The sequence below is a fragment of the Lygodium microphyllum genome, chromosome 7 (genome assembly GCF_053477565.2).
Source record: "Lygodium microphyllum isolate KBCC chromosome 7, Lygodium_microphyllum_v1.1.10, whole genome shotgun sequence".
NCBI lineage: Eukaryota > Viridiplantae > Streptophyta > Polypodiopsida > Schizaeales > Lygodiaceae > Lygodium > Lygodium microphyllum.
Genome location: NC_141141.1, coordinates 144460034 through 144604212, shown reverse-complemented (window position 1 = coordinate 144604212; position 144179 = coordinate 144460034).

The window sequence follows — 144179 nt, the reverse complement described above, 5'->3', positions numbered from 1 at the left end:
AATCCATACTGCCTCTGCAAGAGCTGTATCCCACTTGGTGATCTAATCACCTCAATGCCCAAGAAATAGCGCAGCTCTCCCAAATCCTTCATCTCAAACTTCTGCTTCAATAGCATTTTCACATGAAGGATATCTTCATCACTGTCTCCTGTCATAATCAAATCATCAACATAAATGACAAGTAGCATAATACCTTTCTCTGTTTTTCTCACATAAAGTGAGAAATCTGCCTTGGAAATCTGAAAGCCAATAGTGACAAGATACTGTCCTATCTTGTCAGACCATGCTCTAGGTGCTTGCTTCAAGCCATACAAGGCTTTCTTCAACCTGCAAACAAACCCAGGATGAACAGCATGCACATAACCTGGTGGCTGCTCCATATAGACCTCTTCTTGCAAATCACCATGCAAGAAGGCATTCTTTACATCCATCTGATGTAAAGACCATCCCTTTGATGCAGCCATAGCAATGACTGCTCTTACGGTTGCCATCCTTGCAACCGGACTGAATGTTTCTTCATAGCCAATGCCATATGTTTGTGCATACCCCTTGACTACTAATCTTGCCTTGTATCTATTCACAGAACCATCTGCATTGTGCTTCACCTTATAAACCCACTTACAGCCAATTGCATTTTTACCTTTAGGCAAAGGTACCAATTCCCATGTAGCATTTGCTTCCAAGGAATCCATTTCTTCATCCATGGCTTTCTCCCATTTTTCTTTTCCCATGGCTTCCTCAAAAGAAGTGGGTTCTGGTTCATGTATCACTTTAACCATATATGCATAGTGAATGGCTGTAAATCCATCATATTTCAGCCTATCCACAGGATACCTAGCTCTCGTAGACCTGCGCAAAGTAGGTTCACTCCCAGGTGCTCTCAAAACATCCCTGGTCTTCCTTACTCCAGGTGTAACAATAGAAGGAATACCCAACTCATCATCAATGCTCTGTTCTGAGCCACTGGATTCACCATCCACATAAGAGTGACCTGCATTCACATCAAACATGGGCTGATCAACCTTCTCTTTTCCTTTTCGTGATACCTGCACACCACTATCTGCATTACTTTGAGAAGATTCTCCTGATCTCAATCTGCCTGTCCATGGCGAAGAATGTGAACCACTACTAGAGGACGCTCCAGGTCCACTAATATTTTGTGACTGCTGCTGTGAATTTTGTGCAGCATTACCATTTTGTGCATCTACATCATCAATCACATTTACTGGTTTATACCAGCTACTCATCTCATCAAAAACAACATCTCTGCTCACTGTAAACTTACGAGTAGAAGGGTTATAGCATCTATACCCTTTTTGCTGCAGAGAATAACCAATAAAGATGCACTTCTCAGCTTTTGGATCTAACTTGGATCTCAACTCATCTGGCACATATACATAGGCAATGCAACCAAAAATTTTCAAATGAGAAATATCTAGTTTCCTACCAGTATACCTCTCCTCTGGATTCATTCCATGTATTGCTGCAGTGGGAGTCCTGTTCATTATGTAGACTGCTGTAGCAACTGCTTCAGCCCAATAAAAATCTGGCAAGTCTTTTTCATTGAGCATGGCACGAGATACCTCTCCAATATGCCTGTTTTTTCTTTCTGCAATTCCATTTTGTTGTGGGGTATGACTGCATGAATATTGCTGCTTTATGCCATGCTCCTGCAGGAACCTTGCAAACTCATTTGAGAGGTACTCTCCCCCTCCATCTGACCTTAGGCATTTTATCTGCAGGCCTGTTTCTTTTTCAACCATCGCTTTAAGAGTTTTGAAATGCCCAAAAACTTCACTTTTCTTTTTCATAAAATACACCCAAACTTTTCTGCTATAGTCATCAATAAAACTGACAAAATAATGACAACCTCCAAGAGATGCAGCTTTAGTTGTCCACACATCAGAGTGGATTAATTCCAATGGCTTCTCACTCTCTTGAACATGTCTAGGAAATGGTTTCCTTGCCTGTTTTCCAAACTGACAGGCTTCACATACCTTATGCATTTCTGCAACCTTGAATTTCGGCAAACCTGCAACAATATTTTGGGCCTGCATTGATTTAAGTGGTTGTACATTAACATGACCAATGTGTTTATGCCAGATATCAATATCTGCAACTACACCGATCCCATGTGCAAACATTACTGCACTCAATTCAGACATGTCTGCATCCAATGTAAACATTCTTCCCTTCTTCTTTCCTTTTGCTATCACGCGACCTTTATTTTTCATATCCTCAACAAAGCATCCATGAGGATTAAATCTGACCTGCAAGCCCTGCTCAACCATTTGACCAACAGAAACCAGATTCTTGGTGATATTCGGGACATGAAATACATCAGGCAGGTATTTCTTTTTCCCATCCTGCATAGACAAAGGAATTTTTCCAATCTGCACAATAGGATGTGCAGTATCATCACCAGTCTCCACAAATCCTGGTTTTTCCATTTTCCTTGCATCCTCCATCCATTCTACATGACCTGTCATATGGTTTGATGCACCTGAGTCAACATACCATACATCGTTACTTTCTTCTGCACTTGTCACAGAATTATTCATGTGCTGCACCATAAACAGATGCTCATTTCTGTCATCACCCTGTCTACTAGAGGATGCATAATTTCCTTGTTGCAGTTTTCCATTCATGATGTCATTCTGCTTTTTATAGCAGTCTTTAGCCATATTACCCATTTTACCACAATAGTAGCATTCAACATTACTATTTGCATTTTGGCCTCTTTGCCATCCACCACGACCTCTTTGGCTCCCCCTGCCTCTAGAGTTACCACGTCCTCCTCCGTAGGACTGGTTTTCTTGAGTTTGCTGCATATTCTGATTTCTACCACGACCTCCATATCGGCCTCCTCTACCTCTGCCTCTACCTCTTCCACGATTTGAGTAGAAGACAGCTTCTTTTGAAGTTCCTCCTGAAGAAGATGCACCACCATTTCTTTGCTCCTCAGAAATTAGAAGAGCAATCAGCTCCTCAAAATCAGGAAATCTTTCACGAACAAAAATGGATGTCTGAAACTGTGCATAATCCTTTCCTAGACCATTCAAGGTCACAGAAACTAAATCATCATCTTCCACTGGTGACCCAATGGAAGCAAGTGCATCTGCAATCTTCTTCACCTTCATGTGGTAGTCGTTGATGCTCATATTTTCTCTTTGCACATTGTGCAACTCTTGCTTGAGCTGCATTTTCCTGGCTTGTGTATTTGTGCTATACATTTTTGACAAAGTATCCCATGCCTCCTTTGGCGTACTTGCATCCTGAATATGCACAATCATAGAGTCTGAAATGCTGATAGATAGCCAATACATAACTTTTCTGGCTCTCTCATGCCATGCTTTAAATGCCTGCATTTGCTGTTGATTGGGAACATCAGGAAGAACTGGTTCTTCTTCATTTCCTGCAACAAATTCCCAATATCCTTTTCCCATAAGGAAATTCGTCATTCTAAACTTCCATGCTTGGAAGTTGTTCTTGTCAAGCTTTTCAGTGACAATCTATGAAAGAGAATCAGATGCCATTACAGAAGACTGCAAAAAATTCTGTCACTGCAAAAACCATAGCTTCACCCTCACAAGGGAAAATCTGCAAAACTGGCGAAAGTCGTATTTGACCACACAGTCACTTCCTAGTGATGATTTTGCATCAACAGGCAACAGGGATGATTCTGTAACTCCCAATGTCTCTACGCACAAGCATACAATGCAATTTTTACAGTAACTATTCACCGACCTGTAGAACAGTGGCTGCACAGCATAAAACTGAGCCTTTTCGTGAGTGTGTGCAGAAAACTTCCGCCTCCAAAACAGGCCCCGAAATGGTCTCAAATCAAAAAAACAAGGTCGCTTAGGGCTAAAGCCCTATCCCGCAGCATATAGTGCCCTCTTGCTTCACCGCGAAGGGCGTCTCAACCTGAGACAATGCACTCCTGCACTTTTCGGCTGTGCTACCTGCAGAGATCTGCTCCCAAAACAGAAAATGAAAGCAACACTGCTCCTCTTACCAGAACACCGCGAGCTTGGCTTGCTTTCTTGAGCTCCTTACCATGAACAAGGCTCTGATACCATGTCAAGATTGTGGGAGAGAAGGAAGGAGTCTCACTTGAAGCTTTCTTACTTGCACAATGGGGGAATACACACAAGGGTGGAGGCTGAAAACAGTTTTCCTCTTCTTAGTTGTGTAAGCCAAAAGAACTCAAGTACAAAGAAATAGAAGAACCCTATATATGGGTCTCAAACCAAACTCAACTAACTAAGGTGGCATACTAACTGAGCCACGAACTAGAGTAGATAAGGATAGCTATCATGTAGCTATTATTCATGGGCGGTGTACCAATCGCGTCTGCAACTGACAAGTCGGTGACATAAATACACAACGGTCACCCTGGTGTATCACGAGTGGAGCTCGATATCTCAACACCTAGGTGCCTGTTTTAAGCCATAAAGACTTTTCTTCAATTTGCACACTAGGTACTCCTGGCCAGGTTTTGCAAAGCCCTTAGGCTGCTCCATATCAATCTCATTATGTAAGTCCCCATGTAAGAAAGCCGTCTTGACATCCATCTGGTATAAATCTAAGTCAAGCTGAGCAACCAAAGCCAAGACTAAGCGCAGGGTGGTCATCTTAACCACAGGAGAAAAGACATCATCAAAGTCCACACCATGCTCCTACTTAAAACCCTTTGCTACCAATCTAGCCTTGTATGCCGGCTTGGGGTGTCCAGGGGTACTTTTTAGCTTGTACACCCACTTGCATGGCAAAGCCTTCTTGCCCTTAGGCAAGGAAACCAAATCCCGAGTCTCTTTCTTATGCAAGGAGTCTATCTCAGACTGCATAGCCCTCTCCCAAGAGTGACTATCACCCCTACGCATAGCCTCATCATAAGTGAAAGGCTCTTCTGCATCTGTAACCAAGACATAATGCATCAAGGGCTGAAATCTATTGGGTGGACGTCTGTCTCTAGTAGACCGTCTCACAGCATGCTGTGCTGCTTGCCTAGCTGCCTATCCAACACCCTGACCATGAGCATTTGCTGCAGCTGTAGGATGCCTAGCTAGTTGTGAGGGAGCTCTCGGCTCCTCCTAAATTAGGACCTTGCAGATCTCAACAACTCTCTTAGGCTGCCTATGCATCTTGTCTTCATGGAAGACTACATCATGATTGCGGATGACTTTTCATGCTTGTCCCAGAGACAGTAACCCATCTCACCTGCATCCCCATAACCAAGGAAAATGCATTTGACACTCTTAGGATCCAGCTTACTTCTCTTGTCCCTGGGCACATGGAAAAATCCCTCACATCCAAAGACACGGAGATGCGCATAAGAGGGAGGTTTTCCAGTCCATACCTCCTAAACAACCTGGAAATCCAAACCACTAGAAGGTGATCTATTTATGATATGCACAGCTATACTAACTGCCTCGACAACCTGGAAATCCAAACCACTAGAAGGTAATCTATTTATGATATGCACAGCTATACTAACTCCCTCAGCCCAAAAGCTCGGTGGTAGGCCTACATGGCTAAGCATACTACGTACATACTCCTGGATAGTTCTATTCATCCGCTTAGCCAAACCATTCTTGGGGGGGATGTAGGGGGTGGTCAAATGATGCTTAATACCCCCCTCATCACATAACTGCTCAAAAGCACGTGAAATATACTCACCCCCATTATCTATCCTTAGGTATTTTAGCCTATACCTAGACTGGTTCTCAACCAATGCAAGCCATCTTTGAAACATAGCCAAGACATCGGATTTCAGCTTAATGGGATAAGCCCAAACTATCCATGAAAAATCATCTATGAAAGTAACAAAATACTTGGCACCACCCATAGACTAATAAGGCATGGGCCCATAGAAATACGAATGTACCAATGCCAAGGGCTCACTCATGCGTGGCCTACCAGACTTCTTATGCATAGACCTAGTTTGCCAGCCATAAAGACAATGCTCACATGAATGAAAACATGCATAATCAAGGGGCGGTAAGTACTGCAAACTAGAAATAATTTTCATTCCCTTCAAAGACATATGGCCCAAATGGGCATGCCAAAGAGATACATGTGGGATAGAACCCACAGACAAAATATGATCAAGGGAAGAAGCGGATACAATCAAGGGATAGAGGTTGCCAGCCTTGGCACCTCTCGCAATCACAAGTCTGCCATGAGTGATCTTCCATACAGAGTCTCCAAAAGTTACATGATAACCTATGTCATCAAGCTGTCCAACTGACATGAGACTACATGTCAAAGCAGGTACATGACGTACATCCTGCATAACAAAACTACTACCAGAAGGAAACTACAGCCTAACATCACCAATGCCCACAATATGAAGAGAGCTGTCATCACCCAAGCACACAGAACCCAAAACAGTACGGTATGAATGAAACCACTCTCGGCAAGGTGTCACATGAAAGGACGCACCTGATGTTGAACGATGTGGATCTAGGACATGACACAAGCTATGATGGATCAAAGATGTAAACCAAGATCATAATGACATGGACAAGTAGAGGCAAACTATTACACAAGTGAATTAGGTTTCAAGATAGATTATCTTGGACTCATAAACACAAACTTGTGTAGAATCGACAATGATAGACTCTTAACTAAAACTACAAAGCATCATGATATTGTATTCATTTCATAGTCAAGTACAATGCTTAATAGACTTTGAGTTGTTCCGCTCTCCTCACTATTCATATGGGATTCAGGACAGCTCCTCTTGGAGCATATATCATTTGTCTATTTCTCAACACCCCCCCTCAAATGATGAGTCCCTACACTTGCTGGCTTTTGCCCCCCCTACATGATAACATGGCCCGAAAGACTAGCTCATAGGTAGCCTAGTCAAGTTAAAGCTTTAGACTTTACATCTTGGCAAGGGTTTTACAAATCAAATCCACTAAGGGAAACATATTCTTTAAAACAGTTTGTCATAGTTGTTGATGGTAACAGAAGTATCTTTTTCTTTTTCTTCATTCATGAATTGATTTTGGTGATGGTTATTATGCATCTGATGTGCTCTTTTCTTGTGGAAGCATTCACTGGCAATATGGCCAGTTTTACCACACTAATGACATGTCATCCGATTCCTATTTTCGGTGTTGAATCCTCAACCTCTTCCTTTGGGTCCAATAGCTCCTCTAGTGTATAAGAGGTTTTCCCTTGGGCTAGTTTCTTTTACATCTTTGCTTTTAAACTTGCTTTCTTCATCAAATAGTGAGTGCTCAATATCTTTGAGTGAGAGACTCGGAACATTACTTAGAGTGGACACAAGGTTCTCATATGGATCCTTGTTTACACTTGCAAGCAGTACGGCTATTGCTTCATCTTCATCAATATTATTTTTAAGAGATGCAAGCTGAGTTTTTAAACTCTTAAACTTATTAATGTGTATGGTCATAGAAGCACTGTCTTTGATATCCAGTTTATAAAACTGCATGAGAAGTTTTACCTTTGAATTCTTTGCCTGAGTACCAAACATTCTATCAAGTTCCTCCCAGGCGGTTCTAGCATTTCTAATGCCAGATATATGATGTAACACATCATCACTTAATCCCCAGGCAATGATGCCTAGTGCCTTATTATTCATCTTCTTCCATTCTTTGGATTTGAACTAGTCTTCTTCAACAAACTTGTCTTCATCATCTTCCTTCTTATTGTCTACATCATCTTCAAACAGGTCCCATAAGTCTTTCTGCATTAGGTGATACATGGTCTTTTCCTTCCAGGCATGGAAGCCTCCATCTCAAGCTCCAAGTTTTGAAGAAGGTTTGAAAGGTCCCCAATACCTTCTACAGTCGAGGTGCACTAAACAGAGTGCTCTCTAGTGTGTTTATCAACTCATGTGCTCCTCCCATTATATACCCATGAACTCTTTTTACCAACTGCAATAGATGCATTACTTGGGATGGCCTTCTCCATTGAACTTTGCTATTTTCTCAAGCTCTGCCATGTTGAGCAGCTCCAATTTATTGAAAAAAGACCAGCAAGGGAGATTTGTGAAGTGTCACAAGTAGATCAGTGTCAACTGACACTAGTTAAGTATCAATAGATACTATTCTTGAGCTTACTATTGAATGTCAATGCTTGATCTTCTTCTTGCTTGTTGATCTGAAGTGTTAATCTTGTTGGAAACTGAGTTCAGACTCAGATAAGAGTGGCAGTGTGTCCCCTAGATTGAAGGGAATAAGAATTTGAAGAAAAAAGTGAGCTTGGACCTTGATGGCTATGGCTTCCTGGATTAGGGTTTCTGTAGCAGCCTGGTTTTTTGGTCTGTGTGGATTACACACTTGATCATTCTCAGAACTTTTTACATGGTCATGAAGCTTATCTCATGGACTACAAAAGCCCTATGGTGGCTGTGTCGATTGCGCTGCGTGTTGTGCATGCAGCTATACGAAACGTCACGCAGTTGCAGACTGCACCGTTTCTGCAGATTGCGCAATGCTGCCTACTATGGATGCTAATGTTGCCATCCGATGTGATAGGCTAAAGTTCCTGGAGCAAGGGAAGATAGTTCCAAAAGGATTCACTTGAAGATATGGCCAGTAGAGAGAGATCCAAGTGCTCCAAGGTGGGTAGGTGCAGTTTGGCTATGGTTGCCACAAGGTCCAACTGAGATTTGAAGTTGAAATTGGAGATATGAGCTAAATGTGAGCTGGTTAGAGATCACCAGAGGTGAAGAGAGACTAGAGATTCAAAGTATGAGCTATGCCATGCCCAACTGGGCTCTGATACCATGTTGAACTATGTGGATCTAGGACATGACACAAGCTATGGTGGATCAAAGATGTAAACCTAGTTCATAATGACATGGACAAGTAGAGACAAACTATTACACAAGTGAATTAGGTTCCAAGATAGATTAGCTTGGACTCATAAACACAATCTTGTGTAGAATTGACAATGACAGACACTTAACTGAAAGTACAAAGCATCATGATATTGTATTCATTTCATAGTCAAGTACAATGCTTTATAGACTTTGAGTTGTTCCACTCTCCTTACTGTGCATATGGGATTCAGGACAGCTCCTCTTGGAGCATACATCATTTGTCTATTTCTCAACACCTGAGTCCAAGAGCTAGCACTATGCATACATAGAGTGTATCTCTATCATCTGCGAAACACTAGAAAAAGCTGCAAGAACATCATATTCGGGAATATGGGAATTTCCCATAAGTTTGGGACACGTGGTCAAATATTTGGATTTGTCATAACTTGAACACTATAACTCCAAATCGAGCAGTCTATAGCTCAATAGATTCCATTTTTCAAGCGCTTTCCAATGATAGGTCACATCATATGGTTTTGAGAAACTTATGGGCATGTTATCCAGGTGCCACCTTTTAGTATTCAAAAAATGGGAATTGGGAGATTCCCAAACTCAATAATATTGTGTTCAAGGATATAATCATCATCAACATCCTCAGGCTGCATAACATTGATCTCTTCAATCTTAACACTGGACTTTGCAAGCATTATGCTGCGATCAGAAGACTTATCCTGCACTTTGTCTTTCCCCTTATCTTTGTGCCTTTCATTGTGCAGTTCATGGAATTGTGGCCTAATAGGACCCCTTTTCCCACAATGGTGACAAGTAGCCTCTGCATTCTTGCCACGGGATTTTCTACGTAACTTCCCATGAGACTTGGACCGAGATTTCTGAGAATCCCGTCCACAGCCATTGCCACTGCCATGCTTTCCATATCCGTCATCCGTGCCTCTAACTGTCATAGCATGCGACACACAAGAGGCATCCAATTTCTTATAGTTAACCTCTTCCCTGCAGAAGAGCACTCTCAACATCAAATAATTTCAAGGTAGCAGTAGAGGCACATAATGCAGTGTGGAATACATCCCATGACTCATTAAGAGTACCAAGCAAGAAAAGAGGAGTGACATCCTCTACAAAAGTGATGTCCCTGCGAAGTCAAGTTCTTGAGTATAGCATGGAACTGGCTCAAGTGAGCAGACATAGTCACATTCTCCTTCATGCGCAAATCCATAAGCTGCTTCAGCCAATACATCTGACTTGCTGGACTTTTCTTGTCATAGAGATTCTTGATTTTATCCCACAACTACCATGCACAATGTTCTTTCTCAAATACATTGTAATGAATATGTTCTGTGAGAGATAATACAATAGTGGACTTGCATAACTCATCAAGCTCAAGCCATTCCTCATCTGGCATAGTTGCACGCGGATGCCCGCTCAACCTCAATGGTTTGATCTGCGATTTTTGCACTAACACCTGCCAAATCTGGCTCTTCCAATAAGAGTAATTCTACCATCAAGCTTAGTGATGTTGAAAATAGCATGATCAGTGGACGAACTTGCCATAATGCAGGCTGGGAGACTGCACACAGTTCAAAACTGCTTGTTGTTTACTATAGAAAATGACCAAAAAATCACCAAAATCGAGAGAAAATGGCAAGAAAAGTGTAACCAAAGCTGCTGCCCACCAAGTACTAGTGAAAGTACATCATTTCATAATATTTCAGCATGAAAAATCCATGTCAATCTGAAGTTATATGCTTGCTATAATAAATGAGAGCAGGATACTGTGATAGTCAATTTCTAACCAAATCACTGCACCAATTCAATAACTGACAACCAAGACATGACCAACCATAAACGGGCATAAATCATCACCAAATAGTCATCAAGACCCTAATCAAACACCCAAACATGTCACCAAACAGTGAGTAGGTATACCCCTTGGACAGTAGGGCAAAGTATACATAACACTGGCAAGACCTAACACCAGTAGGTGTATGCCCACAAGAGTGCAAAGCCAAAGCTTAGGTCAAAAGCAACTCCAAGATATCAGTGCATGAACCATGCAACATTTAAGTGTAAGAGATCCCAAAGTCTCAAGTATCTACAAAATGCTCAAAATAGCATAAATCTCCTGCTCAATGTCAGTCAAGCATACAAGATGCTCCCACTGGCACAAAAGGTGGATAAACGAGCTCAATAGCTCAATCAAATCAAGTCAGAGTACTAAAGACATGTAACCAAGACAATGCCTCAATAGCATCCAAGGTCGTAATGGAAAAAGCCAAGTCGTAATGAAAAAATCCAAGTCAATGTCCAACTGCCTAAGGGAATACTCAAATGAATGTCAAGACGAGCTCAAACAACTACCATCCACCCACAACCAAAGTATAAAGCATTCACCAAGACATCATAACCTGTATTGGGTAGCCTATGCATAAACCATGTCATAGATGAAATGCCAGCTGCAAAGAAGTGACATTCAAACCCAAATTGAGCTCTAATCTCAGCTTAAAATCATTCTGGAGCATAAACAAGACATGTGGCATAGTCCAAATACATCATGACATCATACCGAGTAGTCAGGAGCACCCCGTGACCAATAGGCATAACCCAACTGTAGCATAAATAGCTTTAGCCCTGAAGTTTTCAGCAGCATATAACCTCTGTAAATTGAGCAAATTATGCTCAATCCAAGCTCAAATCCATAGGCAAACCATAGGCATACATTCCCGTATGTATAGGCACCACAACCGAGCATAATTGGGCATCAAATGCCAAGACCTATAAGCATAAAATTGAAGTAACACGTGGCTACCTTGTTTTGGACAGATCTAGGATTGTTCAAAATAGTCAATGGCTGAGCTAAATGAGCTCCAAATGAGTCTCACATAAGAGGCATAACATCCACAAGTGATCCGGTATCAATAGACATCAGTAGAAGCATCACATAAGACATAGGCATGCAAATACATGTTGTCTCAGACCTCAAATCTATTGCAAAATATTCTATCATTAGAATTTGGAAAATCTGACATCACCAACATGTTAAGAGTGTTCCAAAACCCCAACTTAGACTCTTACCTTGCCTGAATCGGGTTCCGAATGCCCGAGATATGACAAAAAGAGTGTTTTTTTGTCAGATTTTGAAACATGCGCAAAAAAACGTGAGGTGGCTAGGGGGGTCTGTTGTTCCACATGTCAACAATGGGGCCCAAAGGGGGCACAAATGGGGGCCAAAGAAGGCCTATACCAAGCCTTAGCAAGCCTTGATAGGCTGGAAGCAAGATCTAGGTAAAGGAAGCTCCAATATGTGTGAGCTATGGCTGCCACAACCTATGAAAACCCTATTTACCTAGACTTGTGGATTGAGAGTCTAATGAAGCAATACCTCAATGTCAATGACTTGATGGTGCCTCAATAGGCCGGGAAGAAGCTCGGGAAGTCGGGGAGTGACGGGAGCTCAAGAGAATGAGCTATGGCTATCGGTAAGGAGACCCAATGCGAGTGGGGAGTCGATGGGAAGCTGAGAATGCCATGAGCCAAGCTCAAGAGTCGGGAAGCCGTGCTCTGATACCAGTTGAAAGGAGAGAAGAATCGAAGCTTGCACTCGAGATCTATGGCGGGAGAGCAAGAGCAAGAAAGAGAGAGATAAGAAATGGGAACTCCAACAGTCCCAATGTGTGACCGGGCCTTCCTTTATTCAAACTGTCACTAAAAGAATAAAGAATAAAGTGACGGTGATGGTCACCCACCACCTACAAAGTGCAATGGCGGTGACTGTCAGTGTAGTAATACACGGGCGGCTAGGCAGAGGTGCCTTTACCCCCAATAGGTTGGTCAAACCGACCTAACCACCTTCATGGGCTATAAAATCTAAACCCCTTCATAGCCATCCATCAGCTACCTTTCACCTAGTTAGAGTTGTTCCAGCTAGCCTTAAGCTCTTCATCTATCTTCTATCTAGATCTCCATCTAAGCTTCATAGTGGAAGCACATGGGTGGATAGACCCATCTTTGTATTAGTTATTTGAAGATAAAGATTTTTTTTTGAATTCTCCTCTTATGTGTTGTGTACTCTCTATCTCTTTCTCACATTTTGTTCGTTGCACCGTGTAATTTTTATAAAACTGCTATGGGGAAAAATGAAGCAATTCCCTGTCATAGCAAGCCTCACTCCAAGAAAAGATGGAAAATGCCCTTGGGTGTGAAGCTGGCTATGGAAAAGGTTGTAACACCCCGCAGTTCAAGATAGTTGAATCAATAACAAACCTTTTTCAGAAGCAATTTAAAGCCACATTCCTTGGTGCGATGTCTCTGAAACTTCATTAGTCCGTCTTACCCCTCCAATAGATGACATCTTCTACAAACAATCAAAGTACTTGACTTGTTGGCTACCTCCCTCGGTATGACTCGTCTTCAACACCCTGATGTCAACAATAAATGAAGTGAGCTACATCGACGATCCTTGGAGTGATGTGAGCTTTCATCCTAATGGGATGGGTTTGTTAGTATAGGATGCCCTCTGTATCTATCAAATGAGAGTAAGAAAAAAGGTGGGATGAGTGACTAGTCCTTGCTCTTTATATCCAACAAAGAGATGCGACGTGTGAATGGAGCGTTGCATGCACAGGATGGGCCTCTCAATGTAAAAAGCACCTGTGTACGGCACTATAAGGCTCCCAAGCCTTCCTTTCTCACACGTTTGATGGCATAGGATGGGATGCACTATTGCACCTTCAATTGGGCACAATGCATACAACCTTTGCACAAGTGTCAATGAGGATTCAATCAATGGGATATGAGAAACTCGGTTTCCCTCATGTTATCATCAACAAAGCGTGAGACAAAGGGGGGGTTGAGCATGATTGATTTTCCTACATCAATTGAGAGGTGAGGATTGAGGGATGTTCTAACACGTGCAGATAGGTACGTTCTCATTTCCCTATGCATACATGAGACAGGCCTCCTCCGTCATCACTCTTTGGCGCACTGCATATAATAAGGCTCCATGGACTTCTTTCTTCCACCTATGCCAAATGGATTGGAACGCATTGATGCACCATCAACTATGCACATTGGTATACTCCCTCTGAATCATTCCCTTTATTGATTTTTGAACTAGATGTGAGCTATAGGTTTCAATCGTCTTTCTTTGAGTGATGTGAGCCATGGGGTGAGTGATTGATCTATCATTGTAACATGAGTGATTGTCAAGATTGAGTGTTGTATACCTCACCATCGACAACCTAACTAATGATTCAAAAACAAAGCTATCTCCCTGGGTGCTATTTCATGGTCCCTACCTTGTTAGACAAGTGCGACATGGCGATCTGTGGTATCTCCTACTACCATCAATCGCCACACTTCCTGAGTTGATGACCATTTCCCTGGATCATCTGTAAATTGGGCTAAGTTTTTCTAACCCTACCTCTTTTTATTGGTTTGAAGTGGTTTGAGAGTGTTTTGGATAGGGTGGAATGGTTCTGATAAGCTCATAATGTTTTTCAATAGAGATATGAAGTTCTATGATGTTCTATTAGGATTTTGTTGAGGTTCCATTTGGTTCTGATAGCTTTTGTTTTGTTCTGTTTTTCTTATGTATGGAAGCATGGAGTAATGATTGATGAAGTTTGAGGTTGTTTGAAAGCTCATTGAATGATTTTTTATGGTTTTGATTGGTTTTAGTTGTGAACTAGATCCCATCAGTTGACTAGATGCCATCAGTTTGAGGTTGTTTGAAAGCTCATTGAATGATTTTTTATGCTTTTGATTGGTTTTAGTTGTGAACTAGAAGCCATCAGTTGAATTTCTATGAAATCTTTTGTAATCTTATGTTGAGCTTTTGAAGATCCTTTGTTCCTATTCTATTTTACTCTATATGCCTCTATAAGTGTTCTATTGGATGAGGGTGTAGTATGGGAAAGTTTTCTAGCCTTGGAAAGAGGTGAATGCAAGTTAAAAAGAGCTCAAGAAAGTGAAATAAGTAGGTGTTGAAGACTCAAGATAAGACTAGAGTGAAGTGATAGTAGTGAGCTATGAAGAGTCATTGTAGTGGCTCTGGTGGCCTTTCATATCAGACACACCTCTTGGGAGGGGTATTCACAACCAAAGAAGGTTTATTATTATGAGTGATTATTGAGTATTTTGGTGAGAAGATGATGTACTATTGAGAGAGAGAGAGATAGTTATTGGTGATACAAGATAGATTTTATTGTAGTAAAAGCGTGAGGAGATCAAATATGAAAAAGCTGATACAAGTTAGATTTTATTGTTATAAAAACCTCGTCTTCTTGGTGTCTCTCTAGGGGCTCCAAGATATCATTATAAGGATGGAAGTCATACTTAGTCTAAAAATTGTGGAGAAGGCTCTTGGACAAGTGGAAAAGCCAGAGAAGAGACCAAAGAGGGATGTCTATGGGATGCTAGGGATGGACAAAACAAAGTCTACACAAATGATGGAATTAGCTTGGTTAACATTCCCGATCCCACCATTTGATTAAAAGAAAAAGTGGTCCAATGCTAGAGATATAATGCCCTCATGAATCGAATAGGATTTCCATTGAAAGAAAGCCTTACAGAAAATGAACCGGACGAGGTAAGTTGGAACGCATATATCCAAAAAATAATCCAGGCATCAGTAAAGCTACTAGCAATTGCACCAAGGGTAGTAGGGTGGAGACTCTGGCTACCACAAAAAAGTCCGAAAGGAAAAAAAGCTTCAAAGATATCAACCATATGGTTTTGAGAAGTACTAATGACCATGATCTAGGAAGCCCTAGGAGAGGTGAAAAGGAAAGAAGTAGTGGAGGAAACCTAAGAACCATCGCCAATCCTAGAGGAGCATCACTCCTTCACTCTAACAAGCCCACCTATTTCACTCTCAGTAGAAGAACCATTGCCAATCCTAGAGGAGCATCACTCTTTCACTCTAGTAAGCCCACCTATTTCACTCTCAATAGAAGAGCAGAGGTTGGAGGGCGCATTCAATGGGGATTACCAAGAAAAAATAGAATGAGCTACTTATGGGAAGGAGGTTGATCAACCCACTCAATATAACAAGGAACCTCAAGTGAAAGGATGGTCAATGAGCATCAAGGCTTAGAGTGATCAAGCCATGGTGGAAAAAGGAAGATCACACTTAAAATCCCCATAAGAAAAATGTAGTCCATTTCTAAAGAAAATAGACAATTGTAGAGGGTGAAAGAGGAATCAAAGAGGCTTGAAGAGGAGCACATGATGAGATAAAAAGAGAAGAAAGAGCAAGCGAGGTAGTACGAGGAGGAACAAATAACTCTAGCTATAAGGAGATTAGTGGAGCAACCCTCTCAAACTTAAGAATTAGCAATGATGAGTCCCACTCAAGAAGATGTGCCAAGCAAAAGTGCTGCAACAAAAGAGGTAGGGCAAAGAATAGTAGTGGTAAAAGGAAAGGAAAAGGCCCCTATACACACAATCCTATCTGTCATGGTCACACCAATGCAAGGAAGCACTGAAGGGGTAGTTAATCAAAGTAACATTATAGCTTTGGATGTAGTACTTAGTGAGCAAAGTGCAGGAAATTGTGCCTACCCCTAGCAAAAAACCCCCCCTTGCAAGAACAAAAAGGGCAGCAATTGGAGGGCCATATTTTGAGCATGACCAAGAGGAGGAAGAACAAGTGCATGAATTGAGTCTCCCCTCTCTGCAACCACAATGTTGAGAGTGGAAAAAGACAGATTTTTGTTGTTTTTGAGGCATGAATGGTTGACTTTTGATGGATTTTGAGTGAATTTTGGTTGTTTTGGAAGTGTTTGAGAGTGTTTTGGATCATATTGATCATGTTTTGGAAGCTCATGATGATTCTTAGTGGAAAATGAAGCTTTGTGATGTTTTGATAGGTTCGGTTGAGGTTCTGATTGGTTTTGATACCTTCTGTTTAGCTTTTGTTTTGTTCTGATTTTCCTCTGTATAAAGTATGGATTGATGATTGATGAATGTTGAAATATTTTGAAATCTTATTGAATAGTTTTTTATAGTGTGGAATGGTTTTAGTATGAGTTATGAGGTTTTGATGTTCTTTGTTGACCTTCTGTAACCCTCTGTAGACCTTTTGTAGAGTCTTTATTTCTGTTCTATTTTTGTTCTGTTCTGTTCTGTAGATCTTCTGTAAGTGATCTGTGGAATGAGGGTGTGACTTTGGGAAAGTTTTCTAACTTTTGGAAAGAATGAATCTAAGTTCAAAAGAGCTAATACAAATGGAAGAAGTAGATGCTGAAGACTGAAGACCAAACTACTGGAGTGAAGTGACATTGGTGAGTTATGAACAGACACTGTAGTGGCTCTGCTGCCCTTTCATACCTCCCATGCCTCTTGGTAGGTGCATCCATGACCTAAGAAGGATTATTATGAGTAATTATTGAGTATTGTAGTGAGGAGATGATATACTATTGATTGAGAGAGAAAGAGAGAGTCAGAGATAGCCAATTCTATCAAAACAATGTATCTATCTATGAGAGATTGAGAGAGAGAACTATGAAGACAATGAAGATGAATACTATGTGATTGTTTTCATTCAAAAATGGTGTATTCTTTTTTTTTCTTATTCCATTGATGGATTCTATGAAGATGTTGAAGATTATGATTGATTCTATTACATCCGTGGGAGATATCTACTATGATGCTGTGTGAAGATTTGTTATTTTCCTTGTTATGGTTCTCAAAAGAATGAAATAAAATATTGTTGATGTTAAAAGATAGATTTTCTTGCAGTAAAAACCCCTTTCCCTTGGTGTCTCTCTTGGGGATCCATGTTTTTGGTGCGCACCCAAGGAAACTTGCCATCAACAAGCATCAAAAGAGGCTGAAAATGAAAGAAATGGCATTACTAGGAAGAGGAAAATTCAATGGATGCTTGCAAAGTTCCTTATTCCACTTAAGAGTTGAAGATTCTTATTGCCAAAGCCACTTTCTACAAGAAGTTCATCCCACAATGGTGGAAACATATTACCATCATGATGCAAGCTCTGTGTGGTGGACTATTTCCTCTTCCTGTTGAAGCAACAGAGACGTGCATCTTGGTGGCTCTTGGTGGCAAATTGTTTGGGAACAAACTTAAGAGAAAAAACTGAGAGAATGACCATCCATGGAAGATTTGAAATTCATTGAGAAGTTTCCAGACATCATCAAGTGGGAGATTGTGAAGAAGCTTCAGGAGTCATGATCTATGGAGGTTCACAAAAACAAGAAAGAAAAGAGTTAGAATTTGTTCATGGATGCTCAACAGCAAGATATGTGGGATGCTTGGTGCACTGACAACCTCCTGTTTGCTCAATTAGCAACCCACTAGAAGTTGGTAGACATAGTGTTTTTCAGAATATACATTGTTGAAACCCTTAGAACCTCGCATTATTATAATGATGGCACAATAACGATCCTAAGAAGAATGAGTTTTGATACTTTCAAAACAAAATATCTCCCCCTCTGTAGTGGTTTGAAAGCTGAATTCAGAGATGTTGAAAAGAAGGAAGTTGAAGAGATATTGGCTAGAGAGTCCTTGAGAGACTGAAGCCCCCTCTAATTCTGTTCTGTTGAGTACATAACAACTGGTTGGAACCAACCCCCTAATGAATGATGCAATCAAGAGGCAAGCACTAGAATGAGTCCAGAGGTACGTGAGAAGAGAGAATGAAAAAATCAAGACTGAGAACGAGCTTGAAGCAGAAGCCTCCTTTGACACCTTAAAATCACTCTTTATAGAAGTCCCCATGGCAACTCAAGGTCCCCTTCCTAGTTAGATTCGTCTTGGAAATATTGATGATAGGCTAGCAAATGTAGTCCCATTGCCAATTTTTAAGGGAGAGTACAATGAAAACCCCGATCTTCATGTAGCAGAGTTTATGGTAGTATGTGTGGCTAACAATGCCAGAACCCTTGAGCATTGGTTAGCAATCTTCCTTGCCACTTTCAAGGGCTTGGCATTTTAATGGTATGAGAGACAAGCAGTATGAACTTTTGGCACATGGGACTGGCCTTCCTCACTAAATTTAGGTGTGAACATTTTGAAGAGCGGATGCTAGAGGAGTTCATGAACCTAAGTTAGTCCTCTGGAGAAAGAGTAGAAGCTTATGTCTCGCGAATAGAATACATCCAGAAGAGATAGACTAACCATCATTTGGATGAAGGCATCCAAAAAGAAGTGTTCCTCAAAGGCCTACAACTAGAAGTTCATAAGTTCATGGAATTGAGAAGACTAGTCAATCTACAAGCTGCAGTGGAAGGTGCAAGGCTACATGATGAAGTTGAAGCAAGGCTGTCAATGACTCCAGGAAGAGGAGTCTTACCTCCTCCCATGCCACGAATGGTATACCCACCAAATGCAATTCCAAGGATAGTTCCCTACCCTTACCCCCAGATGCAAATAGTACCGTTGTACAATGCACCTAATCCACAGTGGCCACGGACGAAAATGCCTCAAATGATGGTTCAACCACAACACCAATGGTCTCAAATAGTTCCTCCAATGGTGACTCAACAACAGTGGAATCCTACCCCTTGGAATCAACAACCCCAAGTATCAACATGAGCTCTGAATCAGAATCAGAACAAAGGACCTCTTGGATCAACCCAACTCGTGTATGCAGTAACTACAAAAGCTTCCCAAAACCCTACTACAAGTACTCTAGGAGGTGAAAATCTAAAGGACTACTTGTCCAACTCAATCGGAAGTATCAAGAAAGAGCTTATGGATGTGATTACAGAGCAGCTACAGACGTTGAAGGTGAATACCACCAATATATCCACTCCTGCAGGAGATGGGAGAGATGTGATGCGTTCTAATACACGGTGCGGAAAGTGCCATCAATCAAGACATTTAGCCACTGAATGTATGTTGAGATATCGAGCTCCACTCGTGATACGCCAGGGTGATCGTTGTGTATTTATGTCACCGACTTGTCAGTTGCAGATGCGGTTGGTACACCGCCCATGAATAATAGCTACATGATAGCTATCCTTATCTACTCTAGTTCGTGGCTCAGTTAGTATGCCACCTTAGTTAGTTGAGTTTGGTTTGAGACCCATATATAGGGTTCTTCTATTTCTTTGTACTAGAGTTCTTTTGGCTTACACAACTAAGAAGAGGAAAACTATTTTCAGCCTCCACCCTTGTGTGTCTTCCCCCATTGTGCAAGCAAGAAAGCTTCAAGCGAGTCTCCTTCCTTCTCTCCCACAATCTTGACATGGTATCAGATCCTTGTTCGTGGTAAGGAGCTCAAGAAAGCAAGCCAAGCTCGCGGTGTTCTGGTAAGAGGAGCAGTGTTTCTTTCATTTTCTGTTTTGGGAGCAGATCTCTGCAGGGAGCACAGCCGAAAATTGCAGGAGTGCATTGTCTCAGGTTGAGACGCCCTTCGCGGTGAAGCAAGAGGGCAGTATATGTTGCGGGATAGAGCTTTAGCTCTTGGCGACCCTGTTTTTTTTATTTGAGGCCATTTCGGGGCCTGTTTTGGAGGCAGACGTTTTCTGCACGCACTCAGGAAAAGGCTCAATTTTATGCTGTTTAGCCACTGTTCTACAGGTCGGTGAAAAGTTACTGTAGAAATTGCATCGTATGCTTGTGTGCAGAGACATTGGGAGTTTCAGAATCATCCTTGGTTCCTGTTTATGAAAAATCGTCACTAGGAAGTGACTGTGTGGTCAAATACCACTTTCGCCAGTTTTGCAGATTTGCCCTTGTGAGGGTGAAGCTGAGTTTTTGCAGTGACAGAATTTTTCGCAGTGTTCTGTAATGGCGTCTGATTCTCTTTCACAGATTGTAACTGAAAAGCTTGACAATAACAACTTCCAAGCATGGAAGTTTAGAATGACGAATTTCCTTATGGGAAAAGGATATTGGGAATTTGTTGCAGGAAATGAAGAAGAACCAGTTCTTCCTGATGTTCCCAATCAACAGCAAATGCAGGCATTCAAAGCATGGCATGAGAGAGCCAGGAAAGTTATGTACTGGCTGTCTATCAGTATTTCAAACTCTATGATTGTGCATATTCAGGATGCAAGTACGCCAAAGGAGGCATGGGATACTCTGTCAAAAATGTATAGCACAAATACGCAAGCCAGGAAAATGTAGCTCAAGCAAGAGTTGCATAACGTGCAAAGAGAAAGTATGAGCATCAATGACTACCACATGAAGGTGAAGAAGATTGCAGATGCACTTGCTTCCATTGGGTCGCCAGTGGAAGATGATGATTTAGTTTCTGTGACCTTGAATGGTCTAGGAAAGGATTATGCGCAGTTTCGGACATCCATTTCCGTCCGTGAAAGATTTCCTAATTTTGAAGAGTTGATTGCTCTTCTAATTTCTGAGGAGCAGAGAAATGGTGGTGCATCTTCTTCAGGAGGAACTTCAAAAGAAGCTGTCTTCTACTCAAATGCTGGAAGAGGTAGAGGCAGAGGTAGAGGAGGCCGATTTGGAGGCCGTGGTAGAAATCAGAATATGCAGCAAACTCAAGAAAACCAGTCCTATGGAGGAGGACGTGGTAACTCTAGAGGCAGGGGGAGCCAAAGAGGTCGTGGTGGATGGCAAAGAGGTCAAAATGCAAACAGTAATGTTGAATGCTACTACTGTGGTAAAATGGGTCATATGGCTAAAGACTGCTATAAAAAGCAGAATGACATCATGAATGGAAAACTGCAACAAGGGAATTATGCATCTTCTAGTAGACAGGGTGATGACAGAAATGAGCATTTGTTCATGGTGCAGCACATGAACAATTCTGTGACAAGTGCAGAAGAAAGCAACGGTGTATGGTATGTTGACTCAGGTGCATCAAACCACATGACATGTCATGCAGAATGGATGGAGAATGCAAGGAAAATGGAAAAACCAGGATTTGTGGAGACTGGTGATGATACTGCACATCCGATTGTGCAGATTGGAAAAATTCCTTTGTCTATGCAGGATGGGAAAAAGAAATACCTGTCCGATGTATTTCATGTCCCGAATATCACCAAGAATCTGGTTTCTGTTGGTCAAATGGTTGAACACGGCTTGCAGGTCAGATTTAATCCTCATGGATGCTTTGTTGAGGATATGAAAAATAAAGGTTGCTTGATAGCAAAAGGAAAGAAGAAGGGCAGAATGTTTACATTGGATGTAGACATGCCTGAATTGAGTGCAGCAATGTTTGCACATGGGACCGGTGTAGTTGCAGATATTGATATCTGGCATAAACGCATTGGTCATGTTAATGTACAGCGACTTAAATCAATGCAGGCCCAAAACATTGTTGCAGGATTGCCTAAATTCAAGGTTGCAGAAATGCATAAGGTATGTGAAGCCTGTCAGTTTGGAAAACAGGCAAGGAAACCATTTCCTAGACATGTTCAAGAGAGTAAGAAGCCATTGGAATTAATCCACTCTGATGTGTGGACTACTAAAGCTGCATCTCTTGGAGGCTGTCATTATTTTGTCAGTTTTATTGATGACTACAGCAGAAAAGTTTGGGTGTATTTTAGGAAAAAGAAAAGTGAAGTTTTTGGGCATTTCAAAACTCTTAAAGCTATGGTTGAAAAAGAAACAAGCCTGCAAGTAAAATGCCTAAGGTGAGATGGAGGGGGAGAGTACCTCTCAAATGAGTTTGCAAGGTTCCTGCAGGAGCATGGCATAAAGCAGCAATATTCATGCAGTCATACCCCACAGCAAAATGGAATTGCAGAAAGAAAAAACAGGCATATTGGAGAGGTATCTCGTGCCATGCTTAATGAAAAAGACGTGCCAGATTTTTATTGGGCTGAAGCAGTTGCTACAGCAGTCTACATAATGAACAGGACTCCCACTGCAGCAATACATGGAATGACTCTAGAGGAGAGGTATACTGGTAGGAAACCAAATATTTCTCATTTGAAAATTTTTGGTTGCATTGCCTATGTACATGTGCCAGATGAGTTGAGATCCAAGTTGGATCCAAAAGCTAAGAAGTGCATCTTTATTGGTTACTCTCTGCAGCAAAAAGGGTATAGATGCTATAACCCTTCTACTCGTAAGTTTACAGTGAGCAGAGATGTTGTTTTTGATGAGATGAGTAGCTGGTATAAACCAGTAAATGTGATTGATGATGTAGATGCACAAAATGGTAATGCTGCACAGAATTCACAGCAGCAGTCACAAAATATTAGTGGACCTGGAGTGTCCTCTAGCAGTGGTTCACATTCTTCGCCATGGACAGGCAGATTGAGATCAGGAGAATCTTCTGAAAGCAGCGCAAATAGTGGTATGCAGGTATCACGAAAAGGAAAAGAGAAGGTAGATCAGCCCATGTTTGATGTGAATGCAGGTTACTCTTATGTGGATGGTGAATCCAGTGGCTCAGAACAGAGCATTGATGATGAGTTGGGTATTCCTTCTATTGTTACACCTGGAGTAAGGAAGACCAGGGATGTTTTGAGAGCACCTGGGAGTGAACCCACTTTGCGCAGGTCTACCGGAGTTAGGTATCCTGTGGATAGGCTGAAATATGATGGATTTACAGCCATTCACTATGCATATATGGTCAAGGTGATACAAGAACCAGAACCCACTTCTTTTGAGCAAGCCATGGGAAAAGAAAAATGGGAGAAAGCCATGGATGAAGAAATGGATGCCTTGGAAGCAAATGCTACATGGGAATTGGTACCTTTGCCTAAAGATAAGAATGCAATTGGCTGTAAGTGGGTTTATAAGGTGAAGCACAATGCAGATGGTTCTGTGAACAGATACAAGGCAAGATTAGTGGTCAAGGGGTATGCACAAACATATGGCATTGACTATGAAGAAAGATTCAGTCCGGTTGCAAGGATGGCAACCGTAAGAGCAGTCATTGCTATGGCTGCATCAAAGGGATGGTCTTTACATCATATGGATGTAAAGAATGCCTTCTTGCATGGTGATTTGCAAGAAGAGGTATATATGGAGCAGCCACCAGGTTATGTGCATGCTGTTCATCCTGAGTTTGTTTGCAGGTTGAAGAAAGCTTTGTATGGCTTGAAGCAAGCACCTAGAGCATGGTCTGACAAGATAGGACAGTATCTTGTCACTATTGGCTTTCAGATTTCCAAGGCAGATTTCTCACTTTATGTAAGAAAAACAGAGAAAGGTATTATGCTACTTGTCATTTATGTTGATGATTTGATTATGACAGGTGACAGTGATGAAGATATCCTTCATGTGAAAATGCTATTGAAGCAGAAGTTTGAGATGAAGGATTTGGAAGAGCTGCGTTATTTCTTGGTCATTGAGGTGATTAGATCACCAAGTGGGATACAGCTCTTGCAGAGGCAGTATGGATTGGACATGCTGTCCAAATATGGGATGACAGGCTGTAAGCCTATTTCAGTTCCTTTGGAGCAGAATGTGAAGCTGAGCGCAGATGCAGGTGAGCTTCTGGAAGACCCTACTATGTACAGACGCATAGTAGGAAGCTTGATTTATATGACTATTACCAGGCCAGATTTGAGCTATGCTGTTGGATTGGTAAGTCAGTTTATGCAGGCTCCAAGGAAATCGCATTTGGATGCGGCTAGACACATACTCAGGTATGTGAAGTCCACATTGCAGTATGGACTATTTTATGAGACTGGGGTTCAGATACAGCTGCATGGATACACTGATGCTGATTGGGCTGGTAGTATTTCTAATAGACAATCTACCAGTGGATATGTGTTCTCTTTTGGGAGTGCTGCAGTCACTTGGAGCAGCAAGAAACAGCCTACAGTTGCCTTGTCGAGCACAGAGGCTGAGTACAGGGGTGCAGCAATGGCTGGATGTGAGGTAGCTTGGTTGCATAAGCTACTTTATGATATGCATCAGTTTAGAGATAGGCCAGTTGTCATTTATTGTGACAACATGAGTAGTATACACTTGGCAAATAACCCAGTCTATCATGCTAGAACAAAGCACATTGAGGTGCATTATCACTATGTGCGAGAGAGGGTTTTACTAGGTCTTATTGATCTAGTTTATGTCAGTATAGAGGATCACGTAGCTGACATATTTACAAAGGCATTGGGCGCAGAGAAGCTGCGCAAGTTCAGAGACCTGCTTGGTGTGCAGGAATTGGGATTGAGCTCGAGGGGGAGTGTTGAGATATCGAGCTCCACTCATGATACGCCAGGGTGACCGTTGTGTATTTATGTCACCGACTTGTCAGTTGCAGACGCGGTTGGTACACCTCCCATGAATAATAGCTACACGATAGCTATCCTTATCTACTCTAGTTCGTGGCTTAGTTAGTATGCCACCTTAGTTAGTTGAGTTTGGTTTGAGACCCATATATAGGGTTCTTCTATTTCTTTGTACTAGAGTTCTTTTGGCTTACACAACTAAGAAGAGGAAAACTGTTTTCAGCCTCCACCCTTGTGTGTCTTCCCCCATTGTGCAAGCAAGAAAGCTTCAAGCGAGTCTCCTTCCTTCTCTCCCACAATCTTAACAATGTACCCAAAAACCAATCATTCCTAGAGCCTTTTGTTCATACTGTTTGAGGAAGAACAATACAGAGGATATCTGCCTTCTCTGAAAGAGATGCACGAACGAAGACAAAAGATGAAAACGCAAGATTCAACTTGCTAGAATCCAAAATGACAATGTAGGACATTGGACCAAAGCCTAGGGAGTTTGGTCCTAATTTTGGTCTAATGAGGTTTCCCTCTCAAAGTTATAGAGGGCGACAGTCTGGCAGTGGTCACAGATCTGAGGTGTAATGTTACAGATGTGGAGAAAAGGGTGATATCTCACCGAATTGTCCAAACCCTAGAAGATGTGTGGATTACAAGCCCTTATGCATCCAATGCAAAGGAGAAGGCCATACTACAAAAGATTGTCCAAGTCCAGCCCTTGTCAAATCTACTTCTAAATACCCAAAAGAAGATCCAAGAACTTGCTTCCAATTTGATGCTATTGAAAGTGGCCACAATAGCGCGAGCAAAGAAAGGAGAGCCTGTAGTTCCAAAAGAGAACATTTCTTTTGCAAAGGCGGTGAAATTCAACCTCCCTCAGGAAAACAGAACAATGCAATCCAAAATAAGGAAGTATAGAGCACCACAGAGCCACAGAGAGCTACAGAGACAGTTGTAGAGGCAGGACCAAAGGTCTAGGAAATAGAGGATGTAGAAGTACCTCCTCATAAAGAAGAAGCACATATGCTTCCACTCCTAGAAGAACAAGGGAAGATAAAAGTGGGTGTGGCCCCATTTGTCAGTCGATTGGAAAAGCCTATGGATCCTATGAAAGAGTATGATTTGGTCAAAGACCTAGACACCTTTAAACCAAATCTAACATTCCGAAAGTTACTAATGTTGTTTCCCAGTTGTCAAAAGAGATTTAAAAGCATCTTGACAAGAAGACGTAGCCTAAGGATTGCTCTCCCAACAACAACAAAGTCCAACAAAGCCTCAGAACCTGTGAAGGAAGTAGATGTGGCTAACGCCTTCCTAGATCCTGGAATCCCAGAGATTAGTGTATGGATAGAAGGATGCTTTATTTCAGTTGCATTGATTGATGGAGGCTCATCAATAAACATAATGACAGATGTGACAATGAATGATCTAGGTTTGCAAGGAATTCAACCTACACAGTGGCTTATAAGATTGGCATACCAAAGCGGAATCAAACTGTTGGGCATCCTCCCATACGTAAAAACAACTCTTGCAAGAAGAGACTATTGGCTGTCATATTTGGTGGTCAAACCAAATTCTTATGGGACCTCATATCCTCTGCTCTTGGGAAGACCTTGGCTTTTTTAAGCAAGAGCCAGGGTGGACTGGCTCAAGGAAACCCTAACCCTAGGCAGAGGGCCCAACAAAGTGGTGTTGAAATTGTATGGATCTCAAAAAGGCAATGGATCCACATCCATTGAAGTCATAACAGACTCCTCCAATGAAGTAACAGATGGTACATTAGGAGACGAAGAGGCTGTTAAACAGATATTTTCCAAGAAAATAGAGGCACAGTCCCTAACAGTGGCACTATAAGCCCACTATCGAGAGAAGCAAAGTCTTTGTCTATGGGAGAATACCTCCTACCTCAACTCGAATTGACTTCGGAAATCACCTTTGACAACAAAATAGAAGCATGGATGTATTGTTATCCCTATTACATGGTAGTCACAGAGATAGAAGCAAGGTCAGAAGCAGAGACCGAAGCAAAGACATAGACAAAAGCAAAAGCAAACAGAGAGACAGATGACCTGTTCTTCTCCTACATAGCCTCTACAGAAGCAGAGACAGAGCCTTCAAAGGAAGAGGATGAAAATGATGAGGAAGAAAAAGAAGTATGTTATGAAAGTGCAGATGAAGAAGTCCCTCTGGTAGTGGATGATCTTGTTGATGTCCCTACAGAGACCTCAAAGGCCAAAGATCTTGGGGTGTTGGATGGAATGACCATGGTTTCATTTGGGTTGACCAATGGACAACAAAGTATGCAGAATCTGCATAAGCAATGGATTAAAGGTATAAAAATTTAGTTCACCAATGGCTCATGTCGCCCTAACCATTTATTCTAGAGAAAAGATGATGATGATGCCCCTTGTCAATAGAAGCCAGAGCCATCAGAGCCATGGCTTATAGAAGGCCCATGCTATGTGACATTCCTAGATGCATCTTCTGAAGATGAATCCCTAAGTCCAAAATAAATCACCACTCACACGGAAACAAATAAATCTCTAATACCCTTCCAGCAATCTCACCAAACAAATGAGTCAATTGTTCAGAAGGAGGACATAGGTTCTAGTGGAATGTCAAATGATGACACTACTCCCTTGAAGGAGTCAGACCTTTATCAAGAAGAAATCCATGGGACATTTATCCGCAAAGTGGAAGGTGAAAGGAAAGTGACGTTCGTGGATACTGAGAGTACTGAACGTCACCTGAAAGTGAGTCTCAATCTTTCAGAAGAAGAACTAGTGGTCCTGCAAGACCTACTAAAGGAGAACTTAGACGTGTTTGCTTGGTCATATAAAGATCTAAAGGGAATTGATCCCACAGTATGCCAACATCACATTGGCCTAGAGCCTAATGCCAAACCTATGAGGCAAAGACAGAGGCATATGAATCCCAATTATTCTAATTTAGTGAAGGCTGAATTATTGAAGCTTCTAGAAGCTGAGTTCATTTATCTTGTGGCTAACAGTGAATGGGTTTCGCCCATTGTGGTTGTACCCAAGAAGAACAAGAAACTTCAAATATGTGTGGAGTTTTGAAAGTTGAACTCCAAGATGAAGAATGATCATTTCCCTATCCCTTTCACAAACCAACTATTGGATACATTGGCTGGCCATGAGCTATATTCCCTCTTGGATGGATTCAGCAGATACAACCAAGTCCAAATCGCAGAAGAGGACTAATCCAAAACAACCTTCACCACAGAATGGGGGACCTATGCCTACAAGGTGATGCCATTTGGGCTCTGTAATGCTCTTGATACCTTCCAATGAGTAATGATGGCTACCTTCCAGAACCATCTACATGATTTCATTGAGGTGTATCTTGATGACTTCTATGTCTATAGCCTAATCCGTGAGCATTGGGGACACCTAGAGAAATGTTTTGATAGATGGCGAGAGTATGGGATCTCTCTCAACCCCAATAAATGTGTCTTTGGTGTCTCATCAGGAGTTCTTCTGGGCCATATTGTCTCTACATAAGGGATAGCCACAGACCTAGCCACAGACCCGACGAAGATTGAGAAGATTGCAGCCTTGACAGCACCAACAAACCTCAAGCAATTGAGAGGGTTTCTTGGCCATGTGGGCTTTACAGAAGATTTATCGCACATTTTGCAACCAAGGTAGCCCCTCTGCACAAGCTCCTAAAGGAAAGTTGCGGATTTCTTTGGACTGATGATTGTGAAGAATCCTTCAATACCCTAAAATAGTGCCTCATCAGAGCACCTATCCTACAACCTCCTGGCTGGACAAAGGAGTTCCATTTGCACACAGATGCATCAGTTGAAGGGCTAGGTGCTGTCCTATGCCAGAAGAGTTCTTCCAAGTTGGATCAACCAATATATTATGCAAGTTGAAAAGTAACCAATCGAGAGCAGAACTACACAGTGATAGAGCTTGAGTGTTTAGCAATGGTGTTTGCATTGGAGAAGTTTCGACACTATCTACTATTAATGCATTTCAAGTTCTACGTGGACCATGAGGCCCTATCCTTCTTAATGAACAAAGCATATGTGAAAGGAATAATGATGTTTGCATTGGAGAAGTTTCAACACTATCTACTGTCAATGGTGTTTGCATTGGAGAAGTTTTGACACTATCTACTGTCAATGCATTTCAAGTTCTACGTGGACCATGAGGCCCTATCCTTCTTAATGAACAAAGCATATGTGAAAGGAATAATGATGAGATGGCGCCTTCTATTCCAGGAGTTTGAGTTCGAGGTAGTCATCAAACCTAGTCACTCCCATGTTTTTGCTAATCATCTATCGCGTACCCCACAAAATGCAAAAGAGGAATAGGATGATCCATACCTTCATGATGCTTCCTTGTTTCTAGTCAACACAGTTACTCCATGGTATGCAGGCATAGCCAACCTCTTGGCAACGTAATAGTATCCTTCTGGCATTTTAAGCCATGAGAAGAAGAAGCTTCTATTGGAATCAGTCCCCTAAACCTTACTAGGCGGTGCACTGCACAAGAAAGGCAAAGATGAAGTGTTGTGAAGATGTGTTGTAGAAGAGGAGATCGGGATTATTCTTAAGACTTGTCATGATGAGCCATGTGGTGGACACTTCATAGGAGAAGCAATAGCTAGGAAGGCTCTGTTAGTGGGATACTAGTGGTTGATCCTCCACAAGGATGCATATGACTACTGCAAGAGATGCGATGCTTGTCAGCGAATGGGAAAACCCACAAAAAAAAGTACCATGCCACTGCAACCTATCCTTCCCCTAAAGCCATTCAAGAAGTGGGGATTGATTTCATGGGTCCCATTGATCCGCCCACCAGACAGAAGCAAAACAGTGGTATACACGGATTATGTCACAAAGTGGTGTGAAGCTAAAACTCTAAAGCGAGATGATGGTAACAACATGGCCTTGTTCGTGTATGAAAACATCATCACCCATTTTGGCAGTCCCCTAGAGCTTGTAAGTGACTGAGGTACTCATTTCCTTAACAAGATCATACAGAAGTTGACAGAACTGTATAAGATCCGCCATCACAAGTCCACCCCCTATTACCCTAGAGCCAACGGCCAAGTCGAAGTCACCAATCACATCCTCTACTCGATCCTAACAAGGATGATTGTTGCACATCGCCGTGATTGGGATGATCGACTTATAGAGGCCCTTTGGGCATACAAAACATCTTACAAGGCTACTATAGGACAAACTCCTTTCCAGTTGGTGTATGGCATAGAAGCCGTCTTCCTTGTTGAGCTGGAGTTTCCCTCTTTCTGAGTGGCAGTTAAAGAATTCCTCGGAGATGATGAGTCCCTCCAGTGCCGCCTGCTGCATTTGGGATGTTTGGATGGGATTCAATGGATGGCCCTGCAATGCATGGAAACCACTCAAGTGCGACGCAAGGCCTATCATGAGAGCTTCATCAAGCACAAGGAGTACAAAGAAGGTGATCTTGTCCTGGGTGGCCTATGATTCATGATTTGGGAAGTTTCTTGGAAAACTTCAACAATGTTGGATGGGTCCCTATAAGATACTTGCTGTCAATCCTAATGGCTGTGTCCAAGTGTGGGCCATTGATAAATTTGATGACCCCTTTCTGATCAATGACTATCGCCTGAAGAAGTACTTCCCTCCCTGGGGATCCTGACAATCACAATTGACGTACCCTTTCCCTTGTGGACATCGCACTGTCCTTCTCCTTGTGCTTCTGATAGCCCTTATGATCTTCCTCATGAGGCAATCTTGTTCTACTAGCCCCTCCCAGACAGCTCCCATCCTTACTATGTTCTCCTCTCATATGATCCAGCAGTGGTAATGTGGATGGTCCTGCCACATTGTATTTCTACCATACTCTTTATTAAAAGAAAAAATAAAATAAGAAAAAAATAAGGAAAAAATTTGTTATGGGAGAAAAGGAAGTGATTCCCTATCATAGCAGGCCTCATTCCAAGAAAAGGTGGCAAACACCCTCGGGCGAAAAGCTGGCTATGGAAAAGGTGGTAACACCCAACAATCCAAAAAGTTAATCCATCAGTTGACATCTCCAGGACCCAGTTCCGAAGCCACCTCCCTTGGTACGATGTGTCATGTGCCTCTTTGTAGAGCGTCTGATGGTCTTCTAGCAGATGACATGTTCTATATCTGATACACAATTCCGATCTGTTGGCTACCTCCCTGGATATGCCTCTTCATTAACAAATGAAGTGATCTTCATCGACAACCCCCTAAGTGATTTGAGTTTTCATCCTAACGGGATGGGGATGTGAGTATGGTCTGCCCTCTGTATCTTTCAACAGAGCGTGAGAGAGAGGGTGGGGTGAGTGACCAGTCCTTTCCCTTCAATTCAATTGAGAGGTGTGATGTGTGAATGGAGTGTTGCACAGATGGGTTGGGCCTCTCAATGCACAAAGCATGATCTATTCATGTGCACTACACTATAAGGCTCCCTAGCCTTCCTTCTCGCACCGTATGCCAGCATAGGGTGGGATGTACGATTACATCATCAAATGTGCACAAGGCATACAACCTTTGCACAAGTGAATGTGAGGATTACATCGATGGGTTTCAGGAATGGGCTGCCCTCTATATCTTTCAACAGAGTGTGAGACAAAGGGTGGGCTGAGTGTGAATGGTGTTTCTCCTCAATCAATTCCGAGAGGTGAGATTGAGGGACATTACCACAATTGGAGTCACATATGTTTTTGTTTCCCTCTACACAAACATGACGAGTCTCTGCACCATCACAAGCCATACCACCCTATTCTGTACACTGCATAAAAAGGCTCCCTAGCCTTCCTGCTTGCACCTATTCCAGATGGGTGGAACACACAAATGCACCATCAATTGTGCCCATTGACATACTCCCTCCCAATCACTTTCCCTTGGTTCAGTTGTACATTGGCCCTGAGTTATGGGATTTCATGCTTATTCATCGAGCGATGTGTGTCATGGGGTGAGTGACTGTTCTATCATCCTCCTGAGTGTCCATAAGCTGAGAGCTTTATTCTTTGTCATCGACACTTGAATCGACAGACTTTATCGACAAAGCTACCTTCCTAGGTGCTGTTGCATGATCCCTGCCATGCTGGATGTGTTCTCTGGCGCGCCCTAGTTCCTCTTGCCGCTCGACGACGGCTTTGATGTTTTTGCATCAACAACGACGGTTCTCTTCAATCATCTACGAAATGGGCCAAGTATTCCTAACCCTAGCTTTTTGTTTGCAAGTGCATGTTATGTCTTAAGTATGGGGATGCCAGTGTCCAGTCTGTTGACAAGTCCATGACCATGTTGATCAATCTACCCTAACTGGTCAGGTCTTAAGTGTGGGGACGCATCCCTACGTGTTTGATGTGCATACCCCTTGCATATGTCATTACCCAATCATATGTGTCTACCACATACTAGTTTTGCCCTAATGGGGTCCCTTCCTCACCCACCCACCCTCGTATCCCCTATTATCGAGGCCATTTCCCTTGTGGTTGCTTTTATTTGCGTAAATTTTTCCTTTTCTATGTGAATATACCCTACGTTCACCAAATTCTCGATCCAACCTTATAGCCCTATTTTCCCTTCAAATGACACACTTTTCCTTTTTACATCCCCTTGTTTTGGCTTACCATTTTTACTTTATTAATTTTTGAAGCTTCTCTCGCACAATTGGATGTATTTCCATGCGAACGTGCCCTTACTGCTTCAGAACAGTGATCTAACAAACCAGCCATGTCCTATGCTTTCTCTTGGATATTTTTTCTTTTAATCACTTGTCATTTTGACATACGGTTTGTCCGTAATTAATTTTTGAGTAGTTTCGTGTCTTTTTCGTGTGTATTTTTTATCTTTTTCCATGTGAACCTGCCCTATTCTCTTCAAAATTCAATTGTGACTGAATAGCCTTGTCCACCATCCTTCCTACACAATTCTCCTTTTCCCTCGCCTTGTTTTGCCCTATAGATTTTTTGTTATTAATTTTTAATGGTGTTTTCGAGCTCCATTTTCTTGTTTTTACTATGTGAACGCCTCCTAACCCCATCCGAACTAAGATTTGATGTGACAGCCCTATAGATTATATGCGTCCTGATATTTATCATTTTTACTGCCTTTCATTTTGATGCATAGATCATTCAATATTAATTTATGAATCCCGTTTTCGAATACAATTTTTGGGTTTTTTCCATGCCAACGGGGCTTTTCTTGCTCGGCATTGTGTTCTGATGTGATAGGATTGTTGAGCACAATTTTCTACACATTTTTCCTTCTTCCCTCATTTCATTTCAGCTAATGGAAAATTTTACATTAATTGTCGTATGCGTTTTCAGGTCTAATTTTTTCCTTTTTCCCATGTAAACGCCCTAACTTGTTCCCAGACACCCCAATGTACTTTTCCGCAGTCTCTTCCTCGCCTTCTAGCACAATTTTCATTTTTACTGCATTGCATTTTAGCTCACGGTTCGCATGTTATTACATTTTCTTTGTTTTGTCGTGTCCTCGCGCACCTCACCTCGCGTGTGAACACACATGTTTTTTCTTTTACGGGCCTCACGATGCCCCCGTGGCGTCTGTGCCTTTCCCGTCGACGTCTCCGCCTTGTTGAATCCTGCCACTGCAAATTTTTTTACCTCGCCTCGCGTATAAGTGCGGAACGAGGGGGGTTTTTCTTCATTTTTATATTTGTTTTTTTAAATTATGTTCTATTTATGATTTATTAAAATATTTTTCAAAATACCTCCCCCCACTGGACGGTTTCCCCCCTCCCTTTCTCCCCCCTCTCTCTCTCTATCCTTCTTTGTCTCTCTCCCTCTCTTTCTCTCTCCATGCTCTTCCTCTTCCTCCTCTTCCTCTTTTTCTTCTTCTTTCTCCTGTTTCTCCTCCTTCCTTCCTCTTCCTTCTTTCTCCCACCATCTCCTCCCTTCCCCCTTCCTTCCCTCCTTCTCCTTCCACCATTTCCTCCCCTTCCCCTCCTCTTCCTCCCCTCATCTCTGTTCCTCCCCCACTCTCCCCAATGCCTCCTTATTTCTCCCACCATCTTCCTCCATCCCCCCCCTCCTCCACCTCCTTTTCTTCCTCCTCATCTCTTCCTCTCCCACCCTCCTCCTCTCTCTTCTCCTCCCCTTCCCCTCCCGTCCTCTCTGGCCGCCTCCTCGCTTGCCTGCAACCTTCACCGCCCCCCGTCTGTGACCGTTGCTGCACCCCTGGCCGCCTCCTCACCCGCCTACAACCTCCTTCTCCTTCTCTCCCGCCTGTTGTCCCCCACCTCTTGCCTCCCACCACCCTTCTGCCCAACCCCCCCACCTTAACCCCACCCCCCAACTAACCCAACCCCCCTACCCTACCCTACCCTTTCCCTTAGCTCCCCTTCCCACCACCCCAATTCCCCCCTTCACACCCCTCCTAAGTCCCTATTCCCACCCCCTGCAGAAACCCCCTTTTTGGCCCCCGTCCCCCCTTCAACACTCACCGAACCACCCCTGCAGCAACTCGCTGTCACCCCCCGCCCTGACCATTCCTTCCCCTACCCTGCGTTCGAGTGTTTGTGAGGGTGTTTGCGCACGTCGCGGGTGCATTTGTATTGTGTTCGAGAGTGGTCTGTACGTGTTCATGCACGAGGACGTGCGTCTCGACTTGTTCATGCAATGGTGCGTGCCATCCGAGCACAAGCTGTTGTTCATACACAGCCTGGGTACTTTCTTTTATTTTTCAAAAACCCATTAATACTCGAAAAAAAAAACACCTAAAACCCTTAAAAACCATAAAAATTTCATAAAAATTCAATTAAAAATAGAAAGATAGTTGAAATATTCCTTACTAAATTAGGATTTGTTTTGGTTTATCTTGCTGCTTATAATGTAGAGAATTAATTGCAAAAAATTTAAATCCTTTAAAATTCATTGAAAATTAAGAAAAAATGATTAAAAATTAATAAAAATGAGAATTAAATTAAAAAAATCATAGAAAATTCCACCAATGCATTTGACTACTTTTAAATATTTTTATAAGCTGAAAAAGCCTTGACACATGATCATCCTATTATTTTAAGGTCAAAATATTAAATTTTTACCTAAATTCATATAAATTTTATTTTAAATTTTTAAAAATATGCTGAAAATCTATTGAAAAACACATATCCATTGTTAAAGCTTGATGGTTCAATTTTTGCTCAAGGTTGATTTTCAAAAGCTAGTTATTAAATTTGTGTTAAAAAAAGAAACCATAATAAATTAAGCATAAAAAATAAAATAAAAACAAAAACACAAAACACAAAAAATACATAAATAATAATAATAATGATAACAACACCCAAACACTAATCTAAATTAACTAAACTAAATATGATCCAACTAACCTCACCTTCATATTTCTTTTTTTAACGAACCAGGTGTCATTTTTTTCAGTAGTAGCTTAATTTTCTTTTTTGTTGGACTCATTGCATCTTGGGATCTATCTGTGCGCCCTCAGTCTCTTGTATACACACCCCTATCAGGTATTTATATTTCTTGCTTTATTTTTTTTTTTGGTCATCCCTTAAGTACGGTTAATGGTTAAAATGAACTTAAATCACCCATTTTTCCACGTGCACTCGCCCCAAACACATATTTTTCTAAATAATTAAAAATGAACCAACCATTCACCTAGCAGGTGCTTCGTGTGCTATAAACACATCTAAGTTTATTAAAAATGAACATGCCATCACAAGTGCATGCACTACACAAAAAGTGCTAAACACACTCTTAATTTTTAATCAATGAATATGCATTTAGAGACCTGAGTCTGGGACATGGAGTTCGGGATTCATTAGAAGCACCATTTTACCCTAATAATTTGTAATTAATATTTTAAGAAGGAACCACCGTTTTCTTATTAAGGTTTACAACCTAATAAACTTTCACCCATTTTTAAAAATTTATTAAAAAGAACCCTTCATTAAAATCATTCCCCTCAATGTCCCTTTTTTTTCCCTTTTCAATAAATGTGTTTCGTGGGATGGGTACGTGTAGTCTTTTGAGCTATCATTGCATACTGAAGTTTTGGTTATGTCCTGAGTGGGTTATTGATGTCTTGTGGTTTGATTGTATGATACGATTATAGGTGCGGTCTGTAGTTTTCTTTTCTGCCTGATACGGGGTCTTGGATGCATGTTTGTTGTATAGCATGAAGCTTTTGGTCACATATGTGTAGAGGTCATGCCAAATTTTTTCTAGGATATGGATTGTTTGGGGTGGTCAATTGGTTAGTCACGTTTGTGTGTGCTTATTCTAGTCCATTTCTTTTTTATGGATATACTATTGTTTTGTAGGCATTCCTTGTGATTTTTTGTGAGTGTGGTGTGTGTCTAATCTATCTGAATGGCATCTCAAGCTCCTCTCCCAATAGGTTCCATTGGTCTCTCACGATTATTCTTTATTGCTGGAGTTTGAACTTATTAGCAAAGCAGGCTTAACAAAGTTCATCGCACTCTCATTACCACTCATCCCAGAGGATACTGATACTTGTGATCAGTTTCTAGCCTCTTATAGTGAGAGGTTTGGTCTTGTCAAAGGAATCGTTGTCCAATTGATGCCTAAAAGTTTGGGCAAGGCTTTTTCTTTACCCTATCAGGGAAACTCTTTCCCTATTGCTAGACAACTGTTCTTGAATGAGGATATCCTTAAATTGTTGCAAAAGCACACATAGGATGTGTTGGATCCCAAGAAAGTTCTTACCACTTCTGGCATCAGTGTCTCCATGATCTCCAATCCTATGTGAAAGTAGCAAGGTTAGTTCCTTCAGGACAGGAAGTTCCTTCCTTGATAGTTGATCCACCAGATGCTCCTCCCCCTACTGAACACTCTGATGTCATCATTGAGGATCTTGATCCTATCCCTCCCATGGTAGTTCAAAGGAAACGCTTAAAATGAGTGGCTGAATCAGCCCTAGCTCCTCCTCCAGTCTCCGTTCCTGATCAATCTACCAGTCACCTCCCAGTTTTCCTCACAACATCGAATCTTTTTAGAGCACATCGTGAGGGTACTCTGGAGATTTCCATCCCTTCAGTGCAACGCTTGGTAACTGGAGATGCAATTCCCTTCCTATGTCAAGATGTTCAACCGTCTATTGAGCTCTCAGTGACTCCATGTATCTAGCAGCTCTACTCCTCTTGCTATGATGAAGTACAACAAACCAAAGAAGAGTTGACAAAGGCAAATGCCAAGCTAGCTTCTGCTCATGAACGCTTTTCTGATCTTTGTACCCAAATGGAGCAACAGACTAAGATCATTGCTGCTCAGAAAATGGAAATTTCAAGTTTGCACACTCAATTGGCTAACACTAACACTCAAGTGGTTAATGTAACTGAGGAATGAGATAGATTGTTGAAATAATCTCATGAGCTTCATGCTTTGTTAGCCACCCAGACAGAGGAGCTTAAAATAGCAAATACCACATTAGACTAGAGTCAAAACCAAATTCAACACCTTAATGAGCAATTGGTCCAGTCATGTTCTTCTTCACAAAACCCTATTGTGCAACTAGTTCATTCTTTGACCCCTGCGGACTTGGCAATACTCTAGAGACAAGCCACATTATATCTATTGTTTCAAGCTAAAGTGGAAAGATTACAGTCCGGGATGGATTTATTATGGTCTACATTTGAGAAATTTCAAGAGTATGTTCCTCCCAACCATTCCTTTTTTGTCCACTATTAGCTGGAGAAGTTGGCCTTCTATCTTAAGCTCTCAACGATGGATCTACCTCTTCCAAAGGATGGTTAGAGTGGAGCGTGGTCTTCTGATTTTCTAATAGAAGTTGTTTGTATTATCTTTGAAGATTCTGTGATTTTGGATGCCATGCTGTTGTCTTATATGTATCTACGAGGTGATCTGTTAATTCCAGATGATGCAAATCTGACTTGGTATGTGGTCTTACAAGTTGCCTTATATGTTAACCATTTGGAGTTGAGGATCGATGAAATGTTCTGGTGCTATTCTTCTAAAGTGGTTGCTTGCCCTAACACTTTATGGCATTCAATGATTAATTCTGTAGTTCTAAACCAACGCTAGAATACAGCCTCTACTCATGTGTAGAACACTAACCAACTGAGGGTGGATCTTTTAGCTTTTCTTTCCAAGAACCATCCATTTGATTCATCCTTCTTTGATGCATATCTTTGATGATGTGTTTTAGGTCCTTTGTTCCTAGCTTATTTTATTATCAACAAATGGCCCATCGCTATGATGCTTATTTTTCCCTTTATCAATCCAACTCAGCAACTATTTTACCTCTCCTTTTCCAACCTCAGGGTACTCCTCAAATTCCAATCTTTACCTATTCTTCTTTCATTGAAGATCGAGTATTTTCTCCTTCTCCACCTTGTCCTCCCCATCTATCCATATACCTTCTACTTTTCCTACTTATCAATTAACACCTTTCTTAACTAATTTGCCTATTTTTTAGCTAATCCTTCTTTAGCTTATTCCTCATTTTATGATTTTTCCTACCCATCTCTTCATCCTCTTTTACTCATTCCTCTTCCATCTCCTACCACTTCTATTTCTCAACCCCCTCAGTTGGTTAGTGGGTATGAAGGATTTGATTAGTAGATTCCAAGAATAAGATGATGGAGCTCAATTGATTCTCTTACGGGACCACATATTAATTAACCCTTAATTCTAGGGGATTGGAAAACTGCTAGTCAAGCGTACCAAAATTATCTCCATTTTGCCCAACAATATTCACAATCTCTAGATCCTTTGGTGAGATTGACAACCCATTTTGCTTGGTACTTAGCATACATGCATAGACATTCCCATAACATAGGCCTTCTCCAAGCTTTGTATGAGTGTCAATGTGAGCATTGATTCCCAACAACTGGATGTCCTATATTTTCATGCCCTTTGTCTACCTAGAAAATACCTTGTCTTGCTAGAAAGGATGTGATGCCTTCCATTCTTTCAAAATCCTCCAAAATCTTTTGTAGATGAATCCTTATCCATGGATCATTTTCGTAATCATTAAGCTTTCAAGAGGGATCATCTTCATTGATACCCGTGACTGTATCTTCTATGATTCTTAATGATATATCTTTTTTGGAGGTGCCATTCAGATGGTTGTTTTGTGTTTGTGATGTATTAATTTTTATGTGATGAGTTCATTCTGGTTGAATAATTTGTTTGAAAGCTCTCTTTTTGACTATTGACACTAATGGTGATGGTGGATTGAAGAACCTCTTATATCCTTTACAAATTTGTCATGACTTTCTATTGTTTATAAGATCTGTTAATGCATAATTGTATTTTCCTTTAGTTGTATTCTTTCCTAGATACAGGTGATAAGTTGGGGTTGTGATTGGATGATTTTATGAAGTGTTGTTGCAGACTAAAGATCGAATTGAGATCTTCACTGAACTTATCTTCTTCTTTTCCTTAGGTCACGAGGATGCTTCCTTTCTAAGTGTGGGGATATGTTGAGAGTGGAAAAGGACTGATTTTTTGACTAATTATTGTTGTTTTTGAGGTCTGAATGGTTGACTTTTGATGGATTTTGAGTAAATTTTGGTTGTTTTGGAAGTGTTTGAGAGTGTTTTGGATGATATTGATCATGTTTTGGAAGCTCATGGTGATTCTTAGTGGAAATATGAAGCTTTGTGATGTCTTGATAGGTTTTGTTGAGGTTCTAATTGGTTATGATACCTTTTGTTTAGCTTCTGTTTTGTTCTAATTTTCTTCCGTATGAAGTATGGATTGATGATTGATGAAGGTTGAAATATTTTGAGATCTTGTTGAATAGTTTTTGATAGTTTGAAATGGTTTTAGTATGAGTTATGAGGTTTTGATATTCTTTGTTGACCTTTTGTAACCCTCTATAGACCTTTCGTAGAGTCTCTGTTTCTATTCTATTCTATTCTGTAGATCTTCAGTGTTCTGTGGAATGAGGGTGTGACTTTGGAAAAGTTTTATAATTTTTGGAAAGAATGAATCTAAGTTCAAAAGAGCTAATAAAAATGGAAGAATCAGATACTGAAGACTAAAGAGCAGACTGGAGTGAAGTGACATTCGTGAGCTATGAAGAGAAACTGTAGTGGCTTTGGTGCCCTTTCATACCTCCCATGCCTCTTGGTAGGTGGATCCACGACCTAAGAAGGATTATTATGAGTAATTATTGAGTATTGTAGTGAGAATTGATGTACTATTGATTGAGAGAGAAAGAGAGAGTCAGAGATAACCAATTCTATCAAAACAATGTATCTATCTATGAGAGATTGAGAGAGAGAACTATGAAGACAATGAAGATGAATACTATGTGATTGTTTCCATTCAAAAATGGTGTATTCTTTTTTGTTTCTTGTTCTATTGATGGATTCTATGAAGATGTTGAATATTATGGTTTATTCTATTAAATCTGTGGGAGATATCTGCTATGATGTTGCGTGAAGATTTGTTCTTTTCCTTGTTATGCTTCTCAAAAGAATGAAATAAAAGCTTGTTGATGTTACAAGATAGATTTTCTTGCAGTAGAAATTCCTTTTCCTTGGTGTCTTTCTTCGGGCTCCACACAAGAATAGCTAGAAGAGCAACCAAAGCAAGCCATATCACATGAAAGGATGGTGGAGATGAGGCACAAATGTAGAGAGAAAGTGGAACTAGCCTAGAGGAAGCTCCAAGCCACAAGCCACTGCAAGTTCAATAGGTGGCCATCCCTCAAAGCAAGGAGTGAGACCCTATAAACTGGGGGTAGGAAATTATAGTGTGGAAGGAATGGGAGAACCCAACTACCTTTTTGACTTCTCCTTCACCTTCCCTCAAACACTAGATAGGGTATTATCTCCAAGGGTGGTGGAGGACATAATAAAGCTCTCAGCGAGGTTAGAAAGAATATGGTTAGAGAAAAGAATGAGACACCCCACAAGGTGGCAACAACACAAGTTTGTTGATTACTAGGAAGACAAGGTGGTGAAAGAAACCTAGAGAGTGGAAGGATATGAAGCTTATTCTAAGTATGGCGCACAAATATTCGGGGCTCTTAACTTCGAGGCTTGGATGGCTTTCTATAGCACCTTACCACATGAAAGGGATGATCCTACCTACATGCCCTACCTAAAGAGGATTGGAGTTTACTTCAATAGGGAGGTGCATGGTGGGTACGACTTCCCTCTAATCTATAACGTGAATGCCTCGACCTTGGGGGGTCCACTAGGGTTTACCGTATGGTACCACATGAGTGTAAGGGAGGGGGGTTATTTAAGGGAAGGAAGGTACAATTTATAAGGTAAGGTCCCATAAATAGGGGGTAGATAAGGGGTATTTTTATATATTTCTTGCACGCAGGTGACGTCTCCTTATTACTACTAGTGAATCCCCCATGGCCTCGACCTTTGAAGAAAGCCTCACCTTCACTAAAAGGGACCTCTCCCCATCAATAGCAAGTTTCCTCAAAGACTTCTCCTCATGCCCAGATCCTATATTCATTATCGCTTGTAACTATCTCTATCTATTTTGAATACTATTAAAACAAAAACCTACTGCAAAGAAAGAGTGGTTACCACCCTTGTTTTTTCATATCAATGCCAGAATAGATAACTATGCAATGGTGTGACTCATGATGAGAGCCACCCTCTTGCCAGCATTTTGTATGAACCTATTTGAAGATATGAGTGATAGTAGATTCACTGTGTGTAACCACTTGGTTTTGTCATTTGCAACACTCAATGTAAGAGCTAATTTGAAGGGGTATATGTAGAGTAGGGCCTTTCTAAGCAAAGCTCTTAATCCTTTACAGATCTTGGCCTCTACTTATGAAAGGGATGCCACTTAATGTGCTCCCTTTGTAATTAAAAAAAATCAAATCAAAAGAAGAGAAAAAGAAAATAAAATAAAAATAAAAATAAAAAGACAAATAAGAGAAAGAAGTGGAAAGAAAATGATCACAAAAATGAAATCACCCATCTCTACTCTATGAGTGTCACAATCACTGCACCTAGGGACCAACCTACTCTTCCCCCACATCACAACTTAGGGCACATCAATGCTAGGACATGTTTAATAGACCTATCTCTTGAAGTCACTCATAGCACCTCCATTTACACAAACTAGGTCCTCAGGTATGGGACAACACCTTAGGCTTGTTCAACCCATCTCCCAATTCCACCCTCACTTGCACAATGCACAGCACAATAAGATATTCCCCCTAGGAAGTGCACTCTTTCTCTTTTCAGATACATTTTAGAGAAACATAGCAAACCAACAACTATGAAGGCCATCTTCAACCAAACATCAAGCTTCAACATCGGCAACCTCCCAAACTCACTTAACAAAGAATTCTCAGCGTGATCCACCTTTCCAAAGATCCCAAGCACCATTCTATACCTTCCTTCAACATTTTTATTCTATACCATCAAGTGCTATAGGACTGGTACTCAACTAGGAGGGGGTAATGTTGTTAGCCCTTCGGATGTCCAAGACCAGAAAAAATCTAGAAAGTAGAAGTGAAAGATAGTCCTAAGGAAAGAGGAAGACGTCAGACAAAGGCACACTTAGAAAAATCTAAAGACACGAAGCATAGGAAAAAATCTAAATGTAGGAGGAAGTACACAAGAATAAGCACATCTTAATAGTTTATCAAGAAGAGTGCTCGGTGCCTTGTAATTCATTTTGTAAAAGAGCATCGGGCACCTTGCCGTACAAGTTATAAAGAATAAGAGGCATAGGCTAAGGCTAATTCTAATAAGAAGAAGGAGGAAAGAGAGAAGAGGAATGGATAAATGTTGGACCAAAAAGGGGATGGCTACCCAAGGAAGGGATAGGGTATGTACAAAAGTCAAGAAATAAACAAAGAAGCTCATTCTTGTGTGTGGCCAAACTTGTTCTCTTCTTACTTCTTGCTCTTGCTTCCTTCTTGTGTATGAGAGAGGGAGAGAGAGTGTGTGGGAGAGGTGTCAAGATTGTGGGAGAGAAGGAAGGAGTCTCGCTTAAAGCTTTCTTGCTTGCACAATGGGGGAAGACACACAAGGGTGGAGGCTGAAAACAGTTTTTCTCTTCTTAGTTGTGTGTAAGCCAAAAGAACTCTCTTACAAAGAAATAGAAGAACCCTAAATATGGGTCTCAAACCAAACTCAACTAACTAAGGTGGCATACTAACTGAGCCACGAACTAGAGTAGATAAGGATAGCTATCATGTAGCTATTATTCATGGGCGGTGTACCAACCGCGTCTGCAACTGACAAGTCGGTGACATAAATACACAACGGTCACCCTGGCGTATCACGAGTGGAGCTCGATATCTCAACACTCCCCCTCGAGCTCAATCCCAATTCCTGCACACCAAGCAGGTCTCTGAACTTGCGCAGCTTCTCTGCGCCCAATGCCTTCGTGAATATGTCAGCTACCTGATCCTCTGTGCTGACATAAACTAGATCAATAAGACCTAGTAAAACCCTCTCTCGCACATAGTGATAATGCACCTCAATGTGCTTTGTTCTAGCATGATAGACTGGGTTATTTGCCAAGTGTATACTACTCATGTTGTCACAATAAATGACAACTGGCCCATCTGTAGACTGATGCATATCATAAAGTAGCTTATGCAACCAAGCTACCTCACATGCAGCCATTGCTGCACCCCTGTACTCAGCCTCTGTGCTCGACAAGGCAACTGTAGGCTGTTTCTTGCTGCTCCAAGTGACTGCAGCACTCCCAAAAGAGAACACATATCCACTGGTAGATCGTCTATCAGAAATACTACCAGCCCAATCAGCATCAGTGTATCCATGCAACTGTATCTGAACCCCAGTCTCATAAAATAGTCCATACTGCGATGTGGACTTCACATACCTGAGTATGCGTCTAGCCGCATCCAAATGTGGTTTCCTTGGAGCCTGCATAAACTGACTTACCAATCCAACAGCATAGCTCAAATCTGGCCTGGTAATAGTCATATAAATCAAGCTTCCTACTATGCGTCTATACATAGTAGGGTCTTCCAGAAGCTCACCTGCATCTGTGCTCAGCTTCACATTCTGCTCCAAAGGAACTGAAATAGGCTTACAGCCTGTCATCCCATATTTGGACAGCATGTCCAATCCATACTGCCTCTGCAAGAGCTGTATCCCACTTGGTGATCTAATCACCTCAATGCCCAAGAAATAACGCAGCTCTCCCAAATCCTTCATCTCAAACTTCTGCTTCAATAGCATTTTCACATGAAGGATATCTTCATCACTGTCACCTGTCATAATCAAATCATCAACATAAATGACAAGTAGCATAATACCTTTCTCTGTTTTTCTCACATAAAGTGAGAAATCTGCCTTAGAAATCTGAAAGCCAATAGTGACAAGATACTGTCCTATCTTGTCAGACCATGCTCTAGGTGCTTGCTTCAAGCCATACAAGGCTTTCTTCAACCTGCAAACAAACTGAGGATGAACATCATGCACATAACCTGGTGGCTGCTCCATATAGACCTCTTCTTGCAAATCACCATGCAAGAAGGCATTCTTTACATCCATCTGATGTAAAGACCATCCCTTTGATGTAGCCATAGCAATGACTGCTCTTACGGTTGCCATTCTTGCAACCGGACTGAATGTTTCTTCATAGTCAATGCCATATGTTTGTGCATACCCCTTGACTACTAATCTTGCCTTGTATCTGTTCACAGAACCATCAGCATTGTGCTTCACCTTATAAACCCACTTACAGCCAATTGCATTCTTACCTTTAGGCAAAGGTACCAATTCCCATGTAGCATTTGCTTCCAAGGCATCCATTTCTTCATCCATGGCTTTCTCCCATTTTTCTTTTCCCATGGCTTGCTCAAAAGATGTGGGTTTTGGTTCATGTATCACTTTGACCATATATGCATAGTGAATGGCTGTAAATCCATCATATTTCAGCCTATCCACAGGATACCTAGCTCTCGTAGACCTGTGCAAAGTAGGTTCACTCCCAGGTGCTCTCAAAACATCCCTGGTCTTCCTTACTCCAGGTGTAACAATAGAAGGAATACCCAACTCATCATCAATGCTCTGTTCTGAGCCACTGGATTCACCATCCACATAAGAGTGACCTGTATTCACATCAAACATGGGCTGATCAACCTTCTCTTTTCCTTTTCGTGATACCTGCACACCACCATCTGCACTGCTTTGAGAAGATTCTCCTGATCTCAATCTGCCTGTCCATGGCGAAGAATGTGAACCACTGCTAGAAGATGCTCCAGGTCCACTAATATTTTGTGACTGCTGCTGTGAATTTTGTGCAGCATTACCATTTTGTGCATCTACATCATCAATCACATTTACTGGTTTATACCAGCTACTCATCTCATCAAAAACAACATCTCTGCTCACTGTAAACTTACGAGTAGAAGGGTTATAGCATCTATACCCTTTTTGCTGCAGAGAGTAACCAATAAAGATGCACTTCTCAGCTTTTGGATCCAACTTGGATCTCAGCTCATCTGGCACATGTACATAGGCAATGCAACCAAAAATTTTCAAATGAGAAATATCTGGTTTCCTACCAGTATACCTCTCCTCTGGAGTCATTCCATGTATTGCTGCAGTGGGAGTCCTGTTCATTATGTAGACTGCTGTAGCAACTGCTTCAGCCCAATAAAAATCTGGCAAGTCTTTTTCATTGAGCATGGCACGAGATACCTCTCCAATATGCCTATTTTTCCTTTCTGCAATTCCATTTTGTTGTGGGGTATAACTGCATGAATATTGCTGCTTTATGCCATGCTCCTACAAGAACCTTGCAAACTCATTTGAGAGGTACTCTCCCCCTCCATCTGACCTTAGGCATTTTATTTGCAGACCTGTTTCTTTTTCAGCCATAGCTTTAAGAGTTTTGAAATGCCCAAAAACTTCACTTTTCTTTTTCATAAAATACACCCAAACTTTTCTGCTATAGTCATCAATAAAAGTGACAAAATAATGACAGCCTCCAAGAGATGCAGCTTTAGTAGTCCACACATCAGAGTGGATTAATTCCAATGGCTTCTCACTCTCTTGAACATGTCTAGGAAATGGTTTCCTTGCCTGTTTTCCAAACTGACAGGCTTCACATACCTTATGCATTTCTGCAACCTTGAACTTTGGCAAACCTGCAACAATATTTTGGGCCTGCATTGATTTAAGTCGCTGTACATTAACATGACCAATGCGTTTATGCCAGATATCAATATCTGCAACTACACCGGTCCCATGTGCAAACATTGCTGCACTCAATTCAGACATGTCTGCATCCAACGTAAACATTCTGCCCTTCTTCTTTCCTTTTGCTATCAAGCGACCTTTATTTTTCATATCCTCAACAAAGCATCCATGAGGATTAAATCTGACCTGCAAGCCCTGCTCAACCATTTGACCGACAGAAACCAGATTCTTGGTGATATTCGGGACATGAAATACATCGGACAGGTATTTCTTTTTCCCATCCTGCATAGACAAGGGAATTTTTCCAATCTGCACAATAGGATGTGCAGTATCATCACCAGTCTCCACAAATCCTGGTTTTTCCATTTTCCTTGCATCCTCCATCCATTCTGCATGACCTGTCATGTGGTTTGATGCACCTGAGTCAACATACCATACATCATTGCTTTCTTCTGCACTTGTCACAGAATTGTTCATGTGCTGCACCATGAACAAATGTTCATTTCTGTCATCACCCTGTCTGTTAGAAGATGCATAATTCCCTTGTTGCAGTTTTCCATTCATGATGTCATTCTGCTTTTTATAGCAGTCTTTAGCCATATGACCCATTTTACCACAGTAGTAGCATTCAACATTACTGTTTGCATTTTGACCTCTTTGCCATCCACCACGACCTCTTTGGCTCCCCCTGCCTCTAGAGTTACCACGTCCTCCTCCATAGGACTGGTTTTCTTGAGTTTGCTGCATATTCTGATTTCTGCCACGGCCTCCAAATCGGCCTCCTCTACCTCTGCCTCTACCTCTTCCAGCATTTGAGTAGAAGACAGCTTCTTTTGAAGTTCCTCCTGAAGAAGATGCACCACCATTTCTCTGCTCCTCAGAAATTAGAAGAGCAATCAACTCTTCAAAATCAGGAAATCTTTCACGGACGGAAATGGATGTCCGAAACTGCGCATAATCCTTTCCTAGGCCATTCAAGGTCACAGAAACTAAATCATCATCTTCCACTGGCGACCCAATGGAAGCAAGTGCATCTGCAATCTTCTTCACCTTCATGTGGTAGTCATTGATGCTCATATTTTCTCTTTGCACATTATGCAACTCTTGCTTGAGCTGCATTTTCCTGGCTTGTGTATTTGTGCTATACATTTTTGACAAAGTATCCCATGCCTCCTTTGGTGTACTTGCATCCTGAATATGCACAATCATAGAGTCTGAAATACTGATAGAAAGCCAGTACATAACTTTCCTGGCTCTCTCATGCCATGCTTTGAATGCCTGCATTTGCTGTTGATTGGGAACATCAGGAAGAACTGGTTCTTCTTCATTTCCTGCAATAAATTCCCAATATCCTTTTCCCATAAGGAAATTCGTCATTCTAAACTTCCATGCCTGGAAGTTGTTCTTGTCAAGCTTTTCAGTGACAATCTGTGAAAGAGAATCAGACGCCATTACAAAATACTGCAAGAAATTCTGTCACTGCAAAAAACACAGCTTCACCCTCACAAGGGCAAATCTGCAAAACTGGCGAAAGTAGTATTTGACCACACAGTCACTTCTTAGTGACGATTTTGCATAAACAGGAACCAAGGATGATTCTGAAACTCCCAATGTCTCTGCGCACAAGCATACGATGCAATCTCTACAGTAACTTTTCACCGACCTGTAGAACAGTGGCTGCACAGCATAAAACTGAGCCTTTTCCTGAGTGCGTGCAGAAAACTTCCGTCTGCAAAACAGGCCCCGAAATGGCCTCAAATCAAAAAAACAAGGTCGCCAAGGGCTAAAGCCCTATCCCGCAGCATATACTGCCCTCTTGCTTCACCGCGAAGGGCGTCTCAACCTGAGACAATGCACTCCTGCAATTTCCGGCTGTGCTACCTGCAGAGATCTGCTCCCAAAACAGAAAATGAAAGCAACACTGCTCCTCTTACCAGACCACCGCGAGCTTGGCTTGCTTTCTTGAGCTCCTTACCACGAACAAGGCTCTGATACCATGTCAAGATTGTGGGAGAGAAGGAAGGAGTCTCGCTTAAAGCTTTCTTGCTTGCACAATGGGGGAAGACACACAAGGGTGGAGGCTGAAAACAGTTTTTCTCTTCTTAGTTGTGTGTAAGCCAAAAGAACTCTCTTACAAAGAAATAGAAGAACCCTAAATATGGGTCTCAAACCAAACTCAACTAACTAAGGTGGCATACTAACTGAGCCACGAACTAGAGTAGATAAGGATAGCTATCATGTAGCTATTATTCATGGGCGGTGTACCAACCGCGTCTGCAACTGACAAGTCGGTGACATAAATACACAACGGTCACCCTGGCGTATCACGAGTGGAGCTCGATATCTCAACAAGAGGGAGAGAGTGTGCGAGAGAGTGAGGAACCATGGAGAAGCTCTTCTTCTCCTCTCTTTATCTTCGTCATCTTCTCTTCTCACTTCTTACACATATGGCTATGGAGGTCAAAGCTTTGAGGTTGGAGATAGAGCTTTCTTGAGGGCGCATCTTGAATCGTGGATCTATCGGTGGACTCATGGGAGGAGACACTCAATTGAAATCAAATGTAAGCTCACTACATTTGTGTGGAAGAGTGCACATGCCTATGTGAGAGGTAGCTATAGCTCTCAGCTTGAAATGCTTAAAGGAATAAGTAGTCCGTGGGTCTTGGTGATTAGCTCGTTGAAGAAATGACAACAAAGTAATTTAAGAAATTTTCTAAGCCCTATATAGGATATTACACATTATACTCAGCTTCTATTGGTCATATATAGAGTACCATAGGGGGGTAACCGTACTTTGGACCTAAGAGAGGTGGATAGATTGAAATAGTGCTTTTACAAGTTGTATGATTGCTTTGTATACTTTAAAAATAAAAATTTCAAAGTATTTTGTTTTAACTATATGTTAACCCCAGTATAGGATAAGAAAAAATGAAAGAAAAAATAAATCCAAGAAAATTCTGAAATGCGAACCTAATGAAGTCAACAAGAAGGAGAAAAGGCAAAAGGCACAAAAGCAATCTTAGAAAAATGCAAAAGAGGGAAGGTGCAAGTTTAAATGAAAGACACCCCTAAAATTTTATAAAAGAGCTCTAGAATCCCTCTTGTGCAAATTGTAAAATCTAGATGAGCATAGGTAAAGGGATAAGTTAAAGGGAAGGGAATAGGAAAAGAGGACCTTGACAAGATGCTTGATCATGTAAAAAAGGAGATGGGTGCCCAAGGGATTTAGGGCTGTATATAAACTCAAAAAGTGAAGGAGAAGCTCATTCTTGGTGTGTGGCAGAAGTAGCTCTCTTCTTCTTCTCTCCTTCTTCACTTTCTTGTACTTGTGCTTGTGTTTGAGAAAGGAAGTGTGAGAGTGTGAGGGAGTGAGTGTGTGAGAGTGAGGGACTATGGTGGAGAAGATCTCCATCTTCTCCTCTCTTCTTCTCTTCTCTTCTCTTCTCTCATGCACATGGATATGGCAGATGGAGCTTGACATGTTGAGCTTGCTTCAGCTCGCATCAGAGATCATGGAGCTACCGAAGTGGTTGAGGGAGAAGGCTACTCATTCGAGCAAGAAGGTAAGCTCTCACTATACTCATGGGATTGGAAGCACATCAACTAGGTGAGAGATAGCCATTATAGCTTGCTTGAAATACTTGAAACAACAAGCCGTCTTCTACAGTCTTGGTTGTAAAGAATGGGATTAGAGGGTCTTACACGGTAACATGGGGATAGCACATGCGAATACCCGATTACACGGATGGGGTATTTAAGGTGTACAAGGACCTGGTTAGGGTACCATTTTGATAAATATACATCTATCGTTTCACCTTCTTCACCTTCTTCCCTATCCTTCCATGGCTGCCAACCATTTCTCTCTCCTCTTCTTGTCTCTCTCTCTACTCCTAGTCTTTCTCTCTCCTCATCACTTTCTTTCTCTCTCTTTCTCTTCTCTCTACAGTTCTTCTCTCTTTTCTTGCAATCTTTATCTCTCTTCTGCACTCTCTCTCTCCTCTCCTTCTCTCTCTCCTATCTCCTTCTTTACAGTTGGTATCAGAGCCTGGTTCTTTGGTCCTTCTTTTCTCTCTCCTAGTTTTCAAAACTAGTCTCCTTTTAGTCAGAAACCCTAGTTACTCAAACACACAGGTACATAGGGAGTACTGTAGGCAAAGATGGCAGCCTTTCTTGGAGTCTTAAATGGAGCTTGGACCAAAAATGGAGGCAGACAGACAAAGATGGCAGCTCGTTTTCAAATCCCAAGCAAAATTTAGAGGTAACTTCTTGAAAGAGGAGCCACAGAGTTGGTGAAGGCTTGGGTTTCAATTACTTTTTGTAAAGGCGGTCTTCTTCTTCTCCCTTTAAGCTTCTTGAAAGCTATGGAGTCTTGCAGCCCGAGATCTTACTTCTACTCTTCTCCCATGTTGGGAAGGATCCTTCTTCTTTGAGCATTCTCCACTCTTGTCCTTGCCATTCTCTGCAACAAAGCCCTGTTGCCTGTCCGGATTCCCATCACCCCAGCCCTCACCCCTCCCATTGCAAAGTTTTGGCCAAACGGAAGCTCTACAAAGCACGTGGATAGGGTCTGAATATGGTTGCAAAACATGGATAGATGAGTAACATCTTGAACCCGGGAATCTTCACTTAAGTACTGGCTTTCTTGACTCTAACTTGCAAGGTGATTCAAGATTGCTCACTATGACTGGTAGGTCAGCCTGGGTACCAGAGTTGGGGGCCAAAATAGTTGACCTCAATGTGGGAGCTTCACTCGGGGATACTGATTCATTATCAACTATAACTTCACCAACAAAAAATGAAGGGCTTTTACTTTCGAATGCAAAGCTCACAGAAAGGCCCTCCACACCTGACTCAAAGCTTCCAAAGCTCAGCTTAGTACAATCTACATCTGAAACTCTCAAATGGTTTGCGATTATAACCGGTTCATCACAGAAACTCAACTCTTGTAGCTTTACAGAAGCTACTGAGACAGAATCCATATATGTTGAAGAAGTCACATTGTCAAGAGGTATTTCATCAGCTTCAACACTAGAGCCATCATCTTATTCCTTCACATCATGTGGAATCTCAACATAGTGTTGTCCTGTATTCGCAGTAGCACTACTAAACTGGTTCACCAAGGTTGCTGCATGTGAAGAAGGCTATGATGATAATCTTGAAGACTCTACCAGTCCCAATGGATGACCAACTTCATTAGTATCTTTAAACTGAGCTCGCAAAGATGCAGAGGAAGAAGATTCAATGGTCTGATCGTCTGAAGATAACAAATAAGCAGCCTCAATTCTGAAATGCAACAGGCATTACACTATTTTGTCATGACATCCCAAACTCCATTGCATATGCCAATACAATAAATTCACCATCTACAATCAAATCCACTCCATTGCATGTGCCAATGTCATCTGCTCTTCCCTGCAACCAATTTGGTTCAACCAATTACTCAACCTGCCTTTGACAAAATTTCTGCTCCTGGATTCTCATCCATCTCACAAGAACCATCTAGAGTACATGCGATATTTGGTCACTTGCTCAAACAAGAAGAGTAGCCTACAAAAGTGCCATAGCTGGCTCAAACAAGAAGAGCAGCCTACAAAAGTGCCATAGCTGGCAGTCTTGCCCGCAGACATGATCTTTTGATGGAAGTCAGGCATCCATATCCCCATATCAGAATTGAGCCAATTCTTTGTTTTTGAGTCCTCAACTATGCAGTTGCCATGGAGCAAGATGTAGCACACTTGTAAAGTATAAAAAAGGATATGAATGCACTGCGCAAAGAGCTGCATTCTGCATTAACGTGTGCACCAAATCCTGTTGCCATGGATCTCATGGTTGTGGAGGAGTATATCAACCTTCAGAGCAAGGCCTAGGAGGCAAGAAAAAGAAGAGTCTGGTGGTACCTCTGCTAGTCACAAGGCATGCCTTCACATTCTTGAGGGTCTGGGTTCTTTGTCACAGGAGGGTCATGTTACTCTCCCTCCCAAAACCAAGGAAAGTGTGAGAGATCTTGCAAATGCATGAAAGTTGAAGCTCAAGCCAGAGAGCATAGATGTGTTCTTGGTTTCGAGCATGTGTCATCTGCCTTCTTCTCTTCTAGTAGGCTGCTCTATGAGCCTTTTGTATCTTCTGTCCTTTCCTTCAAGAACGGCACATGTAGGTCCTTTCCCAATTTGTTCACAAATAGAAAGAATGCCCTCTATCCGTGACATGGCCTAATCTCATCTCAGTAGGGGAGCTTTACAGGGGCAGCCCTGGGCTTGCCTTTAAGACTGTGTCTGGGGGATCGCTTTCACTTCCCAAGTTGCCGCTGGACACACCAGTAGCTTTGCCAAGAGGCACGAATGAATGTTCTAGCTTGAGCCAATCCAATGTTGAAGAGAACTCAAATGTAACATGGCCAATAGGCCATTGCCAAGACAATGGTGATGATTTGAGGTCATCAGATCATCAACTATCAAGCATGCCAGATGAAATCGTGAGTAGCTAGATACAAGGACTTGCCAATGAGGGCTTCAGGGAGGATGCAAGTGTTCTGGACATAGACTTCAAACGTATCAGAACCGGTATCAGAGTATTATGATGCAAAGGATGGAGAAGATATTGTTGAAGACCATTTTGGTATGGGTCCACAACAAGAACTTCAGTTCAAGAAAGAAGATCATGGGCAACACGTGGATTTGGATGATCATGAATACATGCAGGAGCCCCTTCACTCCACAGACCTGTAGTTTGAATGCTTGGACATCACTAAGAATGCAGGGTCCATGAATATGCAGCACTTAGGGGCTAATGCAGTAAACTTTTTAGCTTATGCAACCCCATGTGTTATTGACAACATCCAAGCACTAACCGAGCTTAATCATATGATGCTTATGGTAGAATAGATGCAACAACTAGTGGTTCTGACCATTCTAGCTTTACTTGTGGATGGTAACCCAATGCATGGAAAGGATAACCACTTTCCATTTGACCCCGATGGCAGTGCAGAGACCCACACTTGCATGGATGACTTGTATGCTGGTGATGCTTACCATGCAGCTTATCCATTTGATCCTGGGGGTTAAAGAAAAGATCTATCTACATCAGCACTCCCTCAGTGCAATCCCCTCACCTTGAGGCAGCAACCTTGGCTGAAGGACAACTTGATTTGGGCATGTTTTGCAGTAGATAGCCATTTTTTTTTGAGCAGTTTTGGGCTGCATTAATTGCACCCATGCATGATCTACCTGGGCTAAAAGTACGCTCAACGAGCTTTGTTTTGACATGCGGAATGTCTTGTTTGGATTTGCCCATGGCAAGTTATGATTAGTTTTCCACTGTAGGCCTGTTTGGGACAGCATGCTGTCTGATGTTGTCTAGCCCTTCTTATTTGGAATTGGTGCCTATCTTTGTACCGAATTACCTTCTCCCCTCATGCTCTTACTGCATACATGCTTATAGGCCACCGTTCCACAAGATCCCCCACACCCAGCCATACCAATACGTCCTCTTTTTGTTTTTGAGGGCAAAAACCTTCCGATTTAAGATGGAATGTAAAGAATGGGATTAGAGGGTCTTACACGGGGATAGCACATGCAAATACCCCGTTACACGAATGGGATATTTAGGATGTACAAGGACCTGGTTAGGGTACCATTTTGATAAATATACATATTTCCTTTCACCTTCTTCCCTGTCCTTCCATTGGCTGCGAGCCATTTCTCTCTCCTCTTCTTGTCTCTCTCTCTCTCTACTCCTAGTATTTCTCTCTCCTCATCACTTTATTTCTCTCTCTTTCTCTTCTCTCTATAGTTCTCTCTTTTCCTATAGTCTTTATCTCTCTTCTACACTCTCTCTCTCCTATCTCCTTCTTTACATTGGTGGCGAAGCATAAGATTCCACTTCATTTTGATTTTGTTAGTGGGACTAGTGGATTTAAGCTTGAGCACTTGCATGCTCCAAATCGAGCGTCGAAGTAGGGTTTCATCCCCTAACCAGTGCTTGATGTAGATATGAGATTTGGGAGTTAATCTTTGAAGCAAGTAAGTATTTTGAGTTTTCAATGATTAGGCAAGTAGGATAAATCATTCCACTACTTGAGCTTTGATTTTTGTTGCATTTGGAGTAGGATAGGACCAAGAAATTGAATCAAATCTCTTTAGAGTTACTGCTATAAATAGGCTCAAAATAGGGTAAAAACAAGGGAAAAAAGGGGTTGAAATCCATTGACAAAGAAAGAGCACAAATGGGGCAACACTCATGCACTAGAATGAGGGTTTCAAACCCAAGGAAGAGGGGGTAAAGGCTTAGTTTCAATCTCAGTAGTGATGTGAGAGAGAGAGAGAGTGTGTGTGTGTGTGTGTGTGTGTGTGTGCTTGAGAGCTTGAGAGCTTGAGAGAGAGAGAAAGAGAGAGCTTGAGAGCTTGAGAGAGTTCTAGGGCACATCACACATTGATTGTTGCGTATGGGTGTTTTCCACCTATGTCAGGTATATACAAACCTTGCCCCTTGTCCATTCTTGCATTCTGGAAGTTTGTGTGGCTTGGTAGGCCCAGAATCATTACCGTCGAATTGTTTTTTACCTTGTCTAAATCCACAACCGTTAGAATCAGACACACGTAACACATTTCAATTCCAAGAATCGAACTCGGATGTCCAATTTCGGATAATCAGACAATCCCATTTTGAAAATCAGACCACTCAGACACCACCCAATTTGTTCAATCAGACATGTGGCTCAGTTCGATTTTGACAATCAGATAATCGAATAATGGAATCATGGACAGTCGGATGATTGAGAATCAAACACTCAAATCTCTCAAAATTGAACACATTAGAATTAGACAATTGGACCGATCGAAATTAAATAGTCCAATTTTGATAATCAGATACCTGCAAATCGGACATTACAAATTGAACTAGAAGATGATAGGAAAATTTGCTAGATCCAACACATCCCAAGCTAGGTGGAGTACCTCTTGCAATAGGGAAACCTTTCGATAGCCATCCTGATGCATTTGATAGCTCATAGAGCCTCCTCACTATGGAAAGTGCGACTTGAGGACCTACAAGTGACAGCTAGTGAACTCGTTAGCTATCCACCCATTTAGAGTCCAAATTGACCCATAGACCCCGATTACTCCGTGACCCAGCTAAGGAATGTGATAGAGGCCCTAAGAGAACCCAAAAGAGTGACCAGAAATTGCGCTTAGATCTATATTTGGCAAAAAACGCAACAGGGGGAGAGCAAGAATTGCATTCATCAATCTGCATTTGCACCCCACATTGTTGTCATTGGAAGTGCACTTGAAAGTTAAAAGCTTGATTTTTCTCTATGCATGAAAAGATCACCATGCACATATTGAGTGGACGTAAGTTGAGGGATATTTGTAATAAGAAGGAACACACTTAGACATAACAAGTAGAATGAACCCACTAATAAGAGATGACCCTCAGACCAAGAGAGAGTCAACAGAGAACACTAGAGGCATTGACAAACTAACACCATTGGAGGCACAACACTACCTAACTTACTCAATCTCATCAACAACCTAGTGGAGCAAGAAGTGGCAGACATGTTAGGACCCACTCCAACCACGAGAATGACAAGCTCTTGGGAGATTGGCTTGGGATATTTCCCAATAGACATCCAAGAGGTGGTGAAGAAATACGACTTACAAACCAGGATGGACCACCACGATAGGCCATCAGAAGACATCATTGCAAACCTCAAGGAGGAGAGGAGATTAGCATGGCTATCAGTACAAAAGATAACAGCTTACAACCACAAGCAACAAACGAGGACATTGCAGTGAGACATTGAGATGCGAGAAGTCTAGCTCTAGCCAATAGCAATCATATTAGACCTAATGCAGAGAGGGAGAGAGCACAAGAGATAGATTTGATGTTGAGTGAGCTTCTCATGAAGTGGCTCATAGACAGTACATATGCAAAGAGGAAAGTACAGTAGCCTTAGCAACCTCATTGCTCATAGGGTTAGGAGTCACCCAAGGCTCCAAGTGCCAATCAAAAATCCCCGCAATTGCGAAGCAGCTAGACAAATACGGGCAATGATCCATACAACTTCGTAGACCAGTTTGAGCAAGTCTTGAAGGCTAACAACCTCACAAACCTTTCCTAACACTCGCAAGATTTTTTCCTTTGCCTAGGTGATAAGGGTAGGACATGGTACACCAGGTTAGATGTGGCAGAGCACAATAACTTTAACAACCTCAAGAATCTCTTTATCAATAGGTTCTTTAAGGTTGGGTATTTTGACAATCTCATGGTTAGATCGATGAACGTCAAGTAGAAGGACAAGGAGGACATCAGGGATTATAATACCCACATGCAAAGTCTCTTCAAACGGCCCACTGAGAGAGCGGTCTCCACAATCTTCGTAAATGGAACTCACAGTGAGGAACTCTAAAAGGCCTTGGCGGGAAACTCAAGCTTGCCGAGAGACACGCTAGCTAGGGTCTTTGAAGAGGTCATACGAGTGGATGACCAGCTCAAAGAGACAAGCTCTACAAGCTTGAATGGAGACAATACTAATTCCTAAACCCTTAGAGAGGACCACAATATCTGAAACATGGTATGTCCTAGGCATCCAAGATAAAGGGAAAAGTGTTGACTAAATCCAATAGCTAGCAAAGATGAGGATGGAGTTAGCAAGGCTGCAATAGATAGTGAGTAGATCTACATGCCCACATGTACAATGCATGCATTACAATGGAATTCAGCTCCCAACAATTGCAAGCCACAAAGGAGGCTTCCATACTTACAATTGTACAACAACTAGTCATACCTAGGGAATAGGCCGCCAAACGTCTTGGCTCTTCCATCATCTAACAATCGAAATTGTCCATCCCTAGAATGGAGATTAATCCCACATGCATCCTTAGTCCACCTTGACATTTCATAACCCACCCATTGAGTGATCTTGTAGTCCATTACGTGGAGGAATGAGATGATGAGGAGGCATATGTGAACCCTTATGTCTTGTATGACAAAGAGGGCAACCCCATTCTCATAGACTATCAACCATGCTGATGATGGCATTAGCTGGAGGTAGAAGTAGAGGTAGAGGTCTAGGAGGGTTGAACCACCAATCCAATGTTGGACTTGGGGTCACCCAAGACACATTTATTCACATTGTCTTGAGAGGAAGTAAGCCAATAGAGAGAAGGTTGACCTCAGATGCCCATAGTGCAAAATCACCCATCTATTCACTGATTTCCATAGAAGGAGACTATCCTCTACTTTAGTAATCATGCCAATAGTTCCATTGGGGCTATTTGAAGTTGAAACACTCAATGGAGAGGCTGTGTCCATCCCGTTGCATGTTATGACCCAAGCACAGACAAAGCAAGCTAGCATATCATTGCGAGGGCCTAGTAACCTAAACGCAACCTCAATAGGAAAAAAGATCCATAGGAAAAGGAAGAAGAGAACTAAGGAAAAGATCATGCTTAAGATGGAGAGTGCCAAAATACTGCCCATACGAAAAAGAGTCACAGATGCAAATGCAAAAACATCTATTTCAAAGATTGTAGAAAAAGGAAGTGCTAAGGTTGGGAGTACCCCAACCCCAAGTCCCACCTTGAAGCCATATATAAGGTCAAGGAGTGGGTGAGGAAATCCCAAGAGCTCTTAAAGGATGCAAAGCCCATATTATAAGATGAAATCAATGAACTCTCTAGTGTGAGCACACAAGTCTCATAACTTGACTAAAGTCAAAAGACGCATCTGTACCATGAGCAACACAACATAGGCAAAGCCTAGGCACCATGGGCCAACAAACTAGTTAAGACCATTGGCAAAGAAGAATGAAATTAGGAGGAAAGTAGGTAGCTAGCAATGTTCTTACAAATCTAGTGTCAATCCTCGTGACTTTGCACCTAGGAGACCTACTTAGGCACTACCCAACGCTGTGGTAGGAGTTGAAGCAGTGTGGGTGGAAGGACCAATCAAGGAAGGGGTAGCTGATCTACACAACCTCGATGCAGTGACTCAAATATCGAGCTCGACACTGCACTCAGTGCCCAAGTCCTTACATGTTAATGCTTTCTAAAAAGGCACTAAGATGCATGCAACCTTGCCTGTCTTGGTGCTAAGAGATGTAATGAGGAAAGGAATTGTAGAAACTGGAGCAAGAGACAATTTGCTTAGCCACACAGTGCTCCAGACTTGGGGTAGTCCACCTGTCGAGAATGCTAGGTTCAACGTCACACTGGCCAATGGGATGAGAGTTAAGCCATTCAAGGCGTTGAAGAATTGGCCATTGAAGATTGCAAGAATCCAAATTTCAATGGATTTCATTGTCATGAAGGGGGTAGACTATGACATCTTGCTAGGACAACCCTAAATGCAGAATGGGCGAGCCATAAAAGATTGGGGCAACAGTCTTATCTTCTTGGGCAATCGAAAAATGGCAGTAAGGGTAAAGATGGATACCTCGAAGACCATGCCAATCAACTTGGATACAATCTCCACCATGCTAAATGGTAATTCTCAAGTTAGGAAATCTTACAAGCCACTAACAAAGTATATCACTTTCCTTAAGGATGAGTAGGATTGGATGCACGTGCTAGTCATAATCAATCTGCCATTCTCAAACAACAAGGTGGAATACAAGAATGTTGTAAAGGTAGCCAATAAGTCCACGAATGATCCCTCAGTACCTTTATGCATGATGGCTAGAAGCTTTTGTAACCAACCCACCCCTGTCACATTCCACATCCCAAAGAATGATAAGCGAGAGCTCCATGAAATCTTAGAGTACTTGACAAACAAGCTAGGTGGCAACCCACCCACTAATCTAAAACCCCTCAAAAATCTCACAGATGAACCCAAATGGAAATGGACCAAGGTACATGATCTGAATCTGATGTACAATTTGTTGAGAATAGCAAATGATGCTTGATAGAGGTTGGATGTGTGCCCAAAAGAGGTTTGCCCATAAGGGGCATGAATTAGGGTTCTATCTTACCATTGTTGTTTAAGTATTATTATAAAAAAATTATTCTACTTATACTCTATGGTTTAATCAACAATGTCTGACCATTTGTGGAGCTTTCAACGTTATTTAGAAAGATCAATTTTCATTTAGATATGCCCTAAGTGCAATGTTGATTGTTTTTGGAAAACTTTATTCTAGGCAATACAAAAATCATAATTCTAATTTTTCTTTCATCTTTCAAATATCAACTTATATTACTACGCACCTAATTTATGCGCATCTAGTATATATTTTCCTTTACAATTTTATGTTGATTTAATGAATTTATTATTTCATGATATTATATAAATGATTTTCTATAAAATATTAAAAAAATCATATGCATCTATTTATCATTAGCAAAATGAAATAGAGATAGTTACTTTTAAGGAAACATTATACAATATTCCCTTTCCTAACATTGTCTATCTTTTTTTGTTATTATGATCATATACGTCATTAATGAACTAACAATAAATATCATGAAATAAACCATATATACGATAATTTCTTTATGACAGGAATATAATCCTTTTCTAAGTGAAAGAGTATTTTCATTGAGTAGTTAATTATTATGTTATTTAAGTTATTTTCTAAGTGATAGTTCATATGTATTTAATCTAAAATGTGTTTATAATCGCTTGAAGCCAAATATAGAAATAAGATTATAAGACATTAATGTTTTCCAAACCAACGATATGTTACCTCTCTTAGGCTTACTGTAATGCAAGTTTCACCAATTCCTACTGTGTCATTTTCTCCATCGGTCTCGTTCTTTGCTTCCCTTGCTTCAAATGAGCTTTTTGAATATCTGTGACCTCACAGAGCCATGGATGTGAGGCAAAATTGACGTGGTAGTTCAAGAGGATTGGAGATCATCTTAAAAATTTTTACCAGTAGTTTTCTTGACGATATGGTTGTATAGAGAACAAAGGCATAACAGGGGGTAGAGAGAATGTAAATGAGGTAGAATATGGGCATTTTCCTCTTTCAAGCTTAAAGCTTCAATGGATAAGAGAAGCAGATAAAATTTTCCATCATCAGGAGGTCTTCCTTCTTGATTTCTTTGTGAAGGAGAGGGAGAGTATTTATAGGCATGAGGGAGAGCATGTAGTTGACTCATTCTTTTGGCTACTTGTCAAGAGTCAACTAAGCTTTATTAAAAATGCATTTTGATTGCCTACCTATTGAATTGTTGCATGGGGATGTTTTTTAATGCTTTCTCTCCCTCCAGGAGTAAAAAATGTCATGAATTTTGGCCTATTTTTAAAAAACGTATTTTTTCTTCAAAACGATTTCATCTAGTGGTTGTGGTCAAGTTATCTCATGACTTATCTAGTTTATAAAGTCATGCCATAGTCTTTGATACTTTACTTACTCAATATCATGCTCTTCTTACACATTCTTTATGTACCAATTAAGGCTTTTGTGGTTTGTCTTGCGGTTATGAAATCAATGCAATCTTTGATGCATTAAATGGAATCATGAATACTAAATCAAATATAATGCAGAAAATTTTACGATCAAGTCGTCGTAATATTATTTATGAGGCATATTTTATTTTATTTGGATGGGAACATTGAGGCGTCTTTTCATGTCGAATTGTGGAATTGATTTAATGCAAGACTCAATATTAAGAAAATAACGTGCGGTCATTTATGTGATAGATAGACTAGTATTTTTTTTTAAACGCCTCAAGCCCAAATTTATTTCTTGATATAAAGCATTGTGGCAAGAATATTACACTAACTAATCTCATGTAACTTGAGAGGTTTCACAATCATCAACATGATGAATGTAGCTATCATCAAGTTCATGCTTGATAAGAGCTTGAGCCTTATCATAAATTTTTTCCCATTTTACTAAGAGTGCAACTTCCCTTGGTTTCTTCTCTTGACCACTTGTGATTGACCACAAGCCTTTCTTCATGGGGATTAGTTTGATCCTAGTTTGCTATGTGTGGAACTTGACACCGTTGAATTGGCATGAGGGTGAATCTTTGCCCATTTTTTTGGCAGAAGCAATAGCAATTAACTTAGAATAGACCAACAAGAGAGTTGAATTTGAGTGTGTCAAAGGGCACAAGAAGATTAGTATTAACCAACACTAGGTAATATTAAGAGATACTATGTAGTTGAAGCACTTGATGTTGATCTTGAGTTTGGAGTACCTGTTTATTGATTTGTTGTGATTTCCTTATTGGATACTGAGGGTTACAATAGATTAGAGTGGTATTGACAAGCTTAAGCTAAAGGGAGTAAGAGGTTGAAGTAAAAGATGGCCTCACGTTTATCACATTTAGTTTTATTCGTGCTATATGATGTTAGTCAAATTCGACTAATCATTGATCTTAGTGTTTTCTCAGTGTTAAGCATGGAGAAGAAGGGGCATGGCCTGGTTGCAAGTTGGGCCCATATATGCACGTAAGTACCATATTACAGTTTGGTTTTGCCAATATTTTTATGCACCGAATCTTGGAAACAGCTAGCATGTGCTTGGCAAATCTAGTGGCACTTTTTAATTGAGATGACATACAAAAGAGATAGTATGACATTCACTTTTGTATTTTATCATATTTTGATAGTATATCAGCATGTTCATATTCCCAAAGTGAAGTAGGGTATGTCCCTTCATGAAAAATCACATGTCTATCAGTTGATTGTAAAAAAATGCATTTCCATCATCATCACTGCATTCAACCATGCATAATACTTGTCATCAAGGGCAAGGAGTGTACACGGTGCAAAGTTTATCCTTGAGATTATTATTGCACCATGTCACAAGCTACAAAACATGTATCTTTGAGGCTTGAGTAGTATGTAGAATGCCTTCTTAAAACTATAGTATCTATGTTTTCATATCAACATGAAATATTTTTCCCGTGACATTGGTTACTGATGTTTTTTGTACTGGGTGGAAATGAATGTACCTTTTTCTGGAGGGTTATTGAGGTGTTGAACCATATTGTTTGTGTAGGTTGTTCATTATGAAGTTGCAAATGATGTTGAGGTATTTCTACATCGTTTTGAGAAAACAGGTCAAGCTGGCAAAAAAAGCACTGTGATTCTCATGTGTAATTAGATGCAAAAAGTTGCACTTGACCTACTTGGGTGTGAACTGGGATTCAAGTTTGAGAATATAGAACCTCTTGCTAGGGAGGATGTATTAAAATGCTCAGCAAAGCAAGCAGTTTTTAAGATACATAATGTAGCTTCAGAGTTGAAGGACATTTTTCTTCATGTTGTTAAGAAATTGTTATCAAAACAAGGGCCAGGAGTGCTAGCTACAGCTTTGGCTCAAATGTGTGGTTGTAATTAGATCCCCACTTCACTGTCTTTAATCTCACATGAACACGTATCAAGCTTATACTTTGCCTTGAGGCTCAAATGTGATATGGGTTGTGAATTGTACATCTCTATCCAATTTCATGATGCACGTAGTCAAGATTCTGATGCTATTCCATGTCGTTTTATACCTAATTCATAATTGCTTTTGGTTAGGGATGGATGACACTCAATATCACTTTTCCAAGACATACTAACGTTATAATGGACATGGTGACCCATTACCTGGGGCAAGTTTATCCTCCTGCCGCACTTAATGCTCATAGAATTTCATGTGCTAACTGACATTGAGGTAAGGACCACATTGGCTTGAGGGTACTTTACTAGCTAGATGATTTCCTATCCAATGCCCTTGTTCTCTAATATTCTTTGTTTGATATGATCTCCTGATGGACAGGTGGGAGGTGTAGTTTTTGACCTGCCAGAGAAGGTTGCTAATGAACTTCTATCAAGAAGATTAGATTCAAGAGAAGATATAAAGGAGATTATTTACTTTTCCTTTTTTGGGTTTAATGTGCCATGATTTTCAAAGAGCATTCTTTCATGCTGTAGATAGCACATGCATGCTAATCTTCCACAAACAATTTCCTTCACTTGGTATAATAATGCAAGTGCCTTCACTATGTAGTGTTGGAATCACAATAACATCCACTACATCAACTTCGTATTCACTATTGCATTTAGTGTTTACTGTTTCATTCAATACCAATTGTGTCAAGTTTTTAAACATCTATATATAATGTACTGTAATCAGGCCTCAAAATTGCTTCATAGTTCAGACATGGAATCACTATTGCATTCACCTAATTCATATTTTTTGGGCACTAGAGAAGGGAAAAAAGATGAATACTATAGCAGTCAAGGAAGGTTGTTGCTACAATTGATAAGAATTGGGTACTACTAAGACCCATCTTTTGTGCAGGTAAGAAATAGCCATAACTTTTGTAGAAAAGTCTTATTGTCAGTATGCAGTCATTCTTGATTGCTGGTATGTTGCACTATGTGAATAGCTATATGATGATAGCTGTGATTGATTCAAGTAAAGAGATTAATAGAGGAAACATTTTCTTTGATTTAGTAGAATAGAAATAGAAGTTAGAAAGTTGAAGTTTTTAATCTCTATTTAATGCTAACAATTAAGAAGGGAGAGAAGGGAATGCTAAGTTTGTTTTAGTATAGAAGAAGTAAAAGAAAATTTTAATGGGAAGAGCAACAGTCATGTGAGTTGTGGACTGCTACAATTTGTAGCAATCTTCATAGTATAGGGTCCAGAGTTGGTGATAGTGTAGAATAACATCCCACCTCCCATGTTATGCCCTTGTAGTTAAAAGCATGTCCTAGCAGTTAGTTTGACTTTGAGACTAGAAGTGCGGTAGGCCAAATGATGTCTCCCTAGCATGATCATGAAGAAGGAAGAAAATTAATGTCATATACAAATAAAAATTTGGTTTTGTGCTACTTTAGGTTCTAGTGTGGCACTAGAGTGGAGCTTCAGAATTCCAATGGCTATTGAATCTGTTGGATGTGAATAAAAGGTGCATTGTTTGGTTTGTCCTTGAGGGTTCAATTTACTATTATCAATTTTAACACCTTCATGGTATTTTCATGTCACTAGTGCCCCTTTGATAGTTAGGGATTTACCTTCATTAAAGAAAAACACATGTAGCACCTACACTGATTTAGAGTGACTAGATGGAGGAAAAGAGATCATCATGTTGTATCGTACCAACACTTTTGGTAATATGAGAATATGGTAATATGGCCCTTCATGCTTAAAAGCTCAGATGTACATATGCAGAGGTGGTGATTCAAGATCCAAAAGGAATAGCAAATGATAGGGATGATTTCTAGTTTTGATGATGGTGCATACAAAGGAATTAAGGTGGCACCTATATCTTGCAGGTGCATTCAATAACAAGTGTGTGCTAAGGGGAACCTTAGGACATGGGAAAGCAAGTTGAGCTAATGTTGAATAGGCCATGGACAAGGATAAAGTATGTCATTGAAGCTAAGGGGGATAGAGCCTTAGAAAATGGGGAAGTAGGTAAGCATGCCACTTTGAAAATGGGAAAGTAGGTCAATGTTGAACATGCCATGAATAGGGATAAAGCATTTCATGGAAGCTAAAGGGGATGCACTCCCTTTATTTTACTAGATGCACTCATTGATTTGATCCCTCCTAAATTGGTACTTATCTCATCTCTTTGATGTTTGCTCAATCAATGGTATGGCCCTCCAACTAGTAAGCTCCACTTATAAGGCCTACTATTCATGTGCAAACGTGAGTGAATACCATGCAATTTGTGTCATCTTTCATCTTGAGACTTGTTCTATGGTCTAAGAAACAAACCCAATCTAGGGTAGAGATTGCTTTGCAAGTGGTGATTTGTTATGGTTTGTAAGTGTAGAAGCACACATATGTGAGGGACATAAGGGTTAGGGTGGGAATCACTTTAGAATGGAGAGACTTGTGTTGGTTCACTATGACTTGGAAACTTTACCACTAATCTTCCTTACTTTCAACTTGGTGCCTATTGGGATAGTCCCTTTCCATGTGTCCCTCCTATTCACATGTAAATCATGTATCTGTAGCCATTAACTCCTTGCATTGTGCAAGTGTTTTCCAAGTTTTTCTATGCTGGGTCCTATTTTTCGATTTGCTCCTCTTTTCAGCCTTTGATCCTTTCCCCTTTCAAAACACTAAAAACCCTATTTTATTATAGATACAGAAGTATTGCAAACTGGGGATGGAAACTTCTTGAAGACCACACAAGCTATGGCAGAAGGCTTGGAAAAATCTAGAGGCAAGGGGATAAAAAAGGTAGCTTGTTTTCAACCCCCAGTCAAATTTTAGAGGTAAACTTGCCAAGGACTCCTAGGTGTTGGTGACAACCTAAAAATTTATTACTTTTTGAAAGGAGGTATTTTCTCTCTATTCTTGCCAAGATTTTTCTCAAACAGCCATGGAGGACAACCTTCCAACTTCTCTCTTGCTCTTTGTGCTCAATATTTGCCTACACAACCCTAGGGCAAGCATTCCATAGACCTCGCTCAGCACAGAGATTACCATATCTGCCATTTTCAAATAGAGATTCAGGCCACGATATCAATTTGTTTTTCTTTACAAGGTTTACCTAAGAGCTTCACACAAGGCTTCAAGCTCAAGGAAATGGGGAGCTCAATAGGATGAGAAGCAAAGCTAGACTCGCACCAAGATCCAAGGTCCAACCATTGAGGATTTAGATGCCCAAGAGTTGTCGAATGTTAATAGGGCTCATGTTTGATTTGGGTGTTGGCCTAATAGACGTTGAACTTCCAACTTGTGAAGTCACTAGAACTACTAAGAGATTTTTATGAACCCTTGGGAGTTGCTCTATGGTCAATTCTATATTGTAGTATCTTGCATCTATTACAAAGGGATCTATTAAATTATTTTCTAAAAAAATAAACTTAGAGTAATGGATTTATAAATATTTCTAAAAAGTCACATAAGGGTCAAGAAAATTTTAATATCCCCGTCCCCCTTTTTACATGGGAAATACCCCCTAATAATTAAATTAATGTATTTTTTAAATTACTTTCCCCTGTCATCGCCAAACACGTGATGGGGGGAGGAAGCATACAACAATGACAAAGGCGAAGTCAATGACGATGGAGATGACAATGATGGGGGGGGGGGAGGCCATGTTGCCTACCACCCCCTGGCTCTCTCAATCCCTCGCTGCCATGCAGCGAAGGGCAACCGTTTTGACGCGCCTAGGTGGAGGGTAAGGAGAGAGCCTCCATAACCCCTTCCCCGCGCCCCTCCCTTCCCATAATAACCCTCCCCTCCCTATTATAAACCCCCCCCCAACCCCCCCATGGTCCCCCCATTGTAAGAAAAAAGGAGGATGAAACACCTGGATGCTACATAGGGAAAGAGAGAGAGGGGGAGAGAAGGAAGAGAAGAGAGAAGAGAGAAGAGAGAAGAAGAAGAAGAAGAAGAAGAAGAAGAAGATAAAGAAGAAAGAGAGGTGAGAACATAGAGAATAAGAAGAAGATGAAGAGAGAGAGAGAGAGAGAGAGAGAGAGAGAGAGTTTTATAAGCCGAAAGTATAGCCCCCAAACGGAGAGACACACGCACCAATGGTAATCCCGCATCCAACAATGGAGCCACCGGCCATGGCATTTCTGTGAATTTGAAAACAAAGTCGGGTATGGATAATTCATATCAAAATATCCATGTACTAATTATCCTCTCCGCTATTCATTGAGACATAGGCTATATCACCTTGGCATGCGCATGGGTTCATTTAAATAAGTAACCCGGAATTATTTCTCAATAGTTAATGAACTCGTAGGGGATTTTAGGATAATTCTTTCCATAACCATAGATGACCTTGCATAGATTTATGCATATGATGCATTGAGGATCGCACAAACCCTTTATTGATATACAATCATTGCATCCCAATGCTACGCGAAAAAAATCATATGTAGCATAAAGAACATATAAGGTTACTTAAGGGTTACGCACATAAATGGTGCATGCATGTGAAAGATTATATGAAGCATACATTGATGGTACAAAAATTGATCTTGCATTTAAGTATTGCTAATATCACGAACTATTAATTCATTGGGATCTTGAAGTTATGCATAGCTAGCAAAGACAACAATCATTAGAATTATACTATGATGTCTTGGGATCCATCCAATAGTGACTATGTTTATCAATCCTATTTGGGGTTGTTCTAGATGAAACAAAAACTCTAGGGCAAGCGAAAGGCTCAAGGATTAGGAAACCCTAAGTCGAAGGAAAGACCGATGCTTTTGTACTTGTTGGAAAGAAGGCTAGGCCATCGATCAATGTAAGTGATTAATAGAACTTATATCTTGTACAGTGTTTGAAACCCCTAACATATGCCTTAGCTGAAGGAAGGAGTGTTAAGTAAATATTAAATAGAACCACTCTTGATCCCAAGGGGGAGAGAAAATACGCGATGGAAAGGTTATTGCGACTATCCTTGCAATGTTTGAAAAAGGATACCATTGTTTTTGTTGATTGATCAAACAACATCTTAAATGAATTTGCATTAAAATGATTGCTAGGATGTGATTTGGATAATTATTCCAAGTGCTTGTGTTTGATGGTAAATTCATGGCAGGGGTCTGTAATGACAAGTTGCTATGGGAAGAAAATAATGTTTTCTTGGAAGATGATATTAGGGATGATTGCCTTGATTGTCCTTGATTCTTAATTGGATTAATTAAGGACATTTTGTGTGGGTGGATCATCTCCAAGGTCACGCCACATTTCAACCCAAGAGGGCACTACTCGATTCACGAGTTGAAGGTTGAGTGGTGGAAAGGCCAACCACGGAAGTTGTCTCACTCCTAGGTCACTTGGGGTCAGTGGAACTCTAGACACCCCTTGCCTAGTCTAGAATGGAGTTGTAGACTGTTGTGGCCCAACGTCTATGGTGTTGGAAGATCCTATTCTAGATAATGGATGGAAATTATGGTGCCATCTAATTTGGACCGGGTACTTTTGTTGGACATAAGAGATACATAATTTCTTCTGTATGGGCCGGAGACAAAGATTAACTTAAAGATAAATTAAGGAACTTGGTTGAACTTTTTTGTCAAAGGATTTCTTGCTCTGTATTCATGTCTATGCTGTGAATTACGCGAACAAACCATGTTTCCTAAAAGGCTTAATTAAGGAAGCTAATTTTAAATTTCACACATAAATGTGATAGGACCTAATTAGAAAACTAAAGCTATCAAGGGAAGTGGTTGAGCAGAACTCTCGAAAAGCCCCCGTCCTATGGAAGGGTGGTCCTAGAGAACTGGGAGGCTTCTCACAATGTTTTACCATCATTTGACCTTTAGGTGTTGTTAAGTTAGAACCCGATTCATGCCATTTTAGGGAACCGAAATGGGACTATGCCCTACAGATAGAGAGGTTGAGTGGCGCATCACTATTCTTTCTCATTCTCTTTGAACCAAGTGTGGCATGGGTTTGCTTCGGCTTGGGTATCTCTACATAAAGTACGATGTCCAAAACTCAACACTAGAATGCTGTCAGCAAACCTTGGCCACTAGGAACCCAGATTTCAGGTCGGTCCTAGTGGGTCTCCATTTTGCAAGGTGGACTCACGAAACTCTAGGCTGCCAGACAAACCCCAGAACATTCCATGGGAGTGATGGGCAGCAATGCTTAGATTCTTTTCTTGATGGTTTCCTAAAGCGTGCTTGGACAATGGGCATGTTGTCGTAGAGTTCATGCACGAGCTGCACAACACGGGATTCAAGATATAGCAAGGAAAGAGGCTAACAAGAAGAACTCAAATTTTTGTTGCCAAAAGTACTCTATATTGTTTGTCAAGTAAAATACATGAAGTCCATGTTCAGAAAAAATTGTAGTATCTCATAACCAGCATTGCTTTCAAGTGTTTGAGATCAGTTCTGCTTAAGATGCTGATGCTATTTCTGATCCTGATCATTTGATACTTGAGCCTTGCTTGGCAACAAAAGAGGAGCCATCACTGCAGGAGTCACCATCACAATAGCAGCTATTCTTTCTGGTGCCTTTAAATATGCATCAAGTGCCACAAGAAAGAGTATCAGGTGACTATATTTTATTTTTCTCTAGAGAGATTGCACAAAATCCCTATCTTGGTTGGAGCATCAAAGTAGAACCTTGACAGATTCAAGAGGAGGTGCTGTCACTCTAACATATCCAGCAACATCTCTTTGTCTCAGTAGGCTGTTCAAACCATCGGTTCCAGGTAGAATGTGCCCCTAATTTAGTTCTCCTGGACAAAAGGCAATCAGGAGTATTTTCAATCTTCATGACCAATTCTTTGCAAGCTACGGATACACAATCAATTTTTTTTGTTTTTTTTTAAAAGGTCCTCCAGCTCCTTCTGCAGAAGCCTTATTTCCTGGCTCAAACGATTCAATTCGACCTGCTTGCAGTGCTTGCCTCTATAATCAAGAATTTGGCGGGGGCGGAGGAGCAGTAGCCATAATCGTCTCCCTTCTCAAGTACTAGGAAGAGGCCAATACTTGTTTAGGGATAGATGACAAAGAAGATAGCAGGTGGGCGATGCCAATGTGGATCGTGGCTACTCCAGGCATTCAAACATAGTCTAATTAGAACCAACAGACATGGTGCTCATATCCGAGATAACTATGATGAAATTGATTACCAATTCGAATATGATGAGGATTATGTCGACAGACATTGTATTTACAACAATAGAAGAGATGGAAGCAGCAAAGTCAACTGTAAATCATGCCCATGATTGAACTCCCCTATTCATTGGAGTTGTGTCACCATAGAATCCAAGGCAGCATTATCATACTCCTCTGCCGAATCTTCACTGACTCCACCTCCAGGTTCTGTCCCAGACACTCAGGTTTCCCTGTTTTACGTTTTGAAAATACACTCCATAACTGGCTCTGTTTTTCCTCAACAAAGGGATGAGAAAATGCATATGGTCTGACCAGGTGGATAGCCAGTTGTATACTTTGCTTCAATTAAAGACTTGTGCCTGAGTGCAGAGACTGTACAGTATGCTGAGCATATGAGGGTATCTTACGGGATAACATCGATGGAGGAAGGACCAAGCCACAGTAGATCATGAATTGCGAGCCGCTCCGTGACGAACAACAATCTTAGCTTGAACTTGAGTGAACGATTATTGCAATTAGGGATGCGCTGTGATATAATCTCAATCTGCCTTACTTGGTAAAGGCTGCCGCAAGAAAGGACCGATTCAGCATATCTGTTGAAATAGGAGGATCGGCATATTGAATGAATGCTTAAGACGCTCCAAGAAATGGGTAGTATCTACACAATTTCAAGCTTCTGATGCGGAGTTCAAATGGAGGAAGATGGAAACACCGAGTCAATTCAAGCCTCTGAAGATGGAAACTCTCTCTCTCTCTCTCTCTCAGTGAATCTCTACCCGGAAGCTTGGAGCAAGCCTCTCTCTGCAGGTGTCCTTGCAGGTAAACACATCCTCCATCCAAAGCCAGGAAGTACCCATGAGCGGCGGTAGCTGCAATTGTTAAAGCTCATCAATCAAAGGGTTGCCCGTGCTGAGGGAGTCGGTACTGTTCATAAGCTTGAATCTTCGCATGTTTCTCTTCAGCAAAGGTACCGGCCGTGCATGCCCCTCCTAAGACTTCTCTCCTCGTCAATCCCTGCACCGTCTTTCCTGGAAGCTCGCCATTGATAGCGCCTTTCAAAAATCCCGGGGATACCCTCCTTTCTTAGCTTTTTTCCCCCCCTAAATTCATAGCAATGTGCCCCTTTTGAATTTAGAGTGCCCCCATCTCAATTTAGCATTAATAAAGCTATTTTGAGGATGCAAACCTTTTTATCTTTCTCTCCAATTTTCGAAACAAAAAGCCTTCTCATAAAACAGTAGGCTCTATAGGGACGGGCACCTTTAAGTCGATAATCTAAAGATTCTCTGTGGGTGTCAATACCATCACACACCCAAATTTATAAAAACTTTCTAAGAGTCTTCTTGTAGACATCCAAGAGTCCCCTCCTTTCTTTGCAGTCTTGACTTCATTGGCATGGCAAATTCTAACATATTCAAGGGAATACACAAGAAGGAGGGAAGAATCAATCTTTATTCCTCCATTCAAAAAGTCTTCGGCAAAGGCATGTGAACCCTTCTCCTCCATGGTAGATAGTAAACTGCTTTATCCAGCATATTACGTTGACCTTGTTCACATGCAACCTTTATCTTCATAGCTTAAATGTGAGCTTCTACTCCGCCTCCTTTGATTCCATGATTTCCTGCACTTTTCTTGGAGATCATCATTGAAATTAACAGCTTGATAATGTCCTTTGGCATCAGTTTTTCATATTTTTCTCACACACACACATCATGCATACAAACAGAAACACACACACACTAGTGGAATATATACATTGGATGCGGGTACTGAAAGGACAGGAAGATAATGTAGCAATCACACACAATGAAACACACGTGAAAAGATAACACAGATGCACAACAAAATGGAGGTGTTTACTGCTAGGATGCGCAGCAGCACGACATCCACCCCCTCTAAATGTGCGCATCCTCTGGATGAGACAACTATCCAGGATCATTCAAGTCCACAAACAGGTCCAGTCCTTCATTAGTTTCTAGTAGACCTGTTTCTCCATCAGCTTCATCATCCATATTCTCTGCTTCTTCTGCTAAACTTTCTTCTACCTGCTCTTCTTCTGCCAATGCTTCAAGTGCATACTCTTCATCTTCTCTTCTCTTGAAAATCTTGATTCGTTTTCCAGCAATGGGCACCCTCAATACCATCCCATCTAATTCAGCCAACTCATAGGTAGCATTGTCAAAAACCTGTTTCACCTCATATGGTCCAAACCATCTTTGAATCATTTTTCTCATGCTACTATGTTGATTCTCTAGGCTACTGTCGTAGACTAGAACCCAATCTCCCTCTTTTATGGCTCTAGGCCGCAAGCGATGGCTCAAATCAAACCTGTCCTTGTTTCTGAGTCAAGTTGCCTTCAAACGATCAATTGCTAGCTGCACATCTTCTGTCCTTCTCTCTAGTTGACGAATCCGAAGAGCTAGAAGCTCCTTCCTTGATAAATTCTCATGCCATGGAAGAGTGCTCCATGTGAGAGCACAGATTTCTGTAGGCATGACAGGTTTTTGCCCATACATCAACTCTGTAGGCATATATCCAGTAGTCACGCTATGTGTAGAGCGGTCTGCCCACAATGCAAAAGGTAATAATCTTGGCCACAATCTCCAATCCGACCTCTAGAAGCTTTTGCCAATGCCTTAACTATCGGCGGATGTCCTCTTTCGCTCTTGCCATTACCCTCTGGATTATAGGCAGTAGTAAGAGCCAACTTAATCCCAAGCTGTGAGAAAAATTCTCTAGCTTCGTCTACATCTAGCTCTCCACGATTAGCAGTAATCTTGCCTATACATCCATACCTACAAAATATTTCTTCCAACAAGAATTTACATACTGTAGTGGTGGTCTTCGTCCGCAAAGATTTGCCTTCAACATAGTTTGTAAGATCCTCCCTAGCCAAGACAAGATATCTCATCTGCCAAAGTCCCACTGGCAAAGTAACCAAGTAACCAAGTCTACCACCCACTTATAATGCATACATAATAGTGGATAGGTCGGATGCAACTCATCATGATGCCGCACTAAAGAGTAAAGCTGACAGTCCCTGCAAGTCTCCACAAAGTGGAAAACATCTTTATACATCCCTTTCCACCAGTATCTTTCTTTGATTTTCTCATAGGTAGCCCACACACCTCTATGACCAACCCAAGAACTCTCATGAAACTCTCGCATAATCTGTATCTGCATCGATACCTCACAAACTACTCTCAAGGGTAAGCCGCCTCTCTTCTTTGGATGCTTCCAAAGAAAACCATCTTTCAAGAAATACCCATAAGCCTTTCTTCTGATTTTCTTGAATTCATCATCTGTCCAATCAGCTCGTCGAGTCAATGAACTTAGATACTCTCCAATTTGCAGCCACTCATCAACATAGAGTTCTTCAGTAAAGGCTTCAACAGTAGATACATGACAATCATGAACAAGGACAGAAGCTACCAACTCTATCTTATCATCTTCTGCAAGCATTGACTCCTCATCCTCATATCTCGCTCTAGACAGCATGTCAGCAACTGGGTTATCTTTTACTGCTATGTGTCGAAATTCTGGATTCAATGATTTGATGTAGGCAATCCACCGAAGCATTGCTATATCTGGAGTCGAACAGCTAGTAATCATGCCAAGCAAAGGCAAACAATCTGTTTCCACAACAACTGAAGCACCAATAAAATACCCTTTATCACACTTCAGTGCAGTGACTACTCCCCACAACTCTCTTTTAATCTGCACATATCTCCTCTGCCGCTCATTAAGAACTTTAGCTCCAAAGCGGATTGCATATCTGTTTCCATCAGCATCATCCTATCCCACTGCCCATCCTATGCCAACAGGGCTAGTATCAACTGTCAACATGATTGGCCGTCCACACTGATAATCCCCCTTGCGAAGAGTAGAAGCTGACTGCAATAGCTTCTTGAGTTTACGCATGGCTTTCGAATGCTTCTCATCCCAATGAAATTTCTGCCCCTTTCGAAGCAGCTGATAGAGAACATCTGCTATGTGAGAAAAATGAGGAATCCAAATCATGTAAAATACACAAGCTCCCACAAATCTCCGCACCTCTGAAGTAGTCGAGAAATACTCTGCAATCCTGCTTATGGCATTCACCTTTGCAGGTGAAGGCTTTCTACCATAATAACCAACCATATGCCCAACTATGATGACTTCATTAACACCAAAGACAGATTTCAGCCCTGAAAGAGTCAAATTCACCTCCTCTAATCGTGTCAATATTTGCTCACAAGCAACCAAGTGTTCAGCCACAAACTGTCTACATCCTCGCAAATCAAGACTCTCATTCTTTTCTTCTTCTGCACAACCCTTAATAGGCACATCATCTAGGAAAGGCATGGTATACTGCGGAATGTAGTCTTGTAGAACTCTATGCATAGCATTCATCATATGAGAAACTGAGTTAGTGGCACCTTGAGGCAAGGACACATCCTCACAAGACCAATAGGTGTCCGCATAGTAGTAATATCCCTGCTTTCCAAGGCAAGTTGAAACTGATCATAACCAGAATACAAGTCACCTAGGGAATTGATGGCTCGTCCTGCAAAAACCTCAACAAATTCATCCACAACTGGACCTGTTCCCACATTCCTAATTGTTACTCTGTTCACGGGCTGCATATCCTGAATAAATCTCAAGGTACCATTCTTCTTTGGTACAGTAAACCACCTGTTAGAATAGGGCGCAAAAGAGGGTTCCAAAATCATCATCTTAATCTTCTCATTTAGCAACTCTATCAGCTTTGGCAAGTGTGCTCTAGGCACAGGTATAGGACGTATATTCCATGCCACATGAGGGACAGTGAAGATGACCATAGGCGCAACCAATTCGGGACTAATGCAGCCAATTTCATGAGGAAAGAAAGCAAATGCCTTACCATGACGTCCAAGCATCTCTCTAAAACATTCTTTCTCCACTAGAAGCAAGAAGTCATCATTTCCAATCTTCAATTCTACAAGAGTTTCAGCTGTAAATTTATGTCCAATATTTGCAGGATCTCTCAACATAGGCTGCTTCATAGCTTTTTCTATCTGCTCATCAATATCAGGAGGAAGCGGCCCTGCAACCGGCTTAACCTTCTTATCAACTCTTTTAAACTTCGTGTCAACCTTGACATCAGTTAGACACTCTTTTCTTTGCTGCAATTTCTGCAATTTTTCAGCAACTCTCAACTTTGTTTTGGCTGAAAGGTTTCAGCCCTTTGCTCTATGGACTGCATGGGTGCAGCCTGAAACTCTGTATGCTGAAATTTTTTAGCATTAAACTCTGTTGGTTGAATGGATTCAGCCCTCGGCTCTATGGACTGCATGGGTGCAGCCTCATACTCCATATGCTGAAATTTTCCAACATTTAACTCTGCTGGCTGAAAGGTTTTAGCCCTTTGCAACTCTGTAAGCTGATCAAGATCAGCCATAGATTCAGTTTGTTGAGTTTTCTCAGCCTCTAACTCTGTTTTCAGCATAAAATCAGAAATTTCCTGAAACATATCCAAGGTTTGCACAGGTATGATCTTTGAACCCTTACATACATCAGTTTTTAGCATAGTTCCCATCTCAGACAATGTATCCGCATAAGACATCCCTTCATACAGCCCATCTACATGCTCTTCTGCTTGCAAAATACCTGCAATCTTCAACTCTTTCTCCTTACAACCAATGTACTGCCTGGCAGCTCTAAAAAAATCTGAAATTTTTTGATAACTCACTGAACTATCTGAAGAAAAACCAACAAAATTAGTGGAGAAAAACTGGCTGCCAGGAGGCGAGATCTCCTCTTTTCTCTGCTCCGTACCACTTGCGCCTCGCAAGACAGCGGTACCTAATGAAAATCCAACTCCTTCGCAGGTAGTGGTGCCTCACGCAAGGAGTCCCTATTTCTTGGATGATTTACTCCAACAGTCATAAACTGAACAGCTCGCATTCCATCCTTACTACGTATCCGTGCATAGACTGAACCATCATCCATCACCTTCGTCTCCATTCTTGCTTCTGTAATGAAAGGCTGTCCAAGAATAATTGGATAAGAGCAAGAATCCTGAACAAAGCAGTGATAATCCTCCTCAACATTACCAATAGAAATTCTGATGCTCGGACAAGCAGCATACATATCACCAGAAGTACTATTGGCCGCTCTCATGCACCAACCATGCTCTGCATCCATAGGCCACTTGCCACTCTCATAAACACCGCGAGCAATAAGATTAATCTCGGAACCATGATCAACTAAAGCAACCAAAGGAATCTGTTTCTCTCCAATCCTTACCACTATCTCAGTGGTTGCTCTAGCCCAATGACTGCGTGAAAAATGGCTGTGAGGAATGAGGATAGAGGTTTCATCATCTTCATACTGCATAGGATGAACTATTTTCTCTAATTGCGGATTGACAAAAGCATTCTCAACCATCAGTGCATCATCATGCTCTTCCCCAAGAGCTCCATGCCATAATCCCTGTAAAGCAGGTCCGGTCCATCGCATGTTGTTTCCTCCGCAAAAGATCCTGCATCTGATCCTGTATTTCTCTTCTAGCAATCCCAAGAGCTTCACCAACAGTAAAAGTGACTTCACTATTCAAAATTCTTTCATGAAAAATCTTACTCATATCCATCTGCATATCAAGGTCTGACAAGAGCTTGAATCCTGGCTCCTTTCTTGGTTGCCTCTTCTCTTTCATCTGCTTGTCTCCCATAGGTTTATTAGGACCTAATTGAGCTGGAGAACTCGACATAGGTGGAGCTGTAACAGGTGGCGAAACAAAGTCACCCCCTCTAGTCTTTTTGGAGGTGCTGAGACCCTCCTAATCTCTTCTTCTCTTTTCCCAAACCATGGCATCTAAACCCTGTGTTTTTGCTATATAAGCAAAAATAGAATACCTGTCAACAGGAGAATCCCATCCCGTTTCTCCTCGGATGCTGGAACCCACACAAGTCATAGTGGATGCCTGAACTTTCCCTCTTCTCGCTATCTCCAAGGCAGAGGACCATAAAGTAGAGTCTCCATCTGATTTCTGCTCAAGCTGGACTCCATAAGCTGAAGCATCTCCTCTAACACTTACATAGGCTGATCGCACAACCATATCATCAACAAGCTTCTTCATGCCTCCCTTACCAAAGTTCATGTCAATAGGAGCACCAGTCTCTGTCAGCCATATCTTCCTATCTTGTCCCCAGAACACTACATTCTTCTTACACGCTTCCTGAAAAGCATCACAATCTCTGCAGTGTTGGTGCTCTATACTATCGCACCAAATACATCGTCTCCCTTTTCTTTGGCCAGCTGGAAAAGCAGTCACTGGAGCAGGTGCTACAGCAGGTACTGACATAAGTTGCTCTTTTAACTTTCCAACTTCAACTTTGACTACCTCTATTGTCAAATCTGCCAAGCCTTTAATAACATCATCTACTGATAAGGGCACTGGAGCAGCCAGAACTGGTGGATTTACAACAAGAGGAGTAGGCTTAGGCATAGAACTTGCAGCAGGGGTAGAATTAGAGGTCTCCAAAGATTTTTCAGATGCAGATCCTGTATTACGATGCAATCGTACTCTCTTGCGCTGCTTCTTAACAAGCGCATTCACAACATCAATGACATGCCTCCACTCGATCTTTAAACCTAAATCGGTAGCTTGATCTTCCAAAAGATCATCCAACTTTTCCTGTAAATCAGCATCAACAGCTTGTAAAAATAATTCCACTTTTTGTATCTCCAAAGCTTGTTGCTCATATAGGTTGTAAATGACTGAAACAGGTGCTTCATGACATTGTCATCTGTCATCTCTTCTTGCGAGTCTCCCATCTTGCTGAAAATTGACGCAACACTTTCACGTCGGGTTCACCAGAAATGTCGTAGAGTTTATGCAAGAGCTACACAACACGGGATTCAAGATATAGCAAGGAAAGAGGCTACCAAGAAGAACTCAAATTTTTGTTGCCAAAGTACTCTATATTGTTTGTCAAGTAAAATACATGAAGTCCATATTCAGAAAAATCTGTAGTATCTCATAACCAGCATTGCTTTCAAGTGTTTGAGATCAGTTCTGCTTAAGATGCTGATGCTATTTCTGATCCTGATCATTTGATACTTGAGCCTTGCTTGGCAACAAAAGAGGAGCCATCACTGCAGGAGTCACCATCACAATAGCAGCTATTCTTTCTGGTGCCTTTAAATATGCATCAAGTGCCACAAGAAAGAGTATCAGGTGACTATATTTTATTTTTCTCTAGAGAGATTGCACAAAATCCCTATCTTGGTTGGAGCATCAAAGTAGAACCTTGACAGATTCAAGAGGAGGTGCTGTCACTCTAACATATCCAGCAACATCTCTTTGTCTCAGTAGGCTGTTCAAACCATCGGTTCCAGGTAGAATGTGCCCCTAATTTAGTTCTCCTGGACAAAAGGCAATCAGGAGTATTTTCAATCTTCATGACCAATTCTTTGCAAGCTACGGATACACAATCAATTTTTTTTTGTTTTTTTTTTAAAGGTCCTCCAGCTCCTTCTGCAGAAGCCTTATTTCCTGGCTCAAACGATTCAATTCGACCTGCTTGCGGTGCTTGCCTCTATAATTAGGGATTTGGCAGGGGCTGAGGAGCAGTAGCCATAATCGTTTCCCTTCTCAAGTACTAGGAAGAAGCCAAGACTTGTTTAGGGATAGATGACAAAGAAGACAGCAGGTAGGCGATGCCAATGTGGATCGTGGCTACTCCAGGCATTTAAACATAGTCTAATTAGAACCAACAGATATGGTGCTCATATCCGAGATAACTATGATGAAATTGATTACCAATTCGAATATGATGAGGATTATGTTGACAGACATCGTATTTACAGTAATAGAAGAGATGGAAGCAGCAACCTCAACTGTAAATCATGCCCATGATTGAACTCCCCTATTCATTGGAGTTGTGTCACCATAGAATCCAAGGCAGCATTATCATACTCCTCTGCCGAATCTTCACTGACTCCACCTCCAGGTTCTGTCCCAGACACTCAAGTTTCCCTGTTTTACGTTTTGAAAATACACTCCATAACTGGCTCTGTTTTTCCTCAACAAAGGGATGAGAAAATGCATATGGTCTGACCCGGTGGATAGCCAGTTGTATACTTTGCTTCAATTAAAGACTTGTGCTTGAGTGCAGAGACTGTACAGTATGCTGAGTATATGAGGGTATCTTATGGGATAACATCGACGAAGGAAGGACCAAGCCACAGTAGATCGTGAATTGCGCGCCGCTCCGTGACGGACAGCAATCTTAGCTTGAACTTGAGTGAACGATCATTGCAATTAGGGATGCGCTGTGATATAATCTCAATCTGCCTTACTTGGTAAAGGCTGCCGCGAGAAAGGACCGATTCAGCATATCTGTTGAAATAGGAGGATCGGCATATTGAATGAATGCTTAAGACGCTCCAAGAAATGGGTAGTATCTACACAATTTCAAGCTTCTGATGCGGAGTTCAAATGGAGGACGATGGAAACACCGAGTCAGTTCAAGCCTCTGAAGATGGAAACTCTCTCTCTCTCTCTCTCAGTGAATCTCTACCCGGAAGCTTGGAGCAAGCCTCTCTCTGCAGGTGTCCTTGTAGGTAAAGACGTCCTCCATCCAAAGCCAGGAAGTACCCATGAGCGGCGGTAGCTGCAATTGTTAAAGCTCATCAATCAAAGGGTTGCCCGTGCTGAGGGAGTCGCTACCATTCATAAGCTTGAATCTTCGCATGTTTCTCTTCAACAAAGGTACTGGCTGCGCATGCCCCTCCTAAGACTTCTCTCCTCGTTGATCCCTGCACCGTCTTTCCTGGAAGCCCGCCATTGATAGCGCCTTTCAAAAATCCCGGGGATACCCTCCTTTCTTAGCTTTTTTTCCCCCCCTAAATTCATAGCAATGCACCCCTTTTGAATTTAGAGTGCCCCCATCTCAATTTAGCATTAATAAAGCTATTTTGAGGATGCAAACCTTTTTATCTTTCTCTCCAATTTTCGAAACAAAAAGCCTTCTCATAAAACAGTAGGCTCTATAGGCTTTTCTTTTAGATCCCTCATCCGGACGGGCACCTTTAAGTCGATAATCTAAAGATTCTCTGTGAATGTCAATACCATCACACACCCAAATTTATAAAAACTTTCTAAGAGTCTTCTTGTAGACATCCAAGAGTCCCCTCCTTTCTTTGCAGTCTTGACTTCATTGGCATGGCAAATTCTAACATATTCAAGGGAATACACAAGAAGGAGGGAAGAATCAATCTTTATTCCTCCATTCAAAAAGTCTTCGGCAAAGGCATATGAACCCTTCTCCTCCATGGTAGATAGTAAACTACTTTATCCTGCATATTACGTTGACCTTGTTCACATGCAACCTTTATCTTCATAGCTTAAATGTCAACTTCTACTCTGCCTCCTTTGATTCCACGATTTCCTGCACTTTTCTTGGAGATCATCATTGAAATTAATAGCTTGATAATGTCCTTTGGCATCAGTTTTTCATATTTTTCTAACACACACACATCATGCATATAAACAGAAACACACACAAACACACAGACACACACTAGTGGAATATATACATTGGATGCGAGTACTGAAAGGATAGGAAGTTAATGCAGCAATCACACACAATGAAACACACGCGAAAAGATAACACAGATGCACAACAAAAATGGAGGTATTTACGGCTCAGATGCGCAGCAGCACGACAACGTTACAAAAATTTTACAAAATAGGTTACATAGGGATATATAAAACATGCCTTGAACGCATGTGATGCCTAGGGTTTATACATAGTAACTTACCTGAGTTTGTGATAGCACAAATGGCAAATAAAGAGAGTAGAGACAAACAATCCTTTCAACCGTCAAATAATAATCCTTACCCAGGTATTATTGGAAAGAAGGATATACCACATATCACTTATGAGATTGGGGATGCTTCCTTTAGGATTGATGAGCCTATTTTCAGCATTCATGGATCAAATCCTCCTCAAGCAACTAGAAGTCAGCCATATGTCCTATTTTGATATTTTTCGTAGGCTAATGAACAAAAGATTCACTTTGCTACACTTCACCTTAAGGGCTTTGCTTATGCATGGTGGAGGTACATAAAGAGAAAAAATTAATAGGTTAATAGTTGGGAGGAATTCAAAGCTAAGATGGCTCAAGTATTTGTCTCTCTGATTAAGGAAAAAAAGTTGGTTAGAAGATGGTATCATTTGGACCAAGGAAACCTTTCAATTAGAGATTATACTAATCATTTTTTGAATCTTACCATGTATGTAGAGAGTGTGAGCGATGATGCAAAGTTGTACAAATATATCTATGGTCTAAAGCCTAATTTATGAGAGTTGATATTATGGCCCTGAACTTGCCACATTATTTCAGGCTATTAAGCTAGCAAAGAGATATGCTCATAAGTATGAGAAGGATATTCCTATGTAGGCTTCTTTAGGATAGCAAAGGTTTGTAGCTAAATAGGGAAACTTTGGTGGCAATTATGGAGGATCCAATACTTCATTTAGAAATCCCAAAGTCCTTGCATACCCTACTTTCAATGTCGTAGATAGCAAAGTACTTGAAAGTTAGCAATCGGCCATAAAGTAGAGTCAAAGCAATGTAACTAACAATAGACCCTGAAATATTTCAAAAAGCAATGGTAAGTTTACCTATTGATCTTTTTAAAGAGTGTAAAGAAAATGTTCTATTTTCAAATGTGGTAAAAAATATATGGTTGATCATGCATCTAAGTGCACTTATAAGAATGCTAAAGCCAAGAATTATAACATGATAGTACTTGGGATGTGGATGATGAGGTCATTGAAGAACTAACAATGAGTGCACAAGTTGAACTTGGCTTGAAGAGCATGATAAGGATCTTGATCCTGATCAATCTTAGGTTGTGGCTGGATTTATATTTGACCTTGGTGGACATATTCCTTTTTATCTTCGTGGAAAAGATTTACCTACTATTGCCACTACCCTTTGTTTTATTTCCATGGATACTTGGATAGGTTTAAGGAGCCATAATAGACTTTTTTCATAGGGTATCATTGATGGAAAGGATGTGTTTATCTCGATAGATAGTGGAATACTTATAGTTTTGTGAATAAGTCAGTCGTAGATAGGTTACATTGTTTTTCCCTTTATACGAGCCCATAAGAGTACAAGTAGCTAATGACAAAGAGAAAATCAGCATTCAAAAATGTCCATAGGTTCCCATATAGTGAGCTGAAAATTATGAGGTATAAGTGAACCTAATTACTTTGAAAATGGGACCCATAGATATTGTGCTTGGGTGTGATTGGCTGATGACTTTAGGGAAGATTACTATGGATTTCTCACAATTATACATGGAGTTTCCCATTGATGGGTTCTTTATTCATCTATAGGAAATCCCTAGTAAATCTAAGAATTAGTTTAGGAATTTAGCTGAGCATCTAGATTTGAAGACTTTATTTAAGGAGTATAGGGACTTGTTTGAAGTTTCTACCTTATTACCTCCCAAGAGAGGTATGGACTACTCTATAGACTTAAGGCCCCATTTAAAACTTGTTAATAAGACACCCTAGAGATTGTCTAAATGTGGGCATAAAGAAGTGGCCAAGCAAATCAAGGAGCTTCTAGGGATGGGGCTCATTGAGCCTCATTCTTCACTATAGGCATCATCAATCTTGTTAGTGAAGAAGAAAGATGGATCCTTTGACAAGATTTGTATTAACTACAAGGATTTAAAAAAGATCACAATGAAGAGTAAATATATGATTCCCAGAGTTTATGATTTTCTTCATGAGCTAAAGGAAGCTATATTCTTTACCAAAATTGTCTTGGGATCAATATATAATTAGATCTATATGCGAAAGGGTTTGGAAGTTAAAATATTCTTCAAGAATAACCATGGATTATATCATTTCTTGGTGATGTCATTTGGGCTTATCAATGCTCTAGCTATCTTCTAGAGTTGGATGAAAAAGATCTTGCATCCTTTTCTCTTTCAATTTGTTAATATTTTCTTCGATGATATACTAATTTACAATAAAACACTATAGAATCATTTGCTACATAAGAGGAAGATTTTTATGTATTGAGGCATAAGAGACTCTTTGTTAAGGAGAAGAAGCATTCTTTTATGGAGATAGAAATCGAGTACTTCATGCCATATTATTAGTGAGAAAGAGATATGTATTGAACCTGAAAAGGTGTAGTCTGTTAGAGATTGGCCAACACCTAATCACCACTACTTCACTTAGGGGATTTCTTGGTCTATCATCATTTTATCATAGCTTTATTAAGCATTATATAGTTGTAGCACCTCGTTTGAATGACAGATTGAAGAAGGAAGCCTTTTTTGGGATGCACTTGCAAATTCTAGCTTCAATCAAAGGAACTTCTTACTTTTGCTTCTATTTTTGGTATGTTTGGGTTTCTCTAGAGAGTTTACCGTATAGTGTGATGATAGTGGCCATGGCATAGTGGTTGTATTGATACAAAAGCATGGAGTTATTTCCTTCAAGAGTCACAAAATTAAAAATAAGAAAATAGCTATAAATGTCTATGACCAAGAGATGTTGGCTATTCTTCATGCGATAAACAAGTGGCATATTTTTTGTCTGGCAGCAAAACCGATTTAAAGTTTAGAGTGATCATAGGGTCCTAAAATACTTCCTTACTCAATCAAATCTTACTCCTTAGTAGCATAGATGGGTAGCTACTTTACAAAACAATGTGGTAACTGATTCTCTTTCTAGAGTGAGCGCATATTAGGTTTTAGTTATGACTGAGCTATATGGTTTTTGGATTGAGGAGTTATCAAATGTCTATTTATTGGATGATGGCTAAGCCATGTATTTCAAAAATTAAAATAAGGTCTTGTGGAGAAAAACTCAATTATCAACTTAAAAATAGCTTAATCTAGCTTAATGGCAAGATTGTTATTCTCTCTACTTTTTCTTTTAGGGTAAAATTATTGAGGACTTGCATTCTTCACCTATAGCTGGTTATTTTGGAGTATTTAAGATCTATGATAAGATCAAAAAAGTTTCTATTGGAAAGGATTGTGGAGAGATGTTAAGAATAATTGGAAATAAGTGTATGCATTGTTAACACAACAAGGATAACACCCATAAGCTAGGTGGTTTGTTGCAGCCATCCACTGCCTATCCCTGAAGGAAAATGGACACATATTACCATGGATGTCATTATTGGCTTGCTTACTACCAAAAGGGAATGGAGTAGCATTTATATAGCAGTGGAAAAACTTGTTAAGGTAGCCCATTTTCTTTCTACCAAGACCTAGTATACTGCATCACAAGTGGCTAGTTAGTTCATGGAGATGATCTTTAGATTACATAGATTACTACAGATGTTTGTGCATAATAGGAATACAAAGTTTATGAGCAACTTCTAGTAGGCAATATTCAACTCCATGTACATGCGTAGGATCCATGGTTGTTCCTGGTTGAGTTTCCCTCTAATAAATCCACTTGTATTGGTGTTGGAATTTCACCCTTTGATGCTATGTATGGTTACAAGGTGCCTTTATCCACAATCATTTTGAGTGAGAAGATTAATCCTCATAGAAAAGAAGAATTATAAAGAATGCATGTCCTTCTTCAATAGTGCAAGATGAATCTTAGAAAATCTCAAGATCAAATGAAGATGTATATTGATGAGAAGAGGAGAACTTTAGAGTTCTAGGAGGAAGCGTTGGTTTTGCTAAAAGTACCCAACTCTCATTACTCTACTTTAAAGAATAGATCTAGTAACAAACTTGCTTACATGTTTTGTGGACCCTACAAAATCTTGAAGCATATTGGAGACTTGGCATATAAATTGGAACATCCCTCTTCCACTAAGATTGATAATGTATTTAATGTTAGTTAGATCAAACTCTTTTATGGTACTCATGTGAAAATAGTTGATGATCTACATCCTATGGATGAAGAATATCTTATTCAATACATCCTTGAGGAGATCATAAGCCATTGTGAGAAGAAGATTTTCTCTCATTCTATCATTAAGTATTTAATCAAGTGAAGAGGTATACCACTTGAGGAAGCTTCTTGGAGACTAGATTCTATATTGGATGAGTTTGCCTACCTAGGGGATCCATTAGTGGTTGATACATTGTAAACAAGGGAGTTAGTTATGGTATAAATAGGGCCTAGACTGTAGTATATTTTAGAAAAGTTTTTACTCAATCTAATTTTCAAAAATATGCCATCTACATAGGGTCCCTATACTCCTCATTAGCTACATTTTGACAAGTGGCATGGCTTATTTGAAAATTTTTATCAAAAGATATGGGAGTTTTTTGTTCAACTAGGCCTATCCTTATAGCAAGCTTTCTATTAGTGCAGAGTTTTTTTCTTGAGGATTTAAAGGCTCTAGTTTCTTTTTAAAGACATTTGAATTATGTATATGGAAGAGGATTTCCTTTATTTCTTCATTTCAATCAATAAATCTTAATTTTTTCATTCATTTTTCGTATTTTGTATAGTTGAAATCAGAGTACTATTCTATTTCATCTATCCTTCTTCTCCATTGTAAATTTGTTTTTGTGAGCAAAAACCTTTGGGAAGGGGTGGATTGTAAGAAGCCAAGAAGATGTATGTTTTAGTGAGAGATCATTAGTAATACCTTGTCATACGAGCATAGGTATAAAAGGTGTAAGATATGTAATTTTCTATATCTTTTTGCAATAATGCAAGTACTATCTCTCAGCTCATCTCCTTGTTCATAGCTTTCATGGCTTCTCTCTCTTGTTTCCTATCTTTCTAGTATTTCTCTCTCCTCTTTTCTCTCTCTTCTACTCTTCTTTCTCTCACCTCTTAGCCCTCTTCTTAACATAATGAGAAAAAGATCATCAATATTCTTGATAAAACAAAGCGTCAACAATTGGCTCTTGGTGATGTTTTGGTTACCTTGAATCATATTACCATTGCTTATGATTCTTTTCCTATTGAAAAGCATATCCTTAAGGAAGTAGATATCATATGCAATGATCATCAAAATGGGGCTCCAACAAAAAGGATACATAGTACTCAAGTCCAATGGTGTTTGGGGGAGCTAGCAAACAATGGAAAACATAGAAAAGAGTGGAGCATGGTGGAAACACATGCGTATCTTGAAATTGTAAGATACTATATTCATATTCATTTATATCCATAGTTTATCTTAGTGGAGAGAGTCCCTTGAGTAACCAAAGTTGTATTCTTCCTTTAAACAAAAAGATCTTAGATCATTTATCCATTGACAAAAAAAGGAGGCATTCCTAGATGTGCAACTCTCATGCCACTTTGTTGTATTGCTCATAAAATATTTTAAAAACTTTCATCTAGATAAGATGCTTTCAATACATTTTGTTGGATCCAATGTAATTTAAATCCTTTTTAGTAAAGTTTGAAACATGGTTGGTGGGCGAGAACGCACTTATGCTTTGATGGATATGTTGCATAGTATAGGGAACTTGAATAAGCTTTCATATCTTGGATGCAATGAGAATAGTGTGAAATTTACATGGGCCCATAAGAAACAAAACATGTATGGAGAGATTTAAATTTCAAAGATACCATGGAAGCAATAGATTTAGGTGATTATAGAGGTGTTTCAATCAATGAAAAGGCTATCAATGCTTTGAAAAGAGGATTATAAAGTGCTCACCACATTTGTGAATGTTTACAAATGAAGCCAAAAAGTAAAGAGGATAAGCAATTGTGATTGGAGCCTTGGTCTAAAGGTGTTTTTGATGCTTATGCCAATTCAAACTTACAAGATTTTGATACATATGAGGAAGTTGTAGTTATTGTAAATGACAAAATAGATTCACATGAGGGTATATCTATAAATGAGATAATATATATAGTAGATTACCTGTTGGATGAATGAGAAAAAGTGAGCCTAGTCATGGAGCTTAATAATGATGGGATTTCTTTAAAGTTGACATTGGTAAGTCAACTCAATGCAAATTCCACGTTGTCCAAAGATAGCTTACAAGAGTGTGACGTGTATATTATAGTAAGGAGGATAAACATTATACTAAAACAAATGACAATCTATTTGGCATTGGTTCACACTATGCTCTATTCTTTTAGAAAGAAAATAACATTGAAGACACAAGGCCATGGAATATCACAAGGCCATTGAAGACAAGTTGTTCAAAAAGTATTTAAAAAAACAGAAGTCAAAGCATGTGGTACTTGGGGCGAGTTCAAAAGATGAGAAGAAAAGTTGGAGGTGCCTATGTGGAAAACAAGAGATGGTTTAGTATCTCAAATAAGCCATCAAGAGTGGAGGTTCAACTTGGATAGTATCAAAAATCAAAGGGACCAAGGAGTTTTACATATAATTTGATAGACCTTGATATGATAGATATTGAGAGTGCCATTGCCCTTGCAAACCTCACATATGATTGTAACAACAACAAATATGAACGTGATGAAAATTATTGGAAGATCTTCAATGAATTCATAAAGGATCATTGAGGATAGGTAAAATAACATGATATTTTCTCTTGTTTAGAATTGTTTGCTATGTAAATTGAGTGAAAAATAAAGTCTTATAAGTTTTTTTGGGCAATTTTCTTGATGTTAATATTTTATATTTTTATGTTTGCTTCAGGAACATAACTAAAGTATTATGATGATGCATCTATGCATGTGTGAACCAGCATGTGCTCTAGCTTCTCTAGCTTTGAAAATGCTAAGGTGTTGAGTAGATTGCATATGATGGACCAGAGGAAAATCTTGTACATTCACATTTTTTGTATAACTATATCTACTTTATAGAGGAGCATAAAATAAGTTTTGTATAGATGCAAAAATCAATCATCATATCTTTGATTAATGCATCATTGAGTGGACTTTTCTACAATCTACTTGTGGACTATAGAAGTGTAACAATTTTTTCTTTAATGTACATGCCTACTTGAATTACAAATTAAGCTTGTATTCATTATACTTCTTGTTATGCTTGATAAGATTTCAACCAAGTGAAAAAAATTTAGTAGCTCACCACCCCTAGAAAATTTTCTCTGTGTGTGTGTGTTACATATATACCTTTGATATAGTTTTTGGAATGATGGAGAGAATATATTGAGATGAATCAAATACAAAATATGCTACCATACGGACTACCACCACAATAAGATAACACTCACATCAATATTACAATGTAAGAGAGCCCTAAGATTATAATAGGATGATCAAAAAGTTTATTTTTGTGTATTTTATATTAAAGATATAGAAAATTGACTTTGAGCTAAAATTGCATAACTAACTTATCAGTAATTGTACATCATAGCCTGCAAATTTTAGGCAATTCTTGATCTTACTAAAAGGTACCAGTAACGCTACTAATATGAATGTCGTTTGCTAACTAGATGCAAGTTAAGAATTGTATGCTCTAGTTATATACATAATGTCTCTATTTAGCAATTATTTCAAAGTCTTAGTTTTATTAATGAAAATCCAAAATTTACCTTTGGATATCATATAGTACAAATATATTTCCATAGTCACTAAACTACTAAGAGATTATTTTGAACCCTTGAGAGCTACTTTGTGATAAAATTTATAATAAGCTCGTTATTTTGTATCTATTACATAAGAATCTATTAAACTATTTGGTTAAAAGAAATAAATTTATAGTAAAGGATTATAAATATTGCTAAGAAGACATAAGGGTCAAAGAAATTTTGGAAAATAGGTCACATAGGGATATATAAAACATACCGTTTGAATGCATGTGATGCATGAGATCTATATATAGTGACCTCCCTGAGGATGTAACCCATCATAGTATTACAGTGATGAATTCATTTGGTAAGTAGCATAAGTCTCCACAAACTATAGTACATCTTTGTATATATCTTGCCAACAACATCTTTTTTTTATTTTCATAAATCTATCCCAAACATTTTGTAACTAGCCTATAGATTTTCATGAAATTCTTTGATAATATGATTTATTGATTGTCTTTGTCACATATACTCTTGTTGAAGTACCATTTCTTTGCTTTGGATGCTTCCATAAATACCCATTCTTCAAGAAATAATCATATGCCTTTCTTCAAATATTTTTGAGCTCTTGATCAAGTCTATCCTTCTTACCTTGGCAATGTGTTTAAGTAACAACCAATCAATAATCATTCACCACCATACATGTCTTATGAAAAAGATTCTCATACCTAGCTCTTGATAGCATACATACACAACTAATTATATTTTCTTGAAATATTATGAAATTGTAGGTTCAAGGTTTTGAATATATAAGCAATCCATTACAAGATATCAATGCCCATAGTAGAACAACTAGTAATCATTGCAAATAGCAGTAAGAAATTGCTAGTAAAGTATCCTTAATCACACTTTAATGCAACAACAGCTTACTCCTTTTTTATCTATGGATACTTTTATTGTCATTCATTCAACACCTTAGCACCAAACCTCACTACATACCTATATTTTTGTTAATAATCTTGTCCAATATCCCATGTCATCCCTGTAGAGTTGGTATCAACAATGACAATGATAGGCCTTTCACTTTCATAAGTAGGTTTTTGTAGGTGTTCTTTGTAACAAATATTTCAGCTTATTCATTGCTTTTGTATGCATTTTATCCCAATGGAATATTTATTCTTTTTTGAATACTCGGTAGAGTGCATTTGTAACATGACTAAAATATGATATGCAAATAAGATGGAAGACATACATACCTGAAAATATTTGTACATCTGAAATACTAGTACATATCTCCTCTCTCTTCCCAATTGCATCCACCTTAGCTAAACATTGCAATTTGCCATATGGCCCATAAGCAATAGTTTTTTGACTCCAAAAATCGATTTTTGCTTTTAAGAAGTACATTAGATTCTTTCATTCTAGTTTAGATCATTACACAAATGGTTATATGACTTGTGACAAAGTTTTGGCACCCTTTAGCATCCATTCATTCATCCCTAGCCTCTTCTTTGCACCTTTTTATCAACACATCATCGAGAAAACACATAGTTATTTGTGACATAACATTCTATAAGACTATGTTCATATCATTCATCATATGCACAACTAAATTAGTTACTCCCTATGGTGCACATTCTTACCAATCCCAAAGGTATTTTCATGGATGTTAAATTCTTGCTTTCAATAACCAATTTGAATTAGTCATACTTATAGTGAAGATCACCGAAGAAGTAGATTTCCCTTCCTATAAAATCTTATGCAAACTCATCCATGATTGGAATAGCTTGAACATTATGAAAAGTTGCATGTTCACTAATTGTACATCTTGTATAAACCATAGAGACCAATTCTTCTTTCTTATAATGAACCACCTATTTGAATACAAAGTAGAATATGACTCCAAAATACCATCCTTGTCTTTTTATTCAACAACTCAACCAATTTTGACAAGGGAGATTTTGGAATCAGAATAGGTTAAATATTTTAAGGCACATGTGGTATAGTGAAGATGAGCATAGGAGCAACAACACTAGGATCCACATAGCCAATCTCATGTCATTGAAAAGAAAACCCTTACCATGCTTTGATAGCATTTCCACAAAACATTTTTTCTCCTCATAAGAAAATCCCCACAACAAATCTTTAATTTTTTTAAAGTTTCTACTTGTGCCCAATTTTCTACTATCTTAACGTATTGGTAAATAAACAAGTTTTATCCTCTTTGCCACAATTTTGTAGTTATTTTCAACCCATACCTTTGATCTTTCACCTATACATGTCCATTCTTGCCTTTCAGATTTTCAATCACCCTACCCCTAAAATGCATTTCATAATCAATAATTTCCATTTTTTTGCAAATCCTAGCCTTATGAGCATACTACCTTTAATCTATTTGCATATTTTAAAACTTTGAAAACAAAACAAACCATTTTCTAAAAATGCTACAAATTTTGCAGAAAAAGCATATGTACCTACTAAAGGAGATGAGAGCCTTTTCTTTTTAGTACTCTCATAGTCATGATCTATAATGGCACCTGCTAAGAACCCATCATATCTTGAGTATTTTTTAATTCTTTGGTATTTGAGAATTGAGGATATTCATGAAGATTTTTGTAGTTACTTTCATATTAACATATATAGTGCGAGACTAAACAATAGGTTTACCATTAAAGCTTCTAATCTAGGCATAGGTAGAACCATCATGAAAAACCATTGTTTCCATACAAAGTATAGAAAAATACGGCTATCCAAGAATCAAGGGGGTAAGTACATGAATTTCGCACAATCAAATGTTGCACATCCTCAATATCTCCTATGGTGATTTGTATATTTGAGCATGTAATATAGAAATCTAATGTTGCATTATTTACTACCCTCATTCTTCAACCATGATCCATGTCAATTGGCTATCTTCCATTCTAGTAAAGACTTCTTGTCATTATGATTTTCTTTAACCCATGATCAATCAATGTAGTGCATGGGTCTTGAAGACCACCCACTTTGACTAGAGTCCTCTATAGTAGCTTTGGTCTAATGATTTCTTGAATAGTGAATCTTTAGTGGTATAACTCTAATTGCTTCTTCATCATTGACTTGGACCTGACTTACTCCTTCACAAATTTGGCTACAAACTACTATATCTTCAACATCCTTATCTTCTTGCATACCCTCTATTCATTGTGAAAACAATTCGCCTTCTACTTGGCAACTAGTAGCATTAATTTATTCTCCTACAATTTGATGCTTTCTATTGATTATGTTTATGATTTCTTCATGACATTCTCATTCCCAAGAGTTTCTCCCAAAGTAAATTCCACCTTACTATTCAAAATCTTCTTTCAATGAAATTTTCAAATATATGGCTATTTTAATATCAGATTGCAATTTAAATGTCAAATATTTGGACTTATCTTTTTTTTAAAGTCCTAGTTCTCGCCCTTTGATGCATTTTCCATCAGATGTTGGGCTACCATACACTATAGAGAATTAGAATTTCCTCTTTGTTTAATTGCTCTTTTTGAAGTTCCTTCATTTCTATCATTTGATTTATGCTTCTCTTCAACAAGAACTTTAGTAATCTAGTTGTTAGCCATGTAAACATACATAGAAAAAGAATCCATAGGACCATTCTAGCTAGTCATTTTTAATGCGATTCCTTTCGTTATTTAACCCATCCCTAGTAATATTCCATAGAGTACTCATCATTGGACACTTTCTTAAAATCAACCTAGGTAGAGCTATAATTTGCTAGGATATCATTTATTCACATGCAATCAAATCTCTGAGACTACAATCCATAGGTAGAATTGATTTGATATGCAAGAATGCTAATCAAATCCATCAGCTTTGCATAAATCCTTGGCTATTTAAATACTTGTCATCTATCAAATCGCTTCAACACCTGTATTTCTAACCACAATGCTTATATTATTGCCTCCTACATTCCATATGTCTACATAATCCACCTCAAATATTCCCATCATACAAATTCTTATCTCAATAGTTGTCTCCCATGATGTTCAACTCTCACAAGGCTTCTTTGTGTTGGCTTCACCAAAAAGATATTAAGAGAAATCTGGTGCATGTGTGGCTAGGTAGACATTGAGTCTTTGGTTGTGAGAGTTCACAAAAAGAGAAAAGAAAAGAGATTTAATATACTATAGCAAATAAACACATGGAATATGATTCTAACATGAAGATCTTTGCATATAAGGTTTATGGAGAGGCTTTGAGACAGATCAACCCAACATTTTCTTCATTAATAACTACTTATATACATTGATTGATTCAAAATAGAATTATACTTCTTTCAATCATTAATAATACTATATATTTTGTTTGAGGAAGGTTAGCCCTATTTTTAGCTATGGACAATCCTCTAATTCAGCCCAAAATACACTTTTTGTGCATTTAGTAGCACAAAATTGTTCCTTATACAAAACAACCCAATACCTCTCTTTATGTAGTTCAAAACAACATTTAAAGTCTTTATTTCTTCTCACGAATAGTTCCTTTCATAGGCATGAAGGATTTTTCAAGTTGTAGCTTCTCTTGAAGATGAACATCAATGAAGAGATTGACCTTTGATTAGTCCTTCTCCTCTCTTGATGATGTATAACATTGTATGACTATTTTCCCACAATTGAGGTGTGCTTTTTTTTAACCGTGTTATACCTACTAAAGCTCTTCTTTTATTTAGACCTTAGAGAGAGTAGCTCTTCTCTACCGCAAAGTAGCCCTATAGTGTATGCATACTATACATGATGCTTTCCTTTTTAGATGGTGCATGTAATCTCCATACTTGTTGCCCCAAATTTGCTCTTTTTTCTCCCCCTCTCTATTCATGATTGTTGCTACCCTAAAGCCTCACAAAGTTATTCTTTTTTAAAAAACTAATATTGATCCCTTATCTACCATGCATCAAGGTTTAAACCTTCGTATATTCTTGCATCCTTCTAGTTTATTTACTTGTAGATAATTCAACCAACAAGAAACTTTCATATTCAAGTCTTGCCCAACATGCCAAGTGCACAATATATCCTAGAAGGCCTAGTTCAAGTTCGCCTTATGTATCTCCCAAAGATTCTTGATCAAAGAGTTTTTTATACCATGTCTTCCAAACCACAAGACAATGGCATGATCACAAAGGTTGCACTTTCTTCAAAGCATTGATGCTTAAACACATTGTACATTAACAAGAGCATGTTCTTCTAGGTGGATAATCTTTGTGAAGAAGTTCATACAAGGGGCACTCGTGTGAGGAATTGGGCAACAAAAATTTGTAGAGAATTGTGAGAGTGGGGGTTTGAGAGTAGTTTTTAATCATCAAAGAGAGGTGAGACTGAAAGGAGACAGTGTTGGGGTATAGTTAAGTAACTATGGCCCTTAGCTCTAGGGAAAGAATATTTAAGTATTATTTTTGTTCCCCTATAGAAGTTAATGACGATTATAACCTAAGTGTTTTCAATAGTTGATGGGATGGAAGATTAGGTTGGTTCGGTAGAGAGAGAGGGGTGTGTGTGTGTGTGTGTGTGTGTGTGTGCACGTGCGTGCGTGCATAATAGCCAAGTATATTGTTTAGGTCAACTCTTTAAGATGAAAACATGAACATTAAATGGCTTGTAGACTAAGACACATGTTGATGTGGAAATAGCTAAGTATATTGTTTAGGTCAACTCCCTAAGATGAAAATGTGAACATTAAATGGCTTGTAGACTAAGACACATGGTGATGTGGAATGCCAAAGGGAGGAAGCTTGCCAATCCTCATAGGGCTCCAAAGAAAGAGACCTTTGCTTGAACACGTGGAGGTGGATAGAAGATAAAATAAGCAAAAAGTTGAATGAGGGATGGATAGCTCTGGATGACTAAGAAAAAAGAGGGGACATGGGGGAGTTAGAGGCCAAACTTTTGAGTAACAATGGAAGACACCACCCATGTGACAATAATTGATACTTGTTGCAACCATTTTCATGTGGGAAACTTGGTTGAGCTATCCATTTATTGTCTATTGGGCTTAGCTTCACAAATGCAACTCCTTGAGTTGCGCAGGGAATGGGGAATACAATATAATATATAAGTATAAAGGACACATTAAGAAGTGTTACAATAAATACTATTAAGAATATGCTACTTAAAAACTGAGGGATGTACAAAATATGTGGCTAATTTTGGGAGGAAGATTGCTAGCTAAAAATAGCATAGTTATTAAGCTGGTAGCTATCTATTTAGTGCTTCATGGTGGTTATATCAGTATAGTGGACATATATCTACGTGTGAAGAAAGGGAGATAAACCAAGAAAATCAGTAGAGAAGGTGATAGGACGTGATCAGAAAAGGAAGCACTGGGACTCCTGCAATCACTAAATACGAAAGGAGGGCGACTAGAAGCGTGAGCATGTTAGGTTGAGACGAAGATGCGCACAATCGAGGGAGCACTTGAATCTCAGAGATAGCAAGAGGGTGGTTGGGTGAATGGAATGAGTATAGAAAGAAGGAAAAGTTGAGGAGTCTCTCGGGACGGGGACGCATCGACAAGCAGGCTAAAGGAGGAGGTCTCTCAGGAAATAGTCGATGGGCAAGCATTTTATGGCTAGGTGTGGAACAATTCGTGAACAATAGGAGTAACTTTTACCATCGTCTACATACACACGATTAGGAGCCATCAATAAGGCTTGTATTAAGTATTTTTTGGTTTTGATTTGCACGCACATGCGAGCGCGCACACACACACACACACACACACATATAACTTCTTTTGACTCTAGATTGTTAGGCCACATTTGTGTCGTGATGATATGAATGTCCATATGAAGCTTTGTTTAAGATGAGGTATCAATTGGTTTTGAAGAGGTCTTAGACATATACAGCTAGCCTCATGTGTTCTCAGATTACAAAGGCATGATGTGCTCAAAAGTTGGACCTAGCTTAATATGGCATGTTATTCATTTTAGTAAGAGAATTTTAATATTAGGACAATGTGATTAAAACTTCAAGTTTAGTGGTGAAAGGTTCGAGGAAAGTAAAATCATGTGTAGCATTAAGCAAGATAATAAATATTAACCTAAGAGGTACTCATATGAAAGTTATGCAATATTCTAATGGTTACCATACATAAATTATGCTATACAACTTGAACATCTTATAATATGAAAGTTGTTATAAGAATAGAGAGTGAGAAAGTATGACTAAATATGTGAGGAGAGTATCATATAAACAAAAACAGAGTTAATATTAATTGAAGACTCTTGAAACATATAAAATACCATGAGTTCCTTATATATTGCCTTAAGAGTTAGTATTAATTGAAGACTCCCTTGAAACATATAGACAACAAGATTTCAATATATATTATCTTAACCATATTGAAATGACACTTGGTATTCATACTTTAAGTTCAGTGTCTCGTCAACAAGGAGAAAGTGGTGGTGAAGTATCCTTTGAGAGGCATGACATGTTGGGTATCGATGCGATTGAAGGAGAATTAGTAGAGATAGATAGATTGGATGGATATTCCATGCAAGGAGTTTCCCTTGTAGGAGGTATGGTGCCTTGGAGAAACTCCTAGTTGTCATAAAGAGGGGATGGTCCTTAGATTTTTTGGTCAAATTGTAATTAGAAACCACTGTCTTAAATACAATCCTATAGATTTTATTGAATAAAATAACCCTTTTGTTGATCACATGTGATACACTTACATTTTTTAAGGTGCACCTTTCAATTGAATCAAGAAGTAGAGGATAGGGTGAAAAGAGCTAAGGAAAGAAATTTGTATATGACATTAGTTATAAAAGGAGAATATAATTTGAATATATTTCTAGAAAATGAATGGGAAGAAGAAGAGTTAGAAAGTGATGCAAGTTTGTGAGGATTTAGAGAAAATATCTTATAGAGATTTTGCTATGGATAAGTTAGAAGAAACCAATATTGGAAATCCAAGGTCTCCATCATCATTTGAGTGATTAGCTATATAGTTGGATATCTTAGGGAATGAGTGGAATGAGATTATATATAATGCAATTACTTTATAAGCTAATGCTGTCTATGGAAATGTGTTTGGCAATTAGTATGACATAGAAATTTGTGTGTGGCAAGGTAACTTATCAGAGAAACTTGATGATGAAGAAATGCAAATAGTCTTGATGAATAAAAGGAGGTAGGATGGTGGCAAGAGAGGACCTTCTGGCTAGGCTAATTATTAGTGTTGTACATATGTTTAATTGTATTTATATTTTGTTTGCATTATTTTGCTAGTTGGGTTTACAATGTTTTTTTTCAAACTTAGAATCTTATAGCTAAGAGGAGAAAGTTTGACTTTAGGTAAAGTAGATTTCTCATGTTTGTTAAGTTAATAGGATCATTAAGTTGAGTTCGAAACCTTCGATTGAAAAGAGACCAAAGGATTAGTTTTAGTAGATAAGTATGACCCCAAACCTAGTTTGCGGGCAAAAGATGTGGTAACTTTTTTGCTAGAATAGAAAATGTTCCAAATATAGTTACTTCTTTCCCTTATTTTGCAGTTCAAATCTATTTTGGACATTGACGTTACTTTATTTTGGAGAGAGGAGAGGATTTGCTAAATAAGTATGGTTTTTCTACTAGCAATGTATATTCATGGAACTAGCACAAGAGAACAAGTTGCTAGAGATTTACATTATTAACTCGAACTTCTCACCCTCAAGGAGGGACATCATTGTACACATCATTGCACTGATTCTTATGCACCATACTAAGGGCCTCGTGTATCCCTATTTGTAAAGAAGCATAGTTCTATAGCAAAGAAACTATAAATATTTCATAGAACATAAGTAGAAACCAAACCATAGCCATGCCATGGATCATTGTTATTCCCATATAGCATTACATAAGGAAGCCATAGTTGTCAAAGGAAGATGAAGCTTTCACAATGAAAAGAGCATAATGTGCATCTCATGCTAGTGGACATGGATACTCACCTCCATATATGGTGGGGGGTCCCAAAGACATTCTCAAGAAGATAGTCTTTAAATTGATAATTCCAAAAAGATACACAATATGGTACATCTCTACCATTTATGCCTAACCCAAGTTCTCATGACTTAGGTTAAATTTTCTAGGGCTAAGGCTAAGGTAAATGTGATCATGACAAGAAAAGCTAGATGGGAAAATATAGTATTGTGGTAGAAAAGCTAATTTTGTGACAAATCAACCCTCTATAAACAATTCTATTTCTCATTAATAAGAAAGATTAAAAGGAAATTATTTTAGGCACAAGATACTAGTTGAAAAAAAATAAAAAGGTCTAAAAAGTCTTATCTATTTATGTGTGCATTGTGTGCCTTACATGAATGGCATTATCCCAAAGGTTGTGTTTTCTTCAAAGAATTTGATGCTTGAGAACATACTACATTGGCAAGAGCATGTTGTTCTCCTAGGTCCACAAGGGCTGGGAGGGAGTCCTTAGTTGGGCACTTGTGTGAGGGAACATGCAAGAAATGTTTCTAGAGAATTGTGAGGATGGGGGGTTGAGAGTAGTTTTTAATCATCAAAGAGTAGTGAGATAGAATGGAGAGAGTATTGATATATATTTAAGCCTAACAAGCATTATCTCTGGACAAATAATATGTAATTATTATTTTTGTTCTTTTATAGAAGATGGTGATGGGCCTATTACATGGAATCCTCTTAATATGTGATATTACAACCTAACTAGTTTCAATAGTTGATGAGATGGAATATTAGGTTGGTTTGAGAGTCAGAGAGTTTTGTGTGTGTGTGTGTGTGTGTGGAGATTGATAGGTCAAGGGGATCACTATATGTAAACCCTTTATACCAAGTGCACTCAAAGAATTTTTATAAAAACCCTTTCATTGCATGCTATAAGGTAATAAGATTATCCCCTTTCCTTTAAGAAACTTACCAATTTTTTTCAATTTGTAATTAAAAAACCTCTTTTGTAAGTATAATCCTATATGTTTTACTAAATAAAATAACCCTTTTATCAATCGCACCTAGTATACTCATATTTTTTGAGGTGACACCCTTAAAATTGAAACAAGGAAAGAGAAGAATGAGGGATAGATAGCTCTAGATGACCTAAGAAAAACAAGGAACATAGGGGAATCTAAAGCGAAATTGCAAGTAGCAATGGAAGAGACTAACCATGTGATAAGAATGGATATGTGCTGTACTCATTTTCATGTGGGAAAATTCATTAAGTAATCTATTTATTCAGCTTCAAAAAGTTGACTCATTTACTCAAGTAAGTTACTCATGAATATATGTGTGCATCACGTGGGTTCAAAATAAGGTATTTTAAAAATACCATTTTTATACATTTTTTACATATAGAAGGGTGTAATATAAAGGGGTTATTTACAGATTTAATAGAAAAGGGTTGTGTTTTATTTATAAATTTTTTACAGATGAGGATATTTATAGATAGGCATTTAACGCACGTGATGTAGAGGATATACATACACAGTAACTTCCCCAAGCTCATTTAACTATGCAAGGAATGGAAAATACAATATAATATACAAATATGGAGGATAAATTAGAAATTGTAGTAAATCTATTAGGAATAGGATGCTTTAAAACTAAGGGATCTATAAATTACATAACTAATTTTGGGAGGATGGTTGTTTCTAGCTATAAATAACATAGCTATTAGCCTCATAGTTATATATTTTTTGCTTTAGGGTGCTATTAATATAGTTGACAAAGTTCTATGCATGGATAAAGGGAGATAAACCAACAATTAGCTCATAGGGTGATAGGAACTAATTGAGAAAGGAACTATTGGGACTATTATGACTCATAAACACAATCTTGTGTGTTGACAATGACACAAACACTTTACTAGAAGGACAAAAGTACTATGACATTGCATTAAAAAAGAGAGCAAGTACAATACTTTATAGGGATAGACTGGCCTACAGTTTCTACCACTCTGCATATGGGATTTTGCATCCTGAGCCACACTACTCCATACAAAGAGGCTAACCTGGGTGTGAATATCTCAACACCCCTCTTCAATTACAACCAAAAATTACAAAGTGTGTAGAGGCTTTAGTGAGCAACCAACTACAAAGTGTGGGCACACAACAAATATGATAAACACCAGATACTATCATAGAAAAGGCTAAGTGTGGGTAGCAAAGACATGGTGGACATCTAGAGGCTATAATAGGGGCCTCACAAAGTGTACAGAGACTATAGTACAAGGTTACATGAGGAGTTTATAGGCTCATGTTAGAAGCATTAGGGCTAGGCAATACAAGGCTAAAAAAGTCTATCAGAATAGGAGTAGAAGGTGTGATGAGGCTTGTCCTTCTCCTAGTGGTCTTCTTATTCCTTTGCTCCATGGTCTTCTTCTTCTTTAACAGTAGCTAGATAGGCCTTTTGAGACCTCTTCTTGGCATGACATAATTTCTCAGTGTGCCTCATCTTTTTGCAGAAGTCACATACCAACTGATCTATCTTGCCCTTGTACCTATTATGGACATATGGCATTTGTTCATCTTTAGAGATGCTTGGTTCTTCTTTAGATTTTATCTTCTTTTCTTCTTCTAGTAGGGAGGCCTTAATGTCAACCATTTTAGGACTAGGCATGTTGATTAATGTAGTTGACACATTATTATAATCAGGAGGTAGGCTTATTAATAACACACCAATACAAATGTCTTCATCCATCTTGAGATTTATCCCTACAAGCTGGGCTAGGAGACTTTCCATGTAGTTTAGATGAGATGCCAGGGGTGTATTAGATTTCATATCAAGTCGAAAGAATTCAATTAGGTTTACAAGAGGCAATTGGTTTTTTGCTTCCAGCTGATCATGGAGATGATGAGATACTTGGTGAGAAGATAGCTTAGATCAAGGGATTTAAAAGCCTTATACACGTAGGAAGAATTGCATCGGGTAGAGGTAGCGGGTTGTATGATCAAACACAAGCACAAATAGGGCAGCGAGCTGAAATTCACACAATGCTGAGCTAGATGATCATCAATGTCTTGGTTTGATGAAATGCTAGCAAGGAGAAACTTGAGCAAAGGAAGATACCTCCAAAAGGAATCATTGGAAGATATGGCATGTAGAGAGAGATCTAGAATCTCCAAGGTGGGCATGGATATGGCTGCCAAGAAGGACAAGTGGAGATAGAGGTGGAAGATGAGACCTTCAGTTGAGCTGGAGCAATGATCAAGAGTTGGAAGAGCAAAGAAGGAAGCTAAGATTATTATGAAGAAATACCTTCTTTGTACATATCATTTTGAAGGCCTTTTTAGAATTTGATTATGTTTAATATTATAATGATAAGATAATTTTTGTAACTAGTCATAATAATCTATTATTCGTATCCCAAGTATACTTGTAAATAGCGATAAAAATTAGGTATGGAAAAATGAATTTATTAGTGTTGGGGGTAAAGGCGCCTTCGCCTAGCCGCCCGTGTATTACTACACTGACAGTCACCGTCACTGCACACTACAGGTGGCGGGCGCCCATCACCGTCACTTTATTCTTTATTCTTTTAGTGACAGTTTGAATAAAGGAAGTCCCGGTCACAAATTGTGACTGTTGGAGTTCCCATTTCTTGTCTCTCTTTCTTGCTCTTGCTCTCCCGCCATAGCTCTCGAGTGCAAGATTCGATCCTTCTCACTTTTCAACTGGTATCAAAGCACGGCTTCTCGACTCTTGAGCTTGGCTCATGGCATTCTCAGCTTCCCATTGACTCCCCACTTGCATTGGGTCTCCTTCCCGGCAGCCATAGCTCATTCTCTTGAGCTCCCGTCACTCCCCGGATTCCTGAGCTTCTTCCCAGCCTATTGAGGCACCATCAGGGCATTGAAATTGAGGTATTTCTTCATTATTTTAAAGTTTTACTTTAGTCCACAGGTCTAGGCAAACAGGGCAGCCACCATTGAAGCTTCCAACCTTCATATCTGTTTGCCCCCGGTTATGGGCTGCCAGAGACTTGTTCCCAGGACCCTTTCGCTCATGTTTGAGCCCTCCAGCCACTCCAAATTTTCCATGTGCACCAGAAGGACCAGCAGCAACCCCACGCAAATCTACCCCTATTTTTTGGGTAGCCACACAGTTAGCCACTTCAGCTCCAACTCTAGCTTGGCATTGATCACTTGTTTGGGCTCCATTTCAAGCCTTTTTGCACATGTATTGTACTTGGCATTGATCCTTTGAGATTAGGAATTGGTTGGTGGCTGAAAACAATGTTTCAAGACTGTTATAAATAGTCCACAGACATTTGATGCTAGTGCTACATTCATAGTTTATGCCTATGCTTGTTTGGGCATGACTACATAACCGGTTTGATGCCTATTGCATCCTGATTGATTGGGGGATTGAAGCTACATGTAATGCTATGATTTTGGCCCGATTGTAGGGCTGGAAATACTTAGTTTGTAATAGTAAATGCATGCTGAATACTCTTGTGCTAAAGTTATCTTTCATGCTTTGACATATGCCTATTGGTTCCGGGTGTATGTCTTGGGTTATGCTATGATGTATTGATCATCGAGGGATGACTTCGAGCTTGTCATTGGATCCGGATGCTTTTGGAAGCTTGAGCTTATTTCAGCATGCACATATTGGCATCGTTTATGCTTGATAGTGGTCAGTGCTTTGACAGTTATACACTCTTTGGGTACATGCTTACTCGACGCCTACGGCTTGATGCATTTGTCTTGGCACAGTGTACCATGTACTTGTTGAGCTTCAGTGCTCTCTGAAGACTTGGCTTGGATTCTCATTTTCTATTTCGGAATTTTTGTATTGGATGTCATTTTGGTTGTTAGAGATATTTATTGGGATGTATGTCTTGCTCATGGATGCTACCTATAGTTGCCTTGTAGCCGTCATGCTCTTGGGATGCTATTGAGACATTGTCTTGGTGACCTGTGTTTGGCACTTTGACTTGGTTTGATTAAGATGTTGAGCTCATTCATCCACCTCTTGTGCCAGTGGGAGCATCTTGTATGCTTGACCGACATTGAGCAGGAACTTTGTGCTATTTTGAGCATTTTGCAGATACTTGAGACTTTGGGATTTCTTACACTTAAATGTTGCATGGTTCATGCACTGATATCTTGGAGTTGATTTTGACCTGAGCTTGGGCTTTGCACTCTTGTGAGCATACACCTACTGGTGTCAGGTCTTGCCAGTGTTATGTATACTTTGCCTTATTGTCTAGGGGGTATGCCTACTCACTGACAGATGCTTTGGTGACATGTTTGGGTGTTTGCTCAGGGTCTTGATGAGTCACTGTTTGGTGCTAATGTATGCCCATTTATGACTGGTCATGACTTGGCTGTCATTTCTTGACTTGGTGCAGTGATTTGGTCAGCAATTGCCTCTCATAGTACCCTGCTGTCATTTATTGCAGCAAGCATATAACTCTAGACTGACATGGATTTTTCATGCTGAAATATTTTGAAATGATGTACTTTCACTAGTAATTGATGGGAAATAGCTTTGGTTACACTTTTCTTGCCATTTTCTCTGGATTTTGGTGATTTTCTGTAGTAAACAGCAAGCAGTTTTGAACTGTCTACAATCTTCCAGCCTGCGTTATGGCAAGTTCATCCACTGATCATGATATTTTCAACATCACTAAGCTTGATGGTACGAATTACTCTTATTGGAAGAGCCAGATTTGGTAGGTATTGGTGCAGAAATCATAGATCAAACCATTGAGGTTCAGCAGGCAATCGCAAGCAACTATGCTAGATGAGGAATGGTTTGAGCTTGATGAGTTATGCAAGTCCACTATTGTATTATCTCTCACAGAATAGGTTCATTACAATGTATTTGAGGAAGAACAGAGTGCATGGCAATTGTGGGATAAAATCAAGAATCTCTATGACAAGAAAAGTCCAGTGAGTCAGATGTATTGACTGAAGCAGCTTATGGATCTGCGAATAAAGGAGAATGTGACCATGTCTACTCACTTGAGCCAGTTCCATGCTATACTCAAGAACTTGACTTCGTAGGACATCACTTTTGTAGAGGATGTCACTCCTCTTTTCTTGCTTGGTACTCTTAATGAGTCATGGGATGTCTTTCGCACTGCATTATGTGCCTCTACTGCTACCTTGAAATTATATGATGTTGAGAGCGCTCTTCTGTAGGAAGAGGTTAATCGTAAGAATTTGGATGCCTCTCGTATGTCGCATGATATGATAGTTAGAGGTAGGAATGATGGATATGGAAAGCATGGCAGTGGTAGTAGTCATGGACGGGATTCTCAGAAATCTCGATCCAAGTCTCGTGGGAAGTCACGTAGCAAATCCTTAGCAGGAATGCATATGTTACTTGTCACCATTGTGGGAAAAAGGGCCATATTAGGCCACAATGCCATGAACTGTGCAATGAAAAGTGCAAAGATAAGGGAAAAGACAAAGTGCAGGATAAGTCTTCTGATCACAGCATAGTTCCTGCAAAGTCCAGTATTAAAATTGAAGAGATCAATGTTATGCAGTTTGAGGATGTTGATGATGATGATTATATCCTTGCAGCTTTTTCTAGTGCTTCACAGATGACAGAGATACACTCTATGTATGCACGGTGTTGGCTCTTAGACTCAGGTGTGTCCTTTCATGTGACACCTTGCCGAGAGTGGTTTCATTCATACCATACTGTTTCATGTTCTGTGTGCTTGGGTGATGATAGCTCTCTTGACATTGTGGGCATTGGTGATGTTAGGCTGTAGTTTCCTTCTGGCAGTAGTTTTGTTATACAGGATGTATGCCATGTACCTGTTTTGACATGCAGTCTCCTGCCAGCTTGATAGCTTGATGACACAGGTTATCATGTATCTTTTGGAGACTCTGCATGGAAGATCACTCATGGTAGACTTGTGATTGTGCGAGGTGCCAAGGCTAGTAGCCTCTATCCCTTGATTGTATCCACTTCTTCCCTTGATCATGTTTTGTCTGTGGGCTCTATCCCACATGTATCTCTTTGGCATGCCCTTTGGGCCATATGTCTTTGAAGGGAATGAAAATGCTTTATGGTTTGTAGTACTTACCGCCCCTTGATTATGCATGTTTTGATTCATGTGAGCATTGTCTTTATGGTAGGCAGACTAGGTCTATGCATAAGTCTGGTAGGCCACGCATGAGTGAGACCTTGGCATTGGTACATTCGGATGCCTGTGGGCCCATGCCTTGTCAGCCTATGGGTGGTGCAAAGTATTTTGTTACTTTCATAGATGGTTTTTCACGAAAAGTTTGGGTTTATCCCATTAAGCTGAAATCCGATGTCTTGGCTGTGTTTCAGAGATGGCTTGCATTGGTTGAGAACCACTCTGGGTATAGGCTAAAATGCCTAAGAACAAATAATGGGGGTGAGTATGTCTCACGTGCTTTTGAGTAGTTATGTGATGAGAGGGATATTAAGCATCAGTGGACCACCCCCTACACCCCTCCTAGAATGGTTTGGTTGAGCGGATGAATAGAACCATCCAGGAGCGAGTATGCAGTATGCTTAGCCATGCATCCTACCACAGAGCTTTTGGGTTGAGGCAGTTAGTATAGTTGTGCATGTCATAAACACATCACCTTCTAAGTGGTTTGGATTTCCAGGTTGTAGAGGAGGTATGGACTTGAAAACCTCTCTCTTATGCGCATCTCCATGTCTTTGGATGTGAGGCATTTTTCCATGTGCCCACGAACAAGAGAAGTAAGCTGGATCCTAAGAGTGTCAAATGCATTTTCCTTGGTTATGGGGATGCAGGCGAGATGGGTTACCGTCTCTGGGATCCGCAGGCATGGAAAGTCATCCGCAATCATGATGTAGTCTTCCATGAAGACAAGATGCATCGGCAGCCTGAGAGAGTTGTTGAGATCCGTAGGGTCATATTTCAAGAGGAGCCAAGAGCTCCCACACAGCCAGTTAGACATCCTACAGTCGCAGCAGATGCTCATGGTCAAGGTGTTGGACACGTAGCTGGGCAGGCAGCAGAGCCTTCCGTGAGATGGTCTACTAGAGACAGATGTCCACCTGATAGATTTCAGCCCTCGATGCATTTTGTCTTGGTTACAGATGCAGGAGAGCCTTTCATTTATGATGAGGCTATGCGTAGGGGTGATAGTCACTCTTGGGACAAGGCTATGCAGTCTGAGATAGACTCCTTGCATAAGAATGACACTTGAGATTTGGTTTACTTGCCTACGGGCAAGAAGGCTTTGCCATGCAAGTGGGTGTACAAGCTGAAAAGTACCCCTGGACACCCCAAGCATACAAGGCTAGATTGGTAGCAAAGGGTATTAAGCAGGAGCATGGTGTGGACTTTGATGAGGTCTTTACTCCTGTGGTTAAGATGACCACCCTGCGCTTAGTCTTGGCTTTGGTTTCTCAGCTTGACTTGGATGGATGTCAAGACGGTTTTCTTACATGGAGACTTGCATGATGAGATTTATATGGAATAGCCTAAGGGCTTTGCAGAACCTGGCAGGGAGCACCTAGTGTGCAAATTGAAGAAAAGTCTTTATGGCTTGAAGCAAGCACCTAGGGAGTGGTATCATAAGTTTGATGCCTTTATGCAGTCACAGGGCTATAGCAGGAGTGCTATGGATCCGTGTCTTTACACGAAGAAATCACGTGATGGTTCTTTATTGATTTTGGTACTCTATGTGGATGATATGCTAATAGCAAGGAAAGCTCATGATGAGCCAAATGCTCTTATGGCTTAGCTCAAGAAGAGCTTTGAGATGAAAGATCTAGGACATGCTGCTCACATACTTGGTATGCGCATTAGACGCGACAGGCAACATCAGGGACTCCTCTACTTGTCACAAAGGGAGTACATTCATAAAGTCCTTGAGCGCTTCCACATGCAGGACGTAAAGCCTATTGGTTGTCCATTGCCTTCTTATGTGAAGGTATCATAGGCTGATTGTCCATAGACAGATGAGCAGAGGGCCAAGATGGCCAAGATTCCCTATGCATCCGTAGTGGGCAGTCTTATGTATGCCACGATCGCCACTCTTCTAGACATTGCCTTTGCAGTTGGTGTTGTGGCACGCTATATGGCTACACCTAGAAAGAAGCATTGGGATGCCGTAAAGGGTATCATGAGGTACCTAAAGGGCACTGAAGATATGTGCATATGCTATGGCAGCCAGGATTCAGGAGTCGTGGGGTACATTGACTCTAATTATTCAGGATTTGCAGTAGTAGAAAGTACACTTCCGGTTATGTATTCACCTATGTTGGAGGTGCTATTTCTTGGATGTTCAAGGTGCAGAAATGCACGGCCCTTTCTACTACAGAGGACGAGTATGTTGTAGTCACTGAGGCTTGCAAGGAGGCCATTTGGTTGGGTCGTTTGGTTGCTGACCTTGGTATTGATGCTACCCCTACACTGCATTCGGATTCTATGAGTGCTATTCAGTTAGCTAAGAATCTAGTCTTCCATGCGAAGACGAAACACATTGAGGTGAGGTATCACTTCATACATGGGGTCATTGAGGACAAGTCTGTTGATCTTGTCAAGATCTTGACTGACCAGAATCTTGTAGATCTGCTCATGAAAAGCCTCTCTATAGAGTGCTTTGCCTTCCTCAGGAGGCTGATGGGTGTGGGATGAGATGACGTCTTTCCTCATCCTGTTGTACATATGTACATGTTGTATTGTCTCTTTTCTTTTTCTTTTCACTCCTCACTAGGGTAGATTCACCTTTAAGTGGAAGGTTGTTGGGGGTAAAGGTGCCTCCGCCTAGCCACCCGTGTATTACTACATTGATAGCCAACCGCCACTGCACACTGTAGGTGGCAGGTGCCTGTCACCGTCACTTTATTCTTTATTCTTTTAGTGATAGTTTGAATAAAGGAAGTCCCGGTCACACATTGTGACTGTTGGAGTTTCCATTTCTTGTCTCTCTCTTTCTTGCTCTTGCTCTCCCGCCATAGCTCTCAAGTGCAAGTTTCGATCCTTCTCACCTTTCAATTAGAATAGATATTACCTCAAAGAAATCATCATATATTTTTTTCACCTAATGATATTACTCTTGATTAGATTTTTCCACATGGTCAAATGTATCTTTTCTTAAGACATCATTTATTAGCAAGTACCTATGCATGTATTTGTCAATATAAAGTTCAATTGCTTTAGTATTCTATGCTAATTTATAGCTCAAACATTAAGTAGAATGATGAGGAAGTAAATGAAACGAAACTTGATCTCAATTGCCTTCTTTTACAACAATGCTTTACTAAGTTTGAAATGTTTCAAAGTTTTCAAATGGGAAAAAGCTGTGGCTTGTTCTTTACCTATGATGTATGGAGTTTCTTGAAGCCTTATTTGTAAGACTCCAAGTGGGATTTTGATCAACAGCTTTACATAAAAATGTCATTGCATTTATTAAGTGCTTGGAGATCCATGCAAAAATGAAGTATTCTTTCTTCATGGACTAGAGTGTAGGGTTGAAGGTCATCACAGGGGTTTGGCAAGAAAACTAGACAAGGTAGATGGAGATGTGTCTTCAAGAGATAAGTAGAATATAGTGAATTAATGTTTAAAGGTTCAAGAGGTACTTCACACTCAATCACATGGGTTTGAGAGAGAAGAATGTATGAGGGTTCAAGAGCTTAGACTCCGGAGATGGTAGAGATAAGAGGAGAAGGGTTGAAGGTTTCAAGCCAAGTCTTTGAAGATGTTAATAGAGCTTCCAACTACATGTTCTTAGCAAAGATCACAAGAGTATGACCTCACAGGATCTTTCTCAAATCAAGCTTGTTTTCTTGATTGTAATTACAAGTTATGTATTCAAGTACAATATGCTGGCATGCATCATAAACAACTGAGTAGCCCATCATTATACATGATGCCAAAGCATGATTCAACTTTAAATTATTACATTCAGTGTAGACTGTTAGGGACAAAGATTATGAGTCAATTATAAGGCTTGTAGGGCAAAAGTGACTTGATCAAAGAAAGCTTCAAATAGAGTTGATGATAAAGATAAGTTACTACACCCAAGAAATAAATAGAAAAAGCTCCTCTCAATTCAACTCAAAGAATCTATGAATGATCTACAAACATTGCCCTGCCATAGGGGAACATAATACTTGCATATTTTGTCAAGATGTCTTGTGTAGAGCAAGAAATGAATCAAAAGAGCACTATTGTAGCTGATTCTCTGAATAGGGCTAAAGATTTCAACCCCAAATCAACCCAAATATCTTTCAGAATTCACCTTTGATGATAGCATAAAATTCCCCTAACACGGAGTGCATAGATCATCCAAAGACAAGTGTCTATCGCACCATATGAAGCAATAGAGAAGAAAAATGACCCATTGTTCACAAAATCATTGCGTGGGCTGCCTATTTCAGCCCATATACATGGCATCAACCTTCCAAGAAGACACTTTGATGAAGTACAAAAACAACCCCTATATTTAAGAGCTTGTAACAAGAAATAGGTAGCTTGCAATAAGCATGTAGAAGCAGGAGAGAAGAAGGAATCCTATTGCCCTTGTCTACCCTATTATTGGCTACCTATTTTAGCCCCAGGCATGAACATAGAGCAATCAAGATGCTCTCTTGATACCCCTTCCACAATGCTTATGCAATGTCAACTTACATCAAGCATATCAATGTCAAGCAATACCAATGATTGATCATGAGTCTGCAAGAAGAGAGTGCTATTGCTCACAATTCTTTGTTTGGGATGCCTATTTCAGCCCACTTTCATCACATAATCAAGTCAAGAAGGCTTCTTGATATCCTCTTCTACAATGGTAGCTTGTAGGTAGCTTTCAAGAGCAAGAATGAGCCCCTTGATGTAACAAGATTAGACAAGAATGCAAGAAGATAAGCTTCATTCCTTTAGATTACAGGTTTAGATAGCCAATAGCAATCCTCATTCAACTCTTGAAGAACTCAAGAGAGTAAATTTGATGCCTCTCTTGTCATGGGAGATTAGGCTCACTATATAGAGGAATACATAGGTCAAGAATAAACCTTCTTCAAGAATCATCAGAGATCTCCAATAAGTATGGGCTACTGCCCTTAAATACATAGTTCAGCCCTATTTTACACAGCCATAAGTGGCCTTCCATTTTCCTCAGTGCATGGGAAGAGTAGCACTTACATGTCAAGTGGAGTCTTCTGTAGTTGCTTGTGGTTGCATGGCTTGAGTTTTCCCTTTGTGTGGTGGCTTAGGCACCTCTTTTACTCCTCCATCCATGGCACCTTGTTCAGCCTAAAGATTCCTGGAAAATGCAGTGCAAAAAATAGATGCCCCATGTAGTTCAAATGCTCCACAATAAGTCCATATTATAAGCAATGCTAATGCATACACAATGTCCCACACTTAGTCAACTTAGACAACTCCATCTTCTTTGTGACTTTGCTTGTGAGTACACTTAAAACTCTTGAATATCGTAAGTACACAACCACATCATTGGCTTCTGGAAAATATAATCCAATGAAACCTACCAAGTCATCAGCTCATGACCATATTTCTTCTTGTTTAATGTTCCATGACTTACAAAACTTGTAGCAACTTCATCTAAGCAATGCAAGGAATTTTAAGAGTAAGGAACCAAAATCAATCATCTTGTCAAGGACCCATAATAAGTTTATTATATTTTAAGGCAAAGAGACCCCATCTTTACTACACCATGCCATATGTTGGTGGACTTAGGTTTTTAAGACTTATAGCACTAGGCAAGTCTCTATGTAGCATCCCTAGATTACAAGTGATTAAGTGATATATGTAAATGATAAAAGTTTATGTTTAGACCATGGGTGAAGAATCCCATGACAAAGGAAGATATATTCAACCTTCAATCAGTTCTTGCTTCAAGAGACCATCTATTATACAAACATCCTCAGCAAGTGCCTCACGTCATGCATCTCTTACATTGAATAGCTCACAATTATCCAAGTTGAAGAAAACTCCTTTAGTCTCTACTTTAAAAGATATGGAAGCAATGCTATTTGCTCACTAGTTAGGATATCACAAACATTTCAAAAATGGTAGTGTAGCTAAATGTTATATGCAAAATCTACAAAAGTTGTATTTTTCCAATATACATGATGTAACAAGGCAATGACTCTATATGGACTGATTTTGACTCCCATAATAAATATATCCCTTATATTAAGGGCTTTTGCATGGCTATGAAATATATACTTGTTAGAAATTTAAAGTGTTTTATGTAGTTACCTTGGTGTTTTTAAACACCACCAATATCAATGAGAGAATCTACTTAAATTTTTTAATTCTTTCAATAACATTAGTTACTTGTGTCGAATTTTCTTATAAAGTGGTTTAAGTCCAATTTTGTACTTTATATCTTAGCTAACAACTGTCTTAATTAATAATAAAATTTTTACATTTTTTTGGAAACATAAACCATTGGTGAAAGGTTTAGAAAAATCATAAACCATTGGTGAAAGCTTGGTATATATATCTTCATTTTATGATATGAAAGTTCATTTAGCTATTCAAAGTGTTAAGCTAATTGATTTTGGCCAAAGCCAATATCCATTTTGTTCATATATTGTTAAGATAGATGGAACTTTTGAACAAAAGACATTTATATATCATGCATAAACATTCCAAAAATGTAAATGGGGTGAGGAATTATTTAATATACTTGTGTTTGTTGGTTCACACCCAAAAGAAAAGCCTTCACATCTTAGGTTATCCAAACTTATTACTATATGGTATCACCTCAAGCTATTAAACCACACCTAGTTAGTGGTGACTCCTTTAAGCTCTTAGTTCATGAAACTTATACATGTCACTTTAAATAATGCTATATCTAAAAGAATAAAATCATATTATAATATATTCAAATCCATAACATTATGAAATTTGGCCATGATAACATATCTTCATATAATGTTTGAGGCTCTTGTATTCTAAACTCTCTCTTTTTTCCCCTCATCTCTTAAACAATTAGGTCCATTATTAGGAAATTATTGACTCTCTTTTCTCTCCCCATCTCTCTCAAGATTCACTACTGCAATAGATGATACTTCCCAATCACTTTCAGAACTCTCATTCTCACTATCCTCTTCCTCTGAACGATTACTCTCCTCCTCCTCTTCTTTTTCACTATCATCCTTATTCCAATAGTTTTTTTCTTGAAGCCATATCAAAATTCTTTGATACTCCTCTATGGTCATAAATCATAATGATACTCCTCTATGGTCATAAATCATAATGATACATTTTTCCCAATCTTGTATTGTTTTTTCTTTCCTAAGCCAAGGTCTATCCAAAATAAGCAGAAAAGCTCCCAATCCTATTGGCATTACATGACAATTAATTTTCATAGACATACCATAAAGCTTGACCTCCAAATTCTGAATGATACTTAGGCACCTCACTTTAGCATGATTAGCAAGCATGATTTGAAACTTAGAACCCTCTATAATTCAAAGTTCAAATTGCTCTACATAAGCCTAAGTAATCACACTAACTTGTGCTCCTCCATCAATATATGCCTCACCTATATTTTGATTTTTAGACCAAGCATCAACAATATGAAAAATATCATGCAATTCTTCAATACTCAAGACTCTCATAGTTTCTTTATTTCTTTCCTTGAACTTTGAATTCATTAAATTCTTCCACTATCCTCTCATCTTAGGGCATAACTCCATTAAATGACACTACAAGGAAAGGGGGGAATAGCGACGCTGAGTTTCGACGAAAATTAGTGACGTTGCTATTTGCGTAGCAAATGCGATGGTACTCATACAAAAAAACATCACCAAAACCCGAGCACGACATTTTGCGAAAGAGTTTGTGAAAGAGAGAGAGAAAGAGGGAGGAGAAAAAGAGAAAGAGAGAAAGAGAGAAAGAGAATGAAGGAGAGCTTCTCTTCATTTCTGCCGCCACCGTCACATCACCGTTTGCGAAGAAGAGTGAGGAAGTGTATGAAGGGCAAAGAGGAGTCGTCGCAAAGAGGAGATGAAGAGTCCATCTTTGAGCCTTTGCGGTGAGTACATTGCTCCCTCTTACTTTGTTCTTGTTATTTCTCCTTTTCTTTTGTTTGTTTTTGTTAAGAATGAGGTGCATTGAGAGAGAAAGAGAGGAAATGAGAGAGGGAAAAGAAGAAAGGAAAAGGAAGAAAGAACAAGAGAGAGAGGAAATAAACATGAAACATAATAAAGAAAGAGAGAAAGAGAGAGAGGGAGGGAGAGAGGAGAATGAATGAGAAAACAAGAGGGGGTAGAGAAAAACAAAGAGAGACCATAGTCATGCAAGAGGACATTTCATGGTTAAAAGCTTGGTGAAAGAAACTCCTTACACCTTGACATGTCACAAGGGCCATTGCACTTGAGAAGGAGTAACCAAGTCTTCACTAATGGGAAGCTCAACTCAAATCACTTGTTTGGACACCTTTAAAAGTGTTTTTAGAGTGCTAGATAGAGGTATAAGAGATTATGCCAACAATTCTGATACACTCACTTCCAAAGTAAGTGCTAAAGGCTTACTTCATACCTCGAGAAGTGAACTTTAGTAGTCAACCTAAAACTATTCTTAAGCTCACGTGGAATCATTTGGTGAGAACAACTTGAGTGGAACCCTAAGAAGACTAGGATCTTACCTTAATTAGCCTACAAAATCACACACAAGTGGTTGGATCATCAAAAAGAGAGTTCACACATCGTGTAGTATTGTAAAAATTGTGCTTGAATTCTTGTTTGCATATGTCATAATTGAATTGGAAGTTTGAGCACCATCATCATGAAGATACTTGCATTTATATTAAATCACATTGATTGTGGAAAACAAAAGCCTAGTTGTGCATGGTGCACCTACATACATTTGCAAGTTAGTAAAATTGCAAATTACTAACAAAGGAACACGAGATACATAAAGAAATAAATCCAAAAAAAAATCTCAAAATACATAAAGAAATTTGAGAAATAGAGAGACCAAATATTGACTGACTCTAGAAACCCCTAAAATCATAGCTTAGACAAAGAAAATACACTATGAAAAATGGACCTCATCATAAAAAATATTCTTAAGTTTACACACCATGCAACAAAGACCACATCACTAAATGAGCCTTACTAGCCAACAATGAAAAATTAGACAACAAGCTTTTTAGCACCTAGTATACGACACATCGAACATATGACAATTTTGGAGAGCGAGAGGTGTCTTCCTCAGAAGCCACCACTTCCTTGCCTAAATTAATCACTTATTAAGACCATAGTCATGCAAGAGGGGGTAGAGAGAAAAAAAGAGAGGGGGAGAGAGGGAGGGAGAGAGGAGAATGAGTGAGAAAATGTAAGGGGGTGGATAGAAACAAAGAGAGAGGCAACAAAGAAAGAGAGGGAGAAGAAGAAAGGAAAAGGAAGAGAGAACAAGAGAGAGGCAATAAACTTGAAAGACAATAAAGAAATGGGGAGAGAGGAAGAGGGAGAGAGAGAGGGAGAGAGGGAGGGAGAGAGGAGAATGAGTGAGAAGAGAGAGGCAACAAAGAAAGAGAGAGCGAGAGAAAGAAAGAGAAATGGGAGAGACTATAAAATGAAGAGCACAAGAAAGGTGCAAAGAAAGGGGGAGAATCAAAGAAACGGGGAGAAAACCAAGATGATAGTTGATGTTACTTTTGTTGAGTTACAAGAGAAGAAATCCCTTCTCAAATCAATCGGGAAAGAAAAAGAGAATGAGAACAAAAACAAATTGTTTATCATAACATAGACAAAATGGAAAACGATGAAGGTCATGATGTTTAAGATTGTGAGGCGTATCCTAATCAGCATGTCTCGTGTCCTTGCTCTCAATGCAAGCTGGCAATCAGATGAAAGCGTCACTTGTCTATGGAACACGTACGATGCTTCATCACATATCATTGATCAGGCAATCTTAGACTTTGAGCAAATGGTAAGAAAAGTGTATATCAACCATGCATTAGATTTGTAAACTAATTGAATATCATATACAACAACATTGAATGTGACCGTAAAATTTATGTAGGGAGGTGACGTCTCATTCCAAGGAGGAGTGCACCTATTGTAGCTAGTTAGAAGAGTTCATGGGCATGTGATGGATGGAGTGTTTGAGCCAATCCACTACTTGGAAGGCACTACCCAATCTATACCGTCAATACCAAAGGAGACAAGCAGTCTTTCGGACTTTCCTACAATCTTGGAGTTTGAGATGGAGGCAATGATCAATGCATTGATGCACATGGATATCGAGACATATAATCTGCTTAGAGAGGAAGCATACATACCATTATATGATGGGTGTCGATATCTTTCCTGAAGACGCTACTTGCACTCCTAAGTGTGTAAATAAAATATGGGTGGAGTGACACAAGTGTGACCGAGTTGTTCAAGTACCTTCTACGCACTCTTCATTGAGATTTTGTGGGAGAAGGGGGTCGCCGTGGAAGATATGAGCAAGCGTGATAGTCGACAGTCTGCCAATATACGAGCCCTTCTCATGTGGACCATGCATGACTTTCCAAGATTTGGGGAGTGCTCAGATAAGTAGGCTTTCATTCTCATTGGTCATATCTATCATAGCTTGTTCAAATTTGTGTTCACTAAATAGAGGTGTTGGGACAGGTCTGGTTACCTCAGGTTATCATGTATGTCCATTGTGTGGGTCACACTTAGACTCATGAAGGTCACGAACCATGAAGAAGATGGTATATCAAGGACACACTGCTTTCTTGCCAGAGGGTCATGAACTAAGGAAAGGTTTTCTTAGACGACCTCTAGTACAAATGAATGTCCAAATCTGGTATTAGTTGAAAATGGTCCACACAAAGTCGCATCCAAACGGAATGTAAAAATTCTCAATTTTCTAGGAGTTACCGTATTGGACCCACTTACAAGTCAACCACTTGTTGGATCCAATGCATTTTTTTAAGAATGTGGGTAGCTTACTATGGAACCACATCACAGGAAAGAGAGACACTCTAGGGGCACAAATGGATTTGAAGAAGGTAGGCAAGATGGAGGCACTTTGGCCATTGTCGAGTGCTAATGGTAATTTGCAACTACCTCGCGCTCCTTGGCTTTTGTCCACTAAAGAAGAGTACATTATGAAGAAAATTATTAGGTCTATCCGTACTCCAATAGGTATGATGCATTCTCTCAGATCCGCGTTTTCTAAAGACAACCAAGTAACAAGGCTAAAATCCCATGATTGGCATAAGATATATCAAGTTTATACTACGAATGGATTGTAAGTGACATGTGTATTTTGATATTTGGAGTGTAGTCATTCTTTGTAATGCTTTTTTATTCGTTGTAGTGTGTCTTGCGATTCCAGGATGCCTTACTCCAGAAATACATGGGGAGATTTACAAGTTGTCAAATTTAGTGCAGTGGATTTCACAGAAGGAGATCAAGACATCCTCTATTGAATCTGCAAGGTGGAGAGCAGTGGAGATAGTCTCTCTCTTTGAAAAGTACATGCCCACCAGCATGCTCATGATACAAACCCACCTCCTAGTGCATCTTGCAGACAAAGTTGAAATTACTGGACTTGTCCATACATGATGGATGTTCTTCTTGGAGCACTTAATGAAAATCCTAAAAGACTTTTAGTGACAATGAGCTCGGCTGGAAGGTAGCATGGCTGAAGGTTGGTCAGTGTTTGAGGCGTTAGTGCATATTTCATAGTGCCCACCAACGATGCATTCAAGCAACAGTATGCTATCGTTGCTGAATGATAATGATAGACTAAACAGAGATGTGGTGGTTAGAAATGGGGTGGAAAAAAGGATGGATGCTGCAATGGAAGGATGGATGCTGCAATGGAAATGGGGTAGAAAAAAGGATGGATGCTGCAATGGAAGAGAAAGTGAATCGTTTTTGTATGTTGCACAATGTCTCCATGGAGATGTGGCTCACTAGGTATGAGCAAGCCAAGAAAGATCGAGAAAAAGCACGATTTGAATTTTGAAGTAGTATGCACCACTAACTGATTCGATATCCCAAATGCATGGAGGAGATGCCGCAATTTATATCTGTGCAATGGTTGCATGGAGCTTTGATCACAACCTCTCGCGAAGGGGTGGAGGTCTCTACTGAGGAGTGGGAATTCTCGAGGGGATGTAGTCCAAAGGTGGCCACATGTTTTATAAGCTGTCATATCAAGATTTCATATGTAACAATTTCAATGTACACTACAAAATATACAATGAAGAGTGGTCACGCGGATGACATTTTCGCATGGAGCGTATCGACAAAATGCACTCCACAATGGATTGTGGTGTCATGGCAAAGTTTGAGCAAGAGAGTCGATGGCGAGCCACAGATTACAACACCATTATAAAAGAGATGGAGTATTTTGGGAATGTACAAAGTGTTATCATGGTGGATTACTGTAGCTTCTCCATGATCCTATTCGATGTGCACTGGTTCAAAGTGGTACTAGAAGGAGTCGGGGCAACTATTTGACGAGGTCCATCTAGATTTCTCGAAATAGATTCTGAAAAAAGATGAATGAATTTGCGTGACATGTTTGTATTGCCAGCCCATTGTGAACAGGTGCATGAACTCGTGTTTTTTAAAATTTTATTACAACATGGTATATGCCAAAAATGTTAAATCTCTCTTGTAGGTGATTTTGAATAGGTAATTTTCTATCCAAACCCCCGACAACCTTGATGGTGGTATGTTGTGCCTTCAGCTCCCTAAAGTGCAAGAGTATATGATGAAAGCAATGTTCCCAACATAGATGAGGACAATATGGAGATAGAGGGGTTGATATTGCAAGGGGTGAAGGCCACCCAAAGCTTGGAGCATGTAGAGGAGGTAGAATTGGGTAACAATGATGGAAAGACAGGAGGACCCCAAGAATTCTTTGAGAACGAGGTCGACTCATCCTTTTGTGGTGACCTTTCTATCGACCTTCTAGTGTATGCAGAGTTGTGTCATGAGATTGACATGGGACCATAGGCTACATCATACTTGGAGTATCCACTTACTCAATTTATTGATGAAGCGCTTATAAGGGCACTTTAGAACATATATTTTAAATAAGATCATTTTTTTAAGAGTTATATTATCATGCTTTGCTTGTGTCTTTATATTGATTATGCTAACATCAATTTTTGTATATGTAGGTGACCTTTGTGGATATTTGGACAGCACGATGAGTCAAGGGATGAGCAACGAGAAGCTATAAGAGATCTTCACATGTATGTCTCCATATTAGATGGCTCAATTGAGAGATATGGTAGACCAGGAGCTGTCTCGAATACCATCAGGCCGTTCTGTTTGATCTATTTTGGCATACTCTGATGCTTTCGTTTCCAGTAGACGAGGTCGACGCTCCAGACTTGGGCGAACGAAGGGAGTGGATCTGGGGGATATTGCGAAGACATGGATGCAGTGATCCCACGGTCCGAGGCTCGAGATACAGTTGCTACTCCTTGCTCTCGTATAGGCTTGAGAGAGGGTGGCTCAAGTGGTTGTTGTGGAGGTACCGATGCAGTGTCTTCATCTTGTCGTTTTGCTGGATTTGTGTTGCCTATGGGATTTGTCACACTTGTGGGGATGTCTACTCTAGTCACTCCAGCTTTTTCTCAGCCATCTGCAGAGGTGGCACCCCTATGGGTTCTACTATGAGAGATATCTTCCCTCTGGGTACACCACATGTACATGGGTCTCTTGGATATACCTAGGAGTGCAATCGCAGATGGGGATGACACATCTTTGACATACCCCAGAGGGGTATGGATACCTTGTAGATGATAGGACAGGAGTCCTCATCATTCATGAGGGGAGGAGGATGATGGCTCGTATGAGAGAGTTGTGCCAACATTTTTTTTTGCATGATGTCTTGGATCATTGGAAGAACATACTGGAGGGGAGTAAGGACTACATAGTAGCATCCTTGCATGAGGAGTTTCCGGTACCCACTGCAGTAGATAGGTTCTCCATAGGTTGGATGATGGAGTGCATGCGCATGTACATGTCACACAGATGATTGGACACACACAAGGTACTTAAGAGTGGGGCCCCGAGTGGCTAGACGCAAATGACTCGCACCGACTCAGGGAAGAGGCTACGGATTATCTAAGACATTGGAGATAACAACGCAAGGCAACGAGGGCACAACTGGAGGTAGGAGTGGTCCATCATATTGGGAGTGGCGGCCACAAGACTTATTTGGAGGACTTTGTAAGTTTTTCTTTTGTTCTTTTCGTTTATTTTTTTGCAATATTGCTTGTACTTACAATCGTGTTTCTAACAGTTGTATTTTTTTAAATTTATAGCACTCCATTACAAACTGTGATCCCATCGGCCTAGAGACTTGATATGCAAAGAGACACAGTCTCACTGCATTGATCAATAGATTGTATGCACGCGACGGCCTAGTAAGTCACTCATCTTTATTGTCTGTAGTTACTAATTTTAATTAAAATGCATTATTGTATAGTGGACTGATGTGTAGTTATTTCTTTTTTTTTAGAGTCCGTTTGATGCTTCTTTGCGATGGGATGAGCTTTCAAATGGTGAGGATCTATAGCTTACACTTGGATTCGTGGAGCACACATCCTCTTCTTTTTTGGTACTGTGATTTATGTAGGCATTTTCTATGCACTATGTTATTATCATTCTTTGTATCTTGCCATGATTCCATGAGCGCTTTCATTAAGTGATATTGTATTTATTTTGTGTATCAGTCTAGTTATGGATTCAAGTACACTTTTTCTTCATTTTTATGACCATTGTACACCTTACTGTAACCCTTTTGTATAGCAAAAATACAACACATAGTACTACATGTGGCAAGGCACCAAGCTGCCCTGCCACAATTTTTGTTTTCTCTATAACCGTCTATTAGTGTTGTAAATTTATTGCATGTGCCGCAAAACATTGCTATCAGCGTCACTATGTTGCAAATAGCGACACAAATGACGATGCAAATAGTGACAATTTTATGGCATCACTAATAGCAAAGTGTTTAGTGACGATGGGGACAAATTTTTTTGTGAAACTTTTCATCACTTTGAACATCGGTATGATGCCTAAATCTTGTAGTGTGAGCAAAAGAAATATCTGACTTCTTTTCCATCATATCTCTTTTTAGGTCATAGTCACACTCTCCTTTGGAATATTAGAGAAGCATGATAATGTTTCCTAGGCACTCTTGAATTATTTTCTTCTTTTTTCTCTCTCTTCTCTCCTCTCTTTATTTCTTTTTCTCTTTTCTCCCCAGCCTTATTAGTCATCAATTCATCTCTCTTGGCATCTCTCCTTCTTTTTATTGTAGGAATTATATCAAATGTCTTATTTTTCTCATGTTGACTTTCTAAAAGAATACAATTATGGCACTTTTTCATTTCTCTTCTTCTCTTAACCTAGGAACTTGGTATGTGGTATAATCTTTGATTTCTATTCCAAAATATTTTTTTTCATTAGGAAGGTCTTGAGGTAAACGATATATATCCCCTCTTGATCTAGGTGGATGATGACAATTTGTACTTATATGACCTATTTCTTCATAAGAAAAAACAAATCACCATTGGTCTTTGGAAATATCATCTCCCATTTCCTTCTCTTTTGCTTTTTAGCTTTTCTTGACTGCTTTGACCTACAAGTCCTTCACTTCCTCTTCCCCAAGATCTTCCTCTCAATCTCCCAACCTTATGTTTTGCATTTGTTGTGACAACTGATCGTCAACCTACGGCGCTAATTATGCATCTTGTCTTGCTAAAATTTGAAAATTTTGTCCATCCCCATGCTAGTTTGGTCTATATTTTCAATATTTCGTGCTCTAAATAGTTCCCTCTTTTAAATTTTCTCAAATTTTTCCTCCTATATGGAAATCATTACTACTTTCTCAAAGACACTATGCTATTTTATTCTAATTTTACTTTCACCTCTCCTTATAACTTTTCTACAAAATGTTTTATTTTCAACATTTCAGGTGCTCTTTCTCTTAGACCTAGAGATGCATTCCAATGACCCCAAAGTCAAGTGTGTTCTAGAGAAAAAAATTCTATGGTCTTGTCTTCTTTTTTCTGACAAATTTTTATTTTTATTCAAAGGTCTAGGGAAGTTTTAGAGTCTTTAAATCAATCAAGAAACGCATGTTTACTAGCTTCATATTGCATAGGAATAAGAGGATTTCTCAATTTGAGAGTTTTTTAATAATCCTCAAACCAATTATGATCCTCATCCAATAACCAAAATTTCAGAACTTGGAGTTATAGGATCAAGTCACTTATTCACTAGATGATGCATCCAAGCTCTAATTTTTCAAGGAAGGAGTGAGGATCCTCTCCTTTTCTGGTGTGAAATTTCGAGAAAGAACTTGCCATCTGATAATAGTCTCAAGCAAAAAATAAATCCACAATGATGATCCTCATCATCATATTCTTCCTCCTCATCCTTGGCATTATTGTCACTAAATTGATTACCTATTATGCATTCTCTATTTAATAAATTCATGTCAATAAATTAATGACTCACTTTTCTTTAAGTGTTGATGATGATCTAGCATGACCATGAGACCATTTAGAGACCAGTATTCCTAGTGCATCACTTAATTGGGTGATCAGAGCACTATGACGGGGATATCTGGTACATGTAGTACAAGTTATGAAGGGGGGAAGAAGTGTTTGCCAAGTGTAAGAGTGTACACAAGAACCAAGGAGTTACACATAAATGAAGATGGATTAAGTTCTAAGAAGAGGAAGTGCATTAGCATTGTGTATATGTATTTATGTGTGCATCCAAGGATGCCTAGGAATGTTTACTTGTGTGTAATGAGCATTGCATTCATTTGGGGTCATCCCAAGTCAAGGTTTAAGGTCTTTTCTTTCATTAAGAAAGACGACAGAGGGAATTCTCTCATTAAGAAAGACGAGAGACATGATTCTTTCACTACAACAAAAAGGCCTCTTAGATGCACTCTTAGACACGATTTTTGAATTGAGAGAAAATCTTACGGGCGTGTCTATAAGCCGGTCTAAATGCGCGTGTACCATTTTGCATCTATAGTCATGTGTATAAGGAAATCCACATGCACCAATAGACGCGCTTTAGACGCGCATATACACGCATAAATAAACGTACAAACGAAAACAAAAATTATTATTTATTTAATTTCTTTTGTGTGTCTACAAGCGTATCTACTTGGAAGATTAGACGGGCACGTAGACACATGCATAGATGTGCTTTTACCTGCACTAGTAGACGCGATCGCCTAACCAAATATCTCATTTTTTTTAAAAAAATATTTTTTTAAAATTAATTTGAATTATATAGCGCGTCTATGGGCGCGTGTACTCTATATTTTAGACGCGAGTATAGACGCACATTTTCTGCAATTTAGACGCGCAAATAGACGCGAAGCACATAATTGGAAAAAAAAACCAGAGAGCATTCTCTGGGTTTCTTTTTCCCCTCCCATACATCAAATTGTGCATTTTGGAAAAACACAATGGATCTAAAGTCATGAGAATTGAAAATAAAAATCCATGTATTCATTATATATAAAACACATTTACATGGGGAGTTTAAGTGCTTGTGACCTAAAGGGTGGCCGTAAGCAGTAGGCCATAGAGGAGGTATGGTGCTCCTCTACGAATTTGAAGAAGAAACATCTTCGCTAGCACCACCATCGCTACTGGCGTCGCTATCCCCCTCCTCGCTATGCTCCACATCAGGGTTTGCCTACACACACAAAAGATCAAGGTTGCTTACATACAATTACAAAGAAAAAGTTATAATTAGCCATACTTTTAATAGGAAATTAAGAAAAACATACCTCCTCTGGCTGTCGAATCCTCATAGCCCAGTTGTATTGCTCCTCAGTGATGAGACCCTCCTCATAGAAGTGAAGCCATGTGGCTGCGCGGTTATGGTCTCGATGGTAACCGACCTCTCTAGGAGTAGATATCCTACCAACGATAGTAGTCTACAAAATAATTATTATATAAAAAAATTTATGAGACACAATGTATTAGAATAAATTATATAAATAATTTTAAAAAATATAAATTTTAAAAAACTAGAAATCAAAATATACTTACAAACTCTGCCTCCCACAACTCTCTGCCGCCCGATCCGTAATGCGACGATTCCATAGTTTCCATTTGGGTGCGTCGCGCCTTTGCGTGCTGGCGACTCTTCACTTTATATGCTGCTTTCTTCTTGTCTTTCTTCCACTCTATGCAGTGGCACATAGGTGGTTGGCTATAGGCTCTACGCCCCTCCTCTTAAGCTGGTCTAAATGCACGTGTACCATTTTACATCTATAGTCATGTGTATAAGGAAATCCACACGCACCAATAGACGCGCTTTAGACGCGCATATACACGCATAAATAAACGTACACACGAAAATAAAAATTATTATTTATTTAATTTCTTTTGTGTGTCTACAAGCGTATCTACTTGGAAGATTAGACGGGCACGTAGACACGTGCATAGATGCGCTTTTACCTACGCTAGTAGACGCGATCGCCTAACCAAATATCTCATTTTTTTAAAAAAATATTTATTTTTAAAATTAATTTGAATTATATAGCGCGTCTATGGGCGCGTGTACTCTATATTTTAGACGCGAGTATAGACGCACATTTTCTGCAATTTAGACGCGCAAATAGACGCGAAGCACATAATTGGAAAAAAAAACCAGAGAGCATTCTCTGGGTTTCTTTTTCCCCTCCCATACATCAAATTGTGCATTTTGGAAAAACACAATGGATCTAAAGTCATGAGAATTGAAAATAAAAATCCATGTATTCATTATATATAAAACACATTTACATGGGAAGTTTAAGTGCTTGCGACCTAAAGGGTGGCCGTAAGCAGTAGGCCATAGAGGAGGTATGGTGCTCCTCTACGAATTTGAAGAAGAAACATCTTCACTAGCACCACCATCGCTACTGGCGTCGCTATCCCCCTCCTCGCTATGCTCCACATCGGGGTTTGCCTACACACACAAAAGATCAAGGTTGCTTACATACAATTACAAAGAAAAAGTTATAATTAGCCATACTTTTAATAGGAAATTAAGAAAAACATACCTCCTCTGGCTGTCAAATCCTCATAGCTCAGTTGTATTGCTCCTCAGTGATGAGACCCTCCTCATAGAAGTAAAGCCATGTGGCTGCGGGGTTATGGTCTCGATGGTAACTGACCTCTCTAGGAGTAGATATCCTACCAACAATAGTAGTCTACAAAACAATTATTATATATAAAAAATTATGAGACACAATGTATTAGAATAAATTATATAAATAATTTTAAAAAATATAAATTTTAAAAAACTAGAAATCAAAATATACTTACAAACTCTGCCTCCCACAACCCTCTGCCGCCCGATCCGTAATGCGACGATGCCATAGTTTCCATTTGGATGCGTCGTGCCTCTGCGTGCTGGCGACTCTTCACTTTATATGCTGCTTTCTTCTTGTCTTTCTTTCACTCTATGCAGTGGCACATAGGTAGTTGGCTATAGGCTCTACGCCCCTCCTCTTGTCTCCGTAGTGACTCCCTGGCACGTGTCATGAGGTGGGATCTTTTGTTGTGAAGCAAATCCCTCACTTTTATGCGTCCCCAATCATCCGAGAATCGCTGACCCTCAGGATTTGGGTACCTCCTATGGACTGCCCTCAGCACCACCTGCCACAAGCCAATTTTCTGATTCTTGAAGTAAATGAAACAAACTTTATACGTCGCATGCATGACGCTCCTCATGTACACCACCATTACATCCCTTCCTTCATCATCACGGAAGATGCCACTAGTATCTATAACTCTATAGTACTGGCGTACTGGCTCCTCTACATGATCTTCTGGTGAGGGAGATCGCTCGCCACCTCCTAGGCAACCCCCACACAAGCCTCGTCCTCCCCCTCGACTCTCCCTCATCCCTCTCTATCAACTACCCTCTGCCTCGCTGGATGTACGTGTGTCAGGCTGATGCTTGTGCTTCAACAGATGCATGTACAGGTGCTGCACGTGGAGTACCTGCAATTGGGGTTTGGATATTTAGTGTTTGGGAAGTAGTTCTAGGCAAAGATGTTAGAGGCATTCCAGACATGGAGCCCCAAGAGAAACACCAAGGAAAAGGGAATTCTCTTGCAAGAAAATCTATCTTGTAACGTTAACAAGCTTGTTTATTATGTTTCATATGATCACAATGAAGAAAAGAACACCAGGCACAAGAAATCTTCATACAGCATCATGTAGATCTCCCACGGATTTGATACAATCAACCATATTCTTCAATATCTTCACAAAATCCATCAATAGAACAAAGAAAGCAAAGGAATACACCATCTTTGAATGGAAATACATCACATAGTATTCATCTTCATAGTCTTCTCTCTCAATCTCTCATATACAATCACTCTATTTTAGTAGAATTGGCTATCTCCGACTCTCTCTCTCTCTCTCCATCAATAATACATCATATCCTCACTACAATCTCTCAAAATCACTCTCAATAATCCTTCTTAGGTTGTGAGTACCCCTCCCAAGAGGTATGTCTGATATGAAGAGTCACCAGAGCCACTACAGTGTCTTTTCATAGCTCACTACTGTCACTTCACTCTAGTCTTCACTTGAGTCTTCAGCAGCTACTTCTTACAGCTCTTTTGCACTTGTATTCACCTCTTTCCAAGGCTAGAAAACTTTCCCAAGCTACACTCTCATCCATCAGAACACATACAGAAGCATACAGAACAGTCTACAAAACAGTACCAGAACAGCTACAGTACAGAACATAACAGTACAGAACAGAAACAGAAGGTATACAGAACCAATCAGAACATCACAGAACCACATATCTCCACTGATAAACATCATGAACTTCCAAAACACAATCAATATCATCCAAAACACTCTCAAATCACTTCTAAACCAATCAATCATCTCATAAAATCAACCATTCAGCTCTCAAAAACAACAAAAATCAGCCAAAAAACAAGTCATTTCAACACTCAACATATCCCCACACTTAATAAGGAAGCGTCCTCACGACCCAGGAAAAAGGGAATACAAGTTCAGGGAAAAGCTCAACTTTGATCTACAATATCTCTTCAAAAAGAATCCATCCACCACGACCCCAACTTATAACCTGTTTTTGATATAAAAATACAAAGAAAGGAAAACCCTTTATACATTAACACTTCCTATCAAACTGAAAATCACAACAAATTTGTAAAGGATATAAGAGGTTTCTTCTTCTTCTTCTACATCAGCTTCAACTCTCCAACCACGACCCCATCACCAGAATTCTCCAAAATGTAGCTCGCACACGAAATCCAGTCCAATAGGAAACCACCACATTTGTTTTACATAAATGAACTCACAACACAAACACTACACACAACACAACCATCTGAATGACTCCTCCAAAAAGAGAGATTTTCATTAAAAAGCATCCATCATACATTGGAAAGGTATCAATGAAAATGATCCCTCTTGAAAGATTGATGTTGTCGAAAACGATCCATAGACAAGGGTTTTGGGAGGATTTTGAAAAAACTGAAGACAGCACATCCTTTCCAACAGGACCAGGTATCTGCTAGGCAAACAAAGGGCATGAAAATACAATATATCCAGCTGTTGGGAATCAATGCTCACATTGACATTCATGCACGACTTTGAAATAGGCTTGGAATCATTATGAGAGTGCCTATGCATATACGCCAAGTACCAAGCAAAGTGAGCAGTTAATCTCACTGAAGGATCTACAGACTGTGAATACTGCTGAGCAAAATGAACATAGTTCTGATAAGCTTGACTGGCAGCTGTCCATTCTCCTGGAATTACTGGCCAATTGATCTGAGGTCCTGTAAGGGAATCATTCGAGCTCCATCCCCTTCTTCTGGAAATCTGATTATCAAACCCATCATAGTCGCTAACCAACGGAGGTGGTTGAGATATAGAAGTGTTAGGAGAGGGTAGTGGAATAAGGAAAAGTGGATGAAGTGAGGGATAGGAAAAATCATAAAAGGAAGAAAAGTTTAAAGAAGGAGTGGCAGAAATTGGTAGGGAATTACTAAGGAAGGGTGTTAACTGATAAATAGGAAATGTTGAGGGTACATGAATGGATGGAGAAGGACATTGGTGGAGAAGGGGAATATACCCTATCCTCAATAAAGGAACAGTATGTAAAAATGGGAATTTGAGGGAAAGATGAAGGTTGGAAAAGAAGGGGTATAATAGTGGGGGAATTAGATTGACAAAGGGAAAGATATAGAGCATATCGGTGAGCCATTTGTTGGTAATAGAGGAGGGTAGGAACAGAAGGTCCTAAGAGAGATCGTCTATGATAGGCATCAAAGAAGGTAGAATCAAACGGAATATGTTTTGAAAGATAGGCTAAGAGATCCATTCTCAGTTGATTAGTACACTGGGCAGAGGTAGGAGCTGTGTTTTGTCTTTGATTCAGGACCACATAATCAATCATGGGATGCCATGAATTATCATGACAATTAGCCACTTTGGAGGAGTACCTCTGGAACATGTGAGCTATATGCAACTCCAAATGGTTGACATACAAAACAGCCTGTAGGACGACATCCCCCACATACCATGCCATATCCACCTCATCTGGAATTAACAAGTCTCCTCGTAGATACATGTATGACATCAACATGGTATCTGGCGTGACAGAATCTCAAACACCATCCTTACTACCTCTGTCAACAACTCAGTAAACCAAGCCCCACTCCATCCATCCTCTGGAAGAGGTAAATCCATCGTGGAAAGCTTCATGTAGAAGACCAACTTCTGTAAGTGGTAGTGGACAAAGAAAGAATGGTCTGGTGGAACATATTCCTAAAACTGCTCAAATGTAGACCATAACAAGTCCATTCTGGACTGCAATCTTTCCACTTTATCTTAGAATAGAGGGCACAAGGTAGCCTATCTCTAAAGAGCAGCCAAGTCCTACTGTGAGAGAGAAGGAATCAAGGGAACATTAGGGCTTGGAGGAACAGACCGTGATTTTGCCAGTTGATCTTACAACTGCTAGATTTGGGAGGCTTGGGACGCCACGGTGTCATTAGCAGTCTGTAAGGCTGAAAGTTTGTCATCTAAGAGAGCTTGGAACTCTTGCGCTTCTCTGGACATCCTCTGCTTTTCGTCTGAAAGGCTAGTAACCTGGGATTGAGCCTCTAGTAACTGGATCTTCAAAGAAGAGATCTCATCGCTTTGGGTGGCAACCAGTTGGGTTTGTTGTTCCATTTGCTTAAACAAATCTGCTAGGGTATCCTTAGCAGAAGCTAACTCGGATGTTGCCTTATGCAACTGGTCCTTAGACTGCATGAGTTCTTCATAAAAAGACACGTACAGCTGTTGAACATAGGCTGTCACTGACAATTCAATGGAACTCAGAATATCTTTATAGAGGAAAGGAATTGCATCTCCTGAGACTAAACTGTTCAGGGAGGGAACTGATATGTCCAATGATCCTTCTCGATGTGCTCTGAATAGGTTATTACAAGTGAGATACCCAGGGAGTTCACTGCCAGAGGTAGCAGGGATGGGCACTGAAGGAAGTACGGAAGGAGCTTTATCTGCTACCCGCTTCAAGCGTTTGCCCTGTATGACCAGGGGAGGTGGAGAATCAGCATCCTCAATGTCAATAGGTTCTAACTCTTCTGAAGGTGGAGGAGGAGGTACTGGATCTGATGGAGGAGGTGGATGTACACTCTTCTGTAAACCTGAATAGGTTAAGAAGGCAGACAAATATGATCCATATGTGACATTGGTAACATTACCCCTGGTGACTTTGACGAAATGTTGATCCATTTTAGTGAGGAGGTAAGTGCTCCAATCAATAGCAACTCCTTTCAACACCATCCTGGAAGTTGTAAAAAGCTCTTTGGACAAGTACTGGGATGGCGTTTTGGCAGGCATAAACCTGTCTTGGAGAAATTGACAGATCATCTTCCATACGGGATCAGTGATCATAGAAAAGGAAACTCCTGAAGAGTTGATCACCTTCTTTACATCCAGTATTTCCCTTGTCTGCTTTTGCAACAGCTTCACAATCTCTTCATTAGAGAAAAGCTGACAAGTGGTAACAAAAGGTTCACCTTTAGAGGGAAGAGACAGAGCCTTCCCTAGGCCTCGAGGTGTCAAAGTCATAGAAATTCCCTGGACTAGTCCTGTCTTCTTGCTGTAGGAGGCCAAAAACTCATCACATAACGACGGATCCTCGGGAAGCAATGGAAAGGAAGTAGCCACAAAAGCAGCGAGTCCCACCTTCGTGAGAGGCTCAAAAGTGAGGAGGGAAGAGTAATCCCTACTAACTAATGGGACATACTGGATAGGGGGAGGAGCATGAGAAGGCGCCATTCAGATGGTTACACACACACCACAAACACAGACAATCAAGGAGAATGCCTGCAAAGCAACATACAAAAATCCAAGGATAAGAGAACAACTAAAACAATAAAATGTGACTCGACCAACTAAAACAATAAAACCCCAAGTAAACCACAGCCTAGAAAAAAAAATCGACATGACCTCGAGACATATGCGACCGAAAGCTTCATGCTATGCATCAAACAAATACCCAGAACCCCGTATCAGGCAATAAAAGAAAAAACTACACACCATACCCATAACCGTATCAAAGACAGTAAACCAAAACAATACCACATCCGACACATATCAAGACTACAGCGTTGATAAACTAGTGTTTGACCATGGAAAGAACTCCAATGACTGCGCAAACCTATCCCACGAAACCGGTTCGTTAAAAAAAGGGGAATTAAGTGCAGTGAGGGGGGATTAATTTAATGAAGGGTTTATTTTAAGAAATTATTAAGAATGGGTGAAGTTTTATTAAGTGATAAACCTTAGCAAGAAAACCGCGGTTCCTTATTATAAATTTAATTACCAATTATTAGGTTAAAACGATGCTTTAATGCGAATCCCGGACTATGATACCCAAACGGGGTCTCTAAATGCAAGTTCATTGATTACAAATTAAGGTGATGTGGAGTGCTTTTTTGCCAGTGCGTGCTCTTGACGGCTGGTTCATTATAATTAAAAATTAAAGTGCCTCTGTAGCGCACGTAGCGTGTGCTAAGTGAACAGCGCGTTTATTTTAATTTAAAAAAAATATGGTGTATGTAGCGCGAATGCGCGTGCCATGGTGGTAGTTAGGTTTCATATATGTTAAGTATTGGTTTGGTTGTTTTTTTTTTCGTGGTTATGTTTTATTTTTATATTAACTATGGGTTTTGGGGTAGCTTTAAAAAAAATAACAAATAAAAGGGAAATACCTGGTAGTGGGTGTATGGAAATCCAAAGAATGCGCTCTCCTCAATCCAAAAATATCTGGATTTTTTCTAGACGTTTAGTTGGGGCGTTTGATGAAAAATGTTTTTTTTAAAAATTTTCAAGGAATTTAGGTGTGAAAGGAAAGATTATGACAGTTGAGAAAAATATGCCAAAGATAAATAAAAATATTAAAGAAAATGTTAGGAATTTTTCAGAAATTAATTTGGAATTTTTAAGCATTTTGAATGAAATTTTATCATATTTTTGGGTATTTTGAAAGAGTTTGGAATTTTAAAATGGGCAAAAATATTTTTGTGAAATTTACAGGTTTAGAAAAATATGGCCATGGGTTGCAAAAATAAAAGGAAATTTTCCTAGATATTTGTGTAAATTTTTTAGAATTTTAAGTGTTTGTTAATGATTTGTTTTGTATTTGTCAATGTTTGTGTTTGGTTTTTTTGATTTTTTTTAAAAAATTTGTAAAAGGGTTTGCGAGTGTGTGAAATAAAAATCTGGGAAAATACCCAGCAATAGGCTGCGTGGCAGCAATCAACGATCAAAATCCCGCAGCCGCACACGAACAACCGCACGATCAACCACAAGCGCGTACACACCCGCACGCGTGTCGACATCGCGAGGGAAAACCGGTGTGTGGATGGGGCGGTGTGCGAGGTGCCGCGTGACGGGGGGTTAAGGAGGGGTCAGGTCCTACGGGGCTGCTGGGGTAGGACAGCGGGCTTACAGAAGGATAAGGGGTGGATGTGTGCAAAGATGGGGGGAAAGAGGGCCTGGTTAGTGGTGGGGGGTGTGCGTGTGGGTATGGGGTGTGAAGAGGGGCTAGTGTGGAGTAAGGGACGTAGTGGGTGCGGGGGGGCAGGAACAGGGATGAGGGGAGGGGGTGGGGTTATGTGTGTGCTGGGGGAAGGGTATGGGGGTGGTGGGAAGGGGGATTAGTGGGGGGGGTTAATAGGGGTGGTGGGAAAGGGGTTTAGTGGGGGGGTTAATAGGGGTGGTGGAAAAGGGGTTTAGTGGGGGGGTTAATAGGGATGGTGGGAAAGGGGTTTAGTGGGGGGGTTAATGGGTATGGTAGGTTTGAAAGGGTGGGAAGGGGGTTAGGCGGGAAGCGGGAGGCGCGGACGTGTCAGCGGGCGGCGTTAGACAGCTTGGAGGCGGGCGGGCCAGGGCGACGAGCGTAGACAGCGAGGCGACGGGTGGCCAGGCTGGGGGCGTCGTGCGGGCGAAGGCGACCCGATGCTGCACAGGCGACTGCGACTCGGCACGACGACTGGTACGGCGGCTGCGACCCGGCACGATGACTGGTACGGCGGCCATGGTGGCGGGGCGGACGGCGGAGCAGGCGGCCGGGGGAGGGAGTACGAGGCAGGAGGGAGAGGAAGGAGGGGAAGGAGAGGGGAGGAAGGAGGAGAGAAGGAATGGCGTGGAGGAAGAAGGGAGAAGAAGGAAGAGAAGAGGAAGGGAAAGAGAGGGGAAGAGGAGGTGGAGAAGAACAGAGAGGGAAGAAGAAAAGAAAGAGAGGGAGGAGGAGTTGGAGGGAGGTGGGGGGTGGAGATGAAGGTAGGGAGGGTGGAGATGGAGGCACGAGCAGGAGCAGCGGGAGAGGGAAAGAGGGGAGGGGAGGCAGTTAGGATTTGGGAGGGATCAGGGAGAGAGAAGGACATGGGGGGGGGGGGGGGGGGGGGTTTGGAAATGGATATGGGCGGGGTCCATGGACAGGGTGCCCAGGGGGTGGGAAGGGGGGTAGGGGAGGAAGATGGGCAGGGGCCCAAAGGGGGAAAATGGGCGGGGGGTCCCATAAAGGAGAGGCGTACCCCCCCGTCCCGCGTGTGTGCGCAGGGCGGGGGTAAAACAATTTGCCGTGACGGGAGTGAAAGGGTGCCCGGATACAGGGACGAGACACGCCGATGCAACCGGGGTGCGTTAAGACGCGTAAAATAAAAAACGGGCGCGTTCACGCGCGGGACGGGGCGCGCAAAAACTCAGAAAAATAAAGAAAAATTAATAACTCCCAATCCGGACATCAAAACGAAAGGGCGTAAAAACAAAAAGTGGGCGGGATAGCAGGGGGAAGACAAGAAAAATATGTGACGGAGGTTCCGGAAGGGGTAAAGGGCGGTCACATGCAAAAAACACAAAAAATAGACAAAAAACACAATTAAAAATTAATATCGAAAGATCCTTGCATCGGAACGAGGTGCAGAAAAAAGGAAAAATGTGCAGAAAGACGTGCCCGACAATCCTATCACATCAAAACATAGTTCCCACTGAGATAAGATGTGTTCACGTGGAAAAAACCCAAAAAAAAAACCCGAAAATGGGATCGGAAATTAATATTGGACGAACCGTTCACCAGAATGACATGCAGTAAGAAGGAAAAATGTTTGCAAGAAGGAGTGGCATAGAGTTATCATGTTAAACCATAGTTCCGATGGAAGTAGAAGGGGTTCATATGCAAAAAACTCCAAAAATATGCCCAAAAACTCATTTAAAAATTAATAACTAAAAATCCGGAAGTCAAAAGAGGGCGGAGAAAAAAGGAAAATGGGGGGGGAAGACACGCAGGACACGGCTATCAAATCAAATTGGAATTCCGATGCAAAAAGGGCAGGTTCACATGGAAAAATGTCAAAAAGACGCACGAAAAAGTCTTAAAAAACTGGAAAATTAATATTGGACAAATCGTGCATCGGAATGACATGTAGTAAAAAGGAAAAATGTCAGGAAAAAAGTGGTTGTCAAGGCTATGACGTCAGATCATGGTTCCGAAGCAAGAAAAGTGTGTTCACATGGAAAACCGGCTAATTTGCACAAAATACTTCAAACATTAATAACTCGAAAACCGTGAATTGAAACAAGGGTAGGTAAGAAGGAAAAATGGTCAGTTCAAAAGGAGGAACAGGGCTATAAGGTTGAATTTGGACTTCGGTGAACGTAGGGTGCATTCACATGGCAGGATAGCAAAATGAAGGAATGAAGGAAAACTGCAAGGGAACAGCCCCAAGGGTGGGTGGAAAATGAACGGTTGGGTGGGAAGGGACCCCATTAGGGTAAAAGCAAGTCATGGCATACATGCATGAGCAGGTTGAGGCATATGCAGAGGGGTAGGAAATGTAGACGCATAGGGACGCGTCCCCACTCATAAGACCTTAATGGATAGGGTTAACCGAGCAACAGGAACCTAGGATCACGCCACAGACCATCCACTAATGTCCCCACACTTAAAACATGAACGTCACTAAGAAACAAAAGTTGTAGGGTTAGAAAACTTGGCCCATGTTGTTGAGGATCACGGTTGATTGTCGATGGCACATCCGGTGTTGTTGTCGGCTTGCTGGAGGTACCAAGGCATCTTTACAGCACACGTCCTTCATAGCAGGGATCACGCGGTAGCACCCAGGGAGGTGGCTGATGGAAGGAATCGCATGAAATTCGTTGTCGATGAGGAATGTTGCACTCAACTCACAGTCACTCAAATGGAATGAAAGAACAGTCACGCGCCCCATGACTAATATCACTCGAGGAATAAGGATTGGAACCTATATCGCATATCCAGTTTAGGAATTGACATGGGGGAATGGTGCAGAGGAAGTATGCCAGGGTGCAAAGTTGATGGTGCATTAGTGCGTCCAACCCGTCTGGCATAAGTGCAAGGAGGAAGGCAAGGGAGCCTTACAGTGCAGTGTACAGAACAGGGTGACGTGTCTTGTGATGACGGCAGAGACCCATCCCGTGGGTGCATAGGGAAACGGGAACATACCTGACTCCAAGTATCGTAACGTCCCTCAATCTCACCTCTCGATAATTGATTGAAGAAACTCCAGTCACACTCACCCCACCCTCTGTCTCACGCTCTGTTGTTAGATACAGGAGGGCAGCCTTTTCCTGAAATCCATTGATGTAATCCTCACAGTCACTTGTGCAAAGGTTGTATGCCTTGTGCGCATTTGATGGTGCAACTGTGCATCCCGCCCTGTGCCGGCATACGGTGCGAGAAGGAAGGCCAGGGAGCCTTATGGTGCGGTGCACAGAATAAATTGTGCTTTGTGCATTGAGAGGCCCATCCCGTGCATGCAACACTTCATTCACACTACTCACCTCTCATTTGATTTGAAGGGAAAAGACTGGTCTCTCACCCCACCCTCTGTCTCACTCGTTGTTGATAGTTACATAGGGCAATCCATACTCACTTCCCCATCCGGTTAGGATGAAAGCTCACATCACTCGAGGGGTTGTCGATGAAGATCGCGTCGTTAGTTGTTGACGAGGCGTACCCAGGGAGGTAGTCAACAAATCAAACATTGTGTTGGATAGGACATGTCATCTGCTAGAGGACAGGTAGACGCGTTGCAGAGAGACCCAGGACACGGCGTACCAAGGGAGGTAGCTTCGGAATTGGATCTTGAAAATTTCAAGTGATCAATCCACTTTTTGGACTGCTGGGTGTTGCCACCTTTTCCACAGCCAGCTTCTCGCCCAAGGGTGTTTGCCACCTTTTCTTGGAACGAGGCCTGCTATGACAGAGAATTGCTTCCTTTTCTCTCATAACAAATATTTTTTCTTGTTTTTTTTCTCTTTTTTTTTTCTTGTTTTCCCCTATTTCCGAGGGTGTTTCCACCTTGTCTCGAAGAATAGGTCGGCAAGACAGGGACTTAAGTCCTTTTCTCCCATGACCGATATGTTTTTTTTTTCTTCAAAATAAGCAAGGGAATGGTAGAAAGACCATGTATCAAGACCAACCTCGCCACTGTCGCTGGTGGAAAATAGAGGATAAGAGATCAAGGCTGGAAGGTAGGGTGAAGGGGACAGAGGGTTGTGTCCACCTCATCAGGAGTGACTGAAGAACGGCTATCAGAAGTAGCAGCATAAGAAGTACAGTGCCGTGCCAACGAGGGAAAGGATCAAGTGACCGTAATTGTCAAGATCCCCAAGGAGGGAAGTACTTCTTCAGGCGATATCCATTGATCAGAAAGGGATCATTAGAGGCATCAACGGTCTGCACTTGGACAGAGCCATTAGGGTTGACGGCAAGTACCTTATAGGGGCCCATCCACCGCTGTTGGAGCTTGCCAGGAAACTTGTCAAATTGTGAATCATAGGCTGGGACCAAATCACCTTCTTTGAACTCCTTGTGTTTGATGAAGCTGTCATGGTAAACCTTACGTCGAGCTTGTGTGGCTTCCATGCACTGTAGAGCCATCCTGCAAATTTTGTCCAAACATTCCAGGTGCAGGAGACGGCATTGCAGTGAATCATCGTCCCCCAAATGCTCTTTGATAGCTACTCTCAAAGAGGGTAATTCCAGTTCAACAGGAAAAACAGCTTCTGTACCATACACCAGCTGGAAAGGTGTCTGTCCTGTTGCTGCTTTATGGGAGGTTCTGTACGCCCAGAGGGCCTCTGTAAGTCGATCGTCCCAATCATGATGATGTGCGGCAATTTTACTTGTCAGAATCGAGCAGAGGATGCGATTGGTGACTTCGACTTGGCCGTTGGCTCTAGGGTAATAAGGAGTGGGCTTGCGATGATGGATCTTATACAACTCTGTCAACTCTTCCATGACTTTGTTAAGGAAATGAGTGCCTCTGTCACTTACCAACTCTAAGGGACTGCCAAAATGGGTGATGATATTCTCGTACATGAACAGGGCCACACTGCTACCATCGTCCTGCTTTAGGGCTTTAGCTTCACACCACTTTGTAACATAATCCGTACATACGAGGATGTATCGGTTCTGTTTCCTTCTGGTAGGAGGATCGATTGGACCTATGAAGTCGATGCCCCACTTCTCGAACGGCTTTAAGGGAAGGATAGGTTGCAGTGGCATGGCACTTGTCTTGGTAGGTTTCCCCATTCTCTGACAAGCATCACATCTTTTATAGTAATCATAGGCATCCTTATGAATGGTAGGCCACCAATATCCTGCTAGCAGAGCCTTCTTCGCTGTAGCTTCTCCTGCAAAGTGACCTCCACATGGCTCGTCATGGCAAGCCTTCAAAACAATCCCAATCTCATCTCCTGCAACACATCTTGTGAGCACTTCATCTTTGCCTTTCTTGTATAGTGCACCGCCTAGCAGGGTATAGGGGGCTGATTCTAGCATGAGCTTCTTCCTTTCCCGACTAGAAATGCTAGGAGGGTACTATTGGGTTGCCAGTAGATTGGCAATGTCTGCATACCAGGGAGTTACAGTTTCTACCAAGAATAGGGAAGCATTAGGGAGGTCTGGATCATCCTGCTCCTCGTCTGCAGTTTGTGGGATACGCGACAGATGATCGGCCAAAACATGGGAACGACCAGGCTTAGTAATCACCTCAAAGTCGAACTCTTGAAATAGAAGGAGTCATCTCATCATTCATCCTTTCACATCCGCTTTGTTCATCAGGAAGGACAGGGCCTCATGATCCACATAAAATTTAAAGTGGGTGGACAGGAGGTAATGGCGGAACTTCTCTAGGGCAAACACCATTACCAAGCACTCCAGATCTGTCAATGTATAGTTCCGTTCCCTATCAGTGACTTTTCGGCTTGCATAATAGATCGGTTGATCTAGCTTCGAGGAACCCTTCTGGCAGAGAACTGTGCCTAAACCTTCAATTGATGCATCAGTGTGTACATGGAACTCCTTCGTCCAATCAGGAGGTTGCAAAATGGGTGCCTCAATCAAACACTGCTTTAGAGTGTTGAAGGCTTTGTCACATACTTCCGTCCAAGTAAACTCTGTATCTTTCCTCAAAAGCTTGTGCAAGGAGGTTGCCTTTGTTGCAAAATGAGCTATAAACCTTCTATAGTAACCCACATGGCCTAGGAGTCCCCTCAACTGTTTGAGGTTGGTGGGTGCTGTCAGGGTTGCAATCTTTTTTATCTTTGCAGTGTCTGTTGATATCCCTTCTGCAGAGACAATGTGGCCCAATAGAACTCCAGAAGAGACCCCAAAGATGCATTTGTCTGGATTGAGTAAAATCCCATACTCCCGATTGTTCCAGGTGTTCCCAATGTTCACGGATCAAACTATAGACACAGAAGTCATCCAAATATACCTCAATAAAGTCGTGCAGATGATTTTGAAATGCGGCCATCATGACTCGCTAGAAAGTACAAGGGCATTGCAGAGCCCAAACGGCATCACTTGGTAAGCGTAGGTCCCCCATTCTGTGGTGAAGGTTGTTTTGGATTGGTCTTCTTCTGCGATCTACACTTGGTTGTATCCGCTGAATCCATCCAGAAGGGAATAAAGCTCATGTCCTGCCACTATGTCCAACAGTTAGTCTGTGAAAGGGATAGGAAAGTGATCCTTCTTTGTCTTGGAATTGAGCTTGCATAAGTCAACACATATTCGCAATTTTCCATTCTTCTTGGGTACAACCACGATGGGTGAAACCCATTCACAATTTGGAATAATTCGGGTTCATTCGCCTCTGTCGTTGCCGTACTAGCTTGGCATCAGGCTCCAAGTCAATATGATGCTGACATATTGTGGGATCAATCCCTTTTAGGTCTTTATAGGACCATGCAAACACGTCCAAATTTTCTTTCAACAAGTTGTACAAGGTTGACAACTCCTCTTCTGGGAGACTGCTACCCACCTTCAAGTGGCGTTCAATGCCATCTGCATCCACAAAGGTTAACTGCCTTTCACCTTCTACTTCACGAATGAAGGTCCCACGGATTGCTTCTGGGTATAGATCCGACTCCTTCAAGGGAGTGATATCCTCTTCTGACATCCCACTAGAATCCACTTCTTCTTTTGGTGGAGACTTAGGTTGCTCCTTAAGATGTTGAAATGGGATTAGAGCCGTTTCGGGTTTGGTTTCAAGATTAATTACCTCTTGGCATGAAGGCTCATTTTCTGATGACACATCCAGCAACGTCACATAACAGGGACCCTCTGATGCCTGTTGGGTTTGTGGGACTGGTGCTTGTTGGCACGGTGCATCATCATCATCTTTCTTTGGCAAAGATGGGTTAGGATGGCATGAGCCACTACTGAAAGACGGCTTGTTCTTCTTAATCCATTTCTTATAAAGATTTTGCATGTGAGAAGATCCATTTACCAGACCAAATGATACCATCACCATTCTGTCCCATAGCATGAGCTCGTTTGCTTGTGATGCTTCTGGAACTTCTTCTTCAAATGTACCCTCTGCAGGTGGGATAGATTCTTCTGGCTCACTTTCATAACCTTCTTCGTCCATATCATATTCATCCTCTTCTGTCTCTGTTTCTGTCTCTGCTTCTGTTTCTGCTTCTGACTCTGCTTCTGCTTCTGCTTCTGTTTCTGCTTCTACTTCTGTTTCTATCTCTGTAGGAGCTCTGTAAGAGAAGAACAGGTTTTCTATTTCATCTTCTGCCTCTGTCTCGGTCTCTGCTATGGCCATGTAACAGGGAGAGCAGTACATCCATGCTTCTATCTCACTGTCAGAAGTGATTTCAGAAGTCATTTCTAGTTCAGGCAGGAAGTATTCACCCATTGATAATGGCTTTGCATCTTTTGGAAGTCGGCTTACAGTATCCACTATTAAGGAACGTGCCACTGTTTTCTTGGGAAGGATCTGTTTGACAGCATCTTCGTCTGTTGATGTTCCATCTGTAGCCTCATTAGGGGAGTCAGAAGATAATTCCAAGGAGGTGGATCCATGTCCTTTTTGAGAACCATATAGCTTCATCACCACTTTGTTGGGTCCTCTACCCAAGGTCAAGGTTCCTTTGAACCAATCCGTCCTTGCTCGGGCTTCAAAAAGCCATGGTTTGCCTAGTAACAGAGGATAGGATATGCCATAAGAATTTGGCTTCACCACCAGATATGTTAGCCAATAATCTTTTCCAGCCACTGTAGTCTTCACATATGGGAGAATGCCCAACGGCTTGATTCTGCTCTGATCCGCCAGTTTGATGAGCCATTGGGTGGGTTGCACACCTTGTAGGCCTAGATCCTTCATTGTCACATCCGTCATAATGTTCACTGATTAACCACCATCAATCAGTGCATTGGCAATAAAACATCCTTCTATCCACATGCCAGTCTCTGGAGTACCCGGATCTAGGAAAGCGTTAGCCACATCCACTTCTTTTACAGGCTCTAGAGCCTTATTGGACTTTGTTGTTGTTGAAGGAGCAATCCTTAAGCCACGTCTTCTTGTCAGTATACTTTTGAACCTTTTTCGGCAACTGGGAGACAACATCAATAATTGTCAGAATGTAAGGTTTGGTTTAAAGGTATCTAGATCTCTGACTAGATCATATTCCTTAATAGGATCCACTGGCTTCTCTAATCGGTTAGGGAATGGGGCAACACCCATTTTCATTTTCCCTCTTTCTTCCAATAGAGGAATTACAGGAACTTCTTCTGCCACTTGTAGCACTTCCCCCTCTTCTGTCTCTTGGACCTCTGGTCCTGTCTCTTTAACTGTCTCTGTAACTCTGTGTGGCACTGTAGGGCTCTGTACGGCACTGTCAAGCTCTGTTCTATTCTGTTCTTCTGGTGGAAGATTGAACGCCACTGTTCTGGCAGGAGGATTGTTTTCTTTCTAGATCGGTGGTTCCGTCTTCTTTGCACGTGTGATGGCAGCAACTTCCAATTCCACTAAATTGGAGGTAGGCTCTTGGGCCTTGGCCGGACTATCAGTAGCATTGTTTTTCACTGGGGCTGGGCTTGGACAATCTTTTGCAGTGTGGCCTTCTCCTTTGCATCGACTGCATAAGGGCTTGTAATCCACTGACCTTCTGGGATTTGGACAATTTGGTGAGATGTGCCACTTTTCTCCACATCTATAACACTCCACTTCTGATCTCTGACCACCGCCAGACTGTCTTCCTCTGTAACTTTGAGAGGGAAATCTTCTGGGTCCGAAATTAGGACCCAACTCTCTAGGCTTGGGTCCAATATCCTGTGTTGTCATTTTGGATTCCAGCAAGGTAAATCTTGCGTCTTCTTCCTTCCTTCTCCTATCATGCATCTCCTTCAGAGAGCAAATGTCATCTGTATGGTTCTTCCGCAAACAGTAGGAACAGAAGGCTCCAGGGATGGTTGGTTTTCATGTACATTCAGTGGCTAAATGGCCTGCTTGATGACACTTACCACACCAAGTATTTGACCGCATTACATCTCTTCCTGCTCCTGCAACGTTGGATATGCTAGCGGTATTCACTTTCAGCGTCTGTAGCTGTTCTGTAATCACATCCATCAACTCCTTTTTGATGTTTGCAACTGAGTTGGATAAGTAATCCTTCAAGCTTTCTCCTCCAGAGGTACTGGCAGTAGGGTTTTGAGGAGTCTCTGTAATCACTACATAAACAGGTTGGGCTGGTGCAGAGGGATCTCTATTCTGGTTCTGATTCAGAGCTCCTGTTTGAACTGTTGGTTGTTGGCTCCAGTTGGTAGGGTTCCACTGTTGCTGCTGATTTGGCATTGAGAAAATTGGTTGGGACCATTGTTGTTGTGGTTGAACCATCATTTGAGGCATTGATTGTGGCCACTGTGGATTTGGTGCACTGTACTGTGATACTGGGGGTATCTGTTGGTAAGGGTAGGGGACAGTCCCTGGGACTGCATTTGGTGAGTACATCATCCCTGGCATCAGAGAAGGTAGGACTCCTCTTCCTATATTCATCGCTAATCTAGCTTCCACTTCATCATACAGTCTTGCACCTTCTGTTGCAGCTTGCAGTGTGGTTGGTCTTTGTAGCTCCACAAACTTACGTACTTCTGGTTGTAATCCTCTGAGAAACACTCCCTTCTGAATGCCATCATCTAAATTATGGTTAGTCCATCTCTTTAGGATGGATTCCATTCGTGAGACATAAGCTTCCACTCTTTCTCTAGAGGACTGACTTAGGTTCATAAATTCCTCTCGCATCCGCTCTTCAAAACCTTCATGCCTGAATTTAGTGAGGAAGGCCAACTTCAGGTCATCCCATGTGCCAAAAGTTCTTGCTTCTTGTCTCTCATACCACTGAAACGCCGCGCCCTTGAAAGTGGCAGGGAATATTTCCAACCAATGCTCAGGGGTTCTAGCATTGTTAGCCACACATGCTACCATAAACTCTGCTACATGAAGATCGGGGTCTTCATTGTACTCTCCCTTAAAAACTGGCAATGGAACTACATTTGCTGGCCTGTCATCAATATTTCCAGGACGGATCTGGCTTGGAAGTGGACCTCCAGCAGGAGGAGGAAGGGATTGATGTGCCATTGGGACTTCTGTAAAGAGTTCCGCAAGGGCGTCAAAGGCGGCTTTTGCTGTGAGCTCGTTCTCAGCCTTGATTTTTGCTTTCTCTCTTCTCACGTACCTCTGGACTCGTTCTAATTCTTGCCTCTTTATTGCGTCATTCATCAGGGGGTTGGCTCCACTATGTTATTAGTGCTTCACAGAGGGTTAACAGAAGGCTTCAGTCTCTGGAGGACTGTCTTGCCAACATTTCTTCTACTTCTTCCTTTTCAACGTTTCTGAATTCTGCTTTCATGCCACTGCACAGAGGAAGGTATTTGGTTCTGAAGGTGTCAAAATGCATTCGTCTAAGCATTGTGGTGGTGCCATCATCATAGTAATGCCAACTTCTGATGGTTTCAACAGTGTATGTTGTGAAAAACACTCTGTCTACCAACTTCCAGTGGGTTGCTAATTGAACAAACAGAAGATTATCAGTACACCAAGCATCCCATGTATCTTGCTGTTGAGTATCCACAAACAAATTCCAACTCTTTTCCTTCTTGTCTTTGTGAACCTCTACATACCAAGACTCCTGAAGCTTCTTCATAATCTCCCACTTGATGTTGTCTGGAAACTTCTCAATGAATGCCAAATCTTCGATGGATGGTCATTCTCTCTGTTTCTGCTCTTCAGTTTATTCCCAAACAGTTTGCCACCAAGATGCAAGTTTCTGTTGCTTCAACAGGAAGAGGAAAATGTCCACCACATAGAGCATGCATCATGATGGTGATGTGCTTCTGCCATTGTGGGATGAACTTCTTGTGAAAAGTGGCTTTGATTATGAGAAATTCCAACTCTTCAGTGGAAGAAGGAACTTTACAAACATCCATTGAATTCTTCTCTTCTTGGCAATGCCATTTCCTTCATTTTCAGCCTCTTCTGGTGCTTGTTGATGGCAATTTCCCCGGCTGCGCACCAAAAACATGGAGCCCCAAGAGGAACACCAAGGAAAAGGGAATTCTCTTGCAAGAAAATCTATCTTGTAACATCAACAAGCTTATTTATTATGTTTCATATGATCACAATGAAGAAAAGAACACCAGGCACAACAAATCTTCATACAGCATCATGTAGATCTCCCACAGATTTGATAGAATCAACCATATTCTTCAATATCTTCACAAAATCCATCAATAGAACAAAGAAAGCAAAGGAATACACCATCTTTGAATGGAAATACATCACATAGTATTCATCTTCAATATCTTCATAGTCTTCTCACTCAATCTCTCATATACAATCACTCTATTTCAATAGAATTGGCTATCTCTGACTCTCTCTCTCTCTCTCTCTCTCTCCATCAATAATACATCATATCCTCACTACAATCTCTCAAAATCACTCTCAATAATCCTTCTTAGGTAGTGGATACCCCTCCCAAGAGGTATGTCTGATATGAAGAGTCACCAGAGCCACTACAGTGTCTTTTCATAGCTCACTACTGTCACTTCACTCTAGTCTTCACTTGAGTCTTCAGCAGCTACTTCTTTCAGCTCTTTTGCACTTGTATTCACCTCTTTCCAAGGCTATAAAACTTTCCCAAGCTACACTCTCATCCATCAGAACACATACAGAATAGTCTACAGAACAGTACCATAACAGCTACAGTACAGAACATAACAGAACATAACAAAACAGAAATAGAAGGCATACAGAACCAATCAGAACATCACAGAACCACATATCTCTACTAATAAACATCATGAACTTCCAAAACACAATCAATATCATCCAAAACACTCTCAAACCACTTCTAAACCAATCAATCATCTCATAAAATCAACCATTCAGCTCTCAAAAACAACAAAAATCATCCAAAAAATAAGTCATTTCAACACTCAACAAGACATGACGTTGAACACCTCATCTACTGTGGGAGAGCGGCCAAGGTGTCTAGTCATCTCTCCCATGAAGTCTTCCTTACCAGAAAAACCTCCAAAAAAATCATTGATCCCTCTACTGAACAAGACCAATATATCATTCATGCGCTCCAAATCTGGGTCATTGCTAGATAAACCAGGATGTGACATCTGCAAACAAAATAGAGGAATAAGACAAATTTGCTAAATTGCAATATTGTGTAAATTGTACTATTGTGTAACAAGTTTTTACAATTCCAAAAATAAAATCTTGTTTTTTTTAGAGTTGGTGCATGTATATTCGCATATGAGATACAGAATAGACGCGCTCTTAGAGGCTTCCTCGAAGAGTTAAAGCCTTTGTTTTCTGAGCAGAGCACGTGTATTCTCGCATCTAGTATGCAAAATAGACATGCTCAGAGACGCGGTACCACCATGGAAAAAACAGAGCATGGCACGTGTATACTTGCGTCTATCATTCATAATAGATGCGCTTAGAGATGCAACTACAGACATGATAATAGACGCACTTAGAGATGCGACTACAGACATGATAATAGACGCGCTTAGAGATGCAACTACACACATGATAATAGCAAACACAGCTGCGCTTCTATATCTGTGTCTGCTGTGGAATCTACACGCGCTAAGTCGGCCACTCTCAGGCCGATAAACACCATGATTTTTTTGTGATAAAAGAACTTCAAATTCATAGAAAGAAAGATCCTAATAGAGAGAGAGAGAGAGAGAGAGAGAGAGAGAGAGAGAGAGAGAGAGAGAGAGAGAGAGAGAGAGAGAGGACTCACCTTGGGTCTTTGGCATGGACGGGTGGTGGCGCTGCTTCCTTCCCCTTCTTCCTCTCCTTGGTGAGTTGTTCTCCCTTGATGCTTTCTGCTTGTTGTTGTCTCATCTCTTTGCCTCTTGTTCCTCTTGTTCTCCTCTCTTTTTTTCTCTCGTTCTTCCTCTCCTTGGCTTTCTTCTCTTTGGCTGTCTTATTTCCCTTCTTGTCTCTTTGAAGTGTAAGAAGAGGTGAGACATGAGGAGGTGAGTCATGAAGAGACTAGTGGAGGTAGACTACATGTCGGCTTAACTCGAGCTCTAGAATGCGCAAAAAACATAGGAAAGGCGTAGTTTGAAAAGAAATCGCTTGTATCTTTTGAATTTTGACATTTGCGTCTATTTTTTCATGTATATGCGTGTCTAATTTTACGTAAATGCGCTAGTAGATGCGTATTTAAATGCGCAGATAGATGCGCATTTAGCGCGATTACGTTTTTATCATAATTAGTTTTTGTATTTAAGATAAATTTTGATAGTAAGTTTTTATCATAAATTTTTATGTATTTATGATAATTTTTGTGTATTTAAAATTTAATATCTTAGAATAATTAATACGCCTTGAAGTTTTTATGTAAACATATTAATAACAAATTTGATGTTGTCATGAATTAGGTTTAATCATGTTGTTGTCATCACCTAGTACGGTGCATGTTGATGAGTCAACAAGCACATCCTCAAGTGAGGATGAAACATTACGTCTTCATAATCGAGATACATGGCTACGACGAAAAATTAAATGCATGTGTGATCATTGTCGAGGGTGTATTTTTCGAGCACGTTGAGTTGCAATGCCACACCTCAGCATGTATGGAGAATGGGACCGAGAAAAATCACCGGTATTCATTGTTTTTAACACTAAGATTGCTAGTCTATGTTTGAAATATATATCAATGTACATGTAACTCCCTTTTGTGGTTGAGCAGGATGCAGTGCCACATCCTCAGATGCTCCCTCCCAGGTGTCGAGAGGGTGCAAAACATCGACGCGAGGAGGCAGAGTCTTCAAGAAGAGTGGAGACTGACGACCATGAT